General features: G+C 43.6%; 4 protein-coding genes and 1 non-coding gene across 5 annotated transcripts in view; 3 read left to right on the top strand and 2 right to left on the bottom strand.

Annotated features, from left to right (window-relative positions):
- EGFL6 (EGF like domain multiple 6) overlaps nucleotides 1–12,056 on the top strand; it is a 106,559-nt gene extending 94,503 nt beyond the window's left edge. Inside the window, exons 11-12 of the mRNA XM_049767458.1 lie at nucleotides 8,847–8,966; nucleotides 11,947–12,056. Of these exons, the coding sequence (XP_049623415.1) occupies nucleotides 8,847–8,966; nucleotides 11,947–12,056 (230 nt within the window). The remainder of the gene's footprint in view (nucleotides 1–8,846; nucleotides 8,967–11,946) is intronic.
- Nucleotides 9,305–9,421, bottom strand: LOC126000088 (U5 spliceosomal RNA). Its single transcript, XR_007492455.1, has one exon. It is a non-coding gene; the product is annotated as a U5 spliceosomal RNA (small nuclear RNA).
- Nucleotides 12,057–26,587: 14,531 nt separating the features above from the next.
- On the top strand, nucleotides 26,588–44,195 carry RAB9A (RAB9A, member RAS oncogene family). The gene is made up of 4 exons (XM_049767105.1): nucleotides 26,588–26,755; nucleotides 39,382–39,458; nucleotides 40,091–40,210; nucleotides 43,046–44,195. The coding sequence occupies exon 4, from the start codon at nucleotides 43,077–43,079 to the stop codon at nucleotides 43,680–43,682; it is 606 nt and encodes a 201-aa protein (XP_049623062.1). The 5' UTR covers nucleotides 26,588–26,755; nucleotides 39,382–39,458; nucleotides 40,091–40,210; nucleotides 43,046–43,076; the 3' UTR covers nucleotides 43,683–44,195.
- Nucleotides 44,196–49,974: 5,779 nt separating this feature from the next.
- Nucleotides 49,975–60,776, bottom strand: TRAPPC2 (trafficking protein particle complex subunit 2). Its single transcript, XM_049767112.1, has 5 exons — nucleotides 60,644–60,776; nucleotides 58,028–58,139; nucleotides 55,491–55,635; nucleotides 54,034–54,119; nucleotides 49,975–50,167 (listed from the first exon to the last, which is right to left on the bottom strand). The coding sequence occupies exons 2-5, from the start codon at nucleotides 58,118–58,120 to the stop codon at nucleotides 50,069–50,071; spliced, it is 423 nt and encodes a 140-aa protein (XP_049623069.1). The 5' UTR covers nucleotides 58,121–58,139; nucleotides 60,644–60,776; the 3' UTR covers nucleotides 49,975–50,068.
- Nucleotides 60,777–65,148: 4,372 nt separating this feature from the next.
- Nucleotides 65,149–115,787, top strand: OFD1 (OFD1 centriole and centriolar satellite protein). Its single transcript, XM_049767457.1, has 23 exons — nucleotides 65,149–65,373; nucleotides 85,297–85,497; nucleotides 85,734–85,802; nucleotides 85,891–85,921; nucleotides 89,223–89,327; nucleotides 91,418–91,554; nucleotides 92,519–92,692; nucleotides 94,047–94,153; nucleotides 97,081–97,200; nucleotides 98,740–98,813; nucleotides 100,496–100,587; nucleotides 102,060–102,249; nucleotides 103,517–103,671; nucleotides 104,322–104,433; nucleotides 105,063–105,608; nucleotides 106,402–106,516; nucleotides 108,008–108,105; nucleotides 109,944–110,093; nucleotides 110,180–110,323; nucleotides 113,337–113,491; nucleotides 113,874–114,026; nucleotides 115,213–115,280; nucleotides 115,643–115,787. The coding sequence occupies exons 2-23, from the start codon at nucleotides 85,315–85,317 to the stop codon at nucleotides 115,683–115,685; spliced, it is 3,021 nt and encodes a 1,006-aa protein (XP_049623414.1). The 5' UTR covers nucleotides 65,149–65,373; nucleotides 85,297–85,314; the 3' UTR covers nucleotides 115,686–115,787.
- Nucleotides 115,788–117,617: the final 1,830 nt, after the last annotated feature.

Genomic DNA, 117,617 nt, shown 5'->3' with positions numbered 1-117,617 from the left:
TCCAGTTATCAGAAACTAGGCCCCATTCCTTAAGACCACATTCCGGAGTAATTTAGGCTGTTATCAATAAGTATATGCTATATTGTCTGTTCAAGATCACTTAGGCAAGCACATATTGCACCATTTCCTGATAGTCAAGCAATTAGGAATGCAGCTAGAAGGACACTAGAAGTTTCCATTGAAACAGCACGTTCAGTATAGCTTAAAGGTCATCCAGCCCTAGCCCACTGCCCACTTCCTTATGAGCCTTCGCGCCAAAAGTATGATTGACATCACCTTTGTACTGCCCTTTTCTCCTTCACTATTTAAGAAGGAACTGTAGCCAATAAAGACACCCTTGAACAGTGAGACGCTGCCTTGGGTCTTTATTATTAACCTCTCTCAGATTTTTTACAGTGTGGTTGTTCTTCTACTCAGCAAAATAGGAGTGCAGTCGTCTGAGAAGCCTTCCCAGCTAATTCCTGCTGGCCGGGTCCCCCCTGGGGGGTTTCTGGACCCTGCATTTTGGCGCCCAACGCTGGGCTCGAAGATCACCGCCACACTCCGAACGACTACAGGTCGGCGAGTCTAGAGCTCCTTCGTAAATCGCGGAAATTACCTCATCAGGGTAAGCGTTGAAACGAGTTAGCCTTAATCAAATATTTAAACTGCAGTTTTTTCCAGTCGTTCCGATCGCCGCCCCTGATTGGCTTTTGGGGCTTAACCCATAGGATACGCTACCATGGGTAATTCTTTGAGTACTGAACTTAAATTCATTAAATATATACAGTCTGAGTTGAAAGCCAGACATGTAGAGGTTACCAAAAAAGATATTTGTAATTTTTTAATGTTTGTTCATGATGTTTGCCAGAAATCTAGTGTTCCTGGGCTCCCTCTCGCTCTAACTCTGTCTCTCAGTTTCCTTCCTCTTCTGACCCTTCATCTTTACTTCTGCCGCTGCACCCTCTGTGCAAAATCCTAAACAGCCCTTCACTTCCCTAGCTTCAGCTCCGTCCCTGTTCCACCAACTCCCCTCCTTAACCAGCAATTGCAACAATACAAAGCCTTTAATTGGAAAAGCCTCACAGCTGTTTCAAGCCGTGTGACCCCAGCCCCTTACACGCTCTCCTGATTGAAATCTATTGGGGGCGGCGCTGTCTCCCCCGCTGAAAAGCTGAACTCTTGCAAAGTTAACTTTTTCTCCGCAGTAAAATCTTTCCTTCCAGCAAGCAAGCACACATTCTAATCTCTGAGCTCATCGCTGGCTTCACCTTAAAGGGACAGCGCCCATTTTCCAAATCCCAGCTTAAACCCGGTTCCACACGTAGCAACAAACTTTTGCTACTCCCCCCCCCCTCTTGGCCATGCGGCAGCTTCAGCAAAATTCAGCGAGCAGGGCGAAAACCTCCCATCCCTTACTATACAAATGCCTATCTTCCCTCAGGCTTTTATAATTGTCTCTCTGGTGCTACAACTGTTCCCTTTTCCTGAGTTGGGATGCCTAAGTTGAAATGTTTTTCTAAGTATAAAGGCCACAGTTGGTAAAATTAAAAAGTCTTAAATGTGTTACAAAATGTCATAATAAGTTTAACCTACGCAAAGGTGACGTACCTGTTTTTAAAACTAAGTTTCTATGTAGCTAAAATGCAAAAAAAAAAAAAAAAAAAAAAGGCCCGCCGTTTTTTTTTTTTTTTTCTCTCTTCCCTGCGCTGTAAGCTCGGCCTCTAAGCTTTTAAAGGCGCAGTGTACATTTTCCAAACCCTAGCTTGTCAGCAGCTCTGTGCCTGAGTCACTCTCCAAAGTCTGTGTCACAGCAACAGGAAAATAACAGCAATAAACACCCTTGTTCATGCCTCTCAAAAATTTTAAAGTAAGGTCATAATTCTGTTACTTGTAATAACAAATTATCAGTAAACAAAAAACCTTTTCGTGCTTTAAAACTTAAACAAACACACAAATATTAAAATTTAAGTCTTTTTTAAAATTATTTTTAATCTTAAAAGTATATGAAGTTTGTAAAATAGTTCATGTCATGGGCATTTTTTAGTAGCTTAGGCTCCTTAATCTGCATTTAAATATTTCTTATATTTTGTCTTTTTAATTGCTCTTTCCTTCCCATGTTTGCCATTCAAATCTAATAGTTAAATAACATTTTGTAACATTTTTAACTTTGTTTTTAAGAACCTCTGCATTGGGAAAAAAAGCAAAACTCCTTTGTTAAAATTACTGCACATGTTTAGAAAGTTAATTTTTTAAGAACTAAAATAATACAAGTGAGCAAAATAAGTTGGTCAGCTTTCCTTAACAATAATGTATAAACATTCCAAAACTCTAAGCTAAGCCTAAGCTCTTTTGAATGCATATAAATATAGCAAAATAGCATTGCCATTTGAAAAACTTAAACCAAATAATCTAAACCTTAAAAGTGGTTAGGCAGTTCAAATAGTGGCATAAAAGCCATTTCAAAAAAAAAAAAAACAAAAAAAAAAAACAATATAATAACTAGTTAAATAAATTTGTTCATAAATTATTGTTCATAAACTTAAACCTTAAGTAGCTTTATTTCTTTTCTTAATTTCAAGCTTAATTTTAAACTCAAAGGTAAGTACAAATAATTTTGCATTTTCCAAGTTTAATCTTAAGTTGTCTCTGTTCATGTTGTGGTTAGCCCTTTTTAAAATAATATTGTTAATTAGTATCATAAAAGTAACTAAATTTTATAAGCAAATTAACAAGTATTAAAAATAATTTTGGTCTTAAGCTCTAGGTGTGTAAATGCATCAAATGTCTTTAACTATATTTTATAATGTCTAAACATTTTGTTAACTTGGTATCTAATATTTTTTACAAATTATTCACTTTAAGTCTTCAAAGTAAAAACAGTTGTTTTTTAAAGTCAGTTTTTTATACCTTTAATAATCATAGTTCATACTCTTGTGTTTAATCATAAAAATTTTAACACTTTATTACAGCTGTCTTACTATTCTACTGTAAAACCAATTTATAACAAACCTGTTCCTTTACAGCAAATGATATCATACTTCAAAGTAAAAACTCCTTCTACAAAAAAAAAAAAAAAAAAAAAAAAAAAAAAAAAAAAAAAAAAAAAAAAAAAAAAAAAAACTCCTTCTACAGCGCTCATTTTTTAACTGCTAACATTTTCCTTCATGATTTAAACTTCAAATTAAAATTGTTTTAAAAATGTTTTGTGTTAAAGCTAAACCTTAAAATTTATTTTCAGCAGTTCCACTCCAGCTACGTTAACAATTTTTTTACAAACATGCCGGCTAAATATTTAAAAGCGCTTGTCAATTTTTCCAATGCAAATTTTGAATAAGTCCTCTTGTCTGTTCATGTGTGTGTGTTATGCGTGAAAGTGGCCACAATGTTGTGTTTCGTGTTTGTTCTGTCTGTCTATTTGTTATTTTTGCATTTCATATAAATACAATTTTTAAAGCCTTATCCATTTTTAAAATTTCAATTAATTTTTTACCTGGCTTAGTCTCGTCATCTATAAACTGTGAAATCCTGCCAAAAATCCTGTGCTCAGCTAGCTTTGTTCTATCAGCATGGCAAAAAAGGTAGGGGATGGTAAACCCCAAAAATTTCTCAAATGGCCATCAGGAATAACTTTTTCCTGGAGAATTTCTGGACTTTGCAATCCCCAGTTTTTCTGCTGTGTGTAGTTAAGGCCAATACTATAAGGCCAAATGTGGCTAGAAAAAGAAGCATCTAGCTTTAAAATAATAACTAAGAAGTTTAAAAAAAAAAAAAATCATTTAAGTTCAGTTTAAAGGCTTTTGAACAATTGGCTATCATTAATTATAAGATTTTTTAAAAGTGCTAAAGTCTGGCAAAAGTCAGAAGGCATTTCTGTGGCATTCAAAAATAATCATTTTACCTCCTGCCAAGTTGTTTTCTTATAGACCTCCTACAGCTTCCTGCAGTCCTGTCCTCATTCACTTCAAAAAAGCCTGCCACCCCACCTGCTAGCTGCCATTACTGCGAACCTGTTTCTAACTGACTCTGCCTAAAGAAAATGCTGAAATTGGTACTCTGCCTGGCTGTCCTTGATGCCCACTGCCACCAACCACCCCCTTCGCACCAAGGCTTCATTAATTTGTTTGCTCCACTTCACTCCCTTGCAAGACAATGGCAACACCTCTGGTTCCTTCCCTTCCCCTTTTATGGTGCCGCATACATAGCCAAACCCCTCCCACGCATCCCCTAACCCATCCTGGAAGTAGCCCTTTGTGCCCTCACCATGGGTGCTAAGGAAGAGTGAGCCACCCCCAATCAATTTTGCCACAACCTGGCCCATTCACCCATTCCCCAGGACACACTGGCTATGTCAGCTCAACCTCTCCCATGCCCTGAGCTCTTCAGGACTCTGCCGGCTTCCCCACCCTTCCAGCCCACGTGGTCTTCCGGACCCCCCTCCTCTTCTCAGCTCATCCTTGTCATGATCAACGCTTCCGCCCTCCGCCCAGATGCAAACGCCTTCGGTACCTGCTATTCACCCACCTCAAACCTCATCCTACAGCTGGTCAACGCCTCCACCATCACCGACCCTGCCTGCTTTGGCAACCTCCTGCCTGTCTCTGACCCCTTCGCTCTGCAATCCAGCCCCAAGCCTCACTTCAGCATCACCTTCAAACAGGTGGTGAAACTTGAACTTTGCCTTTTGGTACCCAATATAATTCCCCCTATTGAAAATTGTGATCAAATTCTTGTCCTTAATTCCTCCTTTTAGTTCATAATTGCCCCCAATTTAACGTTTCTTGCCTGTTTTACTGGTTTATCTCCCCACATTGTTTCACATTTGTTTTTTCAGTCCTAAAACTACTGTGTTTTCATTGTTTTAATGCCTAACTTACCTGTCAAACCTGCTCTCACCCTAGCCTTAATCATAGGCCTGGGTGCTACCGCTGTAAGCACAATAATTTATTCATTGGTTCATACTCTAAAATCTGTCAATGCCTTAAGTATAACTGTTGTTAATAATGTTTACAAACTTAAACTAAGTTTACAACACTTAAAGCACATTGTTAAATCCCTAGCAAAGATAGTGCAGCAAAACCACCATGCTTTAATTTGGTTTCCTTTTTTTTTGAAGAAAGGGGGAGTCTGTGTAGCCCTTAAGGAACAATGTTGTATTTTTAAAGACAAAACAGGTTTAGTTAGAGATAGCGTTCAACATATTGGTGATGGTATAAAAGATTTTGAAAAACATTTCGATGAAGAACAAGGTTGGTACCAGGATTGGTTTTTCTCTTCCCCTTGGTTCCACACAATCTTGTCCACCGTTGTGGGCCCTCTTATTAGCCTCATGCTGCTCTTTTCTCTTGGCCCATGGATTTTCCGCAAAATTACTGCCTTATTAAAAACCAGGTAGATGAAAAGGCAAAAACCTCTATTCAGGTTAACTACCAGCGTCTAACCCCGCGTGACTCCTGTGAAAACTTGGCTCTAGTCACCAAGCCGCCTATCCAGCCACTAAGTTTCCAGGAGATAGAGCGCATAGCTAACAGACGGAGCTCGCTCTGGCACTTGTGCTCTCGGCTGTGGAGACACCTACGACGGGATTAGCAAGGTCCCAGTTAGGGCACGGCCCAAAAAGGCTACAACGCATAATTCGGATCTCTGCGCACACCCACGGCGCTTGTAGCCACCTTTTAAATGCGGCTTTGGCCGTGTCCGACCTGGTCAAACCTTGTATGCCTAAGACACGGTTCTTCCACCCGCTCACGACTTTCCTTCTTTTATTAGAAGAGAAAGGGGGAGATGTTGGGGACTGACTTGTTTGAGGACATTTTGCTGTTCTCTCTGCCATAGCCCAGCTTTTCACCTAAAAGCAATATGCAGTCTTGCTGTAAATCTCTGAGCTAAGAGAAAAGAATGTAGCTGCAGGACTTAATTTAGCTATAAGCCCGGAGGAGAGAAAAAACTGCCTGGTCCAGTTATCAGAAACTAGGCCCCATTCCTTAAGACCACATTCCGGAGTAATTTAGGCTGTTATCAATAAGTATATGCTATATTGTCTGTTCAAGATCACTTAGGCAAGCACATATTGCACCATTTCCTGATAGTCAAGCAATTAGGAATGCAGCTAGAAGGACACTAGAAGTTTCCATTGAAACAGCACGTTCAGTATAGCTTAAAGGTCATCCAGCCCTAGCCCACTGCCCACTTCCTTATGAGCCTTCGCGCCAAAAGTATGATTGACATCACCTTTGTACTGCCCTTTTCTCCTTCACTATTTAAGAAGGAACTGTAGCCAATAAAGACACCCTTGAACAGTGAGACGCTGCCTTGGGTCTTTATTATTAACCTCTCTCAGATTTTTTACAGTGTGGTTGTTCTTCTACTCAGCAAAATAGGAGTGCAGTCGTCTGAGAAGCCTTCCCAGCTAATTCCTGCTGGCCGGGTCCCCCCTGGGGGGTTTCTGGACCCTGCAAAGAGGCACAAGAGCAAAGCAGTAATCAACACAAGCAATAGAAACAATGATAGCTAACTTCGGGCCAAAAAGGTGGCTCAGTGTTCAACCTATTCTTTGCTTGTCTACAACCCTAGATTCATTATCTGGCATCCCCAAAATGGTACAAATTGCTAAAAATATTCATTCTTTTTTTTCCAGGTTCACTTTTGAGTTAGCTTCAAGCTTACCTGTGTTCATGAGTTCTGTTCACCCAATTGTCCTAACTTCCTGTTAGAATGGCCCAAAGGTGCAGAACCGTGCAACCTGCCTGTGTTTATTTCCCAATGCCTGGAAAAGGTCAGTCCAAGGCCATTAGCCTGCTTTTCTGTCTTACTGTCGCCTCTCCCTACGGCTTCCCAGAACTGCTTACTCCAATAAAAGAAAAAAAAAACACTTGGTTCTTGTAAAGAGAAACTTGCAAAGTCACTTAAAACATCGAGTTTCACAAAGTGTGGTTTCATGTGACATGGAAAGATGTTTAAAATGATTTAGTGTGGTTATAAAAGAGCTCAGCGCATGAAAACCAAGATGGATTGATTCATGGTGGTGTTTTCAACAGGGGCTGTGGGGCGGCAAGGTGATGTGTGTGTGCACATGCTGTGCATGTGTGTGATTTGAATTCTGAAAATTTTCAAAATAAGTTCACAGAAAACCTGAAAATGGTTGACATGGAAATTCCTTTTCTCTCTGGGATGTAACACTCTGGGTAGTCTTCCTCATTTCAAATCGGTTTGGCCCACAATTTTGGTAAATAGAAATAAGGAAAGAAGAATTTGGGGGTCCCCCTTAGACACTGAGTCAGCTCTGTTTTCTTGGGCTAACAGTTCTTTCATCTTACCTTTTTTTTAATATTTTATTTAAACACCTTGATTACATACATGATTGTGTTTGGGTTTCAGTCATGTAAAGAACACCACCCATCACCAGTGCAACATTCCCATCACCAATGTCCCAAGTCTCCCTCCTCCCCACCCGACCCCCGCCTGTACTCTAGACAGGCTTTTCATTTCCCTCATACATTCTCATTATTAGGACAGTTCAAAATGTAGTTCTTTCTCTAACTAAACTCATCACTCTTTGTGGTGAGCTTCCTGAGGTGAGCTGGAACTTCCAGCTCTTTTCTCTTTTGTGTCTGAAAATTATTATTGCAAGAATGTCTTTCATTTTTCTTAAAACCCATAGATGAGTGAGACCATTCTGCATTTTTCTCTCTCTCTCTCTGACTTATTTCACTCAGCATAATAGATTCCGTGTACATCCCAGTATAGGAAAATTTCATGACTTCATCTCTCCTGACAGCTGCATAATATTCCATTGTGTATATGTACCACAGTTTCTTTTTTTTTTTTTTTTTTTTTTGGTTTTTGGGCCACACCCGGCAATGCTCAGGGGTTACTCCTGGCTGTCTGCTCAGAAATAGCTCCTGGCAGGCACGGGGGACCATATGGGACACCGGGATTCGAACCAACCACCTTTGGTCCTGGGTCAGCTGCTTGCAAGGCAAATGCCGCTGTGCTAGCTCTCTGGGCCCGAGTTTCTTTAGCCATTTGTCTGTTGAAGGGCATCTTGGTTGTTTCCAGAGTCTTGCTATGGTAAATAGTGCTGCAATGAATATAGGTGTAAGGAAGGGGTTTTTGTATTGTATTTTTGTGTTCCTAGGGTATATTCCTAGGAGTGGTATAGCTGGATCCTATGGGAACTCGATTTCCAGTTTTTGGAGGAATCTCCATATTGCTTTCCATAAAGGTTGAACTAGACGGCATTCCCACCAGCAGTGGATAAGAGTTCCTTTCTCTCCACATCCCCGCCAACACTGTTTATTCTCATTCTTTGTGATATGTGCCATTCTCTGTGGTGTGAGGTGGTACCTCATAGTTGTTTTGATTTGCATCTCCCTGATGGTTAGTGATGTGGAGCATTTTCTCATGTGTCTTTTGGCCATTTGTACTTCTTCTTTGTCAAAGTGTCTGTCCATTTCTTCTCCCCATTTTTTGATGGGATTAGGTGTTTTTTTTCTTGTAAATTTCTGTCAGTGCCTTGTATATTTTGGAGATTAGCCACTTATCTGATGGGTATTGGGTGAATAGTTTCTCCCACTCAGTGGGTGGCTCATCTTACCTTTTTAAAGTCACTCAGGAGCTAAAGTATCTACTCTTGATTTTGATTTAATTCTCAAATGGAGTCAAAATTCGGTTTTGATTGAAATCAGCTTAATTGAATTCCATCAAAATCACCTTGACCAGAGCAAGTGTGAAAGCTTCCAGCTGAGAGGGGGTGTGACCCCCAAGGTGCATCAGGAGCTCCCCAAAGTGGACTTCAGGGTTGTGTGGGAAGAGAAGGTGAAACTTGCTGGTCACTTTTCTGAGGACACTTGTCTATCATGTTTAAGGACCCAGGAAGTTTTCCTACATGTGGTGGGGAGTCATGGAATTTGGGGAGTTGGTGGTGATAAACTGTGACCTTTTGCAAAGGACCCGCGGCTTCCATGTTGACTTCAATGGGCTGGACGGTGAGGATGAATGCAGGGGACCCCGTTGGCAACCCTTCTCATGCTTCCCAAATGGTACACTGGTCTCCCTACATCCTTTGACTTGACAAAGTCTTATCTATGGCTTCAGAACATATAGCCCTCAGCCTGAGCCTTGGCATGTGCAATATTTTGAGCTGGAGCCATTCGAGAGAGGGTCAATACAGACAGGATTTCCCTTCCCCATCTCTGCAGTAGGTCATAGGACCTGCCCTCAAAGGAGTCTCCTCGTGTACACTAGTGGGGTTCTTGGAAGGAATGTGCTAAGTCCTGGTTTTCTCCCATCAGGGCAGACCCTATGCCCTCACATTTGCTCCCACATGCCACCCTGAAAGCTGCTATGCAAACACCTGGATAGCTCTCTGGCTTTCATTTCTCCACGGAAATCTTTAGTAAAAGGCGAAAGATTTATGCGATCTGAAGAGAAACCAGAGTATTGGCTTTCATTTCTTTGCAGAGCTACCCCCCAACCTGTTTTCACCTGGCTGGTTCTAGAGCCTCAGCTAATGGCCTAGAAGGGCAGAAGGAGGGAAAAGAAAGGATTTTTTTCTCCTCTCTGTCCTTTTGCAGCAAGAACCTTCACAAAGTGCAAATGGGGATCTAGATAAGCAGAAGCAGAGTGCTCAAGGGGTGCCCAATAAGCCCTAATAGCCTCTGTACAATCCCAGCACTGTCTCTTCTCGGAATGCTTGCTGTGAAGACAGGCACCTTTCATGCCCACTGCCCATCCAGGAAACTCTGCTGCCATCCAGGGCTGGACTTTCACTCTCTGGCAGACTTCTTTGTTCTTGATCACTTCCTAGAAAATGAAAAATATTGGGGGAGATATATATGTCCCTCAGAGGTATTTATCATCAGTTTTGAGATTACAGAAGACATACTCTTGCTTTCAGACCCCCCAGATCAAGGAAAGATGAACTCAGTTCTTTCTTTTTCTTCCTTCCTTCGTTCCTTCCTACCTTCCTTTTTTCTTTCCTTCCTTCTCTTTCTTTCACTTTCTTTTTATTTCTCCATTCCTTTCATTCCTCCCTCCCTCCCTTCCTTCCTCCCTCTCCCCACACTCCCATATGTCTTATTTGAAAGAAGGTTTGAAAAATGTTACTCTGCATTATCAGAAGTGCTCTGCGGGAGCTAGAATGTTAGTACAACGGGTAGGTCATTTTACCAAGCATGTAGCTGCCCTGGGTTTGACCCCCAGAATCCCATATGCAACCCCCCCCAAATAAAAGATATGCTCTGCAGTGATCATTGCATTGTGCTTTGTCTTTTCTCATTGCTGAGGCAAAGATATGATCAAATTTCATCCCAAACCTCCAAAGGCATAGAATGCAGGAGAGTCGTTATATAACATTATAAGAGTCAGGAATGAGACAGAGTAGAGAGGATGGGTACAGAGTGGCCAGGACCCAGGAGAGTGGCCCAGGGCTGTGGCCTTGAGAGGAGGCAGAGGAATGGGCAAAGATCTTCTATGATCATATTTGCTGGCGTCCTCCTCTATACACACATGTATAGTCACAATCGCGGAGCATCACACCCTCAGCAGGGATTGAGTCTACTGGTACTTCATTAAGCACCTCACTCCTGACAGCTTTGAAGGACTGTATGGTGCTGGTAATTTATCCTGGGGCTCCTGCATACGATATCTATGCTCAAATATTGGACCCATCTCTGCCTGAATCTTGACAGTGTGTTTATTACGGATTATTTGGGCAGTGCCAGGTCTCAGACCTCACACAGGCATCACACACCCCATCATTTACTCGATGACAAGAGGGTACAGTTTACCAACCACGCTGTGACCTCATCTTCCCTTTAATGGAGTACACAGGATCCTGGATCAATCCCTGACACAGGATGGCCTCCCAGACACTGCTTGGAGTAACTGAGGTTCATTTCCCTATGTGTGTGTCTGTGTGTGTGAAAAACAATGTATGAATGGCTGGAGTAGGTAGGACCTTTGCCTTGTACACAACTGACCTGGGTTCAATCCTCGGCATCGCATAGAGTCCCCCAAGCCTACCTGGAGTGACTTCTGAGTGCAGAGCTTGGAGTAACCCCTGAGTGCTTCTGGATGTGGTCCAACAAACAAACAAAAACAATGTAGGAATAGATTCTAAATAATATTTTTCTTTTTTTGGCCTACATCCAGCAGTGCTCAGGGGTTACTCCTGGTTCTGTGCTCAGAAATCACTGCTGGTAGGCTCAGAGGACTATGCAGGATGCTGGGGATCAAATCCAGGTCTGTCCTAGATAGGGCATATGCAAGGCAAATGCCCTACGCGCTGTGCTATCGTTCCAGCTCAGTCATTAATATTTTTAAGTATTAACACTTTTTTTTTTGGTTTTTGGGCCATATCCAGTGATGCTCAGGTGTTACTCCTGGCTCTACACTCAGAAATCGCTCCTGGCTTGGGAGACCATATGGGATATCAGGAGATTGAACCTTGGTCTGTCCTAAGTTGGCAACGTGCAAGGCAAATGCTCAAACGTTGCACCACTGCTCTGGCCCCACATTTATCTTTGGTTTTTGGGTCACACCCAGCAGCGCTCAGGGGTTACTCCTGGCCCTATGCTCAGAAATCACTCCTGGCAGGCTCGGAAGACCATATGGGATGCTGGGATTTGAACCACTGTCCTTCTGCATGCAAGGCAAACGCTATCTCTCTGGCCCCTGGCCCCACATTTTTTAAGTTTTTTTAGATCACACCTGTTATGTTCAGAGGTTACTTCTAGCTCTGTGCTCAGGAATCACACCTGGAAGTGATTGGCGTGCTCCAGAGACTGTATGGGATGCCAGGAACTGAGCCCATACCAGCTGCATGCAAGGACAGGGCCCTCCCCATGGTACTATTGCTCTGGGTCTGATGACAAATTTTTGGAAGCTCTAAAATCATGAAAAAAATTACAGATCTAACCCCGCAATTTAAACTCTTGCCCTTCACAGCCTCAAATTTTGTTTCAGTTGAACTATTTTTCAAAGATCTCAATGTTGAAATGTACAGAACCTTAAAGAACTTCCCAGAAGCTGCTTTTACATCATCCAATGGAATCATCACAGAAACCAACAGATAGAACTGTGTTTTTAGGGAGAGGGCACAAATAGTGGCGTTCAAGCACCACTGTGGCTGCACTCAGGACTTACTTCTGGTGGAGTTCAGGGGTCCATATGGGATGCTGGAGATCAAACCCAGATCAACTACAGGACAGGCAAGCACCCTCCCCACTATACTACCACTCCCAGCCCTGAAAGCAGAATTTGGAGGCAACCAGCCTACAGTTGGCTTTTTCCCCTTTCTTTCCTCAGCCAGAGCACCCTCTCAGCCCACTGTGGATATCTACTGCAGCAGCTGAAGTCAATGTGTCAAGTAAAAGGCAATTAAGCCCAGGTTTGGGGGGAGGACTGTTCGTTGATGTCTTGAGTCTCCAGGTCTTCTTGTTTTCTCTTTCCTGACATTTCAGGCTGAGGGCTGTGCCACTTCTTTTTTTGTGCATCAGGTGGACTTTTATCCCCAGCTCTATGAAATCTCACTAGAACAAAGTTTCCAGGCACTTTAGGGGATTTTAGTGACATTAAAAAAAATGAGGTAGTGGCTAAAAGGGCACCCAGAGCTTCCTTGGGGTTGCTGGAAATGTTTCAGAATTGCCTGTGGCAATGCAGCATGACTATGAAAGCATGTTAAACACTGGGAATAATGTGCTTTAAAGTGGTGTTCTGCATGATCTCTGAACTCTTAGGTTTTGCTTTAAGCAATCAACTATAGCCAGGGAGGAAAGTTAAGAGACAAGATCTAGACTGGCTGTGTATTTTTCAGTGAGTCATACTGAACCTTTGTGTCCTAGCTCACACAGTTTATGATCCAGGAGATAACAGCCGTCTCTCCTCCAAGGCGCCTCAGGGCTGCACCCCCCAGACCCCCTCAGCGCCAGGCAGTTTGCTGAGTCCATTGCATTTCTGCAGGGAAGTTTATAGCAAATACTCCCTATATTCCATCCTGGCTTGGCAAGGGCCAATTTTGCTGTTTGGGCCACGATACCAAATCACTACACCATAGAAGTCGGTCTAGAATTCAGGCAGAGCTGTGGATTTTCAGCTTCTTGGTTAGGGCTCAATTTCTAAAAGAAACAGGGTGCTTGGGGAGATGCGTTGGTGGAGCTTGTGTGTGGCATGCTGAGCTACAATCCCAGCACCGCTGGTGACCCTGGTGGCCTCCCGAACTTCCCTCCAACCCGAGGTCCTCTTGTTAGAAAAGACAAATAATTGGGACCCTGTCCACAAAGGTAGCCCTTCCCTTCCCCCTTGTGCAGTGCAGTCCTGGGAGCAAACACAACCTGGACCCCATCCCAGACCTATCGAGTCCCAACTGTGTTTTTACAAAGTCCATCATGATTTCGACTCCGGCAGCAGATTGTGAAATTCTCTCAGTGCCCTACCCAGCTCTTGGGGTCTGTGAACTCTCCCTCCCCATCTCAGGGTGAAGTACTTTTGTTCCTAATTAGCACTATCTCCCCCAGTACCCCACAACTAGGTGCTAGATCCGAGGGGCCCATCTGAGCTCTGCAGCTTAGCAACCGCATCTGCCTCACCCCCTCCCTCCCAGGAACACATTCTCACATCCCTAGCTCTCATTCCCTTGCTTTCCTGCCTACTGGCCCCTTCAGCCCTAAACCACATGCTGCTTCCTCATTATTCTGACCTTTCCACTTTGGAGTGCCACAGACTTTGGCCTTTGGGCCTCTTCCATCTCCGCACTCATATTCCCTTGTGACTTTTCTAGTACCTTGGGGTTCCTTGCCATCTATTTGCTCATGCCCCCCCTTTTGTTCCAGGCTTGCCCCATCACAATGTGATGCCAGGAAGCCAGGAGTCTCCTCATAACTCTCCTTTCAGTGCCTCCTACATAACTTACACATATCCTGAGCTAAATCCAAGTCCAGCTTTTCTCTGCAATGCTGCCTCTCTCCTCTGAATGCAACTCCACCCTTGCATGACATAAGCTAAAAGCCTTAGAATCTCTATTTACAACTCCCACTCCCACTGACTTGAGGCAGTTGCCAAATCCTACTGGCTCTATTTCAAATAGATACCCAGAAGTTCAAGTTAAAAACAACTTTTAAAACATTTGGAATGTCTGTGCATTATTATTTTACAAAACGAGAGTGACCTGGTACCAGAGAGATGTACAGCGGGTAGGGCATTTGCCTTGCATGCGGCCATCCCAGGATTGAGTCTCAGTGTCCCCTGTACTCTTCCAAGCACAGCGAGGGGTAATTCCTGAGTGAAGGAAGAGCCAGGAGTAAAGCCTGATTATCTTTCTGCTCACTTATTTTGGGAGTATTTCCCAAAAACAAACAAACAAAAAAAACGTGATCAGTGATTAGTCAATATAGCTAGTGATAGAGTGCATACTTTGCATGTGTGGGACTTGGTTCAACCCCTCACACACAATTATGATGGCCAGATAGGATTGTGACACTAGTTTATTGGTCTTTAATAGATACAGAACAGTGACAAAGCAACCAACAAAGGATGGAAAAGATTGTTCTATTTGATTTTAAAGCATACATAAGAATGCATAATCATTTTAATGCAACTTTGACTGTTTTGTAAATTTAGATTTATACTCACTTTTGGAAAGGGGATGACTTCTGCTAATCAAAAAAGTAACAAATCTAGGGCTGGAGAGATAGTGTGGTGGTAAGGCGTTTGCCTCAAATGCAGAAGGATGGTAGTTCAAATCCTGGCATCCCAGATGGTCTCCTGAGCCTGCCAGGGGCGATTTCTGAGAATAGAGCCAGGAGAAACCCCTGGGCACTGCTAGTGTGACCCAAAAACAAAAAAAAGTACAGATCTAAATTAAACTAGGGGTTTTCTCTTTGATTTTCTTGGGTACCAGAGCTTAAATCTCATGTCATTGATATGCTGGACATATGAAGTACCACTGAGCCATAGCCCCAGACCCTTAACCAAATATTTTTCATTATTTAGTTCTGTTTCTTTTCCAAGAGCTGAAAATAACCTCAATGCCCATCAATTGATAGTGGGATGAAGAAGCATAGTGGGATATAGCATAGGTACAAAACCAAACCCAACTTGGCTGTAAAGAAAGATGAATTTCTGCTATTTGCCGCTGCATAGACCATAAAGATTTGTAGTATGTTCAGGGAACTAAGTCAGAAGGAGAAATCCAATGCTTTGAGCTCACTCATATGTGGTATGTATGTATATTATATATAAACTAGAATAAAAGAAGATGATAATAGATGTTTGGACTAGACTGGCCTGAGATTACCAGAAGTGGAGGGGTTTGGGTCATACTCTGACAAGGGGAAGCACATATTGATTTCAGTGATGCACACTTGAAACCTCAATAATGTTCTAATTCAACATGCTGAAATAAAAATACAATTGATTTTTTAAAAGCCTTCACCAAATGTTTGTTGAATACTTATTCAACAAATTTCTTATTGCACATAAGAAAGCCAAAAGGGGGCCCGGAGAGATACCACAGCGGCGTTTGCCTTGCAAGCAGCCGATCCAGGACCAAAGGTGGTTGGTTCGAATCCCGGTGTCCCATATGGCCCCCCGTGCCTGCCAGGAGCTATTTCTGAGCAGACAGCCAGGAGTAACCCCTGAGCACTGCTGGGTGTGGCCCAAAAACCAAAAAAAAAAGCCAAAGGGGGGACTGGAGTGATATAGTACAGGAGTTAGGCACTTACCTTGCACATGGCTTATCCTGGTTCAGCTCTGTTACCACATATGGTCTCCCAAGTACTACCAGGAGTAATCTTTGTGCACAGAACCAGGAATAAGCTCTGAGCACAGTCAGGTGTGGCCAGAGCTGGTTTGTGTCAGGACCCAAGTTTGATCCTCAGTACTAAATGTTCACTTAATGCCACCCAGATATGGTCCTGGTGGTCTATCACTAGTGCCAAAGGGGGCCCAGTGGTCCCTAGCACCTCTGGGCCCAATGACTTACACATTATACCTGACAATGCTAGTTTAAGTATTGCTAAAGAGTGTCCCAGTTCTCAAGCCACCCCTAAAAAGCAAAAGTCAGGAATATGACACACTACCAGTATAGACATTTGTGTGAAACATTAGATGGATTGACTATAGTTTATAATAGCTAAATAACTTGAAATTGGAAGAGTAAAGATATAGAAAACAGGGAAGGTTTTATTTGAGACTACTTTGAGGACATACCCAGCAGTGTTCGGTGGCAACTCCCAGTGGCTTAGTGGAGTATGTGATGCTGGGGATCAAACCCTAGGGTCCTACATGCAATGCCTTCAATCTAGCCCTTTGGACAGCTCTCTGACTCTTCACAAAATGTTTTTCAGGTTTTCTTCTCTATATTTAAGATAGATACAACTCATAAGTATAAAAATGTTTAAGATTTTTTTCCGTTTGACATAGATACAACTCATAAGTGGTTATCAAGTGTCTGCAGAAATTTCCTTACAGTCCACACAACAAAAATATTATTTCTGCTTAGCCATGGTACATCTGGACCAGGTAACAGTATTATGATATATAAGCATATAAATAAATAATATTATTATAAATACTGTTATTTATTTCTGCCTGAGGTATAAGGGCTCCTTAACTTCCTGAATGAATGGGTGGAACCTGTAATAGTAGGAAATGTTTCAGAGTTATCCTGTGAATAGTATAGAAATCAAGACTAAAAATACCAATTAAAAGCCCAAGGCAAGACTTCTCAGCAGGGGCCGCAAGCGCTAGGAAGCGCAAGCTAGCCAAGGAAGGACCGCGGTTCGATCTCCCTGCCCCTGCGTCCCATATGGTCCTCCCAAGCCAGGGGCAATTTCTGAGCCAGGAGTAACCCCTGAGCATCAAATGGGTGTGGCCCCAAACAAACAAACAAACAAACAAACAAAAAAGACTTCTCAGCAGGAACAGAGGCCCTGATGAGATTCTGTGAAGGAAAAAGACCACCAGAGTCCTCTTCCTTGACTACATCCTATCAGGATTCTGCTCTTATGTACCTGCAGATCCCAAGCCAAGGAAACTTGGCAAAGGCCTGTCTCATCAGCTTCCCTGTGAGTATACTACAAACTTTGTTACTTTGAGGTACTTTCTTATTTGCATTTTTCAATAAAATAATTTTGCTCCAATATTTGTCTCCTGAAATTCCTTTCTGGGAGAAGAGACAAAGAACCTCTTCTAATTTAAGCGGTGGAAGTTAGGACTGACTTCTCCTTTACTTAGGAAGAACATCAGCCTTATAAGGCTCCCTAAAAATCTGGGGAGTAGGACCCAGCTCCCACAAGTGGATCTCAGGTGCAGCTTGATGGCTGCCGTGGTGAGATTGGCAGGATCTTAGTGCCTGGGAACTCATTGCAGACTTTTGTCAGTACTGAGTTTCCCTGGAACTACTTCCCCAGAAGGCAACATTGTGGCAAGCTAGGCAGAAATATGTCCCTTTTGTTTCTCTGGTGGTGACCTCCTCCAGCTTTGTGTTTCTCAGCCTTTGCACTTGACCCTAAACATGCCTTTGCATATTTACTTATTTCTTAAGGACTTCTGGTAGAAAAAGGGCAAACAGCAGCCCTATCAAGTCTTAGGTAATAGGTGCTCACTCTCTCCAGTAAAGGTAACCATTCAGTTACCTTATTATCTTCCCCTTTCTTGGGTGTTATTTTTCCATTTTGGTCTTCAATAATATTATCTCCAGAAATAAATAAGGAAAAAAGAGGTTACCAATAACAACCTACTTGTTCATTAGCTTCCTTCTTAGAAGACTTCGCAAGTATTGAAGGAAGAATATAATTATTGGCATGTGACTGACCTCGCTTCCATCCCCTGCACCTCACATAAGGTTCCCGGATGCAACACTGGAACCCCCCAGTATATCCAAGTGAGCAAGGTGATCCCCAGCACCGCCAGGCCTTCGAAGCACTATGTCTTTAGGCCCTCACTTTGATCAACAGAACAAGATGGTTGAGAATTGCCAAGAATGACCCTGAGAATCCCAAGTACCCCTTGGGAGTTGTTCCCCGCCAAAGAAGAAAATTGTTGATTTGTTAGAGGGTTCACTGAAGCTTATGCATGTTTGCACTATTGTTAAGTTGTTAAGCTACACTCCATACATCTTAAACGATAACAAGCCAATTGTAAATCATAGAATTTTAATGAACAGAATAGAGTAGGAAGAGTTATTTAGGCCTAGATTCTTTTTTGTTTTGTTTTGGGAGGCTACACCCAGCAGCACTCAGGGCTTACTCCTGCTCTGCATTCAGAAATCACTCCCAGCAGGCTCGGGGGACCATATGGGATGCCGGGGATCAAACCCAGGCTGGCCACATGCAAGAAAGAGGGTCTGGGAGCTATAGCACAGCAGTAGGGCAGTTACCTTGCATGTGGCCAACCTGGGTTTAATCCCTGGCATCCCATATGGTCCCCCGAGCCTGCCTGGAGTGATTTCTGAATGCAGAGCAGGAGTAACCCCTTTTTGGTGTGGGCCCTAAAAAATAAACAAAATTGTGGCCCCCAGAAACAATAAACATTGTGGCTTGAATGTGGAGGTCATTTTAATATAAATTTAGTATTATTTATCATAAGTAAATGTTTGGTTTGTATACATATTTTATATGCCTATTACCTGAGGTCCCATAGAAATTTCTTGGGCAGAAGGGATGGAGAGTGAGAAATGTTGAAGAAACCTCGATTTCATTGTTACTGACATGATCATCTTTTAGAGCCTGGACCTGACTATATGCCAGGGATTTGGAAAACAAACCAAATATTTGACATCAACATTCTTTGCAATTGATGACATTTTAAAAGCTCATACACATTTCATTATGCTGTTTCAGCTCAGTGGGTTTTAGTGTACTCACAAAGTTATGCAACCATGACCACTTTAGACTATCAGAAGATTTTCATTACCTTCCTAGGACACCTGGTATCCATTAGCACTCCCTCCCTTCCCCCTACTAATCCCAGGACAACTTGAATCTACTTTTTACTTCTGTGGAACTACCTTTCTGGACATTTCTGAACATTTCATATAAATAAAATTGCACAACATGTAGCTTTTATTATCTGACTTTTCTTGACTTTTCCCCCTAAACTTTAGAGAACTAAACCATACTTGAATAAGCAAGAAACTGGACTGGCCTTTATTTCAAGAATAGCTTCAACTAAATTCTGTTCACTTCAGATTGTATACTGCAAGTTTCATATGTTAGGGATTATTATAGTTATCGTTTTTCTTTTTTCTTTTTTTAATTATTTTTATTTTTTATTTTTAATTATGAGAACAATGATGCAAAGAGGAAAGGTAAAGTTAGAGTGGAAGGACAATAGCCCATAAACAGAGTTCTCAAAAGAAATCCGCTTGCGGACGCCTAAATATTGAACTTACAGTCAAAGAACATTAAGAAAAATAAGGCAGAAGCCATGTACAATTACTTTGTCCACAAGTCCCCCGATTGTAGTACATTATAACATTTCTTAGCAGTACACAAAGCAATATAAAGCCATGAGATTTATATGACTCCTTAAACATTGAAGGCATAGTATTTTTTTTATATTTTCATGCACATGCATATTAGTTTAACATCAAAAGTTTAAGTTTTTTTAAGGGTTAGAGTCAAAAGAGCACAGTAAAAATGGTGTTAGAGTGGCAAATATTGTTTGCATAGACCCACCAAAATATGGGGGGCACGGAAAGGAAAAGCCTTGGTCTAAATATAAGGAGACCCTACCCCTGAAGTTTCCTGGCATAAGACCAATAGTTATCATTATTTCTGTAAGTAAATATTTATGTCTTCCACAATTACACTTCTCCAAACTTTTGTGTTACTAATTTTTTGGTCATGTTGAAGTTGACATTTGGAAAACAAAAATAAAAAATCCCTCTCACATACAAAGTATGTGGCAAGTTTTTTTTAAGAAAAGGGAAATTTACAGTTTCTTCCTATTTTCTTAAATTTGCTGCTTCAATTAAAATTCATCAGTGCCACTATGGCCTTTTTCATGAGGACTTATTGCTACTGTGCTTTGGAATGACAAAAATTGGGAATTCTCATACATTCCAATTTTATCATTTTCCCCTCTTCTGCACATGTCCTTTCAATCATACAAATGCTGTGCAGTAAAGTTTTGGTGCCTTTAAACTGTATGCCTTGTTATAATGGTTTTTCAGACAATTAAATTATATCTCTCAAGGGATATGTATCTGTGGGATTTTCCTCTTCTCTCAAGTCTGAATTTTCTATATTCCATTCCCTATTGTAGTTCTGTTTTCTATTGTATATGTCATTTATATCATCTATCCATCAAGTTTCCTATGCAGTCATTCTATTCATAGCCCTCAAATGCCCCAAGGCTTACTCTGGTGGAGGCTTAATGTAACTTGGTTACATGTAACCATGAATGGTTATATAGATGATTTTGTATTGAATGTTAGAGTAGAATTTCTCGAAGACCTAACTTCTTTCTGAAAGGTGGAACAGACAACCATTTCTATTCTCCATGGCAACAGACTATAATAAACAGGATCAAATATTATTCTTGGCAACGTTTTGAAAACTATTGTGAATATTCAGAAGCTAATGTAGTCACAATCCTATGAATTCATAGTAGGGAATTTGAAACATAGCTAATTAAGAGTATCAAGCCATGAGTCATAGGAGCTGTGTGAGATTGTAATGTCGTTCAAATATTTGACCATCCCAGTGGTTTCATTCGAGAACACCACACCATTTGAATCAGATTTGGCAAGTGGCTTTCAGTACCCCGCCCTTAAGGAGGATTGTATGTCCCAGTGTGTGACTTGCTCTGGCCACCAACTTCAGGGTGGAAATGATCACTATCATTTTTGGGCAGAGGCTTCCAGAGCCAGCAGGGTATTATTTTGGTCTCTCTTCTTGCAACCAACGAGACCTGTTCTGTCACATTGAGGACTCTGGTTCATGAGCTTGGGCCCAGAGGTATGATGACATGAATTAGAACCTCGGTTGACTCATAATGGACATAATAAGATCAGAAAGAAAATGTCATTTTCTCCTTTTGGTTGTTGAGTGTTATGCCCAGCTTACTCTTGGCTCTGTGCTCAGGGATCATTCCTGGCAGGCTCGGGCACCATATGGAGTGCTGGGTGCTATGTGGAAAGCAAATGCCCTCCCCAGTTGTACTATTGCTCCTGTAGCAAACTTGCAGTGATCTTGGGCTGGAGCAACAACACAGCAGGTAGGGCATTTGCCTTAAACATGGCCAACCCTGGTTGGATCTCCAGCATCTCATATGGTCCCCCAGGCCTGCAGGGATTACACTTTAAAAAAACACAGTATGCAGTCTCCAAAGACTGATACAAAATCTATAAAGAGGTATGATTTCACTTACCTGCAATTTATTATGATTCACTGTGTAAGGTACATGAGCTCATCTCTAAGAGACTTTCACGTTGAGGGACAGATAAAAACTATCCTTGCTAGTCTTGCCCAGGCTCAATTTAATACAGTCTCTTTAACTATTCCATGGTGGGCTGGAAACATGACTCAGTGGTCGTGCTATGGTACATGCCTGGCCTGTATTTAATGCCTCAGGCTGAATTCAACCCCTAACATGGCCAAAGAGCCCACATCCTCTGTGTGCATCGCATAGTGCTGTTTTATCCTCTGCCACAATCGAAGCAGAGCTTACCTTGGCAATTGCTGGCGGCAGAAGAGAACTGGCATTAAAAGTTAGGAATGGAGGGGGGAATTTGATGCCTTTCTTGATTTACTGATGAATTTGAATCATATGCCAGGGTTCACCTTTCAAGGCAATGGAAGGAAACTCTCAGGCAGGCTGTGGTAACAGTGATATGCAGGATTTTTATGTTTATTGCTGGAAAGGCTTGTGCACATGAAGGCTTGAATTTTTTAAAAGAAAATGACTAGTCAAAGCAGAACACTGGAATATTTTATGAAAATGTTGATTGGTTGGGTTTGGGTTTGGGGGCACACACACCCTCTTCCAGCAGTGCTGCTGGGGGGCTACTACTGACTCAGTCCTGAAAAATGGGGGTAGGGCACTGATGGCAATGACCGGGGTATCAGATAGTGCCAGGGGTTGAGCCCAGGCCTCCTTCATGCAAAGCACGCACTCAGCCAGATTAGGGCTATCTCTCTGGCCCTGAACATCAGTTCTGGCATGTGAGACAAACATTCTCCCACTGAGCTATCTTGCCATCCCCAGAATGTGTATAATTAAGCAGTTCTAAGCAACCCCAGTATCTACTTTATAGGGCATTGGAATGTAACCTTCACTTCAGACAATGATGATTAGGGCAAGGCAACAATCCAATAAGGGGGCAACTGCTTGTTTCTAATCCACATAGGTACATCCAAACTGACTACAGTGCCTGGTGATGTCTTAGATTTACAAACCAGGGAACACACTTTGTTTATGGTATGTTTAAAAGGAAAAAGAGCAGGCAGGTAATGAAAGATTGCAAAAGCCTTTTTTTTTAAATCAGGAATTAAGATTATGACTGGCTATCGATTATGTTCCTTAGAATTGATTAGCTTTTAGGCAAACTGGGCTTTGTTACTCTGGAGAGGAGAGAAAGAAACCAGATTTCTCTGCACAGTTGTGGAAGACAGCTGGGTTTCCAACCAGTGAAACAGTATCTTAAAAGCTAAAAATTCAGTTCAAGTAGAGTTTGGGATAGCAGCTGGAGTCCTTTCAGTAAGGCCAGACTGTTCTTTTTCATACAATATATGCTGAAAAGTTATACAGCCTATTTTCCTTTCCCAAACTGGGATTTGCTTCCACGTACTATTGGAAATAATGTTGTTTTCCACTCTGTTGTTCATGGTCACTCTGACTTTACCTTCAAATCTAATGTCATTGATTCTGAATTACTTTTTCTGCTTCATTTTTCCCTTTCAGGATAACAGTCCAAGATCATCTATGCAACAGTAAAAACAAATCTTATTTTGGTCACATATACTTGGGAAAAGTATAAAATTACTGATTCCTAGGATATGTCATTTGAATGGTCAAATTGCCAGCCATTGGAGTTCTGTGTTTTTCCACTTGTGAGAAAAGTATAATCACTTTCATTATTTTTAAATCAAATCAGGAGTCATTGTCTTTGAATCTGAGCCCATTCATTTGTAGTTTTGTCTCGGAGATCCTGGCAGGGAAGTCTTGAGTCTCCAACTTGAGATGGAGTACAAACTCCTAGTATTTGTAGTAATAACTCGATATCCTTGAAGGAAAGGAGTCATAAATGTGTATCAAACATGACCTCTTTTTCCTCCATGAGTAATGCATTAGATGTTTAGAGTCTATAAAGATAAAAACTCCAATGAAATGAAAGGAATCCATCTAGGTCAGTTTTTAAAGTTTTTATTTTCCTTTTTTGGTTAGTAAGCAGGTTCTTGGAGCAAGAGAGACTTTGCTAACAAAAAGCTCCAGTTTGCCCTTCAGGGTAAAGCCATTTGCTTTAATCTACTTTTTTTTTTGTTTCGTTGTTTTTAGGGGTTAGTTTTGTACCACACCAGCTTACTCCTGGCTCTGAGCTCAGGAATACTCCTAATATTACACAGGGAACCATATGGGATGCTGAGGATAGAACCTGGGTCAGCTGCATGCAAGGCAAATGCCTTACCTGCTGTGTTCCAACCCCTGCTTTGACCTACTCTGTCCAATCAGTCAGGTAAAAAGAGTAGAGCAAAATGTTTTGGAATCCTTAAATGCCAGTTGGCTAGTGGCCTAGTAACAAATTATTTCAGAGGAATATAACTGTGCTTTATCTTTTTTTTAGGTACTGATTGTAAGCTATACTCTCTTATATTTCTGCGCCTCACAATAAACATTTTAAAAGGTAACCTTGGCTTTATAAGGTGTTTCTCTTTTAGGGTACACACAGTTTAGACAGTTTAAAAATTGCAGTAGGATCCTTTTCTAAGAAATTCTTGGTTTTCCCAAGGTTTACTTTAGTGAAGACATGGTAGTAGCCCGAGTACTATAAGTATAACTTGTGACTTTATGGGCTATTTTAGTAGTTTAATCTGGTGCATATGACAATATGCATATATATGTATTATTTCTTTTTCTTTTCCTCCCTAGTTTTGGGTCCACACTCAGGAGTATCAGGGCCTATAGGAATAGCTCTTTACTCAGAGGACTATATGCAGTATCAGAGATTCAAACTTGGGATAAAAGGGGCCAGAGAGATAGTACAGTGGTAGGGCATTTGCCTTTCACACAGCGATCCAGGACGGATGGTGGATCGAATCTTGGCATCCCATATGGTCCCCTGAACCTGCAGGATTGATTTCTGAGTGCAGAACCAGGAGTAACCCCTAAGTGCAGCTGAATGTGATCCCCCCAAAACCCAAAACAAACAAACAAACAAACAAACTTGGGACAACAGAATACAAAGCAAAGCTTTGCATTTTTCTCTACCCATCCACTCTAAGATTTTTTGTTTGTTTTGGGGCCACACCTGGTGGCGCTCAGGGGTTACTCCTGGCTTTGCACTTTGAATTTGCCTCTGGTAGGCTCATGACAGGCTTGGGAGACCATATGGAATGCTGGGGATCAAACCCGGGTTGGTCCTGGTTCAACCACATGTAAGGCAACCTCCCTACCTGCTTGCTGTGCTATCACTCCTTCCCCCTAACTTCATTTTTGACATATTTGTGTTGTATGAGCTTTTGCTGACATTTCCCAGGGGAAATATCCTTGCATAGATTTAAAAAAAAATCAGTTTCTTGGGGTCAGAGAGGTGGCGCTAGAAGTAAGGCGTCTGCCTTGCAAGCGCTAGCCTAGGACGGACCGCGGTTCGATCCCCTGGCTTCCCATATGCCCCCCCCCCAAGTCAGGGCCAATTTCTGAGTGCATAGCCAGGAGTAACCCCTGAGCATCACTGGGTGTGCCCCCTCAAAAATCAGTTTCTTGTTTCTAAAAATAATGTAGGCCTGGAGGAACAGTGTAGTGGCTGAGAAAGTGCCCACCTTGTGAGCAAGTGTTCAGTCAAAAGTCCAATTCCCCAGTGTCACCACATGTGGCATCCTGGTGGCCCTATAAGTAATTTCCTGGCACACCACAGTCAAGTGCCTGTGCCAGCACCACAAAGGGCCAATCTCTCAGGCAAGCACAGCAATCTTAGCTTTGCAAGTCTTAAGAGTGTGACTACCCACAGTGAGCTTGAATGTGTGCAAGACCCCCAGTGAAAGGTGAGCAGAAGGGAGAGGTGTTCAAAGAGCCCAGCATATGCCTTGTATTCAGCAGAGCCATGTTCCATCATCATGGTCTCCAGAGCACCGCCAGGAGCAACCTGGACTCACAGAGCTGGTTTGGGCATTTTGATTTGCATGCAGGAAACCTGAGTTTGATCCCCGGCACCCTAAATGGTCCCCTGAGCCCTGCTAAGAATACAGAGCTAGAAGTAACCCCTGAGCATTACTGGGAGTGGCCCCCAAACAAAACGAACCAACAACCACAAACAAACCAACCTTGTGGAGGCCCACAGCAGAGTTGCAAGGAATACAAGCTGGTATATAGGCTGCTGGCAAGCTCCACTGCTAAGAATAATTTGTGAGTACCACATGCAGGCACGCTGACAACCCCAGTCATTAGACCAAGATCGACAACAATGAAGGGAAGAGGGAGTGGGAGGGAATAACCCAAAAGTTCATTTAAAAAGCAGAGCTTGATCTTTATTACCTCTCTCATTTTCTCAAGTATTCTCAAATTATCCTTTCTTCTTCCGAGACTCCCTTAAATTTAACTTTGCTAATGCTAAATGAAAAGACATTAGATTCATTACCTGAAAATGGTTTTCCAAAGAGCCAGAGATAATTTCATTAATGATTGTGGGCCCAGCAAATCTCAAAGGGCAGGTCCTTAGGAAATAAGTGTAAACTATTCCACAAAATCTATGAAAAGGTCAGCAAAGGTTCCTCTGTTCCCCAGGTTTCTGGATCACACCTAAGACCCAAGAGCTCAATTTCATTAATCAAGGGAGGAATGAAGAGCTTCCTCCAATACCATCCTTCCCACCACCGCATTGTATTTGGAGATGCCAGAGGCAGTATTTCAAAGCAGATCAAGAAAATACTGTATTTGACTTAAACAATGCCAGTTATCCCACACGATCACAACTGTTTTTCCTTTGTCTTCTACCCGTTTGTGCTTGGTATGTTCGCTTATGCATTTTCTCAATGGAATCACAACATCCTGCGATGTGTTTACGTAAACTTCTAAAGAGAAGGATTATTTCGTGCTTGCACTCTCTCCAAAATGCAGCCAGAGGAAAGAAGACTTGTATAATATAAAGAGAAAAAAAAAAGAAGTAGTAGGAAGAGCCAAGGAGAAGAAAACCCAAGATTGAACCAGGTCGAGAAAGAAGCTGGCAGAGAGGAGTGGAGGGCAGCCCCAAGACTTGGGCGCCCGCCATGCAAGCACCACCTCCCAGGGCCAGCCCCGCGGGCCCCGCCTCCCAGGCTCCGCCTCTTTACAATCCACCAATCAGTAGCCAGTCCCCCAGGCTTATCATCCCGGCTCCGCCCTATCCCGCCCCTGCGCGGTCCTGGCCCCGCCCCGGGCCCGCCCCTCCTCCTGGCCCCGCCCCGCCGCGCCGCCATGTTCTTCCGTCGCCGCTGGACGGGAGCCACTGGCCTGGGACCCGGGCCGCGCCGCCATCACTGCCTCCTGCTCGCGGCGCCCCGGACCCACTCTCTTTCCTCACCGCTCCGGGACGGGCCGGCCCGCACCTCCCGGCCGTCGTTCCCCGTGTGGCGGCACGGTGAGCGTGGCGCGGACTCCCCTCGGGACGGGGGCGGGGGTGCGCCCGGCCCGGCTCGGGGTCCGAGCGGCTTGGGCTTCGGGCAGCCCGGGCGGGAAGCGCGCGGCACGTCCCTGGGAACGGGGGGGCTGGGGGGCCGATGCCTGCGCTGGACTGACGCAGGAGGAAAGACGGGATCCGCGGGGACTCACAGCCCCGGTACCCCGGAGAGATGTGAGCGCATCCCGGGGACACCCACGCAGTCACCCACCCATCCACCCATACGCATCCCAGTCTGGCGGGGGCCCGGCGATCCCCCTTCTCCAGGCCCCCAGAAGGCCTGGGAAGGCAGAGGCCAAGAGCGATCGCCAGCCGGGCCACCTCGTCTTTGACTTTGGCTCGCGGTTCAGTGAGCACTGAGGGGAGAGCTTGGGAAGACGAAGCCCGGGGCCGCTCCGGTTTCCCTCTCCCCCCCGTCCGAAGGCCAGACCCTCGCTCGGCCCCGTATCTAAGTGGCGGAGGTCTCGCTTGCTTTCTTAAAGACTTTTGTTTTCTTTCGTAAGTGACGACACATCCCGTGACCACGAGCCTGTCGAGGGTGACTTTTCTGCTAGTTTCCACATTGTCATGTGATCGGGCTTTTAAATGTTTTTAATAGGGTTTCCGCACCTAATAAAGTCAACAGACGGGAGTCGATTTTTCTTTTTGAAAGCGTCTTTTGCTTTCCGTGTCTGGCTCCAGCCAGGGTCATGGGAGGAGCGGGAAACCCACTTTACCTGGAAGTTTCCCAAGACGGTTGAACTGATTCAAAGGCTCAAGGTGAAGGGAACCCCGAGTCAATTAAATCAGGCATTTTTAAGAAGCTGGCTCTTGATTTACTTCGAGGAGTTTCTGTCGAAGGTGTTCCTGCTGGCTGGAACTCTGGATGTTTCAAATGCCCAAATCTAAGACAGTGGGATGCGGCCGTCTGGCGTTTGGTCTAGACAGTGTAGGAAATTTCCTCTCCCACGAAAGAGCTTTGTGGTTGGGGATGTTTGGGGGTTGATCTTTTGTGAGGTTAGAGGAGACCAGCTCTGGCTTTCGGAGATGAGGGGAAATTTGTGGAGTTCTGGTTCCTCTTTGCTGCTCCTCCCTCTCCTCTTTTTTGTTTCCTTCTATCTCACTCTGCTGCTTCTTTCATCACAGCTGCCCATCTGTGGACCCTGTAAGTTTCTTTGGTTATCCCAAGTTGATTTTAGCTTCTGTAACTTCTCTACATCCTTTCTTCATTCTAAATTTGGTGCTTCTGCACCATTAGCTTTGCTTTCAGACCTAGAGGTAGATGACTTCCTCTAGTCACATGGGCAGAGAAGGGATTCAAAGCAGAATTCTGCAGTTTTGGGGATGGGAAGGGAGGTTGGCTTGGGTTTGGTTCCACAGTGGCTCAGGACTTACTCCTGAGTATGGGAGTTCAAGGCTGCCATGTTTGAGACCAGTACCCAACCAGTACTATGTCTTCAGCCCCCAAACTTTTGAGTGTGATTCTCAGACTCATATAGGGGCATTCTCAGTATCTGCAGGCCATTTGGAGCATGTACCTTTTTGGGGGGTGCTGTTGCTGTGTATTGGGGCTAAAGGGCAGAGCTCTTGCTCAACACCCTAAAATGCACAGGCCGGCCCCCATGCAACAAAAGAGTTGTCTGGCCTAAAAGATCACTGTGCTGGGCTGGGAAACCTGCTTTAATTTATTTCAAGCAGCCAGAGCTCATATTTCAGAGTTCTGCTAATTCTTCAAATGCAGAGTCCTTCTCTGGAGGAGCCCTCCTCATCCTTTAAGAAAGGAACTTTGTTTGCATGCCACACTTCCCTTATCTGTGGTGCCAGTCAGTGCCTAAAATAAAAGGCAGTAAAAGGAAAAAAAATGGAGAGCTTGAAGAGATTTTTTTCTCATGACTGAGAGACCTAGTGGTTGATATGAAAAGTGACTGAGTGACATTTTCACTTGAAGGCAAGCAAACATGGAAAATAAACTTGGGAGAGCATGGAGAGAGTGGCCATTGGGGAGGGCGCCCCGAGTCTGCATTGCTCTTTTGTCCAGGTTCTCTCAGCCGCCTGCCTGGCGCCAATTCAAAGGTGCTGGTGCCTGGTGAAAGGCCTTGAAAGGTTGGGTCAGGGTCCCTGAGGTTAGGATCCAATCACAGTCAGTTTCTGACTTGGGCCTCAGCCAGATTTATTGCCTGGGCCAGTTAGGGTCAGGGACCAGGTGCCGGGCTGGTGGTGTTTACTGGGCTTGGGCTTAAGTGAAATGGGGAAAACCCGAGGTGTTCTTGATAGCTTTCAGGATGGACCAACCACGTAGGAGTCCATTCCAGAAGCCACTATTGTTAAGAGCACAATTCTGCCTTAAATGAAGCCTTGGTAGGAGAGAGTCATGCGCGCACACTTCAGCATTAGTATCAAGAAAGATTGATTTCTTAAAAGCCTTCTGCATCATCTTTTTGGCATTTTCCAGCCTGTCTTTTCTCTGGCCAAGACGAGGCTATCCCCTATATGCTTATTTTTCTGATTTAAGGAGGTCGCCACATTTCTTTCTTTATAAAAATGGAACAAAAAAAATGGGACGGTCGTACTTAATAATTTCCAGGAGATATGACATCAGATTATTGGCTTCCCAGAGTTCTGCCCCAGGTAATTTGCTGGTTTAGCAGCCAAAGGAAATAAATAGCCTAATAGAATGTGTGTGTGTGCGGCGTTTGCCTTGCAAGCAGCCGATCCAGGACCAAAGGTGGTCGGTTCGAATCCCGGTGTCCCATAGGGTCCCCCGTGCCTGCCAGGAGCTATTTCTGAGCAGACAGCCAGGAGTAACCCCTGAGCACCGCCAGGTGTGGCCCAAAAACCAAAAAAAAAAAAAAAGAATGTGTGTGTGTGTGTGTGTGTGTGTTTTCTGTGTGAGGGAGTGAAAGAGAAGAGAGAAATGCGTCTCATATGAAAACTAGATAAGTAGTAGTTAGTCAAAATCATGGGCAAGAGAATTGGGCTTATGACTAAGGAGGTCAATACTGGACAGCCTTTATTAAGAGTTTTTTTTGTAAGGAAACTCATTACATGCCTGAGGGGGTTTGGAAAGCTGTGATGCAAGGTTGGGGTACCTTAGGCGAAAGACCTTCGGGACTCCGATGTGTAGGAGGAAGGAGGCCTGGCCATCTTGTGCTGGTTGGAGAGCCTGGGCAGGCCCTTGCTTGTCTGGGGGTGCCTGGGTGCCTGCACTAACACGGCAAAATCTGTTGCCCAAGATGAATCCTGATGGATGTGCGGTGAAATTGTGCTTTGGATTCTTCCTTGCCTTTTTGTTCCTTTTAGACTGGTGGATGGAAGCATTTTTTAACGTTTTTATGTTGAAGAGAGAGACTGAGAGAACTGTTCAAAGTCAGTGAAAGTTGGACAGTTCAACCAGCGTAGACTCTGCTAGGGTATACTGTGGGAAGTAGGTGAGTGGGCTTTTGGCAATGCACCCCTGAACCCTGCTTCTTTCATTGCTGGGCGCCTGAGCACAGAATACCGGCCTGGCCTGGCGCCTTCGCCTAGTGCGCTCTGGTTGGAGGCCGAGGGGATGATGGAGAAATGGCCAAGCATGAAGATCAGCCGAGCTGTGCCTCTTTCCAGCTTGCTTGCCAGGCCTTGGCTGTGGGGTGGGCGTTTCTCCCCAGAATGGCAGGGGCTAGAAGAGTCCAAGACAAAGCCTTTCAGGCAGTGGCCTCTACTTTCAGGACTTGGGCCAGCCAGCAAGAGGACTGTTTTAATGATTTAACAAGTTTGCAAAAGTCTGCAGTTTCACACTGGCGGCTTGCCAGACCAGACGGCGGCTGTACCTGAGCCTGAATCGTTTGGGCGCACCCGTGCATGGTCTCTGGAGTGAAAGCCGGTGTTCCTGAGTGAAATGTGAACCCCAGTGCTCAGGGAGCAAGCAGCAGCCTCCCTGGTTAGTTTGCAAACCTGCACAGTCCCACAGAGCTGAGGTCACTGGGGCTTCCTGTGTCAGGTGGGGGGGGGGGTCTCCCTGGAGCTCAGATCTGATCTGCAGGTGCCCTCCAAGCAGTGCTCCCTTGCCCGCCTCAGGAATGCCCTGGCCCTGTGGATTTCCCTCGGGCACAGCCACAGGCAGTTTGGGCACCTAAAGTGCTTGCTCAGAAAGGTGTTTCCAATTACAGTCTCTGGCCTGTGGGGATGTGCGTGGGGTTGGAGTTTCCACCCCCTCCTCCCTGTCTGCTTATGGCAATTTATCCTATGCACTGAGAACGTCCTGTAGCTGGGAGATGCTAACTTCGGGGGGGGGGGTTGGGGTGGGAGCAGACTTTCAGTATGACTGTTCTCAGATTCACGAAGCAGGGGTGGGGGCTCTCTTGGCTTTTTGCAAGGCCTGGCTGCCTCAGACCCACCATGGAAGCTGGCTATCTCTCCCCTCTCTTCCCTTTGTACCTGCTGCTGCTCTCTGTAGCTGACAGTTCATAGTCATTTGCTGGGACAAGTTTCCTGGCCCTTTGCTGTCATTTTGTGGCTATGAAGATGATGATGGATCTCAGCTGCTCCATGAATCAGAGGGGAGAAGGTTTCATACTTGTCAGATAGGCTCAAGGGTGTGACTTAAAGGTGATTTCAAGGGGCTCCTTGCCCTAGCAGAGGAGGTACTTGGTACACAGTGGCTGGGGCTCTTTTTGTTTCTTTCTTTCTTTCTTTCTTTCTTTCTTTCTTTCTTTCTTTCTTTCTTTCTTTCTTTCTTTCTTTCTTTCTTTCTTTCTTTCTTTCTTTCTTTCTTTCTTTCTTTCTTTCTTTCTTTCTTTCTTTCTTTCTTTCTTTCTTTCTTTCTTTCTCTCTCTCTCTCTCTTTCTCTCTTCCTTCCTTCTTTTGTTCTTTCTTGTTTTTTGTTTTTTGGGCCACACCCATTTGATGCTCAGGGGTTACTCCTGGCTATGCGCTCAGAAATCGCCCCTGGCTTGGGGGGAACCATATGGGATCCCGGGGATGGAACCGCGGTACGTCTTATGCTAGCGCTTGCAAGGCAGACACCTTACCTCTAGCGCCACCTTCTTGGCCCCTGTTCTTTCTTTCTTGTATGTTTCTTGTATGCCGGGGCCACACCCGGCAGTGCTCAGGGGTTACTCCTGGCTATCTGCTCAGAAACAGCTCCTGGCAGGCACAAGGACTCCGGGATTCGAACCAACCACCTTATGTCCCTGGTCGGCTGCTTGGAAGGCAAACACAGCTGTGCTATCTCTCCAGCCCCTCTTTTTTAATTTTTGCTCAGGGGCTATTTCTGGTTCCGCACTCAGGAATCACTCTTGGTGGTACTTGGGGACATTGTGGGATGATGGGGATCAGACCTGGATTGGCTGTGTGCATGGCAAGAGCCCTCCCTGCTATCCTGTGTCTCTGGTCCATAGAAACTGGTGTTTGGGGGAGCGGGAGGATTGGACTTTTTTTCTCTGTGGGTAACTGAGAAGGGGGCAGTCAGCTTGGGGTTTGCTGCTCTCAGGGTGCAAATGGACATTATAAAAGAGATTTGAGTTCTTGTGCGACCCTGAACTGTGACTTAAGATCTTGGTAAAAATGGGAACCGCCTTTGTTGAAGAGTACGTGGGGGAAGGGAAAATGTGGAACCCCAGGCCGGAGCAGCTTCCTGGATGTTGAAGTAGGAAGCCAACTTAAATGGAATCCCCATGAGATGCAGTGACAGAGTTGTTGAGGGTTAGGGTTCCGAGAATATTCCAACAGCCATTGCTTCACCAGGGCTCGTTTCCTGCCACTGGAGTCCCCAATTCCCACCCCCATTTTCTTTCTTTTTCTCTCTCTTTTTCCAGTTTATTTTATTTTTTGTTTGTTTTTGGCTCGTACCTAGCTAGTGTTGCTTAGGGCTTATTTCTTCCTGGCTCTGTGCTCAGGAATCACTCCTGGCAGGCTCAGGGGACTATATGGGATGCTGGGGATTGAACTTGGATCAACCTCATGCACTACAAGCGCCCTACTTGCTGTCCTATTGTTCCAGCCCCACTCTTTTAGACACTTTTGCCTTCACTATTGTTCCTAAAGGGGTAACATGGCTATATCTTTCAACACCCACTTGTCCAGAGGGATCATTCTCAACTCTTATTGTCATAGTGCTCTATTCTTTGCGCTCACTGACCTCTCTCCACCCTACCATTGAGTCCTCCTCCTCCCATGGACCAGTCCTGAAGTAGAGAGCATTTTCAGGGAGCTTCCCCCAATAGAAGAATTGAGATGACTATGTCCTGCCCTGCCTGCCTCCCCGCTCGCTTGAGGCATGATGCTTCAAGGCCCCCCTCTCCCCAGTGCCTCCATTTCTTCCTGCTGTCCTCATTGCTGGAGACTCTTGGGACTTTGCTGTCCTGTGTGTGGGGGCTGGTGGCTGTGTGAGTGGGAACTAACTTCCCGATTGTCTCCACAGGGACACTGGCCAACTAGATCCTGTTTGGGGCTACTCCCAGCTTGGGGTTTGGACTGGGGGGTTTCCTCTCAGGGGGCTTTTTTGACTAGAGGTGGAGCCTGGAGTGCTCTCCAGCCCTTTTCACTTTCTTCTAGCAAATGGAGTCTTCGAGGTTCTCAGAGAAGTGGTTTTCTTTGGATGTCCTTTAGAGTACCTTGAGGCACTGAGCTGCAGGCTGGGCTGCCCCCCACAGATAGACCCTGGGGGTCTCTGGAGACCTCTGCGGGTAGGTGGTAGAGTGAGCTGCAATAGTGCTCTTCGGCCAAAGGTAGAGATGGTCACTGCTGGTGGGCTTGGTCTAGGCTAGAACTTCTTTTTTTGCAGTGCTCAGGGCTTAGTTCTGGCTCTGCACTTAGGGACCAAACCTGGCAGGGCTCAGGGGATCCTAAGGGGTCCTGGGGGTTGAACCAGGTTCAGCTGTAGATAAAGCAAGTTCTTTAACTGTAGCACTATCTTTCCAGCCCCTGGAAATCTTTTTTTTTTTTTTAGTAAATCAAGTCCGCTTTGATACCTTGGTGTGGAGAAACAGGGACATAATCAGTGGAGATAGGGGCTCAGGTAACCTTTATGTGCCTGTGATGCCTTTACATACCTTCCTTTGTACTTTTTTCTGCAAGTGGCCACCAGACTTGGAGCTGGCTACAGAGTGATCTCCAGGGAAGGCTGCCTCAGCTCTACCATACTTCAGTGCCCTGGCTGCAGGCCTCCAGCACTTACCAACTCTATGCCTTTCTGTGGAATTCTCCACACCTTTATCTGCTTGCAGATATGAGACACCTAAGGATTTTTCTTTTCTTTTCTCCCCCCCCCCCCCCCCCGCCACTCCTGGCTCTGTGCTCAGGGGATCACTCTCCTGACCTGACTCTTTGTTCATGGAATCACTCCTAGATCTTTGCTCAGGGATACCCCCTGTTATCTCTGGGGACTATCCGGGATTGAACTGTGGTTTGCCTCCTGCAGGGCAAGCCCTGCAACCTTGGGACTGTTGTTCTGGACCTGGCACTCAGTTTCTTCTAATTTAAAGTGAGGGTTCAGAACCAGTGTTCCTGTTCTGTTTGGTTAGAACAGATCATGTATTGCTGTTTTAATATATTATTTCCAGTATATATGGTCATATTCATTTTTTCTACTTAATTTTTCTTCTGAAATATCCAGTGTATTTCCCAACATTCCTATCTTGTGACCTTTATTAATTTCTCCTCGTTTCACAAACCCCAACCTTAGAATTAGCCTTGCTTTGGGCCAGAGAGCACAACAAACTGAGGGTATTTGCCTTGCACACAACCAACCTGGTTGGATTCCCGGAGTCCCATATACTTCCCCAAGCACCACTAGGACTGATCTCTGTGCACAGAGGCTGGAGTGAGCCCTGCTCCAGTCAGGTGTGGGCTCAAACCAAAAAAATAGGAGAGCCATGCTCCATTATTTTTAATTTGCCAGACATTTTAGTACCCATTACAGGTAAGTGTGTGCCTGTCCCTTCTGCAGATCTCCAGAAACCAAACCAAAATATTAGCCTCGCAGGGCTGACAGTTCCCCAAACTGGCATAGTTTCTAGTCATTGCAGCACCAGTCAAGTCTCGGCTTTGAGTGACAGTAGGAATTTTTTTTTTTTTTGGTTTTTGGGCCACAGCCAGTAACTCTCAGGGGTTACTCCTGGCTATGCGCTCAGAAGTCGCTCCTGGCTTGGGGGACCATATGGGACGCCAGGGGATCGAACCACGGTCCATCCTAGGCCAGCGCTGGCAAGGCAGACACCTTACCTCTAGCGCCACCGCCCGGCCCTGACAGTAGGAAATGTTTCTGCTGCACAAACTTACCAACTACGTCTTGATCATTTCATGGGTCTGGAATCAGGTGACTGTGTTTTTACTCTTTCCAGAGCCAGCTTTGAGCACACATTTCCCTGGCCAGTACAGGCCACCTTATTTCACATAGGGTCTCCCTGCTGCTCCTTTGTCGGCCCCCAGGTAGGTCCCTCTATCTATGCCCGTGGTCCTCTATAAGCAATACAGTGCTCATGTTGCAATTTAAATACAAGCTAATTAAAACAGAACGAGAAATCCAGTTCTTGATTAAACCAATCACACCGCACGTGCTCAAAAACCCTGTGTGACTTGTAGCTACCATATTTATCAGACAGAAGAGCCCAAGAACGTGGGCCTTCTCCTTTTCTTTGTTCCTGGCCTTGCACCACTGTTAGTCTTCTGTGTCTGACAACAGAAGTGCCTTGTTTTAAGCAAAATTGTTTTTGTGTATATGTGTATATAATATTTTGTTTTGTCTTTGAACCAAACCCAGCAGTGCTCAGGGCCTCTTCCTGGGTCAGCACTTGGGGATTCCTCCTGACAGGATTCGGAGAACCCTGTTGGGTGTCAGGAATTGAACCCAGGATGGCTGTGTGCAGACAAGCACACTACCTTCTGTACTGTGTCTTGAGCCTCACTTCAGGTTCACTTCGTTAACTCATCTTTCAACAGGAATACTGGACAAACCTTTCTAGGACTAATGCCCTGCTTCTGTGCTCAGGTGCTTTGATTCCATTCATTTTCTCAGTATAGCTTCCTGTGGGAGGGAATGTTAACTGTATGATTTATTTCATTTGAAAAGTTTGTCTTCCAAGTGATCTGTTGCCATAGTAATTTTTGGGGGGGGTTATCATTTTGCTGTAGAGATTAGCACCCTTTAGACTTCAGTTCTGCTGCTTGCTCAGACACCTTCTACAAGACAGCTGGGAAAACTAGAAACAGGAACTTTGTTAGTCGAGTGAGACATTTAAATCGAGACAAGGAGCTCCAGCAAAAAGGAAAATCATTTTGGAATGATCTCTGCTTTTTGAGACTCTTTCTCCAGGTCTGACATGAAACAAAATTCAGTGAAATAAGTGGTTTGTTTGTCTTCAAGACAATCCAGGGAAAATGCAAAAGGAACATGTGATTTTTTTTTGAGAAAAAAGTTTCTAAATTTAAACTTGGGGTGCGATGAATTTCAGTTCGAGTTTTGGCAGTGAGATCCAGTCAAGGTGTCAGCGTGTGTTTCCAAGTTTGAATTTTAAGAAGAGCAGTTCAGGGCTCCCTCTCCTCTCCCTTTGACAGCTTTCTAGAGAGAAGTATGCAGGATCCCTGTTGTATTCTACAGTACTTCTTCCTGAGGAGTTTGCTCATTAGACTGGGAAGCAAGTACCATTTTTTGGGATTCATTCCAATACGCTTTAATACAGCTGGAAAACGGGGGAGAACTGGCCCAGAGAGAAACAAAGAATTGTTTAATATCATAAGTACTCAGCAAAAAATAACAACGTATCAAGACTAAGCCAGGGGGCCGGGATGGTGGCGCTAGAGGTAAGGTGTCTGCCTTGCAAGTGCTCGCGTAGGACAGACCGCGACTCGATCCCCTGGTGTCCCATATGGTCCCCCCAAGTCAGGGGCGATTTCTGAGCGCATAGCCAGGAGTAACCCCTGAGCATCAAACGGGTGTGGCCCCAAAACCAAAAAAAAAAAAAAGACTAAGCCAGGAAGTCAGTTACTTTTTTCTCAAGTTAGTATCGACCTTGTATCAGTAGTGACAATGATTTTGAGTGCCCAGGGCTGAAAGAAAGATGGGATTTCTTTGGGTGGCTCTGGAAGCTTCTTGCATAAGGCCCTTGGCACAGGGCTTCTGTGAGTTGGGTTTTCATAGCTGAGCCGAGCTCTTAAGTGTCTGTCTGGGATAGGCGGGAGATATAGGGGTGTAGTGTTGAGGGTAAGGATAGAATTGGTACAGGCCAAAGCAAGTCTGCCTTCCTCACCGATGGTCACGCACAAAATCCTGTCCAATCCAAAGAGGAAACAAATGCTGTTCACTGGTAAGAATAGGTGCTGTAAGATTCAGGAATAGTGCAACCAATTTTATCTTTCAAGTTTTATTTGACTTAGATTTTACAAATTAGGCTGGGGGCCACACCCAGCAGTGGTTGGGGGTCTAGGGCCACTTCTGATAGTGCTGGAGATTACACATAGGGCCTCACACATGCAGAGCAGGTGCCATACTACTTGATCTTCCCCAGTCCCCCAAATGTTCATCTTTGGTTCATATCCCCATTTCTATTCTTCATGAATGGCTCTGACTCCCAAATGGTCTTTTTTTGTTTTTGTCTTTGTTTTTTTGGGTCACTCCTGGCTCCATGATCAGAAATCACTCCTGGCACGCGCGGGGGACCATATGGGATGTCGGGACCAGAACCACCGTGCTTCTGCATGCAAGGCAAATGCCCTACCTCCATGCTATCTCTCCAGCCTCCATATGGTCATTTTTACAGTGTAAGGAGCAGCAAGGGGTTGGGGAAGGTCAGAGGAAAAGGTTCAAAGCATGTGATCAAGTGCACAGCAGGAAAGAGTGCTGGGAAAAATTCAGTGGGTCTGTAATGCCTCCTGGCATTTAGTTTTTAAGTGCCCGCTGAAAACAGGGTTCATTTTCATTCTTGCCAGTGACCTGCCTGGCTGACTTCCCCATCTGGGTAGCATTCACCATATGCCTTGCTATAACTCTCAGGTACTGATTGATCTTAACTGGGTAAGGGGCTTTGTTGGAAACACATGCAAGAGGGACGTGGAGATCATTTGTAGCTCTGTATAAATCTGATTTTAGAATCTTTTTGTTTGTTTTGGGGGCACACTTGGCCATACTAGGGGTTACTCTCAGTTCTTTACTGTAGGGTTGCTTCAGGAGGGGCTCAGAGGGCCATGTAGTGCCAGGGCTAGACCCAGGTCCTCCACATCTAAAACTTGTGCTCAGCTTTTTGAGGTTCCCTGTTCTGGCCTAGTTTTGACTGCCATGTAGATCGGTAAACTTGTGTATTCCTAAGTATAAGAATTGGGCAGCTCGGGGCCCGGAGAGATAGCACAGCGGTGTTTGCCTTACAAGCAGCCAATCCAGGACCAAAGGTGGTTGGTTCGAATCCCGGTGTCCCATATGGTCCCCCGTGCCTGCCAGGAGATATTTCTGAGCAGACAGCCAGGAGTAACCCCTGAGCACTGCCGGGTGTGGCCCAAAAACCAAAAAAAAAAAAAGAATTGGGCAGCTCTAAAACTCCCCATTGGCTGGGTTCTGTTTGATGCTTTGTAGAATAATCATGAAGTTAGCCACACTCATTTACAGAATTTGCCACATTCGTTGGTTGCAGATGGTCACCTCCCCCAATGACTGCTCCACCAGAAGGGGTCTGAGTGTGACATCAGCAGGCACTCGGTCTAGTGCTCATGGAGAAACTATTCTCCCACCAGTACAAAGAGCACAGGGCCTCTGAATTCTGATAGCCTTTGGTTTCTGTTTTATTTGAAACATGGTTTGAACAAAACATGTTTTGAAATGCTTATAAAATCCAGGCACACTTAAATGTGCTTTACACTCCATGTCCAGGAATTTGGGGCCACACCTGGCAGTGCTCAGACCTTACACTTGGCTCTGAATTCAGGGATCCCTCCTGGCAGGAGTTGGGGGACTCTGTATAGGATTGGGGAGTGAGCCTGTGTCCTCTGCATGCAAGGCAAGTGCCCTCCCCGCTGTATTACTGCTCTGGCCTCATGAACCAAGCCACTGAAAGCCTTCACCGTTGTAAGGGCTCATTTCACTCTACCTGCTGTTGCTACAGAACCACCCTCAGGGAAGGTCCAGGTGGCTGTAAGCCAGCTTAGAGTTGAGTATTAGTCGATAGTCACTGCTCTCTCCGCCTCCTAAGTCAGTGTCCTGGGGGTGCGAGGGGAAGGAGGCTTCTGAGCCAAGGAATGCAGTAGAGGGCTCTCCCTGCTGCTGCTGCTGCTGCTGATTCTTCACAGCAAACATCAGAATTCTGGGACCCCCCCACCCCCATTGTGCAAATTCCAGGGTGCTGTATATAGAAGGCTCCAGAAATGCCTGTGCTTTTTCAGCAAGTGGGAAGGTGTGTGCACCTGGTGCTGTAGACCACAGATGAAGGGGCGTTTGCCTGTTGCTGTAGTCCAGAGGGAAAGGGTATGTGCCCATTACTTTTGGCTGAGGGCTGCCACCTGAATCTCTGTGGAGGCTGCGGCTCCCTTGGCGGGCTGCGCATTGCATCAATCACACTTCTGCTCCATCTGGTGGGAGAGGGCGCTGGAATGGAAGCAGGGTTGTGGGCCTGCAGTTTCCTGACACCATGTCTGCTCATTTCCAGAGGCTTCCCTGGCTCCGAGAATGAACTTGGTGCTCTGCTGATTCCTACCCTGAGGTCTCAGGGGCTCCTCCCAACAGGTAAGTTCTCACTGCTTGGCCTTGCTTGCCAACCAACACCTTGATGTCCCTGAGACTGCACTCCCACCACCCAGAGCTCTGAAGCCACAAAGTCCTCCCCTGTCCCTTGTATGGCCTTTTTACTCCTACTGTTCATGGGATGTCTCTAGGACTGTCGTCTTCCACTGCTGCTGCACACATGTAGATGAGTTGGAACCCACTGGTCTCCTGTCTTGGTCCTCACTGCAGGCCTGTGTGCTACTAGACAGGTGGAAACTGGCTGATGGACACTGTTCTCAGGCATTCTGAATGTAGGCAGCTTTTCAAGACTGGGGCAAGTTTCATCACTTTGGTCTTCATATCATTTGATTGTGGAGCATGAGTCTCCGAGAAGGGTGGGTCAGTGGAGAAAACATTGGCAAGCAGCCTGTGGAAGTCCATGGAAGCTTCCACATGTGCTTTGTCTTTTAAAGGGCAAATATAGTACCTACTACAACTCGTCCCTTTTCTATTTTCATTCTGGCCTTTTCAAGTTAGAAGTGTGTGAGTGTCTTGCTGAGGTGAGTATTTGATTTTCTCTTTGCAGAGAAAGATAGTGAACTGAACGTTAAGGGAAGGATAGTGGGCTCTAGCATCTGCTTTTCTCTGTCTAGATTCTGCCAGAGGATTTCACCAAATTGCTGAATCTGTCCTTTAACCTTGGATGAGGATTATTGCCTGTGGGCACTCGTTGGGCACTGTGGAGCAGAAGGAACCTCACTTGACTTTTTAAGGTAAAATTGGAAAATATTCAGCTTCAGCTAAGAATCCTTCACAAAGGTTCTTCATCATTTTTGAGAAAGGGAAACTATAAATCCTGTAAACTGATGGTATGTTAATGTATAGATCCTATAAATTAGCTTTTGGCAGATGTCAGCAAGACATAGAGGGTTGATCAAATTATCTGGATGGCTATGCAGCCTTATGCACAACTACAGTAGAGTCAAAGAGGTCTGTGCACGTATTAACTCTTATCACAAATGCCAGTGTGCTCAAATAAGATCCCCAGGTGGCTTTAAAATGTAGACACTGCATGTAGAACATGGCTGTGTTTCCTAGCCTGTGAGTCTAGCTTGCCACAGATTTGTTCAGTCAGAAAAATGGTACAAACTAGGAAATCTCAGAATTTAAAAAAAATACTTCCTTGACAAAATTCAGGGTCACAAGCTGGGGAGATAGCATGGCTGCCTCAGATATGTGAGGCCTGGTTTGATCCCTGACACTATAAAGAGGTAATAAAGAAGTAAAGCGATGAATCCCAAGCAGAGAATTTCTAAGACTTAATTGGTAAATGTGTATACGTGATCATCTGGGTTGAGATAGTTAGTTGTAATTAAAAGGAGCCTGTAAGATTTGGGACAAGTTGTTGCACATAATTGCCAGAAGAGGGTCATAAGTCATGGCCACTTTTCCATCTCCAGGAGATAGTCAAGCAATGTGTGTTGCAGTAAAGAAGATGATTTTGTAAATTCATCATCATTCCTGTTCATATGTTGATGACCTTCCCTTCCAGAGACATCTGTAGTATTCAGCATTCATTGGCACATGTTAAAGTTAGTAAGCATATAGCTGTTGGCTCTTGATTCAAGTAGGATGAAAGTGAAAATTCAGTTCCTCACCCGAAACTACTCATGATTGGCTGTAGCAGGAGAGCCCCTGAAGAGGTTGACTGATGGAGGGATGGAGAATGAGGCCCTTTTCTTCCAGCTTGGAGCACTCATCTGCCACCCTGTCTAGCCCACGGTTCTGAGGTGAAACGGCGGATAAACAGCTCGCAGACAATCAGGCTCATGGAAATATTTGCTTTATTCGGATGGACAAAACTGAAGTCCAAAGACTCAGATTCAGTTCCAGCCAGCCAAAAGCTCCCGGCCTTCCACAGACTCCTGTTTTTATACTCCAGAATCAGGTCCCACCCAATGGTGGGATCAGATACCAACCAATGGTGAAAGCAGAATCAGGTCCTACCCTAGGGTGGGGGCAGAATGCCAGGTCACACCCTAGGGTAGGGCACAATCACCTAATCAGTTTAGGGTGAGCAACATAGTAATCCCCCAAAATATTTACATACACAACAATTGGCGGCTGCCAGAGGATATTTGACTGTTGCAGACAGTTCTCTTAATTGTATTTGACAGGTTTCTTCTGTGCACATATTTAATATACCTGATCATTTAGTCCTGAGGTGGTTGCAAACGAAAAGGCATGTTTTGGTTTCACATAACTAGGATGAAAACAGGAGGAGGCCTTTCAGAGAAAGGATTGGCCGTGGATTGCTACTTGACAAAGGAGTTCTTAACATTGTTCTCACTGCTCAGAAGTGCTGGGGATGTTTGAGATTTCCACAGTCATTAACCAGAAGTCCAAGATGGAAGCCTCTCTGCAGCAGTGGATATAGTAGGCATAGGGGTCAGCAGCCCATTAACTTGCCCTCCCCAGGGGCTACTTGTCGGCTTGCTCAGGCTTCCCCTGGAGGGTTGGTCTGACACGTGCCTTTCCTCTTGGCTTTCTTCACCCCGATGTGGAATGCCCAAGCGAGGCACAGGCTCATCGTTCTCTGTATTTTAATTATTTTAGTTTTGGGGCCACACCTGGTAAAGCTCCAGGTTTACTCCGATCTCTGCCCTCAGGAGTCACTGTTACTCGGGCCATATAGGATGCTGAGCATCAGACCCCTGTGAGGCACATGCCCTCCTGCACTGTGTCTGGCCCGCATAGTTACCCTGAAGAGGTAGAGCCACCATGGGCCAGCATAGGCTCTGCATAGGCTCCGCAAGATCACAGTTTTGAGAGAGTTGCGCTATGGTTGGCATTGCCCTCACCCACTTGAAACCACCACCCCTTCCTATTGGAGACTCTAGACGGTTTCTTTGGTGCTTGGCCGCTGCCTCTGCTTCCCTGGCTCCCTGCTCCTATGGTGACGGTTTTGGCTGTGGCTTTGGAAGCGAGCAAGGCCTGGCACAGGAGAAAAGGCCTCTGAGCATTGCCACAGTGCCAGGGGCGGTACATGGCTGTGCCGGAAGCTCACCTCCTGGAGTCCCATTGCATTTCTACTAAGCAGTGTTGGTGCCAGTTGTGTGCTGAGAAGAATAACTCAGAAGAGCAAGGTCTTTGGGGTGACACTTGACTTGAGTGCTACCAGCTCCAGCTGAGGCCCATGGAAGGAGGGGGGAAACAAACCTTCAGGAGGCCAGTGCCAGAGCGAGAGTTTGTGTGGAGCATAGAGAGTCTGGGTCCTTGCCCCTCCCTGTGCAGAAGGGATCAGGTTATGCGACTGTTCTCTCTTTTGGTTTTGGGGACATACCTGGGGGTTCTCAGGGCATACTCCTGGCTTTGCACTCAGAAGTTACTCCTGGCAGGCCCGGGGGATCATATGGGATTTAGGATAGGTTAGATCAACTTAGGCTGGCTAAATGCAAGGCAAGTGCCCTCCCCACTGTACTATCACTCTAGCCCTGGGCCATGGGTTTTCTTTCCTGTACAAAGCATGCTCATCCTGTCTCAGAAAGCCCTGCATATAGGTCTACAGGAATGTAATATGATCCTTTTCTTTAATTTGTACTTTACAGGGTTCCAAAATCTTGATCTTGAGGATTCATCATGGCAGGAAAATCCTCACTGTTTAAAGTTATTCTCCTCGGAGACGGTGGCGTTGGGAAGAGCTCGCTTATGAACAGATACGTAACTAATAAATTTGATACACAGCTCTTCCACACCATAGGGGTGGAGTTCTTAAATAAAGATTTGGAGGTGGATGGCCACTTTGTTACCTTGCAGATCTGGGACACAGCTGGGCAGGAGCGTTTCCGCAGCCTGCGGACGCCCTTCTACAGGGGTTCAGATTGCTGCCTGCTGACCTTCAGTGTTGATGACTCGCAGAGCTTCCAGAACCTGAAAAACTGGAAGAAAGAGTTCATATATTACGCAGATGTGAAAGAACCCGACAGCTTTCCTTTTGTGATTCTGGGGAACAAGGTCGACATAAGTGAACGGCAGGTGTCTGCTGAAGAAGCCCAGGCCTGGTGCAGGGACAACGGCGACTACCCTTACTTTGAAACAAGTGCCAAGGATGCCACCAATGTCACAGCAGCCTTTGAGGAAGCTGTCCGAAGAGTGCTAGCTACCGAGGATCGGTCTGATCACTTGATCCAGACAGACACAGTCAGTCTGCACCGAAAGCCCAAGCCCAGTTCCTCTTGCTGTTGATCGTCCAAGAGGTTTGCCCTATGTGTTCTAACCAACTCACACACACACAAACACACACACACACACACACACACACACACACACACGTGAGCTGGGGGAGAGAAGAGGGATCGCACTTGCAGCAACAGATCAGCTACTCATACATGAAACTAACCTGTTTTGCTGCTTTGTGAGTGGGTGGGAGAAGGGACGCATCCCCTGGCGGAGAAGTTCTGTATTCAATATTGACATCTTCCCTCCAGAAACCCTAACGGTTGGCTAATGTTTAACTTAAACACATGAAAATGACAGCTAGGTGAATGAAATGACTGAGACTCTAATGAAAACACTTGAAGATTCTAGAAGTTACTGGTTGCGTGCGTTGCTTTTTCTTGGGAAAATGGAGAACTGCTTTTTGTATGTGTATATTTTTATGTAATTAGCATTGTATTCTTGGCTTGGGGTGGGGGAGGAATTTTCCTGAAGCAATAATGTTAGATATTAGAGATTAAAGTCTAATGCATTTCCACTGTGGCTATTTGACTTGCTTCTTCATTTGTTTTGGTGTGGGGGGTTGAGTCTCAATGGGTGGTGCTCAGGGATTACTACTGGCTCTGCATTCAGGGATCATTCCTGGTGGACTCTGGTGGACTATGTGGGATGCTGGGGATTGAACCTGGATCAGCAGTGTGCAAGGCAAACACCCTCCCTGCTGTGCTATCACTCGGGCTCCTCCTCATCCATACTTTCATCATATCTAGCAGCAGAACTGATCTAACTAGTAATCACTCCTCAAGTCTGTGCCTCAAATCTCCCCATCCCTCAAATTTAGAAGCTAAGCTCATGGCCCTTGGCGGAGGTACTACAGACACATTTTTGAGGGTAAGTGAAGACTATTTATTTTTGGGACACCACCTGGTTGTACTTAGGATTTTCTCCTGGCAGTGCACTCAGAAATCACTCCTGGCAGGCTTGGGGGGACCCTCTGGGAAGCCAGGGATCGAACCCAGATTGGATACATACAAGGCAACACCCTATTTTGTGTGTCTATGGTTCTGGCCCCAGTGAAGACATTTTTAATGTGGTCACCTACTAGGTGAATGGAAACGAAGAGTGATTTGCTCTCAAGAGTATTTTTGGTTCAAAACTTGCTACAGACAAACATACTGATTTAGCAAATTGTGATTCAGTCTGGTTCAGTCTATGTGGTGCCTCTGATGGTCATCTCTACTCTTAGAAGCAAAGCAGTGTCTGGGCCTCAGGTTAACAAGGACAGAGATTTCTGAATGGGAGAGGAAGATCACCAAAGAACATGCTGGTAGTATTAACTAAAAAAAAAACAATCACCTATATTTATAGTTCTTTCTGCCCTAACCCCTTGAGAAACAGAAATAATTTCCCATTCCAAAGCTAAGCTTTTGAAAACCTAATTTACTAACATGTGATTTTTTTCCATAAGCCAGACATTTTAATATTTAGATTTGGCTAAATAAAATGCCACCATATTATAATTTTAGAGGTATGATTTGTGGTTTTTTTGGGCCATGCCTGACAGTGCTTAGGGATTATTCCTGACTGCATCAGATCACTCCTGATGGGGCTCAGGGGACTCTTTGGGTGCAGGGGATCGAACCTGGGTTGGCCACATGTAGGGTAAGTGCCCTACCCACTGTATTATCACTTGAGCCTCTAGAGCTGTAGATTTTATTGCTCAGAGTATCCCCCCAAAGTCATCACCCTAAAACCAAAATAAAAATGTATCATTTTCAAATGAGTATAGAATAGGCCAGAGAGAAAGGGGGAAGGCTCTTATCTTGTACACAGCCAACTCTGAGCTAATCCCATTATTCCCAGCACAGAATATGGTTCCTTGAACATTGCTAGCAGTGAATCTTGAGCACCCCTCGGTGTGGGTGTGGTTCCCAAACAAAACTGACATATATTCTTTCGTGTTTTTGTGTAGATTATATGTGTAAGGTATAATTTTTGTTTTTGCTGTGTTTGAATTCCATTTAAACATGTAAGTGCTCTACTATTGAGTCATATCCAGGCCCTTGAGATTTGGGTTTCTGTGTGTTCAAATCATTTAACAGGTTCTTGGACGTAAGTGTGGGCTCAATGCTTGGGGGTTACTCCTAGCGGTGCCCAAGGGAGAAAATGGTACTGGGGCTCAAACCTGACCACCAGCACACAAAGCATGCACCCCTGTTGACTGTTGACCTGCTACTCCAGGACTTTGTAAAAATCTCATGTGTACCTTATTGTATGAATTGTTCTTTTAATATCTGCATGCCTTTCCGTTAGAGTGGACTACCTCCGTGTATTAGCTCTAGGGATCTTTACTAGCCAGTTAAACCATTTTTAATAAATCCTTTAATCAAATCACCATGAGATACAAAATTTAAAGTTGATCATGATTGAATTTCAGTCATACCATGTCCAGCACCCTTCACCAGCATGCATTTCCCACCACAATGTCCCCAGTTTCCCTCCTCCCCTGCTCTTCCCCACAGCCCCCTGTCTAACTCTGTGGCAGACATTTTTCTTTTCTCCCTCCCTCCCTCCCTCTCATTCTCATTCCTTCTCTTTCTTTTTCTCCCTCCCTCTCCTCCATTTCCTTTTAGACATTGTAGTTTGCAGTATTGTTGCTGAAGGGGTATCATGCATATCCCTTCACCTCCGTTCAACACCAGTTCTTGTCCAGTGTAATCAGCTCCCAACTATTATTGTCATAGTGGTCCTTTCTTTGCCCTAACCGCACTCACTGCTATTTTTGGCAAGCTTTCTACCTTGGATTGGTCCTCCTGGCCCTACTCTCTATTGTCTGAATATTAATACCATACTATCTTTTATACTCATTTATAGAGTGTGACCATTCTATGTTTATCTCTGACTCATTTCACTCAGCATAATACTCATATCCTCCCATATTTAAGCAAATTTCATGACTTCATTTTTCCTAACAGCTGCATAGAATTCTTTCTTGACAGACATCAAGCACTTGTCTATCAAAAGACCACTCTCCCATTACCCTGGTCAACAATGGGCATTGGGGGACCAGAGCAATAGCACAGTGGCAGGGTGTGACAGATCCCGGTTCAATTCCCAGCATATGGTCTCCCAAGCCTACTAGGAACAATTTCTGAGCAGAGCCAGGAGTAACCCCTGAATGCGCCGAGTGTGGCCCCAAAACAAAAACAATGGGCATTAGGAGTAATTAAATATATTTTTGAATCTAATCAGAAGAGACGAACATCCTGACACCTCAGTTCCTGTCTCTAGACACAACTATGCCAGTCTCGTGGGAAACCAGTCCATAAGGAAAGCATGTCAGGTTCAGTTTGCAAAAGCTGCTGTACAAAATACAGCATGGGAGGTGCGAACAGCACTCACAAGTCCAAAACCACCATGGAGACATGTACCCTCCCTGTAGGTTTCATAGATGATCTTTCCTGGTCACACACCCGAATGTCTGCATCCAAATTTCCTCTACAAGGACATCAGTTGGGTAGGACTGTGCCCCACTATAAAGGTTCATGTTTATTTAAAAAAAAACCCTCCAATCACTTTCTAAGCTCTTGGGGGCTAAAGGCTTGAACATTTGAAAGTGGGGGGGTCATTATTTGGTCATTCACAGTAAATTCTACTATTTACGAACTTTTGATTTTTATGTTTGTGTAGATTTCAGCCATATCTATTTTCAACATTCACCATCACAGGCACCGTTCACTGAAGTCTGTAGGGAGGAGACTGGTTGGTGTTTGAGCAATCTAGGGCGAGTACACAAAACTGAAGGAATGGGGACAATGACCCAGCCTCACACTTAGTGTACAGGGGTTCACCTGACAAGCTACATCTTTCTGCCTTCAGTGAAGCTTCTAAGGAATATAGAAGGGGCTGGAGAGAGGGCAGCGGGGAAGCCACTTGCCTTTCTTGGGCTCGCACCTCATTCAATCTCTGGCACCACATGTTTCCCTGAACACTACCACGTCTGGGCCAGAGCCATAGCACAGTGGGGAGGCTCTTGAACCTGAATTTGATTCCTGGAATTCCATATAGTCCCTTAAGCCTGCCAGGAGTGATTTCTAAGCCCAGAGCCAGGAATAACCCCAGAGCGCCACTAGGTGTGGCCCCAAACCCTAAATAAATAACCTCACTACCAGGGCTGACCCTCCGAGTACTGCCAGGTATGGCCTCCAGCTCCCCAAACAAAAGGCACTTCAGTGAGCAGTAAAGTGTAACCACAAATGATTCTTGGAAGGCCAGAGTGCTTTTATGGGTGCTCTCCATACAGAGATATGGGGAAGGGTCAAAGAGCAGATGCAGGTGCAGGGCCCACATTGCAGTGCTGCCTCTGGACCCCTGAACAGAGCTTGGGAAAAGTTCCTTAGCTCCGGCTCAGATTGTCCTGTGGTTGCATACAGCCAAACCAGGTTTGATCTCTTGCATCCCATAGGGAGCCTGCCGGGAGTAACTTGACAAAACCAGGTATAAGCCCAAATGAACAAATGCATACATGCAGCTTTGCTTCCCACTGCCCACAATGATGGCCATGTCCTCTCTGACCTGAATGGTCCCGTGCTCCATGTACTGGCTAGTTCTTCTGTCATGTTGGCACTTACTGGTGGACAGTCCAGAGTGAGGTCTGTTCACATTATGCTGACTGTGTAGCACTTCCTTTCCTACTTGATAAAACCAACCTATCAAACTGGTTATTACCAGAGCTTGCACCAGGCATCCTGATGGTACTGTGAAAGCTTACAAGGCCTTACACCAGTCCAGGATTGGTCTCATGCCCTTTGAACTTAAGAAGCTTTCCATTTGTAGCCCACTTCAGAGGTGGCACCTGTGCATTTCCAGCCTGATGTTGAAGCTTCTTCAAAGACACATGGCATTTCACAGATCCCCAGCTGTAGAAATTTCACCTGCATAATCATGGGTGGCTAGTGATCAGGACACTCCTGTGTTTTGAGCACTTAGGGCTGGTCTTGAACTGCAGACTTCGCACCCTCTTTCCTGCTGGAACACTCAGCTAACCCACACTCAACTCTATATTCAGCATTCACGAAGAGCAGGGTACCCACACAGTGAATATGTATTTGGGTGTTTGTAGTTATCATGGCAGCAAATGCCTCTCCGCACCATGATCGGAGACTGAATATCTGCTTGGACCTAAGTATTAAAGCTGGGGCTCTTGTTTGAGCCCTCTGTGTTCTATGCAATGGGGTAAACTTGCAGACTTTCAGTCAACAAACAGAACTAGCACTGTGGTGGGAGGGAAGTCCTCTAAAATGCTAAGGGGCTGGAACAATAGTAAAGCCACTTGACTTGCTAGAGGACAACCTGGGTTCAATCCCTACCCCTTATGACCCCTCGAGTGTGCCAGGAGTGATTCCTGGGAGCAAAAACCTTTGAACATCACTGAGAATGGCCCAACCTCCCCCCACCCAAAGGCAACATTAAACACAAAAGAACAAGGAACAATCTTTTTATTTAGTCAATCAAATTAATAGGAGAGGCCCAAAAGGTGGGTAGGATTCACACCAGCATTATTATATCTAATAATATTACACCAGGATATTAGAATTTACAAATCATTCAGACTGAAACATAAGCTTCCAGCTGAGCAGAAAAGAACATGGATTATATGAACTCCAGTACTTGCTTTTGAAAGAACGTTTATTCTTACATCAGTGTCCACACTTTTCCAGTACAACGAGGGACTTTTTGTCTCTTATATTCTACACATGTATCAAATGTATGGTTCTTAAAAGTAAGGTATTTTTCAAGGTTACTGACAAAGAGTTCTAAGTAAAGCACATTCATAGGCAAACAAAACTGTAGATAATATTAAGAAATAATGCATTATTTAATTTCAGTATTTTTCTTTTTGAGCCACACCCGATGATGCTCAGGGGTTTCTCCTGCCTATGCACTAAGAAATCGTTCCCGGTTTGAGAGACCATATGGGATGCTGGGGGATCAAGCTGCAGTCTGTCCTGGGCCAGCTGCATGCAAGGCAAATGCCCTACTGCTGCGCCATTGCTCTGGTCCCAATGATATGTTATATATATTTTGTTGTTGAAAAAATTTTACTAATAATTTTTATTTTGAGCAAAGTGGATTACAAATCTTTCACAGTAGTAATTTAGGTACATAGTGACATTGAATCAGGGGCATTCCCACCACCAATGTTGTCCTCCTTCCACCCCTGTTCCCAGCATATATCCCATATCTCCCCTCCTTTGCCCTGTTATTTTTAAATATGAAGGAACTTAAGTTTAAACAAAAGTTAGGCTACAACAACTAAACTTATTTTCTTAGGCTTTTTAATTAAGTTACTTAGCATATACACATTTTCTAGGTATATTCTATTGTAGTAACACTGTTTCTGCATGTTTCAGCATTCAGCTCAGAAGATGTTTCTTCCCAAGAAACTGAATTTTTCGGTCAAATGCGCTGGATCGAATAGGAGAATTGGGTTCATAAAATGGATTCATTGCAAACTAGGAGAGAAGAAGGTATTGGCAGCCTTGTCAAAATTAAAGGGTCAACAAATCATAGGGATACATAAAAGAAAATCATCTTTAAGTTTACAAAAAGCAAACATTTAAAAATACATTTTTCACTGAAAATGTTTGGTAATGTTCTGTTTAGAAAATTGTCTTTATTATTATTTTGAGTAAAAATAATGGTAGGGTGATCAATGTGTCTAAGTTATTACTTTTCAGAATTCATCTGTGTGAAAAAACAAAGCTCTTCATTATAGTAAATACAGAGTTAGTAACTTTAAGTATCCCCGAATACATAAACTCAAAATTTGCCATACACTCAGAGTTAAGAAAGTTATACCACACATCTTTTAAGAGTTGTGAGTGGATCTTTTCAACAATAAGGTGTTTTGGTTTTGATTATATTTCTTTGGGGCCAAGAGTTGGACCCAGGACCGCATGCCTACAACAAGTGTTGCTGAGTCATAGCCCTATCAATAATCTAGTTTTTACATACTCCTTCATCAAGGCAAAGTGGCCAATTTCTCAGACAGAGAATCAGGGCCATTATCATGATATTCACATATTTGAGGAAATCTCAAATAGCAAATGGAATCACTGACCAGAAGAGGATTCTCCCTTTTTCTGATCCCTTAACCACTTGACATTTTTCATCTTTACATGAGGGTTAGATACTGGTCGATTATCTGTTTCTATCTTCGTACGTAGTTTAACAACTTAAGAAAATTAAAAAATAAGATGAAAAATATTGTTTTGCAGCATCCGGGACCAACCCCAGGTTTCATACATGTCAGGCATCTGCTTTACCATTCCCAGTCTTTGCCTAATGTCACTGAGAAATAACTGACATCCCTCACTGTTGGGGCAAATAGTGTGATGGTGTGAACATTTAAAGAACTGATACCACCATTAGCACTCTTTTTTTTTTTTTTTTTTTTGGTCTTTGGATCACACCCGGCAGTGCTCAGGGGTTACTCCTGGCTGTCTGCTCAGAGATAGCTCCTGGCAGGCACGGGGGACCATATGGGACACCGGGATTTGAACCAACCACCTTTGGTCCTGGATCAGCTGCTTGCAAGGCAAACACCGCTGTACTATCTCTCCGGGCCCACCATTAGCACTCTTAACACCTATTATGTGAAGTAGCTATGATATAAAGGAAAAAATATTTCTCCAGGTGGTGAAACAAAAAGACTCTTAGGGCCTGTCCCCTTCATTCCCCCCTTTGAATACAGACTTTATAAATATTTAGATAGGTCACGCTGGGTTAGAAGACTTAGATTTTAGGTATAGTCTGTGATCTCAGCAGTGGCACAGATCATATCGTCAAATGTCCTGGAACCAAATGGCACAGAGAGTTCTCGATATTATTATTGGCCACCTCTGGCCAGGACTATTGATTGCAATTGTGCTGATATTGATATGCAAGCAACTGCAGCCAGCTTTGGAACTCTTAAATGATTAAAAACATCTGCTGTTCGCAATGCACCTTAACCACTGCTGTCCTGTAGGGAAACCCTTTAAGAACAGACAGAAAATACAGGATTAAAATGCAGGCATAGAATTGTGTTAAAAGCAGGCAGATTTGAGAATTGATTGTTAACCATTTGAGACTTAATGGCACCAAACAGAGAGCCATAAAGCAGGAAGCCTCGAGAAGTAAATGTAAAGATTTATGATCCCTTTATCTGTATATTCCACCTGTCGGAGATAGGTTCCATTATCAGTACATCCCCGACCTGATGGAGACAGAGCTCATTATCTGCACATTCCATCTCACCTGCCAATGGATCCTGTTATTCGTCTTGTTCAATATATCGACCTCTTATTGACATATTTATGAGCAGAGCTGTGCCCACAAAATAGTATTTAAGTCGGGCCTTGAGTTTCAATAAATGCAATTGGGTTCAGTCTTGGCTGAAATCCTTTCCCCACTTTTGTCTGTCTCTGTGTCTGTCTTTGTCTGTCTGTTGTCATGTCTGTCTTTGTGTTTGAGTCTCCCTCCAAGAAAGAATAACCACATCTTAACTGGTGCCCCTGCAGGAAGGGCACCCACACTGTCCTATCCTTATTTTATTTTCACAGATTAGTTGTGAACTCGGGCAGCTCACTTTCAGGCCTAGACTCTTTGAACCACTTCCTGTGTTTGTGATCTATGTGCATTTATTCAACCAGTCAAGTAGGTAGAAAATAATTTAGCTGAGAATGATGAGGTGATTTTTCTACTCCCAGAAGACTGCTTCCTTCACTCTTTTCACGGTTTGGCCATAAAATCCACCATATGCATGAAAAAGGGGAGAATGACATTCACTTAAAAATGATAAAAAACCATGGGGCCAGTGAGGTGGCGCTAGAGGTAAGGTGTCTGCTTTGCAAGTGCTATCCAAGGAAGGATCGCGGTTCGATCCCCCAGCGTCCCATATGGTCCCCCCAAGCCAGGGGCAATTTCTGAGCGCTTAGCCAGAAGTAACCCCTGAGCATCAAACAGGTGTTACCCCAAAAACCAAAAAAAAAAAAGATAAAAACCAGGATGGGGCTGGAGCAATAGCACAATGGTAGGGCAAACGTTTGCCTTGAATGTGGCTGATCCAGGATGAACCCGAGTTCGATTCCCGACATCCCATATGGTTCTGAGCCTGCCTTGAGTGATTTCCGAGTGAAGAGCCAGAATTAACCCCTGAACACCACTGGGTGTGACAAAACAAACAAACAAACAAAACCCCCCCAGGAAATAAAACTCCCAGAAGCTGGATCAATAGAGCACAGTGAGAACATTTGCCTTTCATGTATGTGGCTGACCTAGGTTCAATCCCTGGGAATCTCCTGGTGTCCCATATGATTCCCCAAGCTTTCCAAGGTAATTTCTGAGTGCAGAGCCAGGAGTAACCCCTGAACATTGCCAGGTGTGCCTCTTAAAAATACTAAAACAGGGCCCAGAGAGATAGCACAGTGGCGTTTGCCTTGCAAGCAGCCAATCCAAAACGAAAGGTGGTTGGTTCGAATCCCGGTGTCCCATATGGTCTCCCGTGCCTGCCAGGAGCTATTTCTGAGCAGACAGCCAGGAGTAATCCCTGAGCACCGCCGGGTGTGGCCCAAAAACCAAAAAAAAAAAAAATACTAAAACAGGGGCCGGAGAGATAGCACAGTGGTAGGGCATTTGCCTTGCATGCAGCTTATTCAGGATGGACAGCACAGTGGTAGGGCATTTGACTTGCATGCAGCTTATTCAGGATGGACGGTGGATCAAATCCTGGCAACCATATGTTCCCCCGTGCCTGCCAAGAGTGGTTTCTGAGCTCAGAGCCAGGATTAACCCCTGAGCGCCACCAGGTGTGACCGACAACAAACAAGAAACCAAACAACAAACAAACAAACCAAAACAGGGGCTGGAGAGATAGCACAGGGGTAGGATGTTTGCCTTGCAAGCGGCTGACCCAGGACAGGTGTTGGTTTGAATCCTGGCATCCCATATGGTCCCCCATGCTTGCCAGGAGCGATTTCTGAGCACAGAGCCAGGAGTAACCCCTGAGTGCTGCCTGTTTGGCCCAAAAACCAAAAAAAAAAAAACAAAAACAAAAACAAAGAAAAACCCAAAAACAAAATAAACTCACAAACCCCAAATCAAAAACACACACACACACACAAAAAAACAAAACAAAGGTAACTCACATGATCTCCCCCCAATAAATACATGGGACTTGATGGCAAAGACTTGCTCTTGAGAATTCTACCAGGATTGTTCTGATGGGAAGGGTGCGTGGGATTGGAAAACTGTATTCAGGACAGCTACTTCAACAAGCTCCTTTCCTGTCAGTTAGGGCCCCTTTTGGATCAGGTTGGCAATCAGGACCATACTGTACCTTTATGTATAAGTCATAGACATCAGTAAAGAAGTTCTTTATCCCATCTTCCTGTCTTACGTCATGCAGCATGATGAATCTCATATGTGAACAAATTAAGGTTTAATCATAGAAAGGAGCAAGGAAGATCCAACCAGTTGCTACAATAGTTTTCTGATTACTCGCATGCAGAGTATTTGACAAAGAGGAAGTTGACTATACCAACTGGTTCAGAGCTAGCAAAGCTGAGGTAGCAGCACGGGAGTCCAGGTTTGCACCTTGGCATCACATGGTATCCTAAACACCCCTCGGAACTTCCCTGAGTACCCCAGACAAAAAGCAAATGGACTACAACAAAGTTAGGGGCCTTTTAAAGAGAAAAATCTTCTCTTTATTAAGTTGGCAAAGAGCTCACACCCAAGAAAAATCACCTGGGTCTGGTTCCGATTTACCTTAGTCTTGGAGGAGATTTTTTATGGTTTTTGGGCCACACCCAGGGGGTAACTCCTGGCAGGCTCAGGGGACCATATGGGATGCTGGGGATCGAACCCAGGTCAGCCATGTACAAGGCAAACACCCTACTCGCTGTGTTATCTCTCTGGCTCAAGGAGACTTGGTTTTAAAATGACCCTTTAAAAATAGGTTTTCCTTCATCAATTAAAAAAAGTAGCTCCTCCTACATTGCCCTTTCATGGTGAGGTGAAACGAGAAGGCACTCCACATCATGACTTCAATGTAGGACATACAGATTCCAGAATCTTTAATACAGAAACATGAGACCAACAACAGAGACTTTGTGATAAGGGTGTTGGCGCTACGGACAATGTCTTGGAGCGAACGATAACTTTCCTGAGGCCTAGAGCTGGTCTTATGCCAGGAAACTTCAGGGGTAGGATCTCTTTGTATTTAGGCCAAGGTTATTCCTTTCCATGCCTCTCATATTTTGGTGGGCCTATGCAAACAACAATTGCCACTTTAACACCGTTTTTACTGTGCTCCTTTGACTCTAATCCTTAAAACGCACCCACTTAAAATTTGAGGTTAACTTAAGCTAATATGCATGTACATGGAAATGTAAAAAATACTATGCCTCTAATGTTTAAGGAGTTACGTAAGTTTGATGGCTTTAGATTGCCTTGTGTGCTGTTAAGAAATATTATAATGTGCTACAATCTGGGGACTTGAGGGACAAAGTAATTGCACATGGATTCTGTTTTATTTATCTTAACTTTCTTTGGTGAAAGTTCAAAGTTAAGATATCAGCAAGGGGACTTCTTCTGATAATTATGTTATGGGTGATTGTCCTTCCACTGTAACTTTACCTTATCCTCTTTCTTTGCATCTTTTGTTCTCATAATTCAAAATAAAAAAATTATAAAAAAAAAAGTAGCTCCGTTAAGTGGCACTTTCCCTGCCTGTCTGTTCCATTCCATTTTTCTGACCTTTCCTTAGGCCTCTGAACTCAACAGCAAGGATATGACCTGCAGTAACGAAGGCTGAGACAAACCACTCGTTGAACTTGTCCACAGTCTTCAAGTACATGTTGTTAGACAGCCACATGTTTTCATCTACGAGGTCAAGTGCAGCGTGCGCTATGAATTGGTTCAGATGGCGGTGGTCATCCTGGAAAACAGTGTGGGGTTACTGGTGTACCTTTTCAGGGAGACTGTGAACTAGTCAATGACCACTGACTGTGTTCACAGGATTATTGGCAACATTTAGCAAAGCACTTCTGTGTTTCCCATCAGATTCTATTTTGAACTTTGGCCTCTTAAAACTCAACAGCAACAGGCAGTTATTTCCTACACTGTATTCACGAAACTAGGTGTTTTTAATTTTTTTTTGGCATGTGTGAGAAGAAAGTTGCCCAATTCTGAAACTATGGAAATATGTGATAACAGAATTGTAAGGAAAAAGCAAGTCCTACTCCCCAGAAGCTTTCCTTCTTGCCAGAGGAAGGAGATGGGTGATAACTGCATGGTCATGGAGAAAGGGCTGCCAACTCAGGAGGGTAAAGGAGAACCCCAGAGAACAGGTGCCCCATACATGGGTGGGTGCCAATGAGGTGTCTCCTTTAGGCTTGGCACAGGTTTCTCAGGTGGATGAGCTCACAGGGCAGGGTTCAAGAGTGACAGGTGACCATTTTCAGCCATGCTGTTCCCTGTCAGCTTCATGGTGGCCCTGGAACCAGAAGTGGGTACAAAGGCTTAGTTGGAGCAAGTTAAGAATGTCGTACCATGATGGGTAATCATCACAACTTCCACAATGCGTTATTCAAGAGTACAGGTACATAAAAGTCAGTGTGTTTCCCCAAAGTTCTTACTTTAGGTCCTAACTCCCATACCTAGGAATGTCACTAGGAGACATTAGCAGGTTGGCTCCTAATCCAACATGCTGGTTATATGTATTGAAAATAAAGGAAATTTGGTGACCCCACCCACCAGAAGAACATCATGCTGAAACTGGACTTAAGAAATCACAGATCAAAGAAATATCAAAAGCTGGGACAGAGGCCAGGATCAGACCTGTCCTGGCACCATCAGATGGGGCAGGCCATGATGAGCCTTGAGCCTTACTTCCAGTCCATGATCAGAAACTCAAAATCAGTTGCTTTAAGGCACCAGGTGTGGTACTGATACTGTAGTCTCAGGAACATAGAGACTCATTGAATAAGCCATACCCAGGACTAGGCTGCCCTCGACTCCCTCTTAATTCAGGTGACTTGCATCGCCAGGGCAGAGGTAATTTCACTTGCAGAGAGATGGATGTATTTTGTGTCTGGGACATAGGTGCATTTAACATATCTTTACATTGACTTCTGATCTTTAAAAGATTGGAAGAAAGTGCAAAAATGCTTTATGAAAGTGGCAGCAGGAGAAAGGAGGACCAAATTGTGGGACAGTGTTTCTATGTGCATGACTTGGCCATTGACAAGGCAACTATATGTAAGTCATATTGCCACATCCAGCAGTGCTCAGGGCTTACTCCTAACTCTGTGCTTAAAGAGGCATATGAGGTGCTGAGGAGAGAACCAAAATCAGCTGGATGCAAGGTTATCCCCTTTACTATTTCCCTGGACCCCAAACAATGTTCTAATAAGCAGTGTGTTCAGAAAAAAATGTCTGAATAAAGAAAGAAGCAAAACAGGTGAGACAATATCTCAAAACAGGCTGCTATTGTATCTTAGTGACCAGATCTAAGCAGCTAAAATGCATAGTGCATCGGACATTCTGCATCAGAATTCCCTGAAAAAACCAAGTGTTGCATTAAAGGACAGAGGAGCATATTTTGGTGATTGGGAGAAATAAGGTAGGGGTTGCTGACAAGATAGAAGGAACGCAGAGTAATATAGAAAGCTGCAAGGTCTGGTTCAATTGGAGAGCCAGGATCCAATGACTCCTCTGAATTGCCACATCTGTTTTTTTTTTACAAACTGTTTACAACTAGGTATCTGTTTGTTTACAACTAGGTTTTTACCCCAAAACAGATTTTCCTGATTTAGCAAGTATCAAGCAAACCAAGATCTTCTGCCCTTACTCCCCGCCCAGGTGTGGTCTCTGTACTCAATAAAAACTGCAATTTGGCAGGCAGCTCTCTCTCACTCAGCTTGATATACAGATTGCTACACAGCCATGCATATTTCACTTTTAGCTTTGCTTGAATTATTTCCTGCTGTAACCCTTCTTGCTAAAGTCTAGACCCATGAAAATTATGGCATTTGAGGCCATTACAGTTACTTAACTGAGGAACAGAGACACAGAACACAATGGCAGTATGTGCTCAGGAAGTGTGTGTGCTACTAAATGATAAAGAAAGCACACAGCACATTCCCCTGCAGCCTTGTATTTACCCTTGGGACTTCAGTGGGCCTCGGGAATTGGAAGATTCTAGGTACCTCAGGTGTCCAGAATCTCTCAAATGAGATTCTGATACGTGAGCCATTCTGATGGAGTAAATGAAGGCAACATACATGAACCATTCTGATGAAATTCTTGAAGGTGACATACATACATACTTTGGACTCAGCTTTTCCAGGCGGCAAAAATTCCATTTCAAAGATTGGATTGTCATGATGGCCAACAATAACGAAGTAGTAGCTTCCAGACATCGTTGTTGATGGAGCGTTCCTAAATCAATGACAAAGTTTGTTTTACTAACTAGTTTTAGTACTGAGTGCCAAGAGCCATAAACATTGAATAGGAACTATAACATTCAAGTTTAAATTTTTTTTTACTTAAACCTGACAGTATAAAGGCATTGGGAGGCCATTGGCATGCTTTCTAGGCCCTGATAATAGCAGCTAGAGAAATGATATTATTTGCAAGGCATTAAGTAGAAACTAATATACTATACAGACTTTCTCGTGGACACTGGAAGGCCCCTCAAATCATAAAACTACAATCTTATGAATTTGAATATCTACAATATTCTGCTCAGGGAGTGGTGCAGTGTCTGGTGGCCCAAGTTAGTGGGGTCACACTGGCTTGGTCTACTTAGCAGTAGAGAAATTGGAAAAATGAAGTACAGGTCAGGCCTAACCATGGGGCAGGCAGTTGAATAGTGGATGTGTATATTCATGGGGAAACTGAGAATGAAGTTTGTTCAAATCCAAGGCCTAGCAAGCCTGCCTCTGGCTGAATCCCACAGCAGACACACAGCTCAGGAAAGCCCAGACACCCACTTATTCAGAATGCAACACCGAGTGAAGGCCCCCTTATGGTGATTGCATATTGGACCCGGACAGCAGAGAGGAAATAGGAGAGGCTTTGGACAGGATGACAAAGATGAGACAAGATGCAGGACAGTCCTGGGGCAGGACGGTCATTCCCATAACTTTGGGCTACCATTTACCATAGCATTGGCCCTACATCAGCACAGGGAGCAGCTAGACGATGAGACCACCCTGTCTCCAACTCCAAAACTGCTCCTCTCTGGTCCCTGACACAAAAAGCTGGTGACTGTTTTGGAGGAAAGACGAGGAAAAGACTTAATAGGAACATGAAAAAAGCAAAGATGGGAAAGTGAAAATGCGAGAGAAGTGAGATGGCACAAGAAAAACAATTGTCAAGAGAAAGGGAGGGGAGGCTGGAGAGATAGCATGGAGGTAAGGCGTTTGCCTCTCATGTAGAAGGTTGGTGGTTCGAATCCCAGCATCCCATATGGTCCCTTGTGCCTGCCAGGGGCGATTTCTGAGCATAGAGCCAGGAGTCACCCCTGAGCGCTGCCAGGTGTGACCCAAAAATAAAAAATAAAAAAAAGAGAAAGGGAGGGGAAGAAAATGTGGAAGATGAAATTTTGACAAAGCCACCAATATTTATTCTTGCTGGCCTACGTCTCATGGCGGAATTGGTTAAGGGGAAGGCATGTGTTGTACAGCATAAACATTTAAGCAGCAGGGCGGGAGTGAGACAACAGTGGGGAAGGCACTGCCCCTGCATGTGACCAAGCTGGGTTCCCTTCCTGGAACTGCAGATGATCTCCCAAGTCCCAAGGATCAGGAGTGATTCCTGAGTGCTGAGCCAAGAGTAGGTGTAAGCCCTGAGCACTGCTTGTTATGCCCCAAAATTTCCCCCCAAATACCAATGTAAGCAGCAGCAGAAAAAAAACATAGATAATGGGGGCCAGTGTAATAGCACAGAGGGAGGGAATTTGCTTTGAATGTAGCTGAGCTGGGTTATATGCCCGGCATCCCATATGGTCCCCTGAGCCCACCAGGAGTGATTCCTAAGAGTAGGTGTGGCCCAAAAAGAAACATAGACGAGGAAGATCCTTCTCCATATTCATTTTGGCAGCAACAGTAAAGAATGCCAAAGGAAAATGCCCCACGCCAACACACGTCCCTCTGCCATTTAGCACATAGAAGCACAGTGTGAGGGGAAACAGAAAGGGAAGCAAAGAGCAGGGGGCAGAGATTACTGTGGCAGTGCCCCAAACCTTCCTGTGAAGGGGGCTATGATGCACTCCTTGTGAAGGAAGCCTGAGCAGAACACCACGGGGTGCATGTGGTGCCCCCTAGTGACAGGCCAAAGGGCGCCACTCTGAACAGGGCTTTGCCACCTCTTCTGTTAGCTGACAGTGCTCAGCAGTATCCCCACAGGACAATGTCCTATAAGCACAGAAGTTTCTGGGCACTTACAATTGTGTGGCAGCTCCCAACTGGTGGCTAATGAGAACTGGAAACCAGTGGATGGCCAGGGGGCCCACCGTTTGGGGTGGCAATTGTATCCCATGTTTATAAGTGCCAATGTTATGGCTCTACCATACTGGCAGTGCCCCCTCTCAGCCAAGAGCTTCACTACAGTTTTGTGACCCAGGAAAGAGGAAAAGAAGCTGTCTGTCCACCCCTCCTGCAAACTGGGTTGCATCAGGCGCCTCTAAAGGGGATAGCAGATTTAGATATGTTGAGGGGTACAAATGATTCATACAGGAGCTAAGGGTGCTCCTCGATGTCAGGGGCCAGCAGGAGAATGTTTGGGTGCTGCTGTTCTATACAGGAAGGCAGAGGGTGTGAGAAGGGGGCCAGTAACCAGACCAGCAGGCCCTCCCGCCACCCTGCAGTGACTCGTGACAGTCTGCGGACCCAGCTGCCCATAGACCAGGGGGAGGCTTGAAAATATCTAGGTGGACCCACCGAAGCTTTCAAAGAGACAAGGGAGGCACAGCATGAAGACTGGGGAGAGGTGAGTGTGGAGGACGGTCACCGGGGGAGGCTGCTCTGGCTCTGGAGACGCAGCACAAAGCCAGATGGTTCGGGTGGCTTCGAGAAGCTGAAAAGACAAGGAAACAGTCTTGGCAAGAGCCTCCTGCAGGAGCATGGCCTACTGACATGTGGATTTGAGCCCAGGAGGCTCCTGTTCATGGCACATTATGGCAAGGCCACTGAATGTGTGACCGTTTCATAGCTAGTCAAAACTGAAAATCCTGCTAGTAGAAGATAATGGGAAAGGCCATGACTGCAGTGTGCAGGGGGTGGGTGGGCAATGGTGCATTTGGGTGAAGAGCAGTGAGCTGGGGGATGTGGAAAGGGTGGAGGTGGGCAATGTTTATCGGGGTGCAGGGCAGTGATGAGGAGCCAGCAGGGCTGCAGCTTCTTGCAAAGCCTGAAGTTCACATCGCAGCTCTCTGGGGCAGGAGGTACCAGGGATGGATGTGGAAGATGATGCCACCTGGAAGGGGGCAGACAGGGAGCGATCCCTGGGCTCACTCACACCAAACTGTATCTTCTCTGAGCTCCAGGTTTCACGAGGGCAGATGAAAGAAACCTGGATGCAGGAATCACCAGCACCATTGGGAAAAGCTTTTGAAGTTAAGGTGCCCATGAGAGATCCACCACACACTGTTGGCTCTAATGGAAGCAGTAGTTATTGTTCCTCTGCCCCGGCACTCCAGAACTCAGCCTATAAGTAGTCTGTTGTAGACGGTTTCTTTAAGGGCAATTTTTTGTTTGTTGGGTCACACCCAGTGGTGATCAGGAGTTACGCTTGGCTCTGTGTTTAGAAATTACTCCTGGAAGGTTCAGGGGACCATATGAAATGCAGATCGAACCCGGGTTGGTTGTGTGCAAGGCAAATGCCCTATCTACGGTACTATCGCTCTGGTCCCTGTAAGAGCATCTTTAATGTAGACACTTTCCCTGGCTTCCAAGGTCAGGGTGAGGACATCTGGCCCAAAAGTCAGCTTACACCCATGATCCCAAGCGGTTTGACTTTGGTCCATGATGGGACATTGATGCTCCTTTCAGGTTGGTTGGTCCTGGGCCATCTGCCTAGATTGTAAGGCTTGAAAATGATATTAGAAATTTCCAATGATCCCTGGCAGAAATAAGATGTCCACACTGTTTTTTACAAGAATAAACATTTTACTTATGGCAAGCTCAATAAAAGGCAGTGATCCTGAAAAAAAAAACCAACAAGATTCTAGGCCACATTAGAGAAAACCATGCCCTTTTTGCTAATCTTTGGGGAATGTCCTTACTTCTGACAATTGCATTTAGAATGATCAATAGCTGATTCAGTGGCTGGAGGAAGGCAAGAGGGTTTGCAAAGGAAGGGAAATCTCTGGAAACAAGATGAGCTACTTAAGGCACTGAGGGTGTTTTAGAAAAGGGGGGTAGAACACAATCTTTTCTAGTGCAAAGAGGGTCTGACTTGGAACAGCAAATGGCTTTGGCCCAGGAGCTTGTTCTCACAGGCAACCTGCAGTAATTGTGCTAACAGAGAGAAAGAGAGTCCTAAGTGAGGGCTGTGGGCAGATGGTTACTGTGACCCATGTGGGCAGTGGGGTTTTCAAGAAACGGCGACCTCCCAGTTCTTAACTAGGTACTAAACAAAAGCTAGGTGTAGAGTCATTTCTCTGAGGTTACATGGACAGTCCTTTGGGTCTGTAAACAGGAACTTTCTAGCTGAACAATCAGACTGTCTATGAGGTGACAACCTCTCCACACCTCTCTCTAAAAAAGCCAGGAGAGGCTGGAAGACCACCAGGCACTGACCAGAAGTGGCAGCAGCAGGCAAACCAGATGAAACTAGGCTCCAGCATCAAAGCCACCTATTTCCAGATCAGGTCTGTGCAGCCTTTAGGCAGGGACTTCAGAAAACTGCCCCACCCCAATGCTCCCAACAGCAGGGGATTTAGTTCCAGACTTGGGGTCACAGGACTAACAATGTGGTAGGGACATCAAGTGCAGTGAGGAAGAGTGGGATGAAGGTAATGACTCAACTTGTCTTTGTGACACTGGTCTATTCCACTTGTAAACCTCTCTCTCCCCTTCCTGTGAGATGCTGGTTGTACGGCAACTGTTTTCTATTTTTTCATTCTAGTTAACCTTGAGACAGAAGGTGTGTGTGTGTGTGTGTGTGTGTGTGTGTGTGTGTGTGTGTGTGTGTGTGTGTGTAAAGGTGCCTGCAGTGTATCCTTAGGTGGTTTTTTGTTTCTTTGTTTTGTTTAGGCTACACTCAACAACAGTGCTCAGTGGCTCTGCAGTCAAGAATCACTCCTGGGGCCACTCTGGAAACCAAATGGATATTTGTTTTGTTTTATGTTTTGGGCCACACCCTTGACGCTCAGAGGTTACTCCTGGCTCTGTGCTCAGAAATTACTCCTGGCAGGCTGGGGAGACCATAAGTGAGGGATGCTGGGGATCAAAGTCAGGTAGGCCATGTGCAAGACAAACGCCCTACCTGCTGTGCTACCTCATAGGCCCCCCACCTTAGGTAGTTTATATTCACCATGAGACAAGTAATCTTACTGGAACAGTACTGGCTCTGCCATCCTCTCTCCAACACTCCTACTTTGCCTCTGCTGGAATTGACTGGTCTACTTTTAGCTCCTCCTCACTCTTTGACTATGTCTATTCCAGTACTGTGACTGCTCGTATTTCTCTTTATGCCTGGAATCTGCTCCTGATTCTGTGTGCAAATCTTTCTCCAAGTCCAGCCCAGACCCTTTTGAAGCAATTATTTTTCCAGCACCAGCCTAGGGGTTCACAATCACCTGTGATGCCTGGTCACTCTTGCTGCCTCTTAAGTCCTTTCAAGCCTTTGATGGACAGGGGTGCATAAATGTTTTTGCCCAAATCTTGCCCTTGCACTTATTATATCTGTGATCCACAGCAGAGTTAGCTGAGAGTCCTCGCTGCCCAAGATGATTTTGATTTTTTACTTTGCAAACTTCCCTCTCTCCAATGCTCACCATGTAAATGCAACCCATAATCAAAATTCTTTATTGGGAGTGGGTGGGCGGGAATTGGGCTACACCCAGCAGTACAGAGCTCACTCCTGGCTTTGCACTCAGGAATCACTCCTGGAGGGATTGGGAGATCATATGGGATACTGGGGTTCGAACCCAGGCCAGCACCTGGCAAGTGCAAGCGCCTTCCCCTATGCCCATCACGGTCCTTTTGAAGTCACACTTTTCCCCGAAGCTGATCTCTCCCACCCTCACCCATGTCTCCTTTTTCCAAACTTGGGCCAGTCTACCATGCACGCATCTTAGTTCTTATCCAATTCTCGCTGGCTATTTCCATGACAGCTTTTCTGTACTAGTTCCGATCTAAGTTGTGCCTTGCATCTTTGGGACCCAGCTCCCCTTTGACCTTCCTCACAGCCTGTATAAGAGCAACCAGGTGCTATTTTGCACGCCAGGGGACGCTGAGCACCCTCTGCATGGTCCGGGCTGTAACAGGAATGGGTGTGTTACTGACATACAGAAACCAGGGAAAACTTGCCTGACAGCGCCCAAAAGGCCAAGAGCATTCCAATGGGCAACAAGAGAAAACACTGCCCTGGCTAATTAAATGCAAGGCAAAAAGGGATCACGCCTTAATATTTGGAAGCGGGTGCTCCTGCAGCGCCAACAAGCAAAGATCCAGGATGAGTTTCCCCCCTAGGGGACCAGTTCCACTGCCATCTGCTGGGATCAGGTACAAAGGCCGAGCCTCGCAAGCACCTGGAGTTCCGTGCCACCCTGCCTCCACAGGCTGGATTTCCTACCTGTTTTCAGACACGCACACCACGACCCCTTGATCCGCGCCCGGCGGGGAGAATTGCACCCGTAAACTTCCGTTGCAATGCCCTGACTCTAAGATTGTATTCTCGCGAGAGCTTCCGGGCGGCCCGCCTACGGGCCACACGCGCAGGCGCAATGGCGCCTGGGCGGGCCGTAGGGCGGGGTGGAAGTTGCAAAGAGTTCGAGGGGGGGGGGGGGATCGGGCTAACGTTAAACCTTGGCTTCTCGAGCCACCTTCTCTCCACCTTAGTAGGCTCTCCTAAGGGGCCTGCGTAGCGCGAAAGCCCGCCCAGTTTGCTGCAAGGCGGAAGGGCACTGACTTCCGCTTTGCTTCCGGGATTTGAATGCAAGGCGGCCCCGCCAGATCTAGCAACGATTTTTGTTTTTTCCCAGTAACGTTCTTATGACGGCGCAGCTCTGTGAGGTCAGAGGCGTTCCGGCGGCGGTTGCGCCGGTCCTCGAGGCCATCTCTCTTGGCACTTAGTTGACCCTCAGGGTGGGCTCCAGCGTGAGCCCACTCCTGATGGCTGAAAACAATGAGAACTCGGGTGCCGAGGTAGAAGCGAACAACCGCCCCCCCGCTCCCATCCCTTCCCCAGCCTCCCAAACGGAGCCTTTCGTTTGTTTTCCTTTCCGCGGCCCCCTCCCTCTCCCTCTCCAGGTCCCCAAGCTGTTCGGTTTAGGGCTTCTTCGAGGTTTAGATGTTAGCAAGTTCCTTCCCGGTCCTCCTGTAACCCCAACCCCTCTCCCTTCCAGCCCACCTCGCACCCCCAGCCTACTCTTGTGAGTCAAGATGAACTTCGTAAAAAACTCTACCAGACATTTAAGGAACGAGGATTGCTGGATAAGATTAAGGTAGTGGCCCCGGGCCCCCGGGTGGAACTGACCAGTTAACTGTCGGGAAATGGACTTGAACGGGTTCGGTAGCTCCACTTAGTGGCAGTGCGATATCTGCCTTCGGAGCTCAGGGCTTGCTTCGGGGTTACACCTGGCGGGGTTGGGGGGATTTGTAGATCTTGATGATGATGATGGCGGGGTTGGGGGAATTTGTAGATCTTGATGATGATGATGAGTAGATCTTGATGATGATGATGATGATGATGATGATGGTGATGATGATGATGGCGGGGTTGGGGGGATTTGTAGATCTTGATGATGATGATGATGTAGATCTTGATGATGATGATGATGATGATGATGGCGGGGTTGGGGGGGATTTGTAGATCTTGATGATGATGATGATGATGTAGATCTTGATGATGATGATGATGATGTAGATCTTGATGATGATGATGATGATGGCGGGGTTGGGGGGATTTGTAGATCTTGATGATGATGATGTAGATCTTGATGATGATGATGATGATGATGATGGCGGGGTTGGGGGGGATTTGTAGATCTTGATGATGATGATGATGTAGATCTTGATGATGATGATGATGATGATGATGGCGGGGTTGGGGGGGATTTGTAGATCTTGATGATGATGATGATGATGTAGATCTTGATGATGATGATGATGATGTAGATCTTGATGATGATGATGATGATGGCGGGGTTGGGGGGATTTGTAGATCTTGATGATGATGATGTAGATCTTGATGATGATGATGATGATGATGATGATGGCGGGGTTGGGGGGGATTTGTAGATCTTGATGATGATGATGATGTAGATCTTGATGATGATGATGATGATGATGGCGGGGTTGGGGGGATTTGTAGATCTTGATGATGATGATGATGTAGATGATGATGATGATGATGATAATAATACGTTAGCGCTGTAGGTGTTTTTGGTAAATACCGTCTCTAAGCACCCGTGTCATTTATTCTGGCACGTTAAACTCTCAAGCATATTCAAAGAAAAGATTGAACTGGCTTTAGGATAGAACTGGGTAACTTTACCAAATGAACGTATTTTAGGGAGGGGAAGCTTCATTTCTAGATTTGGCTTCCACGTTTCTGAATTTTTAAGTGGTTTTGTAATGTTCTTGCTTGTCATCTTATGAACTATCTAGAACGGGTTAAGGGGATTGATGGTTTTTAAACTAGAATAGTTTGGAGGAAGAAATTTCTTTCAGATACATTGAGATTATATGTTAAAAGTATATAATGAAAATATACATTGAAAAATAGGTTGAAAGTTATGAATATTTGAGCATTAACAGTAAGGAATGATCTCATGTATGTTTTAATTAGATTTCAAAAGTGTACGTTGGTTTTATATTTGCGGTTAACAAAAAGTACGATATATTTACCGAATATATACCTGATATGGAACAAAAAATATTTTCGCCATGGTAATGTTTCTAAATATCCTAATTTTTGGTGTTTTAAAGAATAAACAGTATTTTAAAATTGTAATGCAACTTAAAATAATATTTTACTGTTCACAATTCAAATGAAACTAATCTTCTGAGTGGAATAATAATAATTTATATGTGGCTGTCATGGATATAATTAGGATTAGAATTTACCGGCTAATTAATAGTTTTCTAATTATGTTCAACAAATTGGCAGTACTTTTATAAGGTTCTAAATTTTCTGACTTTTCCTTATGATGCTATTTTTTTAGGGCAATCTAAAATATGGAGGATCCATGTTAGTATTCATATCAATATTAGTGGTGGTTTTTCTGGAGTAAGCTGTATTCTGGGCTTACTCCTGATACAGTGCTCAAGGATCACTCCCATTGGGTTTAGACGTGCTGGGAATCAAACCCCTCTTACTGTTCTTTTGACTTATATACAGGTCTAATGGAAAATTATTCTAGTAGCTTGTAGAGTAGTTAAAATCTAATAGATGAAAAACTAATTCATTTGATTATAACTAGGTATTAGTTAAAAACTAATAGATATGCAGAGTTTGTTATGCAAAACAGCATATCAGTAGAATGAATGATTAAAACTACTACTATTCAATGTGGGTAGTAAAAACAGCCAGCTCCTGGGTAGAATGGTGGGGGTACTAATAGGTTCAACTGGGAGGCGCTTTTTGTTTACTTAAAGAAGGTAGATTTCAGAGGAACACTGTGAGTCAAAGAAGTCAGAACTTTGATTTAAATTAATCCAATTTTTACTAGTGATTTAATAGAGAATAAATGATCTGTTTAAAAGTAGAAGCATGTAAAGAATTAAAGAAAAACATTAAAAAGGAAAAGCAAGTAAAGATGGAGGAAAGGGAAGGTTTATATTGTGGTTTTGTATTCTTAGGCTATATCCCCCTATGAGTGGAATTGCTGGATCATAAGGAAGCTTAATTTCTAGTTTTTTTTTTTTGAGGAATATCCATATTGTTTTCCAAAAGGGCTCGACTAGTTGACATTCCCACTAGCAGTGAATGAAAACCCCTTTCTCCCTGCATCCATGCCAGCACTGGTTATTCTGATTGTGATGTGCCAATCTCTGTAGTGTGAGATGATATTTCAATGTTGTTCTGACTTGTATCTCCCTTATAACCATAAGTGATTTGGAGCATTTTCTCATGGGTCTTTTAGCCATCTATATTTCTTCTTTAAAAAAATGTTTATTTCTTCTCCCCTTTTTGGAGGGGTTAAATGTTTATTTCTTCTCCCCTTTTTGGAGGGGTTAAATGTTTTTTTCTTGCTGAGTTCTATCAGTGCCTTGTATATCTTAGATATTAACCCCTTATTGAGACGGGTATTGGGTGAATAGTTTCTCCTATTCTGTGGGTAGACTTTATATCCTAGTCACTGTTTTTTTTTTTTTTTTGAGGTGCAGGAGCTTCTCAGTTCAATGTAGTCCTATTTGTTTATCTTTTTTTTTTTTCGATTTCTTGTCCAGGGGTGTTTCTTCCTTGAGGATGACTTTGGCTTCAATGTCATGGAGTGTTCTGCCTAAGATTTTCTTTATGTGCCTTATGGTTTCAGATATAATATCATGCTCTTTTAATCCGTTTTGATTTCACTTTTGTGCATGGTGTTAAACAGAAATCTGAGCTCACATTTTTGCATGTAGCTGACCAATTTTCCCAACACCATTTGTTGAAGAGGATTTCTTTGTTACATTTTGTATTTCTTGCCCCTTTATCAAAGGTTAATTGATTGTACACCTGTGGGTCCCCCTCAGACTATTCAATTAAGTATATTCCATTGATCTGAGGGCCTGTCTTTATCCCAGTACCATCCTGTTTTTATGAATACTGCTTTATAATACAGCTTGATGTTGGGGAAAGTGATTTCTCCCATCTTCTTTTTTCCAAGGATTGCTTTAGCTATTTGTGAACGTTTATTGTTCCATACAAATTTCAAAAGTATTTCATTCACTTCTTTGACAAATGTCTCGGGTAGTCTTATAGAGATTGCATTAAATCTGTATAATATTTTGGGATGTATTTATATTTTAATGATGTTAATTCTGCCAGGCCATGAGGAGATTATGTTTCCATTTCCTTGTGTCTTCTTTTATTTCTTGTAGTTTTCTTTGTATAGGTCTTTCAATTCTTTAATTATATTGACTCCAAGGTACTTGATTTTCTGAGGCAGGGTTGTGAATAAGATTGCTCTTTTCATACCTCTTTATTTGTGTATACAAAAGCCATGGATTTTTGTGTATTAATTTTGTAGCCTGCCACTTTACTATACAAGTCTATTGTTTGTAAAAATATTTTTGTAGAGTCTGTAGGATTTTTTAGATATAATTTCATGTCATCTGCAAACAGCTAGAGCTTGCTTGAATTCTTCTTTTCAATTTGGATGCACATTATAACTTTTTTTTGGCTTAATTGACATGGCAAGTACTTCCAGTACTATATTCAATAAAAGTGGCTAGCGAGGGCAATGTTGTCTTTTACCAGATCTTAGAGGAAAGCCTTTCAGTTTTCCCAGTTGAGTGTAATGCTTGCCCTCGGTTTGACATAAATGGCTTTGATTATATTAAATTCCCATTTTGTTGAGAGTTTTTTTATTATGAATGAATGCTGGACCTTGTCAGATGCTTTCTCTGCACTTATTGATATGATCATATGATTTTTGTTTTTTCATTTATTGATTTTCTGTATTATATTAATTGACTTGTATATGTTAGACCATCCTTGTATCCCTACCTTGAATCCTACTTGGTAATGATGTGTAACCTTCTTTTTTAATAATATCTTTATTTAAGGCACCATGATTACAAACATGTTTGTAGTTAGGTTTCAGTTATAAAAAAAGAACATCCCCCCTTAACCAATGCAGCCTTCCCACCATCAATGTCTGCCCTCTTCATCCTCCCCACCTTCTGCCTATATTCTACTTCACTCACTATCATTGTCACGATAGATGTTAGTGTAGTTATTTCTCTAACTGCACTCACCACTTTTTATGGTAATCTTCATATTGTGGGCGCCTGCATCTTTATTGTCTTTGGGCATTATTACAATAATGTCTTTTTTTTTTTAATTCCACAGATGAGTGAGACTATTCTGTGTCTATCTCTCCCCCTCTGATTTATTTCACTCAGCATAATAGTTTCATATCCATCCATGTATAGAAAAATTTCGTGATTTCATTTTTCCTGACGGCTGCCCAGTATTCCATTCTGTATATGTAACACAGTTTCTTTAGCCACTCATCTGTTGTCTGGCATCTGGGTTGTTTCCAGATTCTGGCGATTGTAAATAGTGCTGTGATGAATATTGATATGCAGAAGACATTTTATTTGTATTTGTGTGTGTGTGTGTTCCTAAGGAGTGGTATAGCTGGATCATCTGGGTGCTCAATTTCCAGTTTTTTGAGGAATCTCCATATTGTTTTCCATAAAAGCTGACTAAACAGCATTTCCCCAGTAGTGAATGAGAGTTCCTTTCTTCCCATATCCCTGCCAGCCATCACTGATTGTTCTTGTTCTTTGTGATGTGTGCCAGTCTCTGTGGCATGAAATGGTACCTCATTGTTGTTTTGATTTCCATCTCCCAGACGATTAGTGATATGGAACATTTTTACATGTACCTTTAGGCTATTTGTATTTCTTTTTTGAGAAATTGTTCATTTCTTCTCCCCATTTTTTGATGGGGTTAGATTTTTTTCTTGTTAAATTCTGTCAGTACTTGTATATTTTAGATATTAGTCCTTTATCTGATGGGTATTGGGTGAATAGCTTCTCCCATTCATAGATGGCTTTTGTATCCTAGTAACTATTTCTTTTGAGATGCAGAAGCTTCTCAACTTAATATAGTCCCATCTGCTTATCTTTGTTTCCACTATTTCTTTCCTTAAAGATTTTTTTAGTCTCAATGTCATGGAGTGTTTTACCTGTGTGTTCTTCATATACCTTATGGTTTCAGGTCTGATATCAAGGTCTTTAATCCATTTGGATTTGACCTTTGTGCATTGTGTAAAATGAAGGCCTGAGTTCATTTTTTTTTGCATGTGGCTGACCAGTTGTGCCAGCACCAATTGTTGAAGAAGCTTTTCTTGCTTCATTTTGCATTTCTTGCCTTTTTATCAAATATTAATTGATTGTAAGTCTGGGAACATTCTCTGAATACTCAAGTCTATTCCACTGATCTGAGGGTCTGTCTTTATTCCAGGCTGTTTTATGCCTATTGCTTTGTAATACAATTTAAAGTTGGGGAAAGTAATTACTCCCATATTTCTTTTCTCAAGGGCTACTCTGGCTATTCGTGGGTGCTTATTGCTCCAAATGAATTGCAGGAGTGTTCTTTCTCCTCCACTTCTTAATTGTCTTCCTCTTCTTCCCCTTCTTCCTCTTTTCTTGTCTGTTTTCTTTTACTTTTTTCTCTTTCTCTTCCTCCTCCTCCTCCTCCTCCTCATCTTCTTCTTCTTCCTCCTCCTCCTCTTTTTCTCCATTTTTCCTCTTATTCTTTCTCCTCCACCACTTCTTTTTTCTTCCTCTTCTTCCTTCTCCATTTTTTCTTTTTATTCTTTTTATTTTGGGGGGGCACACCTGGCAGTGCTCAGTCAGGGGTTCCTCCTGGCTTTATGCTCAGAAATCACTGCTATTGGGCTCAGGGGAGCATATGGGATGCCAGGGCTTGAAACTGGGTTGGCCACATGCAAGGTAAATGCCCTACTCACTGTATTATCACTTCAGCCACCTCAATAACTTTTTTTTTTTGGTTTTTGGGTTACAACTGGCAACGCTCGGGGGTTACTCCTGGCTCTACACTCAGAAATCGGTCCTGGCAGGCTCGGGGGATTATATGAGATACTGGGATTCAAACCACCGTCCTTCTACATGCACAACAAACTCCCTACCTCCATGCTATCTCTCTGGCCCCTTTTCTTTTTATTCTTCTTCTCTTCCTCTTCTTTTTACTCTTCTTCTCACACATCCTCCAACTCTTCTTCTTAACATTCTCTTACTAGTCTCTGAGACTCCAATGATTTCTGTGGTCTTTCTGTTGAGTTTATCAAAGACTTCTATTTTCATCTGTTCATGTTTATTGAGTAGTTTATTCATTATTTGATTATTTTTCATTGAGGTTTTCATTTCATCTACTGAGTTTTTCAGACCTATTATTTGAGTTTGGAGTTTTCTGACTTCTATCATTGTGGTCTGTTCAGCTCGATCTATGCTTGTTTTGAGTTGTTTGAGCATCCTCCATATTAATTCTCTAAACTCCTTATCTTAGAGGATTTTTAGGTCATTTTCATGCTCTATACGTGGTATTGTCATGCATTATTTACCCATTGCAACACTTGTATAGTGGTTTTTACTATGTGCTGTGCTAGGGTTCGTGCCTTTGAAGATGCACATAACCTAGGAGCTAAGAGGAGTGAGCTCTCTCCTCTGTCTCCACCTTATTGGGTGGGGCTCTAACCGAGTTTGCACTCCGGAGATTGTGTACAATGGCTTCTTCTTGGCTGTCTTGTGCAGAAAAGCAGACAGGGAGCACAGCAGCAGTGTTTTATAATGGCTTTCCTGTGCCCAAACATGGCAGGGATCAGCATCCTCCTTATTGGCTGGGGCCCTTACTGGGTTTGGGCCCTGGAGATTGTGTTCAGTGGTGTCTTCTTGGCTGTCTTGTGCAGAAAAGCAGACAGAAAGCAAGGCTGCAGTCTTTTATAATGGCTTTCCTGTGCCCAAACATGGCAGGGAACAACACCCACACTTGTGGGTGGGGAATTTACTGGGTTTGAGCCCTAAATATTGTGTTCGACACCATCTCCTTGGCTGTGTTGTGCGTGCAGAAAAGAAGACAGGGAGCAAGGCAGCAGGCTTTTATATTGGCTCTTCTGTGCCAAAAACACAGCAAGGATTAGCACCCACCTTATTGGGTGTGGCACTTATGGGGTTTGGGCCCTGGAGATTGTGTTTGATGGCGTCTTCTTGGTTGTCTAGTGCAGAAAAGCAGACAGGGAGCACAGCAGCAGTCTTTTATAATGACTCTCCTGTACCCCCCAAACAGCAGGGATCAGCATCCACCATATTGGGGGGGGCTTACTGGTTTTGGACCCTGGAGATTGTGTTTAATGGCATCTTTGGCTGTCTTGTCCAGAAAAACAGACAGGGAGCAAGGCAGCAGTCTTGTATAATGGCTCTCCTGTGCTGAAAACATGGCAGGGATCAGCATGCACCTTCGTGGGTGTGGTCCTTATGGGCTTTGGGCCCCAAAGAGTGTGTTCAATGGCGTCTTCTCGGATGTCTTATGGAGTAAAACAGACAGGGAGCAAGGCAAAAGTCTTTTTTAATGGCTCTCCTGTACAGAAAACACAACAGGTATCAGCACCCACTGTATTGGGTGGGATCCTTACTGGATTTGGGCCCTGGAGATTGTGTTTGATGGTGTCTTTTGCTGCCTTGTGCAGAGAAGCAGACAGGAAGCATGGAAGCTGTCTTTTTTTTTTTTTTTTTTTTGGTTTTTGGGCCACACCCGGTAACGCTCAGGGGTTACTCCTGGCTATGCGCTCAGAAGTTGCTCCTGGCTTGGGGGACCATATGGGACACCAGGGGATCGAACCGCGGTCCGTCCAAGGCTAGCGCAAGCAAGGCAGGCGCACCTTACCTTTAGCGCCACCGCCCGGCCCCGGAAGCAGTCTTTTATTATGTCTCTTCTGTGTCCAAAACATGGCAGGGATCAGCACCCACCCAGTTGGGTGGTTTCTTATGAGTTTGGGCCCTGGAGATTGTGTTCAGTGGCATCTTGATGGCTGTCTTGTGCAAAAAGCAGAGAGGGAGCTCAGCTGTAGTCTTTTATAATGGCTCTCCTGTACCCAAAACATGGCAGGGATCAGCACTCACCGTATTGGGTAGGCCCTTACCTGGTAGGGCCATGGAGATTGTGTTTGATGGCTTCATCTTGGCTGTCTTGTGCAGAAAAGCAGACAGGGATCAAGGCACCAGTGTTTTACAATGGCTCTTCAGGTTTGGGCCATGGAGATTGTGTTTGATGGCGTCTTCTTGACTGTCTTGTGCTGAAAAGCAGACAGGGAGCAAGGCAGCAATATTTAAAATGGTCTTTCCTCTGCCCAGTACATGCAGGGATCAGCATGCACCTTGATTGGTGGGGCCCTTACCAGGTTTGAGCCTCGGAGATTTTATTCGATGACATCTTCTTGGATGTCTTGAGCAGCGAAGGATACAGGGAGTAAAGCAGCAGACTTCAATAATGTCTCTCCTGTGCCCAATACATGGCAGGGATCAGCAACCACCTTATTGGTTGGGGCCCTTACTAGGATTGTGCCCTGGAGATTGTGTTTGATGGCGTCTTCTCGGCTGTCTGGTAGAGAAATGTAGACAGAGAGGAAGACAGCAGTCTTTTATAATGGCTCTCCTTATTGGGTGGGGCCTTAATTGGTTTGTTCCCTGGATATTTTGTTCCATGGCATCTTATTGGCTGTCTTTTTCAGAAAAGCAGACAGGGAGCAAGTCAGCAATCTTTTATAATGATTGTCCTGTGCACAAAACAAGACAAGGACCTGCACCCACCTTACTGGGTGGAGCCCGTACCGGGTTTGGGCCATGGAGATTGTGTTCCATGTTTATTCTTGGCTGTCTGTGCAGAAAAGCAAAGAGAGAGCAAGGCAGCAGTCTTTTATAATGGCTCTCCTGTGCCAAAAAAAAAAACACAGCAGCATTGTGCATCCACCTTATTGGATGGGCCCTTAATGGTTTGAGCCCTGGAGAGTGTGTTTGTTGGTGTTTTCTTGGCTGTTTTGAGCAGATAAGCAGACAGGGAGCAAGGCAGCAGTCTTTTATAATGTCTCTCTGGGTTTGAGCCCTGGAGGTTATGTTTGATGGCGTTTTCTTGACTTGTGTAAAAAAGCAGACAGCGAGCAAGGCAGCTGACTTTTATAATAGTTGTTATTATTGTTTGGCATTTACTGGGTTTGGGCCCAGGAGATTGTGTTAGATGGCGTCTTCTGGGCTGTCTTGTGAATAAAAGCAGACAGCTAGCAATGCAGCAGTCTTTTATAATGGCTCTTATTATTGGATGTGGGCCTTACCTGGTTTGTTCCCAGGAGATTGTGTTTGATGGAATCTTCTTGGCGGTCTTGTGCAGAAAAGCAGACAGGGAACAAGGAAGCAGTCTTTTATATTGGCTCTCCTGTGCCCAAAACACGACTGAGATCAGCATCCCCCTTATTGGCTGGGGCCTTTACTGGGTTTGTGCCCTGGAGATTGTGTTTGATGGTGTCTTCTTGGCTGTCTTGTGCAGAAAAGCAGCAGTCTTTTATAATGGCTCTTCGGATTTTGGCCATGGAGATTGTGTGCAATGGTGTCTTGTTGGCTGTCTTGTGCAGAAAAGCAGTCAGAAAGCAAGGATGCAGTCTTTGATATAGGGTCTTCTGTGCGCAAACATGGCAGGGATCAGCACCCACCTTATTGGGTGGGGCCTTTACCGGGTTTGAGCCCTCAAGATTGTGTTCGATAGTGTCTTCTTGGCTGTGTTGTGCAGAAAAGCAAACGGAGCAAGGCAGCAGTCTTTTATAAGGGCTCTCCTTTGTGGCTGAGACCCTTACCAGGTTTGGACCCTGGAGATTGTGTTCGATGCCATCTTCTTGGCTGTCTTGTGAAGAAAAGCAGACAGAGAGTAAGGCAGCAGTCATTTATAATGGCTCTCCTCATTGGGTGGGGCCCTTACCTGGTTTGTTCTCTGGAGATTTTGTTCACTGGTGTCTTATTGGCTGTCTTGTGCAGAATATCAGATAGGGAACAAGGCAGCAGTCTATTATAATGGCTTTCCTGTGACCACAACATGGCAGGGATCAGCAATCACCTTATTGGAGATTATGTTTGATGGCATCTTCTTGGCTATAGAAGCAGACATGGAGCAAAGCAGCAGTCTTTTATAATGGCTCTCCTTATTGTGTAGGTCATTTGTTGGTTTGGGCCCTGGAGATTTTATTCAGTGCCATCTTCTTGGCTGTCTTGTGCAGAAAAGTAGACAGGGAGCAAGGCAGCAGTGTTTTATAATGTCTGTTCGGTTTGGGCCTTGGAGATTGTGTTTGATGGCTTCTTCTTAGCTGTCTTAGGAAAATAAAGTAGATAGGGATGAAGGCAGCAGTCTTTTACAATGGCTCTTATTATTGGGTGCAGCCTTTACTGGGTTTGGGCCCTAGAGATTGTGTTCGATGGTGGCATCTTCTTGGATGTCTTGTGCAGAAAAGTAGACAGAGAGCAATGCAGCGGTCTTTTATAATGGCTCTCCTTATTTGATGGGGCCCTTACCTTCTTTGTTCCCTGGGTATTTTGTTTGATAACATCTTATTAGTGGTCTTGTTCTGAAAAGCATACAGGGAGCAAGGCAGCAGTCTTTTATAATGGCTTTCCTGTGCCCCAAACATGGCAGAGATCTGCACCCACCTTATTTGTGGAGCCCATACCGGGTTTGGCCCTGGAGATTGTGTTTGATGGCTTCTTCTTGGCTGTCTTGTGCAGAAAAGCAGACAGAAAGCAAGGCACCAGTCTTTTATAATGGCTCTTCGTATTTGGGCCCTGGAGATTATGTTTGATGGCGTCTTCTTGTCTGTCTTGTGCAGAAAAGCAGACAGAGAGCAATGCAGCAGTCTTTGATAATGGTTCTACTTATTGTATGGGGTCCTTACGTGGTTTGGTCCCTGGAGATTTTGTTTAATAGCATCTTATTATCTGTCTTGTGCAGAAAAGCAGACAGAAAGGAAGACTGCAGTATTTTATAATGGCTCTCCTGTGCCCAAAACATGGCAGGGATCAGCACCCACCTTAGTGGGTGGGGCCTTTACTGGGTTTGAGCCCTAAAGATTGTGTTCATTGCTGTCTTCTTGGCTGTCTTGTGCAGAAAAGCAGACAGGGAGCAAGGCTGCATTTTTTGAGGAGGGGTTTGATCACACCCAGCGCAGCTTAGGGATTCCTCCTGGCTCTATGCTCAGAAATCACTCCTGGCTGGCTCAGAAGACCATATGAGATGCCGGGCTTCGAACCACCATCCTTCTGCATGCAAGGCAAAAGCCCTACCTCTATTCTATCTCTCTGGCCCTATGCAGTCTTTTTTAATGGCTCTCCTGTGCCCAAAATATGGCAGGGATCAGCACCCACCTTTTTGGGTATGGCCCTTACGGGGTTGGAGCCCTGGAGATTGTGTTTGATGACATCTTCTGGGCTGTCTTATGCAGTAAAGCAGACAGGGAGCAAGGTGCAGTCTATTATAATGGCTCTCCTGTGCCCAAAACACAGCAGGGATCAGCACCCTCCTTATTGGGTGGGTTCTACAGGGTTTTGTCCCTGGAGATTGTGTTTGGTGGCGTCTTTGGCTGTCTCATGCAGAAAAGCAGACAGGGAACATGTCAGCAGTCTTTTATAATGGCTCTCCTGTAAACCAAAACATGGCAGGGATCAGCACCCACCTTATTAGGTGGGGCCTTTACCAAGGCTGGGCACTGAAGATTGTGTTCAATGCCATCTTCTTGGCTGTCAGGTATGGGCCCTGAAGATTGTGTTCAATGGTGTCTTCTTGGCGTTCTTGTGCAGAAAAGCATATAGGGAGCAAGGCAACAGTCTTTTATAATGACTATCCTGTGCCCAAAGTATGGCAGCGATCCAATACCCTCAGTATTTTCTGGGGCCCTTATCGCTTTGGGCCCTTGAGATTGTGTTAGATGGTGTCTTCTTGGTGGTCTTGTACAGAAATGCAGACAGTGAGCAAGACTTTTATAATGGCTGTTCTTCGACTTTTGGCCCTAGACATTGTTTTCAATGACGGTGTTTGGGCTGTCTTGTGCAGAAAAGCAGATAGGGAGCAAGCAGCAGTCTTTTGTAATCCAGAGGGTTTTTTTTTGTCAAGAATGCATGTTGAACCTTCTCAAATGCTTTCTCTGCATCTATTGATATGAACATATGGTTTTTATTTTTTTTGTCTATATGTTGATTGATTTGCTTATGTTTATCCATCCTTGCATACTGGAATGAAACCTACTTGGTGTGGAGTATGACCTTTTGTTGAGGCATTGGATCCTAGTTGCCAGGGTTTTGTTGAGGATCTTTGCATCTTTGTTCATCAGGGGTATTTGTCTATAATTTTATTTTTGTTGGCAGCATCTCTGTGTGGTTTTGTTTTCTGGGGGATGTTAGCTTCATAAAAAGTATTTGGGAATTTTTCTGTTTCTTCAGTTTCATGAAAGAGCTTGAAAAGTATTGGTAGTATTTCCTCTTAAAAGGTTTGAAAGAATTTGTTAGTGAATCCATCTGGGCCTGGACTTTTATTTTTGGGAAGACTTTTGATCACAATTATAATTTCCTCAGTAGTTATGGGCCTGTTTTGATATGCTAGATCATCCTGGTTCAACCGTGATAGATTACAGGAGTCCAAGAATTTATTCATTTCTTCCAAGTTCTCATGTTTCATGTCATAGAGTTTCTCAAAGTAGGTCTGATTATCCTTTGTAGTATCTGTACTGATCTCCCCGTTTTCATTTCTAGCCCAGTTTATTAAGTTCCTCTCTCATTTCCTTTGTGAGCTTTGCTAGTATTTTATGGATCTTGATGATTTTTTTTGCGGGGGCACACCCAGTGATACTCAGGGTTTACTCCTTGCTATGTGCTCCAAAATCTCTCCTGGCTTGAGGGACCATACTGTATGCCAGGGGATCGAACCGCGGTCCATCCTAGGGTAGCACAAGGAAAGCAGATTCCATACAGCTTGCACCACTGCTCCAGCCCCTCTTTTTTTTCTTTTTGGTTTCTGAGCCACACCCGGTGATGCTGAGGGGATACTCCTGGCTACATGCTTAGAAATCACTCCTGTTTGGGGGAACCATATGCGATGCTGGGGATCAAACCAGGTTCATCCTGGTTCAGCCACATGCAAGGCAAATGCCTCACTGCTAAACTATTGTTTTGGCCCCTTGTTGATTTTTTATTAATATATTTATTTAAATACCTTGATTATAAATATGATTGTAGTTGGGTTTCAGTCATGTAAAGAACACCCCCCTTCACTGCTGCAACATTCCCACCACCAGTGTCCCAAATCAACCTCCTCCCCACCCCATTCCCACCTGTACTCTAGAGAGACTTTCCACTTCCCTCATTCATTCACTTTGTTATAATAGTTCTCAGTATAGTTATTTATCTAACTGAACTCATCACTCTTTGTGGTGAGCTTCATGTCGTGAGCTGGACCTTCCAGCCCTCCTCTCTTTGTCTCTGAAAATTATTGCAAAAATGTCTTTTATTTTTCTTAAAATCCATAGATGAGTGAGACTATTCTGTGTCTACCTCTCTCCCTCTGACTTATTTCACTCAGCATAATAGATTCCATGTACATCCATGTATAGGAAAAATTTCATGACTTCATTTCTTCCGACGGCTGCATAATATTTCATTGTGTATATGTACCATAGTTTCTTTAGCCATTCATTTTGGTCGAGCATCTGGGTTATTTCCATATTTTTTTTGCTATTCTAAATAACATTGTAATGAATATAGGTGTTTAGGAGGCATTTTTGTGTTGTGTTTTTGTGTTCTAGGGTATATCCCTAGGAGTGCTATAGCTGGACCATACGGGAGCTCAATTTCCAGTTTTCTGAGGAATCTCCATATTGTTTTCCATAAAGGCTGGACTAGGCAGCATTCCCACCAGCAATGAACGAAAGTTCCTTTCTCTCCACATCCCTGCCAGCACTGATTGGTCTCCTTTGTGATGTGCGCCAATCTCTGTGGCGTGAGATGGTACCTCATAGTTGTTTTGATTTTCATCTCCTGGCAATTGAACGAAACAGAGCGTCTCACATTCTTTGTGTCTTGCTAATGGTTTATAAATCTTGTTTGTTTCTTTCAAAGAACCAACTTTTACTTTGATCTTTTGGATTGTTTTATGTGTGTCCAGTTTACTAATATATGCTCTTAAGTTTTGTTATTTCTTTCTGCTTGCCTACCTTTGACTCATTTTGCCGATCATTTTTGTTTCTTAAGCTGTACTATTAAGTAATTGGTGTAAACCTTTTGTTCCTGATGAATGCTTGCAAAGCTATAAGTTTTTCTCTCAATATCACTTTTGCTGTGTCCCACCAGTAATTCATGTCTTTATTTTTGTTTTTTTTTTTTCTAGGAATCTTTTGATTTCCTCCTTGATTTCATTTCTGACCCACTGATTGTTAAGTAGTGAACCATATGATTTTCAGATGTTAAGGTTATTTCTTGGTTTCCCTTTATATTTCACTTCTACTTTCAGTGACTTGTGGCCTGAGGAGATATTTGATAAAAATTCTTCCCTCTTGAATTTATGAAGGTATGTTTGATTTTTGGCCCGCATGTGTTCTTTCTTATAGAATGTCCTATGCGCATTGGGGCTGAATGTATATTCAGGGTATTCCTATATATGTCTACCAAACATATGTCTTCTACTCTCTTCAAAGCCAGTCCGGTTGATCTATCAAGAGGTGACAAAATGGTGTTGAAGTCTCTCACTGCTATTGTGTTGTTATTGATGTCTTTTCTTTGAGTCTTTTAGCAGTTGTTTTTAGTATTTTGCTGGCACCTCATTAGGAGCATATATATCTATGAGTGTGTTTTCTTTCTGGTGTGTGTATCACTTGATTATTAAGAAAAGATCTTCTCTGGTTGTTAAAACTTTTTTAAGTCTAAACTCAATGTTGTCTGATATTAGTGTAACCACCCCCAGATTTTTAATGGAGTTGTTTGTAGTGGTGAATAAACATTAAATTCCACCCTACTAATTAGAATTTTTGTAAAAATCTCATAATTTAAGGTGTAAAAAGATAGCTTACAGTTTTCAGTTCTATAGAACGTTAGCCAGTTATATTCTTTTGTAGGGAGAATTCAATGCTGGCAGGCCAAACAAAACCTAGGCCTTAACTATTGAGGTATCACCTGCAGGTTTTTGAACTCCCCCCAAACCCAACCAGTTATACTCTTATGTAAATTTTCTAATTTCGTGTTACTGCTCACTTTTCCTTTTGCTTTGCTTGTTTTCTTCTCAGTTTCCATGAACTCTGTTTAAGATAATAATATTTTACTAGCTGCTTTACAAATATTTTTCTATTAGGTTTATTTTTATGCATAGATTTTCATTAAACCACTATCAAATTTACTGACTTTTCCCTTCACTGCTGTTTTTGTGATTCTTAAATTTATTTTGAGAACAGATTGTAAATTCAAGCTATATTTATTACTTTAAAATTACAGTTATGATTTATTTTGATATAAGGAGATAAAGATCTGATTTTCTTACATATCTGTATTCATACAAATAAATGTGACCAAATTTTACTTTGTATCATAAAATATTTTGAATTAGGGAGTTTTTTTATATTTGAATCTCTTCATACATAAATGAACCTATACTGCCTTTTTTAGTTATCTTCTCATGTTTTCCTGTTGTTTTTTTTTAACATTTTTATATCAGATGTGTTCTTATGTAGCTAACAGCATCAAATTTTAGAGGGTTTTGTCATTATTATTTGTATTACAATATATGATTACTTTTTTATTGTGGGCAAAGTGAATTACAAATCATTCACAGTAATATTTAAGGCACATAGTAGTAATGAATGAGGGGCATTCCCACCACCAGTGTTGTCCTCCCTCCACCCCTGTTCCCAGCATGCATCCCACTTCCTCCTCTTCTTTTTTTTTTTTTTTTTTTTTTTTTTTTTTTTTTTTTGTGGTTTTTGGGTCACACCCGGCAGTGCTCAGGGGTTATTCCTGGATCCAGGCTCAGAAATTGCTCCTGGCAGGCACGGGAGGACCATATATGGGACGCCGGGATTCGAACCGATGACCTCCTGCATGAGAGGCAAACGCCTTACCTCCATGCTATCTCTCCGGCCCCCACTTCCTCCTCTTCTACCCCTGTAATGCTAGTGCAGCTGTTCCCTCCATGTATGGCTTGATGTAGATTGGGTATCGTTTCTGTTGTCATTGCCTTTGGATTTTGTGTTGACTTTGGATTTTGTGATTTTTTTTTATTTCCACCAAATGGACATATGACTGTCTGGTCTTGGTACCATCCATTTTTCTCCCTCCAAATAGGATACTGATCAAGGTGATTCCTATAATGTGGCTCTACTTGAGATATAAGAAGGGATACGAGAGGAGTCTGTCTAGGGGCTGTAATTATCCCTTTGGGAGAAAAATGGGGAAAGAAGAAGAAAAAGTAAAAATAAAACGAGACAAGACAAAAACAAAACAAAATGAAACAAAAATACCAATAAGAGAGTAACAAAAAAAAGTACAAAAAAATTAAGAAAATAAAAAGAGTAAACCAAAACCTAAAACCATCTGCTAAGAAGAAACAAACCTAAATAAATAAATAAATAAATAAATAAATAAATAAACGAGAGCAAAAACAAGAAAAGAGAAAGAAAAAAAAAGACCAGCAACTTCTTAAAAAAGGATTGTATTTCTTTTCTTTTCTTTTCTTTTCTTTTTTTTTTTTTTTGCATAGGCACAGTAAACATTTGGGAAATTAGAATGGGAATTCCCTTGGCCTAAGCCATACATGGTTTCTCCACCCTGGAAGCATACTTAGAGGAGAGCTCATATAGTTGTAAGTAAAATGGCATTTAGGATTTATTCATCTAGAATCTCCATGGGTTTTTTTGTTTTTGTTTTTGTTTGGTCTACCTCTTTCTTCATGCAAATGTTTTCTACCTGAGAAATTAGAAGACATTTGCTCATTATTTTTTTAGTGTTAAAAGTTGTTGTTATGGCATCTAATTATTTAATGCTTTTATGTGATCTCTTTATTTCCCAATATTTCAACAAGACTTTAATATCTTGCTTAACTGAAGAATTCTAAAGTTATATGATGATAAAATAGATATTTTATATAACATGGCCCTGTCTCACCCCCGATCTTTCATAAGCTTTCATCTAAGCTATCTTTTTTCTTAGAATGTCTTTATTTTTCTCCCCCAGGTTCAAGCACAAACTTCCACCAAGCCTGTGTTTTCTATTCCCCCCACATAGATTTTACTTCAGTGACACTGCGATTTAGCCCCTTATTTCTAGTTTCTGCCAAATGTGAGCACTGCCCTGTCATCCTCTGTAAAATCACAGTCTGCAGCTTCTCTTCCAACAGCTTATACTACTTACCTTTATTATTTTGACATAAAGATTATTGGGACATGTCAATTTGTTTATTATTTGTCTCCTAGCCACTAAAATATAAGCCACATGTCAACATAGACATGTCTGTCTTGTTTAATATGAAAACCTTACTATTGAAAATTGTGCCCGGTTCTCAATAAATCCCTGTAAATAAACAGTCCAATGCGCTTCACAAAAAAAAAAAAAGGATTATCTTCCTTTTGACTTTTAGTCTATATTTGATCTGACTATTTAAATGTATTTATTGCAGGCAACAAAAAATAGATTAAATTTTTGAATCATTTGCTACTCTGTGTCTCTTAACTAGTGCATTTCATCCATTGATGCTGAGAGATTTGATTGTCATTGCATTTTATGGCATCTTTTTTTGTAAAAGTATGGTGTGTTTGTGGGGTTATTCTTGCCTTAATGTAGACACTTAACTACTTTTTTAAGGTTAGCTTTTTGTCTGTAGTGTTCCTGAGCTGTTGTTTTTTTTTGTTTGTCTTGTTTTTTGACTTTTTTAAAATAATATTTAAACACCTTGATTACAAACATGATTGTGGTTGGGTTTGTGTTGTGTAAAGAACAACCCCCATGACCAGTACAGCATTCCCATCACCAATATCCCAATTCTCCCTCCCTCCTCCCCCTCCCCACCACCTGTACTCTACACAGGCTTTCTATTTCCCTCATACATTCTCATTGTTAGGACAGTTCTCAATGTAGTAAGATCTGTTGTTGTTGTTTTTTTTTTTTTGAAGCTGTGTATCCTTCCTTCAAACCTGAATGAAAGTCTGGCTAGTTGAAGTACTCTTGGTGAGCCTTTTATTTCATTGAGCTTTTCACTATAACCCATTACTTCCTTGGACCTGGAGGATTGTTTGTGGTAAATCTTCTGAAAATCGGGGCCAGAGAGATAGCATGGAGGTAAGGCATTTGCCTTGCATGCAAAAGGTTGGTGGTTGGTGGTTCGAATCCCAGCATCCCATATGGTCTCCCAAGCCTGCCAGGAGTGATTTCTGAGCATAGAACCAGGAGGAATCCCTGAGCACTGCTGGGTGTGACCCAAAAACAAAAACAAAACCCTGAAAATCATAAGTTTGTGTCTTTGAATGTAATTTTCCTTTTTGATCTTACTGCTTTCAGTATTCTTTATCTATAGTTGTCATCATTGTGACTAGAGTGTGCCTTAGGATGCTTTTATTTGAGTCTCTTTTAGCTGGTACTCTTTGGGTGGGCATCCAGAATATGGGTTCAAGCATTCTTCAACTCTGGGAATTTCTTAGCAGTGATGTCTTTGACCATTGCTTATTCATAGGGGTTTTCTTCCTGTTCCTCTGGAACCCCAATGATTCTTACGTTATTCCTGTTAAATTTATCCCAAAGACCTCCTGTTGTCTTTATACTTATTTTTAGGATATTTTCCATCTTCTGTTCATTTATTTTAAGACTTTTCCAATTTCTTCTGTTGAATGGCATGCTTTGTAGCTCATCTTTTAGCTCACTGATTCTGTCCTCTGCAGCTGTTACTCTGCTGGTGAGATTTTCCAGTATGTTTTTCATTTTACCTATCAAGTTTTTCAGTGCTAATATTTATATTTGTAGTTTTCTTATTTCTACTTTCATATCTTCTTGAGTCTTGTGGGCTGTCCATCCCATAGTTTCTTTAGTTTCTTTGAGCAGCCTTAATATTTCCACTCTAGATTTCGTTTTAGAGTGGCTATATAGGTGGCTGATGTTAGTTGAATCTTCAGAACCACCATCTTCATTCACTAGGTGTGGTGGAGCTCTGTGCTGTTTTTTCATTGTGACCTTTGTAGTGTGGTGGTTCTTTTACTGTGCTTTACTGTGATGGTGGTGGTGGTGGTGGTGGTGGTGGTGGTGGTGGTGGTGGTGGTGGTGATGGTGGTGGTGGTGATGGTGGACTGGGGCTCCTTGACACGAAGAAATGTGTGGCCACAGCATGAAGTGAGCAACTGCACTCTTGGCTGGACTCACTCACCTCAATTCAGTTCAAAATGGAGTTGTTTTAGTCCAAACTCCGCACACAGGCTGCTGCCGCTCTGTCCACCTGGGCTCACTCACCTCAGTTCAATTCAGAATGGACACTAGACAATTTAGTCTGACAAAATGCAGGGGCTGAGCAAGAGTGCTTCTAACTTTTGACCTAGAATCATTTTGGAAAAAAAGATTTTTAGTCATTTGATGAATCTCGATTTCTGTAGCAGAATTATCCTGGGTAATTTCTCTCTCCCTTTTCTCTCATCGTTTTATGCCAGACCCAACTTCGGCAGCAAATGATACAAGAATTACTACAGCCTGTGATACAAGGTGAAGTCCAACCGCAGCCCATCCAAGTGGAAGGGAACTCGCAGTCAGTGGACGCATCCAACATTCTGGTGGCTGATCACCTACAACAATGTGGTTATGACTATACCCTTTCTGTTTTCTATCCAGAAAGTGGCTTGACCAGAGAAAAGGTAATTCTTCCCTTTTCTGTTTGAGTTTTCTATTAGCTAAGGTTGAGTGTTGGTCTTGAATGTTTTAAGAACACTGTGTTTGGTCCCCATACACACACAACTTGTATTTTGCATTATTCATTATTTATTTAAAGCTTGAAACTTGATTCTTATCTTGGATGTTCAGAAATATCTCAATTTATCATTGAAGTCTTGAAGTGAAAAATGTCTACTTAATCTTTTTTTTTCTAATTAAGGTATTTACTATGGAAGATCTCTTAGAACTCATTCAAGTCAGTCCTCATTCCAGTCTTTACAAATCATTGGTAGGATTTTTTCTCCTTTTTAATAACCTGATTTGGTTTCTTCATTATTGCTGAATGTTTGAGTAAACGGCATGTTTTCTTTTCATAGATTTCAGGATTTGATAAAGAAAATAACAAAGGTAGGAGCCTAGACTTCATCTTTATAGAGAATAGCTATTTGTCAAGTATTTTTTGTATAAAAGTATTAAATTAATAAATCTTAGAGGAAAAAGTAAGGAATTTAATTGGATCAAACAAGCTCATTTTTCCTGACAGTACTTTAAAACATTTATAAAAAAAACTGCAGAGAGCAAAAAATGAAAAGAGATAATGAAGTAAAATGCCTGTCCCAGAGGCAGGTGGGTGAGGTGGGTGGGAGGGAAGAGGGCATCAGGGAGGGTGAGAGGGAAACTGGGGACATTGGTGATGGGCATTGTGCACTGTTGAAGGCTGTTGTATATTGTATCATTGCAACTCAATCATGAACAACTTTATCTGTGGAAAATAAAACTGTATTGTGAACAACTTTGTAAGCATAGTGTTTAAATAAAAAAGTTAAAATGTATGTCTAGAACAAGTATAATATATTAGACATGATTATTGTTGCAGTATATTTTTCTAAAAGCCTGTGTCTAAAAAAAGTGTACCCCATAAGTCTGAGTAAATTTAAAATGTATATCCTTTATGTTTAAAGAAACTATGTTCCTTAAGATGCTTATGATACTAATTTTTATCTAAACATTATGATATTTTATTTACATTATAATTATTAATATATACCATATTTTCTGGCATATAAGACGACTTTTTAACCCATGAAAAACTTCTAAAAAGTCAGGGGTCATCTTATACGCCAGTATATGGCATGCTGAAACTTAATCCAGCTTCAGGTACGAGTGATCCGCCCTCCTCTTACTGCCTTATCCCATCCAGCTGCCAGGTGTCATCACTCAGTCCTCTACTTGTCCTGATTAATCTTTCAGGGCACACAGAAGAGCTGAGTTATTGAGCACTGCATCCCATCCAGCTGCTGGCTATCATTGCTGGTATGCAGCTTTTTGGTATTCTGACCTCTGCTTGTCCTGATTCCTCTGTCAGGGCACACAGAGGAGCTGAGTTACCAACTGCTGCATCTCATCCAGCCGCTGAGTATGCGGCTTTCGGGTGCTCAGTCCTCTATTCAGTTTTTATGGGACACAGAGGAGATGCTCTGTCTCCCTCTAGCTGTCCTATTAATCACTACACCCCAGCCAGCTGTTCTTGGAGAAGCCCCCTCTCCCTGCTCTCAATGTAGATCAAAATTAAAAAATCATAGTCACTCACTACAAATGACAAATGTAAAATGATTTTTGGCACTCCAAAATCTGGCTTTATTAAACATATACTGTTAACCTTTGAGGGTTCTACTCTTTTTCTCTTACATTTTTTAAAATTTTTTATTTTTAATTATGAGAACAAAGGTGCAAAGTAAGAGGACAAGGTAAAGTTATAGTGGAAGGACAATCACCCATAAACAGAATTCTCAGAAGAGATCCCCTTGCTGGTACATTAATTTTTAACTTTCATCCAAAGGACATTAAGAAAAATAAAACAGAGCCCATGTACAATTACTTTGTCCCTCAAGTCCCCAGATTGTAGTACATCAAAACATTTCTTAGCAGTACACAAAGCAATATGAGGCCATAAAACTTATGTAACTCCTTAAACATTGAAGGCATAGTATTTTTTTTACATTTTCATGCACATGCATATTAGTTTGTTAACCTCAAACGTTTAAGTGGGTTTTCTTTTAAGGATTAGAGTCAAAGGAGCACCATAAAAACTGTGTTAGAGTGGCCCACCAAAATATGAGGGACATGAAAAGGAAAAGCCTTGGCCTAAATACAAGGAGACCCTACCCCTGAAATTTCCTGACATAAGACCAACTCTAGGCTCCAGGCAAACTAGTTTGTTCAATCCAAGTCATTGACTGTAGTGCCAATACACTTTTATTTTTCACATAGTCTATGTTTGTTGGTATCATGTTTTTGTATTAAAGATCCTGGAATTTGCATATTCTACATTGAAGTCAGGAATCTCTTACATTTTTTAATTTACATTTGGTGTGTGTTAAAAGAGAGGTAGTCTTATATGGCGAATTTAGCCCAACCCTGTATTTTAACAGGAAAAGTAGGGGGTCATCTTATATGCTCAGTCATCTTATACACAGGAAAATATGGTATATTTTCCCTCTGTTTTTTAAGAAGTATTTCCAAATTATGTTATCTTTAATTCTCACATGATCTAGGTCCTGCTAAAATAAATAATATGCTTACATTGAAGAAAATGCATACAGCATAAAAGCCCTACAAATACATTGAAAGTTTTTTTTAATCAAAGTAACAGTGTTTGGGAGAGTTAATACAGAGGTTAAGGTGCTTTCTTTAAGTCCTGCTGACTTAGGTTTGAATCTCTGGCTCCAAGCATCTCTAGAGGTCCTGTCTGAGCAGAGCCCGGAAGACCCCTCTGAGCATGTCCTAGTATCACCCCAAACCAAAATCAATATATGTGTTACTTCAGCAATAGTTTGACAATACATTCTATTTCTATTTGAAGTGAATTCTTTTGACAGATGATATTTAATTAACCCCTATGGATGGAGCTTTCATTGTGGTGTTTTGTTGGGGCCATTCGAAGCAATCAGTGTACACTGAAGGTCCCATGTGGCCCTGTGGGTATGAAAATAGGTTTACCAACCTAAAGAACACTTAGGTTAAATATACAAAAATCCTGAAAGACTATCCCCTCAACTCAATGAGAGAAGTTCCCTCACTTCCTTAACCAACACTTAATAATATAAGTCTTTGGACTATATTCATCAGGGCTCAAGGATCATTCCTGGAAGTGCTCAAGGGGCAGTACCAGGTATCAGAAAAGGGTTGGCACATGCACAGCTATGACCTTTGTACTGTCCCCTGTCACATACTTAGGAGTCAAACTGAGAAAATGGGATCCTTCTGAAGTAGTATTTGTATTTAAGGGTTTGCTCATGTTTAACATTTTACAATGTGATTCATGTTTATTTGGGAGTTAAACATAGTTTTTCTTTTAACTTATCTGTGTTTTGTCCCATTTTGTGTTGTCATACTCATTTTTCCAGAGTTTTTGATATGAAAGCTAGTACTCCCATCTCCATGTCACAGGATCTTTTCTTTGTGCCATTTGCCCTTTGATTTTATTTCATTGTTTGTTTTTGATTGATAACTGTTTTACTTTCATCCAGGTTTTGTCACACTTGGAAAGGCCTGTCCTCAGACATTAATCTTTTGTAATCTCCAATTATTCTTAAGATGTGTAATATGGAAAGGCCTAATGTTATAAAACAAGATTGAACAGTGACTGAGCAGTGGTCGAATGAATGAAAATTGTGTAACAAAACCATATTCATTGCATTTCTTTTAGGTTTTATAGTGCACTTTTTAAAGGATTTGGCAGCAAATTTCAAGCCGAAAGAACAATGTCATGTTGGAACTCAGACCAGTTTACTGCTTAACAAAGATTCTCTTGGTAATTCTGGCCCTCTGTTTTCAAACACCTGATTCTCAGTGTGAGATATTCATTCTCTGATGGTGCAGTCAGCAGGGAGCTTCTGTTTCCCCTGGGATCCTGTTGCTAGAAGCTTCTCCAGATGCTGCTCCCTTTCATTAAGGAAGCTAGGCACTTTCCAGTTACTCAGATCCAAAAGCTTAGGGGTCTATCTGAGCCTCTGTAAAGTGGGTTTTTTTCCTTTGGACTCCCAGAACTTTAATAGTCACTAAATGTGATGAGAGATGGTTTCACAGAGACCTAGAAAGGTCCCTGGCCTGTCATATTTTTTTTGTCTATACCCCAGTGATCCTTGGGGAATATTCCTGGCTCTGCACTCGAGAATCATGCTCAGGAGGCCTCTGGGAACCATATGGGGAATAGGGGATCAATCTCAGGGCAGCTGCATGCAAAGCAAGTACCCTACCCACTGTGCTATCTCTATGGCCCATTGTCACTTCATTTTTGAGCTGAGGAAACTGAGGCAAAGGAACTTGGATACCCTAATCGTGGTTAGAACTGGTGTTTAGGTTTTTTGGTTTGTGAGGCAGAGGGTTGTCACCACACTATTTGCCCATAGTCCCACCTTCCCTCCAGCTACCTGCTTGGGGACTAAAGTTACTGACTAAAGTGATACTAGCATAGATTTCTGGAGCTTTCCTTCCTCTTAAATTGCAATAGTGCTTTAACTAAAAAGCATTTTTGCAGCAAGTGATGTGATTGGTTTAGATGTACACTTTTATTTCTCAAGATACATAGTATATGTATCTTATCGTGTTGTGCTGTTTAATATTAAAACCACATTGGGAATGTACACTTGCTAATTGCCACAGTGAGGGGAAACAGGTGAAATATTGGGTATTATGTTTTCTTTAACCCAATATGTCAAAAATAATCCCACCATGTAACAAATATAAAATAAAATACTTTGTTATTTTACTCAGTTTTTTTTTAATTACGGGTGATGCTTAATCACCTGGTGATGCTTGGGGATTATTTCTGGCTCTGTACCCAGGAGTTACTCCTGGCTCTATGCTCAGGAATTACTCTTGGAAGTATTTGGGGAACCATATGTGATGCTAGGCATTGGACCCTATATCAGCCACATGCAAAGCAAATACCCTACCCTGGCTCTTGTCCCAGTTTTTTAGTTTTAGATATCTGGTGTATTTTAATTTGATACATTTTTGGATTTGGGAAGCTGTGTCTGCTGTGGCTCAGGGCTTAGTTCCAACTCTGTCCAGGATAGTTCTTGGGAACCTTTTGGGGTACCAGGAATTGACACTAGACAGCCATGTGCAAGGCCAGTACCCTCCCTGCTGCTCTATCTATCTCCCCAGCCCTGGCATGTCTTTTAGATTTACAGTATATCTGAAATCATACTAGTCACATTTCACTCAACATGTCTAGCGTGTCCACTGTTAGCACATCCAGAGAATATTCAGGAAGTATTGAAAAAAAAGTCAATTGGAAAGCACCTATGCTTGTGGCTGTATTTAGCTGTGGTTGGTTCAGATCCATGGCTAGTTTGAGGAATACAAGTCAGTCTGGAAGAGCACCAACATGAGAGTCCTAAGACCTGATTTTGCTCCCAGGTTTGCCACTCTGATACAGGAAGTAATTTCCACTAGACCAGAACTTATTTCCTTCTCAACCAACCACACACTTATTGATTCTTTTTAGTGTCATATCTTGAATATTTCTGTCAACTTTAACACAGACCAGTCAAAGGGTTAGGCCCCACTGGCACAGGTTACCAGAGTTCTTTGACTTCAGCTTTCTCCCTTGCTTCCTGTCCCTCCAACATTTGACGATGTTCCAGACATACAGAAAAGAGGCAATAGTTTGACAGTGATTATTTGTTTTTTGGGGGGTTGGTATTTTGCCAATAAGTTGAATTAAACTTGCGTGATCCCTGAGCCATCCATGGATACATCATCTTAATATTTGAAGTGAATTGCAGGCATCCCTGCATATTCTCCTAAGTGTACACTTGGCATTTGAATAGAACACTGACCCCTTGCTCCTCTGACCCTGTTTATCTCCCTTAACTTCTGGTGTTGTGTTAATAGCGGAAAAATTTCAACGTATTGATGACCAGTTTTCGGATACTTGTGTTGCACGCCCTCAGCTGGGCTCTTTAGAAACTAAACTCAATGAATACAAGCGAGAAATCGAAGAACAGCTGCGCATAGAAATGAATGAAAAGGTGAGTTTTATCCGTTGACTTATATTGTTATATATGTTGAATTTATATTGAGTTTATGTTGGGTTACATTGAACTGTATTTGTAGAGTTATGTTTTAGCTTGTCATTAATTTTTTGTATTTATTTCACCCATACCCAGTGATGCTCCAGGTTTACTCCTGGCTTTGCACACAGGGATCACTCCTGGCAGGCTCAAGGGACCATAACGGGGTACTGGTGGTGAACCTGAGTTGGGTCACGTGCAAGGCAGGCACCCTCCCCACTGTGCTATCATACTGGCCTCTCTTGCTTCTCATTTAATCTCTTTATCCTAGGCTTATAAGATTATGTCTAGAATCTTCATTAATGGATAAAAAATGTACTGTTATATATAGATTTTCTTTTCCAGCTTTTTCTAATGCAATTTCTTATTTTTTTAAAAGTAAGTGTTTGGGGCAGGAGAGATGGCATGGAGGTAAGGCGTTTGACTTTCATGCAGAAGGTCGATGATTCGAATCCCAGCATCCCATATGATCCCCTGAGCCTGCCAGGAGCGATTTCTGAGCATAGAGCCAGGAGTAACCCCTGAGCGCTGCTGGATGTGAACCAAAAACCAAAAAAAAAGTAAATGAAAAGTAAATGTTTAATGGACTCACCATGAGATCCACAGTTAAAAGTTGTTCATGATTGAGTTTCAGTTATATCATGTCCAACACCCATCTTTTCACCAGTGCACATTTCCCTCCATCAATGTCCCCAGTTTCCGTCCTGTCCTTCCCCCCACCTGCCTCTATGGTAAACATTTGGAATGTAATTTTTGTGCCTTCCAAATGAATCAGGCACAGTGAATGGAGTGAGATCAAAAGGTGCAATAAAGACAACATATTTTGACAGCATTAATATTAATCATTTGCCATGGAGGAGGATGAGTTTCTCTTTTGTTATAGTTATATTGATATTGACAGTTATTTGTGATTACTTGGCAGTTGATATATTTGAAAGAGACCGAAATTGCAAAGATTAAAATGGAAGAGAGACGAAAGTTTGTGACGGAATTTACCAACATCCGGAGAGAATTTGAACAGTCCTATCAAGTTAAATCGGAAGCGATGCTTTCTCAGGAAAGGAAGACAGCTGAAAAAATTCAGAGGCAGCATGAGGTACAGTTGCACATTGTTGGCTGGGTGGCTTTTTCCTCTTGCTCTTTGGACATTGGTCAAGCTATAGAGAAGCACCAGGGAAAAGGGGTGCTCAAGGGGTGGGTGAGATGCATATGAGAGAGAAGAGAGGAGGGGAGGGGGAGGGGAGGGAAGAAAGAAGAGGGGAGTAGAGGAGAGGAGAGGAACTGGGGCCATTGGTGGCTGACTCACTAGGTTCAATAAATAGTTCAATAGACTCAAAGCTCCCATTTAGTCAGCTGGTTCTTTGGGGACTTCAAGGTTGTTATAGCATCGTGGGCTTATTTCACCAGGGGTGCGCCCTTCCTCTTTCCTCTCTGTCCTTCACTATCCAGCATTGCTATCTTCTTTACACAGACTCTGGCCCTGTCTCTGGAGTTGCTTCTGCTGCAGTCTTTATGTACTTTTTTTTTTTTTTTTTTTGGTTTTTGGGTCACACCCGGCAATGCTCAGGGGTTACTCCTGGCTGTCTGCTCAGAAATAGCTCCTGGCAGGCACGGGGGACCATCTGGGACACCGGGATTCGAACCAACCACCTTTGGTCCTGGATTGGCTGCTTGCAAGGCAAACGCCGTTGTGCAATCTCTCCGGGCCCTATCTCTCCGGGCCCCTTTATGTACTTTGATTATGAATTCATCACACGTTGATGTGTTGGGTGTGATTGTTTCTCTCTGCTAAAGTGTAAATTGTTGAGTGGAACCTCCTGGGAATGGAATCCAGGGCCTTGTACTTGCAAGGCACCATCCCACCACTGAGCTGCCTGGAATTGCAAAGGCCTGGAAGGGTTCAATTTGTTCATCTTTATGTCTCTAGCCCCCAGCAACTTGGTTGACACTATTAGTGCCCAGTGAATCCTTGTTGTCTTTGAACATGTAGCTAGTGGTGTGGACACTTTACTTGTTAGCTCACCTGGAGTCAGAAGTACCTTGGGACTCTTGACACTTTACAACAGCACAACTTGGGGGCTTTGATTTTGTGGACTCTTCTTGCTTATTGCACACAACTGTTTTATCTAATCCTTGCTGAAGAGCACCACATTTTAAATGTCTGAAAGATGCTAATTAAGTAGAAAGATTTAGGCAAGATATGGTACAACTAGAGGGTATTAGACTTTAGCAGTCACTGGAGAGGAGAGAGTACAGTTCTCTATATCTGAAATACTTCAGATTTCACTCTTTGAATTCTGATTTTTCTTTGAAATGTCAGTCATTTTTTTGGTCCATGAGTTGGTGAAGCATTGTATTCAGGTCTGTTGTATTTTCTTTTGTTGTTGTTGTTGTTGTTGTTGTTGTTGTATTTTCTTAACTTGATACAACATTGAATTTTGCCCATACAGTTCGAAAGAAGAGAAATCTTTGCTGAACGGCAAGTTCTGTTGAAAGACATGGCTACGCTCAGAGAACGAGAAGAAGAACTGAGAAAGAGAATTGAAGCTTTTGAGTTGTAAGTAACATGCATTCATTTGGAAGAGTCAAAATGAACAAGACTCTGGTGAACAAAAAATAAAACACAAATGTCTTGATATTCGAATGTCACTTGCCAGATCAAGTTCTGGATTGTAAAGGAAATGGCAACTAGTTTTAAAAGAAACAAAGCAAGAGAAATAGAAATGCGTGTTTGGCATTTCAAAGGCCATCTGCCTTCCGTGCATGAGGCCTTGAATTAATCCCCAGAACAACATCACATCATTAAATGTGATTCTCAGAACTATTGGGATGATTCCACAGGGGTGCTACAACAAGTGTAATCCCCCAGTCCACTGCTGCCAAGGTGTGCACCCCCAAACATTGCAACAGCAGTTAGCAACAAAAGTGTGTGTGTTTACAAGGCATCAAGTGAAGTGTAGAATGAGCCAGCACCATCAGGCTAGAGTTATGCGAACCATATCACTAACAGGAAATATTTACAGTATTTTATGGAATTGCATCTCAGGCTCAAGAGATAATGCAGGGGTTAAGGTCCTTCCTTGCATTTTGGTCAACTGGGTTCTAGGTCCTCTGAGCAACCCAGGAGCACTACCAGGTGTGGCCCATCCTCCCTCCAGCATAAATTTGAGGGGACAGTAAAGTGTGTCTCATCCAACAGTGCTCAGGACCCACTCCTTGTTCTGTGCTCCGGGCTCACTCCTGGTGGGTTGTGGAGAACCATATTTGGTGCTGGGGATTGGATCTGGGTCAGCTTCAAGCAAGGCAAGTGTCCTACCTGCTGTAAAATAGCAGATAGAATAGTTAAAAAATCACATTTGTATTTGTGTACAGCCATTCAACTTAAAGAGTCTCTCATTTCATTGATTCATAGTCGTAAAAAGGTATAAAAGTCTCTACATAGTGACTGCCTGAATGTGGACTGGTTGAAAATAGTTCTTGTTCCACAATTTTACCCAAGTAATTCCCAAAACTCTTGTCCTTTAGACCAATCCTCGGGATAGTAGAAGCCTCTCTAAATGTGATTTAGTGGCATAAGCCTGCTTTCCCAGTTGGGATCTATGAGCACGTCATTGAAGATCAGTTTCCATCTTGATGTTTTCTCTTTTTTTTTATCAATTCAGTTCATTAGGTTTCTTTTCTCTATCTACTTTACTCTGCCTTTCGGGGGGAAATATAGATGTATGTACATATATATGTATGTAGAAATAGACACATAAATGTGTAAATACACATATACAAAGGGGTGTTTGGGGCTACATCCAATGGTGCTCAGGGATTAACTACCTGATCTGTGCTCGATGGTCACTACTGGAGGTGCTCAGCAGACCATCAGGTGCTGGGGATCCAACTGAGGTAAGATACATGCAAGCCAAGAGACCTAACTCCTGTACTATCTCTCCAGTCCCTCTCTGGTAATAATGGAGAGGTAAATTGGTTATAAGAAAAAAAGCCAAGGCACATGATTTGGAGGGAGATACCTTCTTTTTTGGGGGGGACACACCCGCTGACGCTCAGGGGTTACTCTTGGCTATGCGCTCAGAAATCTTTCCTGGCTTGGGGGACCATATGGGACGCTGGGGGAATCATCGAACCGCGGTCTATCCTAGGTCAGCAGTGTGCAAGGCAAACGTCCTACCACTGCACCACTGCCACCACTCCAGCTTCAGGAAGACACCTTCTCTTTCTGTATTATTTTACTCTTCTTTTTAACATTTAGACACTATTATTTCTGGAGTGAATTCTGAGAAGTTTGCAGGTACCCCATGTTCCCATCTCTAATTCCACCGCTCCTCTGTCCCCAGGTTCCCTCCACCCACCCACCTGACCTCCTTCCTGTCAAATAAACTTAGTTGATGGCTCTTTGACTTTCCAGAGTCGCCAGCAGAGGGCGCCCGCACATAGAGCCTTTATCCAGTGCTCCTCAATGTTCATATCTTCTCATTGGCTTCCATCTTATGTGTCAGGGAACCTGATTCTTGGTGCTGGAATTGCTATTATTTTTGGTCTTCTTCCAAGGATCATGCCACAATTCCTAATTAAAGATGTCTCTGCTCTTTTGGTGACCCTTTTTTTAATAAAAAAATATAAATGAACAAATTAACTATAATTTACAAAATTATTGATCATTGAGGTTTAAACATATGATATTTTAACACTCATTCCCCCCACCAGTGTTAACTCTCATCACCAATGCTTTCATTCTCAGTCATTCCCCGCCCCCATCTCCGACCCCTACTCCCTGTCTGCTACCTTGACAGGCACATTACAAAGTTTGAAGATTGTGGTTTAGATCTCAGGTTTTCAGTGTTGTTGTGCTTTGGGTTTATAGCTATACCACTCTTCGTAGTCAATAATTTGGCAGTGTTTTTAGTATGAAATCAAACCCTTTACCTTTCTATGACTAAACCAGTTAGATTTGCTTAATTTAAAACAGTATTTGTAAGCAGTGTATCCATACTATACTCACTGAAATTTGTTTTCTTGCTTTGTCATTCACACACCATTCTCTCCCATCTGATTCTTCTCATTTGATCACTGTAATACTTTTGGGAGGCACACACAGCAGCGCTCAAGGCTCTGTGCTCAGAGACGATGCTTGGCAGGACTCAGAGGTCCATATGGGGTGCTGGGGATCAATCCCAGGCAGCCACGTACAATATTATGACTCCTAAGTTTTTATTCCAAGAGAGGCTTTCTGACAAGCCACTTTGGCTGTGAGATTTTCATTCTTTCCCCCAAGCCAAAAGTATAGCCAACCTTGGTTCTGGTAATTCACATCAAGCAGTTCATGGCCTAGATGGAGCACTTCATTTTGGGGAGGTGTGTACTTTTCAGTAGTGACACACATCCAGGTTTTAGACTGGCAAGCGAAGCATATTTTTCTTACGTGCTTTGTTACTTCCCATGTTGCATGTTTACAATTGCTTTTTCTGCTATGTTTAGGACCCAGAAATTAAAAGATGAAGAGCGCAAAAGCATGACCGAGGCAATCACAAAACGGGAACAGCAACTAAAGATGATGGAGGATTCTTATGATGAAAAACTAAAGAATGAGATTATAAAGTAATTGACTAATATTTCTTGGATTCTGGAGCAATTGACTAGTATTTCTGGGATTCTGAAGTAATTGATTAGTATTTGGAAATAGTAATATGTTGAATTTAGGTTCGTAGGCAAAGGTGAAATAGATCAAGCTATCATTTATGGCAGTGTGTAGTGTTTAAAACATACATGTCATCATTGATACTCAAGGCTTCTCCACAAGTAATTGAGTCAAGGTCACCCCAAACCTGCAGTATGGGGCTGGAGTGAGAACTCCAATGAAAGAATTTATGCTTTGTATGCAGGAGGCCTGGATTCCATTCTTGTCGATGTGAGGTCCTAATGTGCCCAAAGTGCCACCAGGTTTGTCACAGAATCGAAAATAAAATCTATACTTGCAGAGAGTAGAATGTACTGTTTGTTTATACTTTTGTCTTCTCTGAGGACCTGAGATTTGCTTCCATTTTCAAGCACCTGTGACTTGGCCAGCTGATAAGCTGTAAAATTGGCATTATACTCACTAATTTCTTTTAGTTTTTGGGTCATACCCGGCAGCGCTCAGGTGCTACTCCTGGCTCTATGCTCAGAAATTGCTCCTGGCAGGCTTGGGGGACCATATGGGATGCCGGGATTCAAACCACCGTCCTTCTGCATGCAAGGCAAAAGCACTACCTCCATGCTCTCTGGTCCCTATGCTCACTTTCAATTATCTTTTTTCTTCATACTGCCACTAAGATGCAGATGTCTAAAGTTTATCAATTATCATGTTTCTATTATTGGTCAGCATAAACATGGCCTGCATTTCTTTAAATTCTGAGAACCAGAATTCAACAAACTAAAAACAACTCTATGAAATGAAAAATGATAAAGAAAGGGAATGATGGGTCATGATGGTTGCTTCCAGTTTTCCTCTACTTGGAGTTCATGTTTCAATGAGTAATATCTACTTTCAAAGACATTAGATCCATATGGTAGCTTTCTTTTCTTTTCTTTTTTTTTTTTCCGGCCATATCTGGCAACACTCAGGGATTACTACTGACTGCTCTCAGAAATCATTCATGGCAAGAACAGGACCATATAGGATGTCTGGGATAGAACCAGGGTCAGCTGCATACAAGTCAAATGCCCTACTGATTGTGCTATCATTTTGTCACCCACATGGTAGCTTTTAGCTTCTGTGTGCCATGTTATTGATGCCCAGTTCCTGTTTACTGAGTAAAGCTAAGAAATGACCTCAACTCTGTGTATTATTCTTTCCTTTTGGGATATGCAGTCTCCTGTTATCAGTAGACATTTAATTGACTTTTTTGTGTGTCAGTGGAGAGCAGCTGAGAAAAAAATAGTTCCCATTAAACCTTAGAATAATAGCACCCTTCAGTTTGTGTTACTGAATTTGTAGACCCAATTTACAGGACCATAGAAGGGTTCCCAGAAATTATATACTGTCATGTACAGCCCTTAGGCCTCTTTCCCAGTCCTATGCCATTGTAAGCTCACATGGTGAGAGTGACAGTCCAGGGAAAGAACAAGTAAGTCACATTTAGATCTTCTGATTCACAGGTATCAGCTTGAACTGAAGACCAAGTACATCGCTAAATCCAATCAACTGATAGAGGACGAAAAGCGCTATCAAGGTAATGGTTTAAGATTTGGGGGCAGCTGCTGTTTTGTCAGTTTTGCTGTGTGTTATGAGGTTTCTAGGTTGGGTTCTTCTATACTCTAAAACTTTAACAGTGACAGAAGTTTCTGTATTGTACTACATCTTGTACTTCATTGTTCCTACAAGTCACAGATTTGGACCCTTTGAATTTTACAAAATGGCCAAAAGAGCCATTGTCTTTGAATAATTTCTAAAAACCTTCATGTTTAACTTTTCTTATATTTAAGTTATTTTTTGGTGCTTGTAAGTTCAAGTTACCTCATTTTCATTGGCGGGGGGGGGGGTGTTTTATTTTGTTTTTGGTTTGGGGGCTACACCTGGCAGTGCTCTCAGGTTACTCCTGGCTCTATACCCAGAAATTACCCTGGAAATCTCTGGAGTCCATATGAGATGCTGGGGATCGAACCCAGTTCAGCGGTGTGCAAGGCAAATGCCTTCCCTGCTATGGTATCACGCTGGCCCCTTGAAGTAATTTATTGGGAGAATTTTTTCTAACTTTTTTGGGGGAGTCACACCTGGCAACGCTCAGGGGTTACTCCTGGATATACGCTCAGAAATCGCTCCTGGCAGGCTCGGGGGACCTTATGGGATGCCGGGATTCGAGCAACCATCCTTCCGCTTGCAAGGCAAACACTTTACCTCCATGCTATCTCTCCAGCCCCGAATTTTATCCAATTTTATTTAGGTGTAATATGTAACTGTCCGGCAGGTGGCAGTAACTTACTAAAATGTGGTAACTTACTGGTGAAGGGCTTCATTTTATTTTTATGTGAAATTCTTAATTTTAACTTCTACTCTATGACCTCGTTTCTAAATCTTTCACTTCTAACACATTTTTACACATCATGCCTTTTCACTCGCCATCTCACCTCCCAAGCCCATGTGCACATTAGCTCTATTATCTTTAAGAAAACCAGTTGAGCTTTAACTGGACCCTTGGGAGAATTCCAGGGCTATATACACTCTCTTTGACCAGCAGGGGGCGCTGTGTGCATACACTCTGCAGGGCTATTACACTCTTTTTGACCAGCAGGGGGCGCTCTGTGTGTATGGATGCACATACGTACACACACTGCAAATTCTCTTAATAACAATACTAGGGAGTGGTGCAGGATGGACAACAGATAGCAAAATAGGAACTAGAAAACCCTGACAGACACATCTTTCAGTAAAAATCTTTTTATTGCTTTGAGGCCTATAAGCCAATAGGGTCAAGGGTCAAGTCTGTTCAGCTAGTTTTGCCATGTCTGTGCCCCTTAGAACCACTGGGTTATAAGGTTACCTGCTGGGTAACAGGGCTTTGACTTGCCTAATTCTATGTGGGCTTTGACATCTGCTACTTTATTTTCTTTATTTTGTGGGGCAGGGAGCATTGGACCTCACCCACTAGGTGCTATGGGGGCTACATCTGACTCTTTGCTCGGTGGGTTGCACCAGCAGTGTTTGGGGGGGACCATGTGGTACCAGAGATCAAATTCTGGTCAGCTATGTTCAAGGCAAAGCCCTTGAACCATGAGCTATCCTCCAGTCCAATCTTTGCTGTTTTAAATTGATGAAGCCATGGCCACCAGGCCTGGCGTACAGGTCATGATTTTTGTGATGCTTCTGGTATTCCATCGGAAAAGGTGGTTTTATTGAGTATCTCTTTTGTTGCAGAAAGAGCTTCACATTTGGAGAAGGAGCTGTCAAATATAAAATCAAACAATGAAGAACTCAGTAACGCCAAAAAGCGTGCTAAAGAACTGGAGGTAACTTTGGATCCTGTTGTCTTTTAAATGGACGCTGAAATGTGTATGAAATTTTAGTTTTAGTCTGACATGGAACTATGCCCTTGATTTGTTCGGACTATTTCATAGAGGTAAACCAAGGAGACCAGAGTTGAAGTGAATTCACTCATTCCTTCATTTCACTCTTGGCCTCTGTGGGAAGCATAGGAAGAGCATGTTTTAGGGGTGCATAAAGTTCCACTGGGACTCCTTTCTCCCCTTAATGAGTCCTTATCCATAAACCTAAGGGTGTGTTGCCTACTTCCCATGGTGGCTGAGGGAATTCCGGGGCCACAGGTCAGAACTAGTGTGACCTCAGAGATCACCCTCCTATTAGACCCAGATTTTGCATGAGCAGATGTGGTTTCCACATACCACTGATTCTTTTTATTACTCTGCCTGCTCTGTGAAGAACAGAAATAGAAGTTGGGGATGGAGCTATAAAACACAGTGGGGAGGGTGTTTGCCTTGCATACATCTGACCCATGTTTAGTCCCCAGCATCCCATATGGTACCCTGAGCCTGCCAGGAAAGATTTCTGAGTGCAGAGCCAGGGGGAATCCCCTTAGCACTGCCAGGTGTAGGCCAAAAAAAAACATACAAAAAGTAGAAGTTGATAGGAAATAAAATAAGCAAAATCTGTTCTAGAGGGCCTGAGAGATAGTAGTGAGATTAAGGGGTTTGCTTTGCATGCAGCCAATCCTAGTTTCAATCCCTTTGCATTAGCCCCGGGGTGCCATTGGTGTGAAACAAAAAAAAATGTTCTATATCATTCTGTAGCTGAAATTTGTTTTATTTTTCTTTAGATATCTATATTTGGTTTGGGGCACTATATCCCGTGATGCTCAGGGCTTCCTCCTGGCTCTGCACTCAGGGATCACTCCTGTGAAAGCTTGGGGGACCAGATGGGGTGCTGGGGATCAAATCCGGGTTAGTGGCATGCAAATCATGTACCTTACCCACTGTTTTATATAACTCTGCAGCCTCCTAACACGTATTTATTAACTAAACTTGGTAATGATATGTTTGTGAATTTGGAGGCATTTCCAGCCACATGCATAACGTGAACTAGGATGAGGAAAGTTCTTACCAGTTCCTTAGTGCTAAATCCTCTCACATACTTGCTTGTTCTCTCTCTCTCTCTCTCTCCTCTCTGTATTTCTCTCCCCCATCTTGCTTCCGCTCTCCTGTTCATATTGAAAACTATTGCCGCAGTCTGTGATCCTTTGGGGGGAGGCATCCTAACTGGGCTACCGACAATGCAATTGTCCTTGTCCTCTGTGTTGAAGCCTGTGCTTAGTCCAGACAGTGGGTGGCGGTGGTGGTAGTTGGTCTCCTGTTTCTGGGGCCTTTGCCAGGGAGGGGACCTTCATGAAAAACCCAACACCCCGCTCGAAGCAGGTGTGTCAGTCACACCGTCGTTCGGAGACAGGCTCGATTTTCTGCCTTTGCAGCTCGAGCTGGAGACGGCCAGGGCCCAGGTCCGGGCACTCACCGAGCAGAACCGAAAGCTGAACGATAAGGCAAAGTGTCAGTTCAGCTACTCGATGCTCAAGGAGGAGAACCTATCGCTGCAGGCCCAGAACAGGCGCCTGCAGCAGGACCTAGTGGAGAGCAGAAATGAGAACACACGTATCCTCAACCGTGAGTCTCTTCTCACTCCTTCTCATCACTCCAGGTGGCTGGGAGGTACCAGGGAGCTTCTTTGCTGTGCTCACAAAGGATAGTTCTTGGATCACAATGGCTGCCCTTTTGCTTGCTCATACATCATTAAAAATGCCAGTTTACACCCATGTTTACTGCCTCTATGAGAGACCAGGTTTGGGTTCCAGGCACCCTTGAGCTGGCCTGCACACTATCCATTTCTGAGGATCCCTCCCTACCTGCCCCTCCAGTGTTGAAAAATACGGTCCTGTTACTAGCCTGGGGAACCTCATACTACCTAGGCCACAAGATACCCAGTATTAGAGGGGCCTTCAGGGACATTACTGGGAGAAGCGTTAAGGCTTCTAACACGTACCCCAAGTGTGCTGCCATATGCAGGGTTCAGCTGCTTTGGGCAGAGAGAGCTTCTGTCATGGGGCAGCATTTTGGCACAGTAGAGAGAGACATCAGTTTGAATTCAGATCCCCAGCAAGTATGACTCCCCTTGAAATAGGTGTCCAGGGATTAACCACAAGTATATGTACAAGCATTACATTATTTAGGGGCTAAAGAGATAGGTGGTGAGGTGGGCAAGGTGCTTGCCTTTGTACACAACTGACCCAAGTTTTATGTCTGGCATCCCATCTAGTTCCCTGAGTACCACCAGGAATAATTCCTGAGTACAGAGCCAGGCGTTAAGTCCTGAGCACTGCTAGATGTGGGCTCCATCCCAAGTTAATGAGTTCTGGGGCCGGAGAGATAGCATGGAGGTAGGGCATTTGCCTTGTATGCAGAAGGATGGTGGTTCGAATCCTGGCATCCTATATGGTCCCCCGGCCTACCAGGAACAACTTCTGAGCGGTGAGCCAGGAATAAACCCTGAGCGCTGAGCACTGCCAGGTGTGACCCAAAAACAAAAACCAAGTTAATGAGTTCTAAATTTGTAGTTTGTTATTGCTGTTGTTTTTTGTTTTGTGGCTACACCCAGCAGCGCTCAGGGGTTCCTCCTGCATCTACACTCCTGGCAGGCTCCAGTGACCATGTGGGATGCTGGAGATTGAGCTTAGTTGGGCCATGTGCAAGGCAAATGCCCTCCTCACTATGCTATCATTGGCCCCTAGTTGTAAATTTGTGAAGCAGGATACACTAATTTCTTTGGTTTAATTAGCATCCTATTAAGGAGATTCCTGCGAAGGAAGGAAAGGGTGATATGTCTGTTAGAGAACTGCAGGTTTGGTACTGACCAGATTATTTCTCATCTCCTTAGAAATAGCAAGGTCATCTGAGGTGAGAACTATGCCTCATGACCTTCCCAGATCAGAAATGCTGGATGACCATCCCAGACCAGGAACTTCCAGCGAATCTGGGCACAGGAGCATGGAAAGCCACAGGCAAAAGCTACACAGGAAACTGCAAAGTGAGGTACGTTCCGGTCCCTGCTCACCTCAATGGCATCTGTCCTACAACAGGTTCCAAACACCCAGAAGGATGTTTTGGGTGTGGTACATCTGTCTTTTCTCATCTGCACTAACTCTCACATATTTCTATGCCTCAACATTTGCAATTGTAATCTGGAAGAAAGAAAACACACCGACACAGCTTCTTCCCACTTCTGTCCAGTGCCTACTAGCCCAGCATCTCTTGGTCTCTCTGATTTATTTTTGGGGCCACACTTGGTGATGTTCAAGGGGTTACTCCTGACTCCACTCAGAAATCAGTCCTGGCAGTGCTCAGGGGAACATATGGGCTGCCAGAGATTAACCACATGCAAGGCAAGTGTCTTACCCACTGTACTCTAGCCAATTGACGCTCCCTGAGCCTCTAGAAGACCAACACAATCCTCCTCACACATGTCTTGTGGTCTGGAGCAGCTGTTCTTTGAGATGAGTTAAGAGACCATAGAAAAGTTAGCTGCTGTGCTGTTGGTTGTTGCTTTGGTGGGATACCATGTATGCAAGCTGTATACCTCTCAGATTCGGAAGACTAGAAAGAGAAGAGCCCCATAAAAGGGTTGGTTCTTCCCAAGTGAGCTGAGACTCCCTACACTGATACCCTTCTCTGAACCCTTTCAGCTCGAGAACTCTGTGAAATTGAAGAGCAAGTTATTGAATTATGATTCTTCTGTGAAAAAGCTAACTGCACAAGTTACTGATTTAAAATTGCATCTGAGAGAAACTCAAGCAGGTTAGATTCATTTTGTTTTCATTGAATCACCATAAGATACACAGTTATAGGTGCTGATGTTGAGTTTCACTCCCACCATGTTCCACAACCATTCCTTTGCCAGTGCACATTTCCTATCACCAGTGTCCCCAATTTTCCTTTCAGTGTCACCCTACTCATACCTGCCTTTATGACACACACACTTTTCTTTTCTCTCTCCCTCTTGCTCCCTATCTTTCTCTTTTTATTCCTTTTAGGCATGCAGAGCATGCACTCACCCCAATCACCTGTCTCTGTTCCTTACTAGTACCCTTCTCCTTCCAGGTTGTGCTCTAAAGAAAATATTTCAGGTCTTTTTGCAATATATTTTGAACACAGTTTCAATGTTTGGAGCTTTTGGGATGTGTGTAGTGGATTGTGGGAAATGCTGTTTGTGAGGAAATAGAGTCCATGAAGCCTTACGTGGTATCTAGATATTTTCAGTGCATGTCAGCAGTTGTCGTCATTACTATTGAATGTGCAAGTGTCTTCTTGTTAATGTGATCCCTTTTTCAAACTAATGCTCTGGAATGGATTGTTATTTTCCTCATTCATCACCGTTCCCCTCTTGTTTCTTGACACCCCTCCATTTCTGTCCTTGTAATCCACAGCTTTGGAAAATGAGATGTTTCAGAACCCAAAGGAGGAAAAGGAATCTGGTTCCGCTGGTGAATTGACAAGCACCACGCTGCCTCTCAATCCTGACACAAGTGGGCATCCCCAGGACCAGAACAATCTGGGGGAGGCAACAGCAAGCACAGAAAAGGGTGTCAAGAGCCACAACTCCCACGCAGCTGATTTGGACTTTATGACTTCCACCAAGTCTCGGATGAAAACGCTGGAGGAGGAAGCTGAAAAACTGGAAGTAGCTTTTCAGAACTATAACATCCGTACCAGCCAACAGATGGCAAACAGTATAGTACATGAAAATGACCCAGACCTGATACTCTTAATGCAAAACATGCCAGCATCTCATCGGAGACATGCTCTTGAAGGCAGCAGACTGTGGTCTGAGTCATTCCCAGGCAACCAGATGGGTGAGGTGCCAGCAATCACTGCTATGCCCTCTCGGCGGCGGAGCATTGCCTCCCGCCACCTGTCCTCCCTGCCTTTACTGGATATTACCAAAAGCTTGGAAGAAGGCCTTTATCAGGAAGGTGCGTGGCTAGACAAAAGGGGTACAGGCTGCCCAGGCTGGGGTGGGTTTCTCATTTGCTCGGGGCCTGCCCAGGCTACCAGGACACACAGAAGCTGGGCCTGATACACCTAAGCATTGGTGCCTGCTTGGGTTGCCCTCTCCTCCTCCAAGTACAGGTTGGCACTCTCGCTGAGGCAGTGAGTAGTGCCAAGCTTCCCAGATTTTTGCATGCCTGTAGATTGGGACTTGGAATGTCAGGCCTTGCCCTTACTGCAAAGTGCATAAGCTTATTATATCTTTTAGTGCTGCCCTCATACTTTCCTTTCAGTGTTTGCCTCTTTTAGAACCATGTGGGTGCTCTTTCTGTGTACTGAGTAATGTTCTACTTTTTTTTTTTTTTTTTTTTTTTTGGTTTTTGGGCCACACCCAGCGGTGCTCAGGGGTTACTCCTGGCTGTCTGCTCAGAAATAGCTCCTGGCAGGCACGGGGGACCATATGGGACACCGGGATTCGAACCAACCACCTTTGGTCCTGGATCGGCTGCTTGCAAGGCAAACGCCGCTGTGCTATCTCTCCGGGCCCATGTTCTACTTTTTAAAAATTTTTTTGGTTCTGGGGCCACACCTCACAGTTACTCAGTTACTCCTTTCTCTGTGCCCAGAAATGACTCCTGGTGGGCTTAGGAGACTATGGGATGCTGGGGATCAAACCCAGCTCAGCTGCATGCAAAGCAAATTCCCTATCTACTGTGCTATCACTCCAGCCCATATGCTCTGAGTCATGTTCTCACCCTGGTGCCCTGTGGTCCGTAGGTAACGCACCATCTTATGGGATTGCCACAGATCCTTGTATGGACAGCATGCTGAGGGCCTCACCTTTGGCAGCAGAAGACAACTCTGCCAACCATTCTCTGGAAGCCGGCGCTAGGTAAACAGTGCATTCCTTCCTCTCAGCAGGAGTGGAGTCTGATTGTTGTTTTGTTCTATTAGCTGATGTGCAAGCCCACTTTATGGAAGTGTAAAATTCGTAGTCAAGGTAGAAGGTAGATGCTATGTGATATTCTAGAAGCTTTTGAAAAAAAAAAAGAGTTCTATGGGGCCAGAGGGGTAGCTCGGTGGGCTTTAGCACATGTCATGCATTCATGTGCTAAGATTCGAGTCACAACATAGCATACCCTGTGTATTGCTGCGAGTGACCCTTGAGCAATATGAGGCAGAGCCTCAAAGACAGACAATAAAGAACCCTTTTAGCAAAGAAGTCATTTCTTCTGCTTTGCTGAATTTTAAAAATTATTTTAAAGTATTTTGGACAGGCAGGACTAGGGTGATTGTACTGGGGTAAGACTCTTGCCTTATATGCAGCTGGCCACAGCTCAGGGGCCCAGATATGTATTTTATATATGCACATATGTAAAGAGATATAGTGATATATGTGTGTTAATGGGCCAGGGCCATAGCTCAAAAGGCTGAGCACACGTTTTTCTGTGAGAGCCCCAAGTACAATTCCAGGCAGCACTGGGTAGGGGGCCCAAAGCAAGCCAAATAAACTTAGCCTTAAAATAGAAACCAGAAGATTCCTGCCTTCATGTGACCAAGACAAGTTCTAAGTGGTAGGCGGGTGTCAGGCATGGTGGGTTTAGATGATCAGCCAGGACCCTCTTCAGGGGTCCTCAAACTTTTGAAACAGGGGGCCAATTCACTGTCCCTCAGACCATTGGAGGGTCTGACTATAGTAAAAACAAAACTTATGAACGAATTCTTATGCACACTGCATACATCTTATTTTGCAATGAAGAAACAAAACAGATACAAATACAATATGTGGCCCGCGGGCCATAGTTTGAGGACCACTGCTCGGTCATTCTGCCCTCTCCAATCCCATCTTTACCCCCCCACAGTAGGCCATTCTGACTCTCAGTTCTGAGCCCAGGCCTGGACATCTGGAGAGTCAGATATACTCTCCAGAGATGGCAAGTTCCCCATATCTGGGTCCCAGAATGAGCACTTCACCCCTCATTCCTTGTTGAAATGGAGCACTGAGGAAGGATCAGATGGTGTTGGCCACTATGACATGTAGATTTGTCGAGTTGTGTCTTCAGCTGTACTGTGAGGAAGTTGCAGAATTATTTTCCTTCTGTGAGAGTCTGTGGTTCTTGATAAACTCAGCCCTGAGAGGTGTTATTGCTCTGCTAAGGGTGCTCATGGCCACCTGACCATGTGTGGTGGTCAGTAGGACATGAGGCCGCCGAGTTCACTGCTAACAGTCATGGTACAGGTCAGTGACAGTTCTTTCTTCTCTGATTTTAATTTTCTAAAGCATTTTCTCTGCTCACAAAAGGCTTTTTGTAAGCGTATTCTCGAGGAGGGGGGGTTACTTGACTAAGGCCCCATATTCATGAATTTTGTTTTCCCAATTTAGTGGTTTTCAAAGACCCAGCGAACTTGAAGACAATAACGAATTTCCGAATCTGGACGATCTAGATGTTATGGATAGAGAGGAATTCGATTCTTTTGAATGTAAGTTCCATTTTAATTTTCTTTTCAGAACAGCAAATGTAGAACACTTGTGTTTTCATGAAGCCTTATCACCCATTATTATAAAAAAAAGGCAAAGCAGTTTGAAGGTATGTTTATGGTGTCTCAAAACTACAAATGCATAGTTCAAAAGCTATGAGAAAGCCCATATGTGAATATGCAGCTTTCCTTGCCAACTTCGGATCGCCTTGGATTGGTTGAGGCTTGGTAACCTTTGCTCTTCATTGGGGTTGCATGCCACCCCTATGTAATGTTATGTGAGCGTACTGAAGCACCCACGTTTCCAAATCACATATGGGGGAGCATGTAGTGTGCAGAAATAGAGCACACAAACAACATCTGTATTCTTCGTGATGCTGTATCTTTCCTGACTGGTATTGTGGGTTGCTGGGGCAAGTATGGGCAGAGATTAAGAGAATGAAATGAGGCTAAACATGCACATGCCCTTCCACAGCCTTGGTGGAAATCCAGTGCAAAGTGGCTGTGGCAGCTTAAGTCAATATAATCATCAACTATTAATACAGAGCTAAAGGAGCATCAAAATGTTGTAGCTTTATTTTAGATATTTTCACTACACCTGGCAATGCTTAGGGATCCCTCCTGACTCTAAATTCAGAGATCATTCTTAGCAGTGCTCCGGGGATCTTATGGGATGCCAGGGATTGGACTGGGTTGGCTGTGTACAAGGTAAATGCCACCCCACATGCTATTGCTCCAGCTCCCAAATGTCATAACTTAGAAAAGAGTCAGGTTTGGGAAAGCCAGCAGATTTTTGAGTTGGATCCCCAGTGCTTTCCATATGCACCAAGTGAAGTTCTGATCGCCTGGGCCCCCCACCCCAGCACCACAAGAGAGTATACAGTGTCTGGTGCAGAGCCCAGAGAGCACAACTTAAGGGATGTCTGAGCACCCTAGTCAGGAATGGGACCCTCATCCACAGGCCCATATGTTGTGTGTGAGTGGCACTGTGGCTAACAGAGCAGTGTGCCAAGTACCGTACTCAAGGAGGCTACTACCAGATGCAGACAGATGTGTAGTCTCCCCACTGTGCGCTTCTAGGTCATGTGTGAGCACAACGGTCAGAGGGGAGATCCCCCAAAGAAGGTGGAAATAGTCATACCTCAGGCCATACCCTCTGTAGCCAACCAAGGCCAGCGCATACTCTAGAACTGCTCTATCTGGAGGTAGAAGACTGTTAGGAAATTCCTTCCCAGCTGAGTTCTTGAATCATTCTAAGAGAAGCATTTGCTAGTGTGACCCCAAGCCCAGGATCTGATGCAAAAAGGAGTCCGGGGCCGGAGTGAAGGCAGAGCTGATAGGGCATTTGCCTTGCACGCAGCCATTTCAGATTCAATCTCCAGTATCCCATCTGCTCCTTACCTGAACCTACCAGGAGTAATTTCTGAGTTCAGAATAATTCTTAAATACTGCCAGATCATCAATGTCCTGGAGATGTAGAGAAACTCACGGGCACTTAAGAAGGGCACCTCCTGAGTATGAAACAATATCAACTGAATATTTTTCCTTGCATACAAGGAATAATGGCAGAGCATGAGCATATTTGAAAATTGAATGACCTTACTAAGGCTTTCTTTTAAAAATATCTAAAAGGTTGGGTTGGAGAGATAGTATAGCTGCCAGGGTGCATGCCTTAGAGGCTGTCAACCCAGAATCCTGTTCCCTGAAGTCAAAACCCACTAGCAAGCAGACTCTTTGAGCCCTCTAACAATGTGGGGTGAGGCCATTTTTCCCGGTCCTCACTCCTTGTCCTGTGTCAGCAGCTATTAGATTCATGAGACCCCTATCTGCTCCTTGTGTAGATGGAAGGAACTTTCCCGGACCATTTGATTCTGTTGGGTTCTACCCCGCTGGCGACATGCCACAACTGGATTCTACCATTGCTATTCATCCTGCCGGCGACATGTCTTACATGGATTCTGCTGCCACTGCAGCCTCTTTCCACTACACAAGTAAGTCAGTTTTTGTTTTTGTTTGACCAAGTGGCCATGTGTGCCTAGTGCCCTCTTCCTGGCTCTTCCAAGGGCTTATTGTAAAGAGTTTATTCGAAGGCTCTGGTGTGGACTGGTGCTCTATGGAACCTTTCCCAAGGAATCCCAACTGGAACTCATTAAGGTAGTGCTGAAGAAGGACTCGGAGGAAGAAAGGTTTCCTGTGGAAACTTCTGGATGCTCTTCCCCATGTCAGTTGCTTGTATATCTCTCATTATCTGGAGATATTAGGGGTGCTCAGCAAGCCTCCTGAGAGGCCAGCAGTCATTGGACTGAGACCTGAATGAGTAGGAAACAAACTCTTGCTAGCAAGTCAGGGAAAGCAGTAACTAGAAAGGCCTTGTGACTTTGGGATTTAACATGGTCTATAAGAATGGCATTCCTGCATGGGGGATGGTTTTGGCCTATTTCTGACTCTGCTTAGAAGTGGCCCCCAGTTATGCTTTTGGGATCACACGTAGTTCCAGCAATTCAAACAAGGGTTGGTATCTGCAAGCAAATGCCTTGACCCTCATACTATCTTTCCAGCCCCTATAATTTTAATTTTTTGCTTCTTTTTGGTTTGGGGGGCAGTGTTTAAAGGTTACTCCTGGCTCTGTGCTCAGGAATCACTTGTGGCAGGCTTGGGGACCATATTGGATTCCAGGGATTGAACCCAGGTCAGCCACATGGAAGGCAAACGCCCTACCTGCTGTACTATTGCACCAGCCCCATAAAATTTTTTGGTTCAGTCATTGAACTTACAAATTTATTTATAATCATAGCAATTAAATTCATTATTTTCCCCTCTTTATCTGGGATACAAAGGGAAATGAAAAGGCAGAACTCAAGTGATTTTTTTTTCTTTCCTGTCTAAAGGAACTGTTTTAAATTTTGTTTTGTTGGATTTGAGGCCACATTCAGCAGTGTTGAATTACTCCTGGCTCTGTGCTCACAAGAAGCCATAGAGAGTCAGGGAATGAACTCAGGTCAACCATGTGTAAGGCAGTTATCCTACCTGCTGCATTAGATTTCCATTCCTAAAGAGGTGTTTTTATGCAAGAGTTAGTCCTTTTGGTATGAAATTTTTTAAATTAGCATTCTGTTCTGGCAATTTCTATTCATGTATGGAATCAGTAACGTTTACATGCTTGCTTTTTCAGCACTTGAAGGAAGAGTTTGAATTTTTGCTTTTAGGGATGAACTCTGCAGGCATTGGAATTTCATGTGAAGGGTCAAGAGAGAGGGAAGATGGTGCTGCCTGTTCTAGTGAAGCAAGCTCAGTTCCTCCTGGTGACTTAGAGCAGGGTAATGTAGAAAGGTTCAGGTCTCCTGTTGAGCCTGCAAGTTTGTCTGTTCCTTGGCATGGCTGTAGGATTGGTTCTAGTTATGTTATAAAGATGGCAGAAAGGAGGGAGACTTAATTAAACCTGAAGGGGTGCATTGTGTAGATGTACCACAGTTTCTTTTTTATTAATATCTTTATTTAAATACCTTGAGTACAAATCTGATTGTAGTTGGGTTTCAGTCATGTAAAGAACCAATGCAACATTTCCATCATCAGTGTCCAAATCTCCCTTCTCCCCACCCCACCCCACCTAGACAGGCTTTCTACTTCCCTCATTTATTCACATTGTTATGATAGTTCTCAATGTAGTTATTTCTCTAACGGCATTCATCACTCTTTTTAGTGAGCTTCATGTTGTGAGCTGGACCTTCTAGCCCTCCTCTCTTTTGTCTCTGGGAATTATCGTAAATTTTTTTATTTTTCTTAAAACCCATAGATGAGGAAGACTATTCTGCATCTCTCTCCCTCTGATTTATTTCATTCAGCATAATAGATTCCATGTATATCCATGTATAGGAAAATTTCATGACTTCATCTCTCCTGATGGCTGCATAATATTCCATTGTGTACATGTACTACAGTTTCTTTAGCCATTCATCTGTTGAGGGGCATCTTGGTTGTTTCCAGAGTCTGGCTATTGTAAATAGCACTGCAATGAATATAGGTGTGAGGAAGGGATTTTGTATTGTATTTTTGTGTTCCTAAGGTATATAGTTTCTTTATCCACTAATCCATTCTTGGGCAATGCGGGTTGTTTTCAGTTTCTGGCTATTGTGACTAGCGCTGCAAAGAATGTAGGTGTGCAGAAGGCTTTTCTGCATGGTTACTATGCTTTTCTTTTGGGCCCCTAAGGTTGATTCTCAGGAGCAGTATTGCTGGGTTGAATGAAAGCTCAATTTCTAGATTTTTTTTTTGGTGAAGATAAGCTCAGTTTCTAGTTTGTTTGGTGAAGGGCTGGGTGTTAGAACATTGTATGGTCAAAACTTAACTATCAACAACTTTTTAACTCTGTATCTCATGGTGACTTAATTTATAAAAAAAGGAGTGTAACTCATTGTAAGCACCACAACTAAAATATGTTACCAAAATGTGCGACCATGTATATGTCGCACATGTACCATAGCTAATATGCAAACGTCAATGCGCAATGGTTCTTTATTGCAACAATGAGGGGGAAGAGTTGGCAGGATAGAAACCAAATGAAAGACTGCTCAAGGCCTAGGCCTTGAGCTGGGAGTCTAGGCAAGAGACACATGTCTCTATGTGTGGCCTTCCCACAAACACTAGGAGGTGAAAAAAGAAAATACATTGACTTTAAAGCTGCCACGCAGATACCGGTGCTGGAAAGGGTAGTAGTTACTGCGGAAGGAGGAGACCCTCAGATATGCTGTGGCAGTGTAGTAGGGACTTAAGGAGTGGGGAGTGGTGGAGAAAGGGAGTGCATCAAGTTAAGGAGATATGGTAATGGAGGAAGCCAGTTCCTTACTGTTCATTATTCAAGCTTGAGCTGTGCAGGGCAACGTCCCCAAGGTTGCAGAGTGACCGAGAGCAGAAGAGCTCAAGAAGCAGAGAGTTGATGGAAACTAGAGTGCCAGTCAAGTAATCAGGACTTGTGGGGACCCCAAGACTCATTCCTGGGAAGGGCACCCAGTATTCCCTGCCATGAATACTATAGTTCAAGGCCAGGCATGCTGCTAGAACTGGTCTAGGGGCTTGAAGACCACGGGCACAGGCCAGTAGCTGGAAGCCAACTAGCGTAGTCTCAGAATCACAGCATATGGTCCCAAAGTCTTGGCCAGTGGTTCATGCAAGCTGGTTCTAAGTCTATCAGAAAGATGATTCTGAATGTTCCTGCTTTTCTGTCCTGTTCGGCGCAGGTCCAGAACGGAGTGCAGAACAACGGGAGGAGGAGGAACGGCTGTGGGCACAGCAGATGAGGGAGCGTCGGCTGAAAGAGGAAAAAAGACATAGCGAACGGCAAGAGGCCCTGGAGAAGGAGCGAAGAGAACTGAATAGGCTGGAGGAGGAGCGGGTAAGAGGGACAGGTTTGTGGGGCCCCTCCTAGACGGGGTCTCCTTGGGACTCCCTGATTCAGGGCCTGACTTGTGGGAAGGGGAGTTAGGGTATGGCTTGTTCTCAGCAACAGGAGAGTATGCATGCAGACAGGCTCCCGAGTCACCAGGCTGTGCTGCATGGGGCTTAGGGGGATTCCCCGAGAAGAGCATGAGGGTGCCGACATGAGGACTTTCAAACAGCCTTTCCACACACCCAGGACTCTCTTTCTCTCACTCTTTCTCTTTCTCTCACCTTCAGAGTTTTTAGCATGGAGTTCAATTACTTTGTGCTTTTTTGTAAGTCTTCAGTGTCTTAAAGCTTGTCTTATTTCCTATTCTGATGGCCACTTTCCTTTACAGAAGTTTATTGAAAAAACCCTGAATCTCAAGATAGAGGAAGAAAGTGAAGCCAGTGAACCAGAAAGTAAAGAAGAGTCTGCTAGTGGTGCCAGCCCGCTAGATAAATACATGAAGATCATTCAGAAGACTAAGGAGGAGGAAGATAAAGTTAAGGTGCTTAGGCTCTGAGGGTGGGGAGCCAGTACAGTGCTTGGAAAAACTGGGGGAAGGAAAATCACTCTTCTTCTGTGTAGGCCCCAAAATCATAGAAGCCCTAAGTTCAAATGGAGCCTCAAGTCTTTAAAATATATTAGACTCTTGGCAGAGATTCTCTCTTTTGCTTGGGTTAAAAAAATGGAAGAGAGGGGCCGGAGAGAAGCCTGGAGGTAGGGCATTTGCATTACATCCAGAAGGATGGTGGTTTGAATCCCGGCATCCCATATGGTCCCCTGTGCCTGCTAGGGGTGATTTCTGAGCACAGAGCCAGGAGTAACCTCTGAGCACTACTGGATGTGGACCCCCCCTCAAAAAAAAGAAGGAAGAGTTGGGATTTTTCAAATTGTATAAAAATTGGGATATCTCTAATTTTAAAAATTAGTAAAAGGGGCTGATACGGTTGCTGGTCTGGTGTGGAGCTGACCTGGGTTTGATCCAAGCCCACCAGGAGTGATCTCTGAGTGCAGAGCTAGGAGGAAGCCCTAAGCCATCTCTGGTATCACATGATTCCCCAAACATTTGCTGGGATATGCCCCCAAATCAAAACAAGAGTGAAATGCCATGGAACCATTGTTGATGAATAATGAAGTCATTAATTCTTTCGAGACATTAATTTTTGTTGGTTGATTTTTGCGTCATACCTGGTAGTTCTCAGGGCATCACTCCCGATAGGGTTGAGGGGACCATTTGGGGTGCCCAGGACCGAGCCCTGGCTGGCCATGTGGAAGGCAAATACACTTCCTGTTACAATATTGTTCTGGACCCTGAGACATTAATATTTGATATAAGCATGAAAGAATATGGGTATTGAGAGTACATAAATTTGATGTTATTAAGTTTTATACTTAAAAGTCACCTCCTTTTGAGACTTTTAAGTTATGTGTTATTTAAAAATAGTACTATGAGGGCTAGAGCGATGCACAGCAGGTAGGGCATTTGCTTTTCACATGGCCAATCTGAGTTCGATCCCCGGCCTCCCATATGGTCACCCAGGCCTGCCAGGAGTAATTTCTGAGCACAAAGCTAAGGAGTAAGCTCTGAGTGCTACGAAAACAAGACAAAACAAAAATAGTAATTCAAGAAGTCTCATTTTAAAATAAAATTGATACATTATAATGTCAATTCTTTTTTTGCTCTGTCTCAGAAAGCAAAAAAGAAGACAAAAGAAAACTCTGAAGTTGACGCAGCACAGTCTAGTGATAAGGATGGAAGGTATAGCATTTCATTTCTATGCCTGTGCCTGTCGTTGTGATATTGCTGGTTGTATTTGCTGATAACACATTATGGAGTCTATCAGAATTAGTGACTTGAGGCCAGAGATATAGTCCAGGGGTTAAGGAAGTTTCCTTGCATCCTGGTATTGCATATGGTTCCCCAAACACTACCAGGAATGACCCTGGAGCACTGCTGGACAAGCCTCTTAACTCTTATCTCTTACCTTTCCAGAAAATGAGTGATCTAAAAATAAGATTGCTTTTTATAACTTGGTCCCAAACCCCACAGGAAGTAAAAAACATGATAGAGATCATGAATAAATTTGACATTAAATTATTTTAATATTTGTGTGTCTTTAGCTTTACAGGTTTTTCTCATGAGGAAGTGGATGACTTCTGGTAATCGTTTGGTCTACAGCCAACTGTTCCTGTAGAAGTAAACTACATAAATGATCTGTAGTGAGGTAGAACTAGCAATAAAAACTGTGCCTGAGATACTGTGTGATTTATGATTTTTCTCATCCTTTTTTATATTATACTATATAAACAACCTAGTTTTGTACACTTCAAAAAAATCTCGGTTTGGGGCCTTCTCTTCATTCAAGTAGAGCAGAAGCTCAAATTTGTCTATTAAAACATTTGAATTGGAATTTAGTCACTGTGGTTTCCAATACCATCAATGATATTGTAGTGTTTCTTGTATCCAGCCCCATCCATTCCATCAATGTCTGCTTCTCCTCACCCTTGTCCCACTGCCAACCCCTCCACTTAACTCTTCCCATGAGAATGCACAGGTTACACACCATCAGGCAGGTGGATCCGATGATGGAATATTGGATTATTCCCTATTTGATATTCCTCTCCCACACTAGGGTGGAGCCTAATTCTTGTCAATAAAAGCAGGGGTTTGAGGAAGGCAGGGGCTCATTCTTTGGTTTTCTTCCATTGAACTGTGTTCCTTCTTAGGAGCAGAAAGCTTGGGTGGTTGAATTCCTTGCTTGAGTGCTGGATTTCCTAAACCCAGTCTTGTAGCTCTTCACTTTGTAGATTATTTCCTGCATCAAAGTTTGCTTCCAGGCCTGTGTCTCACCAGATCCTCATATTGGAGCCCTAGGCTCCACTAACAGAAGACCCCCAATAGGGAATTGAAACTGTAATAAGGAATCAAACAGGGACTACCACCATAGTGTTAGTAGCACCTGCCTCATGCTATGTGATTACCACTTGTGATAAAAAGCATTTAAAATCCACTTTAATGTATTTTAAATATGTAATATTTATTTCATATTTATACATATTTATATTCATATTTATACATATTTATTTCAAATATGTAATAGTATTGCTAACAATGTAATCAGTCTGTCATACATTAGATCTCCTATTTGTTCTCACCTCTCTTCTAATTGTACTCTCCTTTCTTTTTTTTTTTTTTTTTTTTTTGTTTTTTTTTTTTGTTTTTGTTTTTTTGGGCCACACCCGTTAGATGCTCAGGGGTTACTCCTGGCTACGCGCTCAGAAATTGCCCCTGGCTTGGGGGGACCATATGGGACGCCGGGGGATCGAACCGTGGTCCTTTCCTTGGCTAGCGCTTGCAAGGCAGACACCTTACCTCTAGCGCCACCTCGCCGGCCCCGTACTCTCCTTTCTTCTTTGATCTTGCCTCCATCCAAGCCCTGGTAGCTATCATTGCAGACTGTTTTTATGAGCTCAGCTTATTTAGATTCTGCATGATTATATATTATTTATGCTTCTCTGCTGCATATTTTACTTAGTATCAGGTCCTGGCGAGCCATCTATGTTGTTGTAAGTGACAAGACCTCCTTTTTCATTGCCAAATAATACTCCACTTTCTGTGTCATTTCTTTTTTTTCTTCTGGTTTTTGGGCCACACCCGGCGTTGCTCAGGGGTTATTCCTGGCTGTCTGCTCAGAAATAGCTCCTGGCAGGCACGGGGGACCATATGGGACACTGGGATTCAAACCAACCACCTTTGGTCCTGGATCAGCTGCTTGCAAGGCAAATGCCGCTGTGCTATCTCTCCGGGCCCCTATGTCATTTCTTGATGGACATAGAGGTTGTACACAGTTTCGGTGATCATGAATAATGCTTTTATAAACGTTGGGGTGCAGATATCTAAGATCCTTGTAGTTTCCTAGAGGTGTCATACCCTGAAATGCTCAGGGGACCATGCTGTGCCAAGACTTGAATTCTAGGCTTTGCACATGCTAGACATATATGCTGAAACATTATCATCCCATAGTCATGGTTTGTTTTGTTTATGTTCTTGGGCCACAGTGATCAGGGGCTGTTCCTGGCTGTGTGCTTGAGAGTC

Source organism: Suncus etruscus, chromosome X (assembly GCF_024139225.1).
Source record: "Suncus etruscus isolate mSunEtr1 chromosome X, mSunEtr1.pri.cur, whole genome shotgun sequence".
Taxonomy (NCBI): domain Eukaryota; kingdom Metazoa; phylum Chordata; class Mammalia; order Eulipotyphla; family Soricidae; genus Suncus; species Suncus etruscus.
This window is presented reverse-complemented; position numbering and strand designations above follow the sequence as displayed.

What these genes read in the sequence shown, in the direction of transcription:
- RAB9A (XM_049767105.1), top strand. Translation starts at nt 43,077, where the DNA reads ATGGCAGGAAAATCCTCACTGTTTAAAGTTATTCTCCTCGGAGACGGT.
- TRAPPC2 (XM_049767112.1), bottom strand. Translation starts at nt 58,120, where the DNA reads ATGTCTGGAAGCTACTACTTCGTTATTGTTGGCCATCATGACAATCCA. An exon ending in CTGGAAAAGCTGAGTCCAAA is followed by an intron (nt 55,636 to 58,027) that starts GTATGTATGTAT and finishes ACTGTTTTCCAG; the next exon opens with GATGACCACCGCCATCTGAA. An exon ending in TCTATGACTTATACATAAAG is followed by an intron (nt 50,168 to 54,033) that starts GTACAGTATGGT and finishes CTTCTCTCCTAG; the next exon opens with TTTGCAATGAATCCATTTTA.
- OFD1 (XM_049767457.1), top strand. Translation starts at nt 85,315, where the DNA reads ATGATACAAGAATTACTACAGCCTGTGATACAAGGTGAAGTCCAACCG. An exon ending in GAACACACGTATCCTCAACC is followed by an intron (nt 102,250 to 103,516) that starts GTGAGTCTCTTC and finishes TCATCTCCTTAG; the next exon opens with AAATAGCAAGGTCATCTGAG. An exon ending in ACAGGAAACTGCAAAGTGAG is followed by an intron (nt 103,672 to 104,321) that starts GTACGTTCCGGT and finishes GAACCCTTTCAG; the next exon opens with CTCGAGAACTCTGTGAAATT.